Source organism: Oryzias latipes, chromosome 24, assembly GCF_002234675.1.
Source record: "Oryzias latipes chromosome 24, ASM223467v1".
NCBI lineage: Eukaryota > Metazoa > Chordata > Actinopteri > Beloniformes > Adrianichthyidae > Oryzias > Oryzias latipes.
Genome location: NC_019882.2, coordinates 5571268 through 5715446, shown reverse-complemented (window position 1 = coordinate 5715446; position 144179 = coordinate 5571268). Strand labels below are relative to the sequence as shown.

At 40.5% G+C, this 144179-nt stretch overlaps 1 protein-coding gene across 4 annotated transcripts; it reads right to left on the bottom strand.

The window, feature by feature from the left end:
* Window positions 1-40792: 40792 nt before the first annotated feature.
* On the bottom strand, window positions 40793-133535 carry fut8 (fucosyltransferase 8). Of its 4 annotated transcripts, none has more exons than XM_011491681.3 (11): window positions 133316-133535; window positions 105978-106137; window positions 85543-86133; window positions 77079-77197; window positions 76136-76298; window positions 70481-70595; window positions 64805-65042; window positions 52749-52995; window positions 45632-45808; window positions 45086-45236; window positions 40793-42365 (listed from the first exon to the last, which is right to left on the bottom strand). In XM_011491681.3, exons 3-11 carry the CDS (start codon window positions 85743-85745, stop codon window positions 42027-42029), a joined length of 1752 nt encoding a protein of 583 aa, XP_011489983.2. In that variant the 5' UTR covers window positions 85746-86133; window positions 105978-106137; window positions 133316-133535; the 3' UTR covers window positions 40793-42026. The 4 variants fall into 4 exon arrangements, with proteins under 4 accessions (XP_011489983.2, XP_020570155.1, XP_020570154.1 ...); XM_020714496.2 differs by lacking the exon at window positions 105978-106137 and adding an exon at window positions 94039-94160; XM_020714495.2 differs by lacking the exon at window positions 105978-106137.
* Between the last annotated feature and the right edge of the window lie 10644 nt (window positions 133536-144179).

The window sequence follows — 144179 nt, the reverse complement described above, 5'->3', positions numbered from 1 at the left end:
TTTTTTTACTGCGGGTTTAAGCAAAAATGTCACTCCCACCACATTCTCAAAAAGACACCAAAAATGAAAAACACCCAGTACCTGGAAAAAACAAATTTGACATAGAGAGTGACCCCTGGCAAAAAACGAAAGCTTGAAATTATTAAGGGATGGCCACAGGACCTGCGGCTTGAAAAAAAAAAAACAGGATCCAACTCTAGTTCAAGTGAGCCTCACAATATTACACACATATGCTACCAGGTAAAGTCTAAAAGCACAACTGAAGGTTCTTTTACATTTGGAAGGCGCCACCATCTTAAAAGTACCAAAACAAAATAAATGTAATCTCCTCTAAGAGATACCTGTCACCTCAAAACTCTTTGCCCATCATTGGGAAGATACTTGGAAAAAATAAAAATATTGGATTTAGAAGAAACAGCATTAGCGTGAAGATCTTACAAATGTTGCGTTCCCTTTTGCGCTCACATTTTTTACTGGAACATTGTGAAAATTTAATACATGTTCCGTTGGTTCACGCTGAACGAAACAAAATCACGTACAATATAAGGAATGTGGGCGTGGTTAACTAAAACCTCAGTTGCCAAGAAATCTAAACGTTTACTTTTGTCGATTCTTTTAAGAAATGCATAGACCAGTTCGTCATCCCCTGGTGACTAAAAAATAAAATGGTTGCTATGGAGATAAAACCATCTAGAAAAGAAAATACAAACAAATAAATTGTTGTTTTCCGTTTAAATTTACCTCTTTGAAAAAGTTACATTTTGGGTGGGTGTTCTGTAATACAAAAGTTTTTAAACATGTAATCAGTAAAATACTATTCAAAATTCATAACTAGTCTTTTGTTACAGAAAAAAATGCAAAGCTAAAACTATAGTATTGGGTGGGCAATAGTACTATAGTATAGAAATTTTCTTCCAACACTGCAAAAGAGATGCAATTTTTCACCAAATATACAGAATTTCCTTTGAGAAAGATAAAAGGGAGCAAAGGGACACCTCTTTTTTAATCTACACGTCTTTGACTCCTTGTGCCAAATCAATTTAACACTGATAATAAGTAAATATGACACTGCATGGTCATCCATCAATTGTTTCCTTTAGCAAACAATATTTTCTGACAGATGAAAGCTTAAATTGTTTGCTAAAATGATTTTATGTATTCATGTATTCCTAATTTGAGCCGGTTTAGCTCATGCTGGTTTGCGGCGCCTTCCGTCCGTGAAACCCAGGTTCAAATCCGGGCTGCTCCCTGTTCCCCTCTCTACCTCCGTGCCGGTCCCAAGCCCGGTTGCCTTGAGAGGGTTGCGTCAGGAAGGGCATCCGGCGTAAAACATTGCCAAGTTTACCATGCGACTCGTTCGCTGTGGCGACCCCTGATGGGAAAAGCCGAAAGGGAAACAAATGTATTCCTAATTTATTTTACAAGAACAACATGTCAAACTTCATTTAGACTTCATAGATGCTGAGGAGAGGTACTGCTCCTTAGAGCTTCTGGTCTGTTTTAGTCACGTCTGCTTTGGATGCATAAAAATGTATCCTTTAAAACACAGCTTTGCATTTTTTTCCTTTTTGATTTCAGAGCAAAGAACCAATGTCATTATTCCTTTTAATTCAAACATTTTATAAATTGTAATATTTTTTCCCTTCTTGGCATCATAGGTCTTCAACATTCATATCTCAGATGTTTTAAATCAATCTAAGGGGAATAATAACTATTTTTTTCTTTATATTGAAGGAAAGAAAAACATATTTCTTAAATTATTTTTATGCAAAAAGAGAAAAATAGCAGTTTTGGCTTTAACTTTAATACTGTCAGATCACATTAATCTTCCAAAACTGGACAGACTGCTCAAGGAGACACCCATGAGTTAAGAAAAAGAAAGACAACTAACTTGAGAACAACAACATAAAAACTGGGGTGTCTCAGTCGGAAGAGTGACAGACAAATTTTTGGTGAAGTTTTGTAAATCACAAGAAGAAGATGTCATGTGAGTGAGGCATCCAAACTGCTTCTAAAAACATCCAGGAAAGTAGGCTCCTTTCAAGAACCACTTACTCCATTGTGGTTCTGTGATGGAATGTGGTTCTGTGGTTCTGTGAAAGGATCCTCCCCCAGGCAGCGTTACGGTACTTGTAGCTGCTACCCTCAGGACGCCTAAACTGAGTGGAGATTGCATGTTCACCACATGAAAGGTTAATTGGCCTCTTTAAATTGCCCCTATAGGTGTGAGTTTGTGCCCTGTGCCCCCACTTCTTGTTTCCACCTTCTCCCAGCAACCCCTTGACCCCAAAAGGGATTGAGTGGGTTCTGGTGGGTGGACTGTCAAGATGCAAGGATTAATCAAAAGGGTCAAATCTGAGGAGAGTCTCTGGGTCTTCGCTTAGTAATCAAACAAAGTATAAAACTTGTTAAAAATGACTGAACAAAAAGAGTTCGAGTGGATAAAGCATTCAACTGATGAGAACTGCTAAGAATTAAAGTTCACTTTACCTTCTAAAGAAAACATTTTCTTTCCACCTAGAAGAAATAACTCAATTATTTAATAAAGAAGCTCAATTTTGTCATTTTAATAATTGGCTTTTTTAATAATTGTGATAATAATTGTCAGAAAACTGCATCTTTTCAGACTTATCTACAAGCACAAAGCGGCAAGTAATTTTACAATCCATTTCCCTTTTTGAAATATCTGAAATCTTCCCACAGCAGATGCATTTGTTAATTTATCCCAAACAATAAGACTCATGGGTTTAAAAAGATAAAAAAAAAAGATCAATGCATTTTTCAAGACCTCAAGCTGTTTAGCAGCAGAAGCTGCAGAATCGTACAGACAGAAAAATATCCTGAGCATTCAGATGTGCATAAAAGGAAGACCCACCAGACGCCAACACATCAGCTGTTTGAAGCTGATGGGGGACTAAAACACTGCTTTGGAGAGCTATGATCTTTAGCAGTCTCTGTTCCTCACAGGCATCAGAAATAAAGCCACAAATCTGAATCCAGCATTGGCCCCAACGACCACACGAAAACAATGACGCAGCTACAATGAAGTCAGCAGTTAAAAGCCCATAATAAATCATTTTGCTTTCTCCCTGAGGTTTAGAAATCCAATATCAAACATCTAAACATTTAAATTGTGCTGTGACCCTTTAAAGCTGAAGGGAAAAACCCAGTCAAATGTGATATTGATACAGTGAGAAGGGACAAACGCAGCAGAGGAAGGGAGGGGAAACGGTGGCCGATTACTCGGCACAACCTCGCTGAGGTTAACGGCTCCATTACTGCGCTCAGCCTTTTCGCAGTAATCTGATACTTTGATATAAATCAGTTGATAAATCGGTTTTGTTTTGTGGCCTGCAGGCTGCATCTTTACGCATAAATGATCTGTTGGACGATTTGGTTGATTTATTTTTTTAAGCCTAAAGGAATGTGTGCTGTAATAAATAATTGTTTTTGTTAATCGGCTGGTGGAGAGAGGGATAGATTAAAAGTTGGTAGGGTGTTCACTTTTGCTGTGATTGGTAGTCTGCAGTCCCATGACCAGTGAGTCTGTTTATAAGACCAAACCACCATCCAAGATAGAGGCTTACACCCAGTTTTCTGATAGTTTTTCTGGTAGTTTTAAGAACTTGTCAATCATCTTTTAAATGACGTAAATGGTAAATGGCGTAGAGTTTTTCTACCTTGCTTTAAGGCCCCAAAGAAGCTTCACACTCACAGTTCAATTCACACATGCACACACACTGATGGCAGGTCCTGCCTAACCTTGGTGCCAACCTATAACCAACAGAAGCAATGAGTGTTTTGCTCAAGGACACTTCAACACATTGGCAGGCAAGGCAGGAACCGAACCTATAATCTTCCAATCAGAGGTCGACCGATTCTACTTCTGTTCCATGGTCGCCCTATTAAAAAAGTAAAAACAAGAATATGAAGCCAAACTTCAGATGTCTAGGTTCCATTTTCAGCTTTTATGGAACTAAATCTGACTGCGATTATTTCTTAGTTTATGTTGTTTTAGTTTTATTCTACAATAAAACAAAGAAATGCTACTTGTGCATCCAGCTATTAAAGAACTGTGCATTGGTGAAAGAGTTGGGTTCCTAACCAAACAACGCTTTTAAACGTCTCATGGATGCTAAAGCACAAAGGAAAAGCCAATATGATGACTGTCAAATTCTCTAACATATATTACCCATATAATTAAGAATATACTAATTGCAATTGGTGGTGTTGCCTTTTCTTCATAGGGCTACATAGGACATCCACAGAAAATTATCACCATCACACCCTCCAGATTCTTTCTTAAAATTGAAATTTTCTAATATTAACCAGAACAAGTTAAACCTTCAAAAACTACAATGTTTCCAACAACGGTAAACAGCTGCTGTATCTATCATGCAACGGATGTCACCTGGATCCACCAATCGGACATTTTTTTCCTTCATGAATTAAGTTTCAAAATATGTTTTTCCTGTTTGACTCCAGATGAATCTACAATTTTCTTCTCTCTCAATGAATATATCATGTTAGATTTAGAAAATTATCAGTTGTTTTCTACTTCCTGTCTAATTTTTAAAGTTTCAAATGGGCTTAAATGGGCTACACTGTATGATGAATTTTATTTATACAAAATAATCTAAAATAATCTAGGAATATACACCAGAGAATTAACTAGAGGAGACTGAAGTACAGTGACTTCTGCATTTTAGAATACACAAACAGGAACTGGGAAAGCAATGCAAGGTTCAAAACAGTGAAAAAAACAAAAAACAGACTTGTACTCATACTTAAAACTTTCCCTCGGGTCATTTAAAATTGATTATTCTTTATGTTTCTCTGCTCATGTCTACTTTGTGCTGTAGTATTCTGTATAATACTAATCTAATATTATTAATACTAATATACTCATATAATATACAAATATAATATTATTATAAAGTATTCCGTATAATAATAATTAAATTAATACTAATCTGTGTTTTGATTTTACTCTGTCAAAATTGTTCAGTGTTTTCAATGTTTATATGTTTTTTTTCTCTTTTACTTGCTTTAGGAAAACAGATGTAATTCAGCACTCGTGCTAATTCTGCCATATTTATGTTTTTGTTTTGCTAAAACATTGAATATGCACCGTTTTGATTTACATAAAATCAATCAATCAGTAAAGGCTTAATTGCAAAATAAAATGCAGAGCCAAGACGCATCCTCTTAAAAGGACGGTTTGTTGAAGATTTATCTGGCTCTTCACTTGCAAATGGATCAGTCTTTCCAAAGCCGACTCAGCAACTTCTGTTTTTCCTGGAATGCCTTTTGGCTTCATAAATTTCTGTCAGATTTTCTTGTTCTCTTGAACCCGTTTTGCGCAGAATTGATAGCGCTGCGGCAGTGTTCCTGCACCACACACCTGTTTATAATCAGTCATCACACGATCAGCAGAGTTGCTCTTATGCAGCGAACAAAAGAGAGTAATTAGTAAATTGCGAGTGCAGGTGAGTATGGATGTGGTGTGTTCCCGTGGGAAACAGGACAGGTACCCAACCAGAGGCGTTCATTCATCTCTTCTTTTGTCAGCGATTAGCTTTTAAATATCTTCCTGTGTTCAAAGTAATTACAGGATAAAGATCCAAAAGGAAAACATGGAAAGCTTTTTGCAAATTGGGATTTCAAGTACCAATATTTTGACAGCAAACAAAGATGGGAAAGAGTTTAAAGACCCACTCCAAAGAAAATCATGTCTTTAGTCTTTTTAACATGTTTTTGTGGCATCTTTATGAAGAAGCTATTAAGAAAATTGAGCTTAAATTTTTATTTGAGTATTTCTGTATTCAAATTGTTGTGAATCACAAGCAGAAGAAAAAAATGCTGTTTAAAAAAAAAGTATATTTGTGACGTAAAATGTTGCTAAAAACTACATAATTATAATTAAAAGACCACTTGGAACACTGAAAAAAGATCAAAAGATGATCGGAGAGTGCATCTAAGTTTTAAAAGAGTCTTTTTGTTTGCTTAAGTGGTGCAGAACGTAACGTTTTAACCAATATTTTTGTTCATGCTGATAAGGATGGGAACTGACACACTCTCCAAAAGCCAGACTGCTGGAGCCAGCGCACCTCAGTGGAACTGAAGGGTTTGAGATAAAAGCACAGCTGAGTTCATCCACAGCAGCGGTAAATACAGTTAAGCTCCGAGTGATGAAAGTGAGGCTGAAATTGCTGAGCTGCCTGAGATTCGGAGATGCAGTAAAACAATGTACGATGCGTCCCTTAATTGAAGCAGCATTTCCCAGAACAGATCTCTTGCCAAAATGACTTGCGTCCCACTAATGGCAGAATCCCATTTTCGATCCACCCAACAATTGTGTTTCATGTGGAGTGATGAGTATTGAACCCTTGTGGGATCACTAAGTGGTGACTGTTGATCTTGTTCGGTTTTGTTGTTGTTTCGTTTGTTTTTTTAAACACAAACCTTGCTTTGACTGCTACATTTTATGGTCTGCTGCTACTTGTCTGCATGTGATGAAGAAGGTGGAGGGGTTGTAGTACTGATGTGAATAAGCATTATGTTTATGGGGTGATGTTTCAGTGTGCGATGAAAAACATGAAAACCTATTTGAGAGCTGAATTATTCTCTGCTGCTGATGCAGTTTGAACATTGGGTCTAAATCCAGTGTCTTACTTCAATAACGGCTCCTTTCATGAGAAATATTGCACTTTATTTTCTTTATGCAGAGAGAAATTTGAGAACTGTCGTTTTATTACAAAAAAACTATGCATTAACCTCCTCTCCCTCCTTTTTGATCTAAACTTAAATAATATTTCAAACCAGAACTTTAATTTTTCAGCAGCTTTGAAGATTGTATCGCATCTCCCGACAGAAAGATGATACCAGGAGAGATTATTTTCATGTGGTTTCTGCCACACAGAAAGAATTTTATCAGTTAATTTAAAACTGATCAAATATTGTTTTGAAGAAAAGGGAATCCACATAGAAGAAATGTTTTTGATCTGCACGTTTCCGCTTTCAAGCAAATGAGTTTAATCCATAAAGAAAATATACGGTCCAACATTTAAAGTTGCAGATGTGCGAGTTTAAGTAGTTAAAAGTTCCTTTGAGACATTTTTAATGTCTAATGATTCATTTTTTCCTTTTTTTTAAACTTTCCTTCATTACAGAAAGCCAAACAAACTATATTTTACTCACTTTTCCCTAAAGTTTTGGTTTCTATTCTCCATTCTAAAAAACAAAACATGACAATCCTTCAGCATCCAGGTTTAAAAAAAAAGGAAAACTAAAATTCTAAAACCTTTGATTCAATATAAAATACACATATTTTATAGTTAATCACAGCCATAAAAACTGTAAAAGTTTGGAATATAAATAGAAAAAAACAAGTTTGCAGGCCTTCTAAATCTTTAAAAATATTCATATTCAATATATAAGGACTCATTTTTCTGTTGAACTTTAATAACACATTCAGTGTATAAACAACACCGTCACTTCAAGCAAAAGCCAAGATAAAGCCATAAAGCAAAATCAAACTATAATGCAAATGCAATAAAAATTAAACTCTTCAATCACCACAGATGTCTTCAGACAACAAAAAACATATCCTAGGACGTACAGCCTGGGGGTCCTATGCATCTCGTCAACAGTTTAATCTGGCCCATCAAACTGGAATAACTCTTGAATTTTTATTTATTTATTTACTTTTATTTATCCAACAATGGGGAAATTGTTCTCCGCATTTTTGCCCATCCCCTAGGGGGACGGTGAGCTGCAGACTGGCCACGCTCGGGGGGAAGATTTGTTGTTTTCCGATCATTCTAACACCCCATGAACTCAGCATTGCATTTTTCCTGAGGAGACATCTACTAATTGGTGCAATTGGCACTAAAATAAGACAAACAACAACTCCAAAATGTTCTATTTAAACTACATATTTTCATTTTCAATCAATCAAAGTTGAAGCATGTTTTTGTCAAAATTCCATGTTGTTTCTTTCTCTTCTGAGGTGGATTGCCTAAACACTCCACATTTCTGCTCCTGGTCCGGTGTGGGTACCGGATGTTCTCGGGTTGCCGGATGTTCTCGGGCTCCTTCGGGGTCCTTCGACCAATGATGACGTCACACTATTTGATTGGCTGTAAGTTGCCACGACCAATGAGTTAACGTCGCTAAGTTTTTTTTAAAAACTTTATTGACAATTGCAGTATCATACATTAACAATGACATTAACGTTAACAACGAACAATAACGATGTAATCAATATTGCCTCGAAGATCAGTCACCATTGCCAAATATAACATATTGACATAGAAAATAAAGAATAGAGGGGAAAAAAGAAACAATGAACATAACACACAAATAAATAAAAACATAAGTAAAATAAAATAAAGGACCATAGAAAAAATCTAAGTAGTCTAATACTAGTTAAGTTAGGGGTACTCGTGAAGTTTGTATTTCTGAACAAAACTAAGCAATTTCAAGCCATTCTTCTTTTTCATATAATGAAGTGATTGAAGGCAAAAACAGAGTTCTTTATTAAATGTTATAAAAGTGGTTTGGTTTTCAAAACTTGACCTCACCAAGATGGCGGTGCTCTCCTCCCATGAGGAACCACGTGATGTCTCCTCTAGTGATATAACTCATTTGAAGGACCCCGAAAACATCCGGCAACCCGAGAACATCCGGTACCTACACCGGCCTTCCTGCAAAATTTTAGAAGTCTTTGTGGCCCACGAGTCAATTGCCCACCCCTGTTTGGAGAAATGTGAAACCCACCGGCTTCTACCGTGTTGTTTTTACTGATTTTGAATCTGCATTATAACAGGAATCCAAACAATCTTCACCTTTAAAGCGTCTTCCTGCTGCTGTGTGCTCTTTAAAGACAAGGTGTAGCTCATTTGCTAATCAACTGATTATTGCCCTTTTACACGATGCACCGGGGCTGGGGGGAGCTTTGAAGGAAGGAGAGAGAATCTTTCAAAATAAAAGGAGTTTTCAAAATGGAACATCCTAACACTGTGTGTGGCCCTTTGAGCAAACTCTCACGTGTCCTGCTGAACGAACAGTTTTAATGTTATTGTCACATGTCCAGTGGATTTTACAGAGAAATCAAAGCTCTCTTCTATCTTCTGCATTTAACCCTTGTGCTATCTTAGATGACCCCACCATTACATTGACATGTTCTCCCTACCATGACAAAGGTGGATAAAGGTGGAAAGATTTCATGTAATCCATGGAAACCAGTGAAGATCACAAATCATTGAAGAAAAAAGGTTCAGCGCCCTGTCTAGTGGGTCTAGATGACCCAACTCCAAATGGTAAAGTGCCTTGGATAGCACAAGGGTTAATGAATCTGTAGACACATTTTGCAGACTCAGTTTTCTTACAAACCTTTTTTTTTTAAAAAGCAACCTTTCAGCAGATCTTTGACAAATGAAATAGTAGTTTAAAAAAATGCAGAAATATTTCAGCTAAAAAGAAGAGACAGCACACGACCATAGGGCAAGGTTTTTTGTTTTTGTTTTTAACAAAAAGTCCTTGATTTATTACAAAACTTCTTTAAAACTCAAAAGAATGTTTTAAAGATGAGAGCTTTCATTCTGAAAACTTATTTTAAGGAGAAGAAATTTGATTTTACTAAATCCTTTTTTAAATCTGTAAATATTTAGATATAAATCTTTGAGATCAAAGTTAAAATGTCAAAATGTAATGATAAAAGAAAATGTTCCACTGTAAAAGAATAAATGTTGCACAAACCTCCTAGCATCAGCAAAACTGGCAGTCAAATTGTTCTAAATTTGATTAATTATCCAGTGTTGTGTGATTCCAAGTAAAAGCTGTTGCTCGCCTGTGTATTTTCTTGGAGCTCTGGAATCTCTATTGAAACTCCTTTAGCCTTGTATTTGATGATTTGGACCATGGTCTTTAATGTTTTTTAGTTTTTGATAATTTTGTGTTTTACCATAATTTCTATTTCATTGATTTTTACTTCAATTTTAATTAATATTGTACAAAAAGAACAAAAATAGGAATGTTCTGCAAAGATTTCAAAATAAAAGTTGGCACAACTTATCCCATTCCCTAAATTTTTTATTTTATTTAACTGAAATGTTCCTTGTATTTCATTTTAGTTTTTTTAAAAGAGATTTATTCGTGTGTATTTGTTATTTTTCAGTTTTAGTTGTAGAATTTATAATAAGGCTTGGAGATAAAGGTTTTTTAACATCACCTCAGTTTTAAAATTTTCACTTTTGTCATTTTAATGAGACATTAAAACTAAAAACCAGAGATTCAAAAATTAGGATGTTTGCAAAGAAATTTGATTTAATAAACATGTGTGAATGTGTGTCAGACGGGTTTAGAGTAGGCAATTTTATTGACCTTTTTGCAATTTTAGCAAATTTGCTAGTGGCCACTGTAACCACAGTGGCCCTGTAACTGGAAGGTCGTGGGTTCAAACCCAAGCCGAGTCATACCAAAGACCCTAAAAATGGGACCCAATGCTTCCCTGCTTGACATTCAGCATTAAGGGGTTGGATTGGGGGGATTAAGCCACCAAATGGTTCCCGAGTGCGGCTGGATCTAGAGCTCACCGCTCCCCCAGGGGATGGGTCAAATGCAGAGAACAAATTTCGCACACCTATATGTGGTGACAGATAGTGGGACTTTGACTTTAGTTTTAGAAATGTAAATTTTGTTGTAAAAGCCAATTAACACCAAGTGATGTAACAATGTGGTCATCTATGAGTTGGATCCAACATTTACGGAATGCAGTTGCCCCGGAGGAAAAAAAAATTGCATAATAACCTAAAATAAAATAATAAAAATAATATAATTAAATAATTAAACTGAGGTAGAGAATAAGTCAAAGGTCCAATTAATGATGTAATTGTTTTGTTTTTAATTTAAACCAGTATTATTAACACTTCCATTAAACACAATAATACACCCATGCATGCTGCTTGTTATGCAACGGTTGTGGCTAAAATATTTATCAGTGTTAAACACCCAAAAACTATTGTTAGAACTTCCAAGACTCATGTAATATGCATCCTCTCAGTCCGGCGAACATCACTTTTTTTAGCCAGCAGGGCAATCATAGCGGCGCCCTGATCCATTTCTTGTGGGCATGCCCGAAAGGTCAGAACCAGTGGTTAGAAATTCATGAGACTATCAAGCTTTCTGTTGGTCAAGACATCCTATTTGCAGTTCTGTGATATGTGCCGAGTCACCGGTTGTTGCCTGAGGGCCTTCATGTAGCCTTAGCACTCCCTATGTCTGCAGCATTTAAGGTTTCCAAGAGGTAAAAACCTTTTTCTCACTCATATCAAATGTACGCGGGGGCGCATGCTGTTTTTCTTATGCTTAAAAAATAATCTCATATTGTGATTTTTAAAGTTATTCTGTGGATCTATTGGGTTAAATCAAGAAATTGTGATTTATGACTAATTGCGCAATCTTGTACTGTTGCCGCTTTGTCTATAAGACTCCCAAGATGCTAGGAAAGTCTCCTATCAGTGAACAGCAAGAACAGGGGTTTTCTAATTTTATTTTTGGCGTGTATAAATTATTCAGAGTGCATCCCCCCCTTCATTTATCTGGGATGGAGCCCGGCTGCTCCGTTGGTGTCAAGCTCTCTCCGTCAAACCCTTGCTCACTCCTTGTCTCACAACCTTCCTTTGGAACACACAAACCAGATAAGATCCGTCTTTGACTCATTTCTGAGAAGTCTTGGCAGGCCTTCTCAGGAATATTGATCATGCTCCCCTCTGTGGAAGACCTCTGCAGATTCCACACAAAACGCTAAAGAGCAAAAACTCGTCCGGAGTGGCGGACTGGCTGCTTGGTGGCCTGCAGCATAAAATATTTCATGAGGAACATATCCTGAGCGTCTGTGGGACTCACTGTCGTTCTAGATACATCTAAAATCCCTGAATTATTAATCTAGAGATGTTGAGCTCACTCTCTGTCATGTCGATGGCTCTGACAAATCATTTCAGGTCGAACAACAACAAAAAGGACAGAGAAATGAGGTAATCCTTAGCAACAAACGAGCAAGATCACTTTTTTCAAGGGTCAGTAGAAGGACCTATAGTAGCAATCTACTCTGAAGTAATAAAGAATGTGTAATAGAGCAACGGTTAAAAAAAGAACAAGCAGGCAAAAGAAGTTGGCGACTCAGCAAAAAAGCATCCCCTGGATGAATAAAAGCTCAGCTAAGTTAATCCTGTGACAATCTGGAGACACAGTGCTGCACATTACTGCTTTGCATCTCATTATTCACATTGAGCTGTCAGACACAGAGCAGACCCATCATATTCTGCTGCAGGCTTATGGTATATTTATGCAGATCTGCAGAAGTCAAAGTGAAGTCATTAGAAATTGTTCTCCGGCTTTAAAACAGAAGAAGAAAAAGACAGTATGGACAATCTAGGTGACTTGCACACCCTTAAATCTTTGCTTTGAGTGAATTGTTCAGCTTTTGATCACAAAATATAAAGGGGGAAAAAACATCTTCCTCTGTATTGCAAATGTGTCTTCTTGAATTTTGAGAAGTCCTTTCATATTTCAGTCCTCCCTGAGATCAAGTCAGTGGATAAAAATCTCATGAGGACATTATCAGGTGTGAGGAGCTGGAGGAGGCCAGTCCTGAAGAGCACATCATTCCCACTCAAAGGGTCACTAAAGGAGGGGTTGAACTTTACTTCATCTCATTTTCATATTTTTGTTTTGTTTAGTCCCAAACTAAAATCGCATTAAATACTAATTAACAAAATTTGAATTTGTCGTTTGAGCTTAATGAATGTTTTTGCATGATGTTAAATCAGTGAAAATGTTCCTTTTAAGAGATTCTTATGGGATTTTCTAGAGATGGAGGACATATATTAAGAAAATTAAGCCTACAATTGCATTTCTGAGTATTTCTTTATTCAACCCACTGTCAATCAGGAGCAGATAAAAACATGTAGTCTGAAAAACAGTATTTGTGATGTAGAAAATATGCTGGGCGGGCCACAAGCGCCCTGCTCTGCCCCAATGGGATGCATCCACATGTAAAAGACTAACTCCATGTCCGTCTTTGTTTTTCTGGTCTGAGCCAAATTTCTAAGGAACTACTGCCACTCTAAAGAAACGATGTCCCAGAAAATGACACAGATTCGTTGATTTTGGCTAAAAATGGGATAAATATAACTAAGACCTCTGGGAAGGCTTTTAAAAAAGATCAAAAGATGATCGGAGTGGGTCTTTAAACTAGCTGAATTGTGTTTTTCCACAGCAGCAGACTTGTAACTTTATGCCACATGGACTCTACGGAAAGGATTTCTGTTACCCATTACATTTAGAAAAATGTTTCCTAAATGCAAATTTGCATGTTGATAAAAGGAAAAGTTTATCAAATTAAGTTTATGTGAGGCAAAAACAAGGGGTTAGTACACTTTTCTTGGATTTTGATTAGTTTTGCATAAATATGTTCTGCACTGTGGTGCAGTGGTTAGCGCTTTTGCCTCACAGCAAGAAGGCCCACGGTTCAAGTCCTGGCTGGGGAACATGAAAAAATGGGGGACCTTTCTGTGTGGATTTTGCATGTTCTCCCTCGCGCATGCGTGGGTTCTCTCCGGGATCTCCGGCTTCCTCCCACCCGTCCAAAAACATGCGTCATAGGTTGATTGGCAACTCTAAATTGTCCATAGGTGTGAGAGTGAATGGGTTTATGATTGTGAACATTCTACCCTGTGACAGACTGGCGACCTGTCCAGGGTGTCTCCTGCCTTCGCCCATAAGTGGCTGGGATAGGCTCCAGCAGCCCCGTGACCCCGAAATGAAAAAACGGAAAAGAAAATGAATGAATGAATGAATGACTGTTCTGTTAGAAAAATTATACAAATATAAAACAAACTCCATAAAAGAAAAAAAAGCATGAGAGCTCTGTCTGATGTTCAACTGTTTATTTTTTCCCTTTTACAAAGTTTTTTTTGTTTATCTTGCCTAATGTTCGGGTTGGACCACACAGAATCGCTAACATTTGATTTTGATTAAAAAACTGTTTTTCTACTTAAAAATCTGAAGTACAACAAAGGCTTTCACTGCAATTTTGATTTGAAATGGTTTATTTCAAGCAATTAAGTAGAAATAATACACAACAGCAATATAAACATCAGTCGTACATTCATACAGTAACTAATCACACTTAGGATAATTAGACATTAATAAATATTGCTTGAAAGGGAGTGGAAGGAAGCCAACTTATATAATCCCACCCCGTTATACTGTAACCATTTTATTACATGATTTATCAATATCCAGTTCCCGGTTTTTATCAGACAGAATTAAAAATCATAAGAAATCGATAAAGCACATGACAAAGATGAATTACTTAAGTATTACGTCAAAAATAACTATTTTAGAAATCAACATGGCAAATGCAGATATATATGCAGATTATGTTACTTATAAAAGCCATTCATATGAATAAAACATAATACTATATCAGTAAAGTAGACACAACACTGTTTCAGGAATTTTCATAGCAAAATTTCATCAAGTATCAAAAGTTAAAAACATGTGCAAAATTATGCTACATTAGGAGAGATTTTTGAATCAATTTATCAATTTTTGGAGAAAGTGAAGTAATATCATTAAAAGTCAATCAATTTAACAATTTTTAATAAGTGATTTATCATTTGTTTTACTTTTTTTAATATTTTTTTGTATTTTTTTTTTTTTTATAATAAAGTAATGCTGTAGGGGAAAAGTAAAAAGGGTCCATAACTGTCGATTGTCCAAGGTTGGTATTTCTTCTTTTACTGATAACAGCCGTACTTCTGGGCTTAAACAGAGTTAATAGTTCTCTTCGATGTTATGTCTGCAATGATCATGTTTTTTTTTTTTTTCTTTGCAGTGACAGTGTTCACTGAGAAGGCTTAATCAATGGTGTGGAGAATCCCTTTCAGGAAAATACTGGTTTTAAATCCTAAAGTAAAAGGTACAAAATTCTTAAAAGACAAACAAACAAATAAATGCATTAATGAATAAATAAACATTAATTGACAGGTACAGTCACTGAAAGTGAATTAAATAGATGTATAAACAAGTGAAAAACTGTATGAAAACATAGCATAATATAAAAGTTATTTAATTCAAACTAAAACTCACAATCAGTGTGGTGGAACTTTTCAAACTTGGACCAAAGCCCTACTTCTCCTATGCTGGGTTACTCTTTCATGAGTGTCTCCCACTCAAATTTCTGTCATTGCAGATTTGTGACAGTTGTTGCACAACAGTGAAGTAACAGTCACATCAATTCATACGTCTCTGTACCATCTGAGGTCACACTGGATAAATAATTCCATCTTTGAAAAAAAGCTGGAAGCACATTTTTGGCCATTTTTCGTCCCGTCATGTCTTTTAGGTGAACTTCAGCTGTAAGTTTACTGTGCATGGGCTGAAATTCACACGTTTAAATCGGATTCAGAATTTCATGATTTGAAAAGATTTACATTATAATTTGACATTAACCCATTTTTCACATTTCCAATCCTAAAACTCATCTGAATTGGTTAAGAAAGAATTGTTACACTTAGTTCATGTTGGAGAAAGCCCATTGTGTTTACACTGGACAAGATGGGAGGAGCTTTCGTTCTTTTTCTTCTCTTGTTCTACTGTTTACTTGTCCAACACCAACAGTTGGCAGAGGTTTGCTGAAAATTGGGGAAAATCTTGCTCCAGGTTTTTTCTTTTAAAGCTCTATTCCAATATAGGAAACATCTTTCCTAATGTAACATAATTTTGCACATGTTTTTAACTTTTGATACTTGATGAAATTTTGCCATGAAAATTCCTGAAACAGTGTTGTCTATTTTACTGATATAGTATTATATTTTAATCATATGAATGACTTTTATAAGTAACATAATCTGCATATATTCTGGATAACTGATTTGAATTTGCAATGTTGATTTCTGAAATAGTTATTTTTACATAATAATTAAGTAATTCATCTTTGTCATGTGCTTTATTGATACTTTACGATTCTTAATTCTGTCTGATAAAAGCTAGGAACTGGATATTGATAAATCATGTAATAAAATGGTTACAGTATAACGGGGTGGGATTATGTAAGTTCCTTCCTTCCACTCCCTTTCAAGCAATATTTATTAATATGCCTAATTATCCCAAGTTTGTTTGGTTACTGTATGAATGTATAACTGATGATTGTATTGCTGTTGTGTTTCATTTCTATTTGATTGCTTGAAATAAACTATTTCAAATCAAATCAAATCAATATACCAAAGACTCTGGGAACAAAGAGCAGTTGTTATTTTCCTTTATCATTTTCCAAATAGTTGGCACTTCACTTATCACTTATTGAAAATTGTTAAATTGATTGACTTTTAATGATATTACTTCACTTTCTCCAAAAATTGATAAATTGATTCAAAAATCTCTCCTAATGTAGCATAATTTTGCACATGTTTTTAACTTTTGATACTTGATGAAATTTTGCTATGAAAATTCCTGAAACAGTGTTGTGTCTACTTTACTGATATAGTATTATGTTTTATTCATATGAATGACTTTTATAAGTAACATAATCTGCATATATATCTGCATTTGCCATGTTGATTTCTAAAACAGTTATTTTTGGCGTAATACTTAAATAATTCATCTTTGGCATGTTCTTTATCGATATCTTATGATTCTTAATTCTGTCTGATAAAAGCTAGGAACCGGATATTGATAAAGCATGTAATAAAATGGTTACAGTATAACGGGGTGGGATTATATAAGTTCGCTTCCTTCCACTCCCTTTCAAGCAATATTTATTAATATGTCTAATTATCCCAAGTTTGATTAGTTACTGTATGAATGTATAACTGATGATTATATTGCTGTTGTGTATTATTTCTACCTAATTGCTTGAAATAAACCATTTCAAATCAAATCAAAAACTTCCATTAATTAAGAGGGATGCCATCCACATGTCACTACTAAATCTGAGGCCCTGATTGGTCAAAGTTTGACCTGACCTGTTCAATGTCCCAAAAAAGTCGTAAAAACTTGTGTTGCTTCACACAAATGCGAGAGTTTTTTTAAATATGGCATCCTGAAACGTACGTTATATTTGTTTACACAAACTTTTCACTAGAAGTAGCCGCTTCTGTGTGTTGCTGAGGGTGGTGTGAATGTAGCTTTAGGGTATAGTTTTGTACGTTGATGCAGAGTTGTGAAAAATTGACCTTTAGGAACCACGTGAAGTTCAAATTTTTTTTTTTTAAACTTGTCAGTAAACAGTAAACAGATGGAAATTTGGCGAGGGCCATCACTCAGGGGCAAGGAACAGAACCCACACCACAGGGACACGGACACCCCCAGCTCAGGTGTAATGTGATCCCCGGCCTAGCCAGAAAGCTCAGGGATCCCTCTCCCTGCGTGGAGAGAGGACTGCCGGGCCCAGGAAACCAGCACCCAGGGGACACGGCCAAGGGCCCAGTACCCCCTACCAGGGATGGGGTAGGAGAGAGATGGTCCGAGGTCCCATCTTCCTTGCGAAATGCGTGTGTGTGCTTGTGAGGGTGTGTGTGCATGTAAGAGTGTTGGAGTGTATATTTTGAAGAGTAAAGGGTGTGTGTACTAAGGGGGTGCAGTTTATAATTGGCGGGTAGGGCACTGAGGGGAAGTTCATTTTTAACATAAGAAACATTTCAGATATAGTGAACTGACACAAGCACACTGCTGATGCAAACCTTTTTTTTGTTATTTCACTTTAATTTATCAATTTTACACATAAACACTGTAAACATAAAAAATTAGATCATCACATGTCTAATTTCCTTTTTGTTTTTCAAAGGGGTCGTTAACATGGTAAAGAAGTGAATAAAAGTGTTATTTTCTAACTTCCTTGAGGCGACATCATTTCTGTAGCTCATAAATATACACAATAGCGTCAGATAGTGTAAGGCTACTATAAAGTAGAAGTTACATACAATCCCAACCCTGAAATCACAGAAACCTCCCACATGAGAAATCCCAATGTCATGATCGATAGTCACCACATTATGTGGACACAGAGCGAATTCAAGTCATATTTGAGAGTAACCTGTGATTATCCAGGCAGTCTTTTGGCTGTGGAACACTGGAAATATAAAGATGATAAGCTAATGGGCAAACATCTGGCATGATAAAAATAACCAGAATTTTTCACTAAACTAGAAAATAAAGCCCCCCATCGTGCAGCTGATGCACACTGTGCTCATGGACTCTAATAAATGCTTTTGCAATCACGCTGAGAGGGGATGACAATCAAGATCTCACAGCTTTGATTTGGGCCGTGAAAGTGAAAAGCTCGAAACAGGAAATGAAAGATGGGTTAATCCATTATAACAAAGTTCACAAGTCAAACTGAAATTGCAGTTATTAGAGTTGTTTTGCTAAATGTGTGATTGAAATGCTGAGCAGGTTTGATTTGTGTGGAAACACACTGGCTGTAAATTAGACAGGACACAAGCTACAATAAGTGTCAGCAGTGGATTTACACTAGATCCCAGAACACAGAGTTAAATGCTGTATTTCACTTTAAATGGGTCTACAAAGGGAGCAACAGACCCCACATATATCTAGGAAAGATTGCCTCAGAGGCCACATTGAAATATGAACCAATATACAAACTTCTGAGCACCAAGATGAGAAATAGGCTGCATTTACACTGCAGGTCTTGATGCCCGAATCCGATTTTTCTGACTATATCCGATTTTTTTGACGACCTGCTTACATCATCTTTTAAAAGTGACCCGTATCTGATTTTTGCATTTACACTATACAATGCTGAAACTATCAAACGTAGTCGTTCTGAGGACTACGTAACGTAGCAGCATTTCCGTTTTCCGCGGACCTGAGCACTGACCGCACGGATTAAAAAAATTATGTGCGAGCAGGCCCTTAATAATAATCATAATAGTAATAAAAGTACATTTAAAAGATGCGTGTAGGTCCAAACGGCAAACATTTAGCATGGCGAAACCCTCCCCTTTTTGTTGTTTTTTTGTGTGACTGCGGTTGTCATGGAGGCAACGCAGCGACAGAAGGAGGCGTTGGCTTGGGCGCTCCTGGATGAGGTAGGAGAGGGGATGCGCGGGAGAGGAAAAAGGAGGGCTGCTCTGTCGGCTTATGTGCTCTCTCTGGGTTTTGAATGAGGAAGTGTTCGCAGACGTTGTGCTGTAACAGTTTTATCCAACCAAAGAAATAAACGGCTTCTAGCCTGTTCCAGAGCAACGGTGTCCCGCTTCATTAGTTACCGTTTGCGTCCCGACCGGGACCGGACCGGAAATAATAATGGTTTCCGACCATGGCCTGAAGCCTGAGGCTGCTTATATGGCACACGCAAATGCCCACATCTGATTCGTATTTGATGTATTTCCACATATGAATGAGGCCTATATCCGATCTGAGAAAATCGGAATCCATGCGCTTTTGTCCTGCTTACACGTTCACTGGTCATATCCGATCTGTGCCACATGAGAGGAAAAAACAAAAAACAAATCGGAATTGGGTCACTTGAACCATGCAGTGTAAATGCGGCCATATTGGCAGAACTAAGTCAGGTGGACAGATCTTTTCTAACGTGTTATTGAACTACAATGTTTTGTTAAAGTTGTACTTATTTGTTTCTACAATTATCATTGTAGGTAGCATCATAATGTTAGTTACTATAGAGACATGATCACAAATTAAAGCTGCAATTGGTATCGTCTGTCCCGACCCCGCCCTCGGCTGCAAAATGGCCCTCACTCTACCCTTCTGCCCCTGCCACCCTGATCAGAGCTGCATCTGAAAAATTCATGAAAAGATTTTTCAAAATGGCGGCTTTTCTGTTGGTTTTATCTCCATAGCGACCTTTTTTTTTTTTTTTGGTTGCCTGGTGTTGACAAACAGGTCTATGTAATTTTTACAGAAATCAGCAAAAGTAAAGATTTGGATTTCCTTGGCAACAGGGGTTTTTGGTGACCCACACCCACATTCCCAATATGTTCATATTGTTTCTTTTAGCCTGAGACAAGGATTCATGGAAAACAGCAAAAGCAAAATATTCAGGGAAAAAACATGCAAGCAGCAAGGGAACAACACTTTTGCAAGCTCGCCACGCTAACGCCGTTAAAAATCTACAAACTTGAAAGCCTGTCACAAGAACAGGCAGACGGCTGGATCCAAATCCAGCAGGTTCATTAGCTCAGCAAAAAGTCCACAAACTAAATCAGGGTCAGGCAAGCAGGAGTCGATAACAGGCATGAGAACATCAGAGAAGGAGACAGGATGGCCCAAATCCAGGCAAGGGTCGGGGCAGGCAGCAGGCAAACAGAGTCAGGGTCAGAAGACAGAAGATTAGATTAAAAAATAAGTTATTTTCCTTCCTTACCAAGTGTTATTTCAAATAACGAGTTGCACAATCAATACCTTGCAATACTTTGCACTGAACTTCACTCAGTGCAGTGCTTAAGAATGCTGTATTCTTTTCAAGAGGTGGGTTGTTCACAATGTCTAAAATTTTATTCGCCGGGTACTGGGTGCATTCAAATGTTGGTGAATTTTTGAGTATGTAGTTGGATCCAAATTTTAGCTCAAACACACTGTAAGAAAGAAGAATTGTGAAAAAGATCTAGTCCTTGCAGTCCAGACCTTCTGCCGGCCAGAATATTTACTCTGCATGAAAGCTAAACACTTGATAAAAAGATCTGTAGCATCCAGACAACATGACAGGCTGTTAAAGTTGCTCATTTTCCCAGATGAGAGCAGAATAAAAGCTGTTGATTTCTTAGGGTGGGTCCATCTTTGATGCTGCTTCTTACATCAGACTGTACAGCATTCTTACCATAAACACCATCAATTTTATGGTAAGTGTTCACAAAGGAGGCTGTCTATTTGTCAGTTTACAACCCCCACTGGTGTGCTTTGTACCGCACGATGCAAGGCAATCCGCCATGATCAGCTTTGATACAGCTGGTGAAAGTGCTGGTGTGTGGTGGCTTTAAGGCGGGGTTAATACAAATCCTAACCTGTCTACATGCCACATTAAATTTCATTTGAGTTTTAGATATATTCTTCACATTTCTACAGGGATAATAAAAAGCATCTACCAGACCACTTTGGTCAGAGTAGAGGAAGCATCAACAGCATAATTGCATAAGATATAGCATAAAAGTTGGAGCTGAGATGGAGATGGCTGTTGAATGTTGGTGGAGGAACAGCTGGAGGGGTTTAGTAGATTAAATAGGGCTGTCTGAAGATCAGCTGAACATCCGCTCATACATGTTTGCTTTGTGCAAGAAGGAGCGCTTATTCTGACACTGACCTGCCAAAACTAACACTGCAGTATCACTGTGCTTAATTTACAATTGGTTTGAATCACTTTGCAAAATCCTCTCCTGTCACTAGATGGCAGTACATTTGATCTGTCTACAGCTGGAGCTGTATTTATTTATTTATTTTATTTTATTTTTACCTTTTAATAGCGACAAAACTACAAGACTAAGTGAACATGTGTTGGTCTCATTGTCTTCTACTATCAACTTGTTAAAGAAAAACAAGCTTCAAGCTTTCTCCAATTCTGGAAAACTAAATATTCTTTATTCTGCACTTCATAAAATGGGAATTTTTTGCTGTTCTGTGAAAACCCATCGCTGGTACAAAAATGGATCGAGACTTTAGAGTTTGATTGTTGACTTGTTTTAGGTGTATTTAACCCTATAACACCGGAGATGTTGCCAGCGACACCTAAATAACACACAGTCTTTGAGATACAGTAACTTCTCAACCGTTCAAGCAATCAAAGTCAATCAGCTGATTCTGATGTGGAGAAAATCAGCTGTTCATGTCTGTACAAAACTGCATTTCTTCAATGCTGAACACCATTGCATATCTGCTTTTCTGCACTTCAGAACCCACTGGAATTTCAATAACTGTACAAAAGGTTGAGGAGTTACGATAGCCAAAAGACTGTAAACTCTAGAGCTAAAGCTCCAGTGTTAAAGGGTTAAGAAAAGGTGTGTCGAGCTGTTTAAGTCAACCATTTTATTCAAGCCTCCTCTGGTCGATGATTTCTCCAATGTCTTCTATGCCACGTTGGTCAGGCCTTATCCAATGGCGATATAAACCCCTGAGACGATGATAGGTCTCTGTAGGCAACTTCCATGGTAGGACATTAATATCTCTGAAACGTTGTCTTTAGGTCTCAGCTGAAACATAAAATTTGGCCAATAGAGCCCCCTTGATATTAGGATAGAAGTCTGAGAGGTCCTCATCCATCGCTGAGTAGGCTGCTAGAGCCTTTTCAGTTAACAGTTACAAGTCTGTGTGCCATTCAGTGTACGCACAACCCCAACTCTTTGCAATCGTCTCAAAACGGAGTGAAACATTTTCAACATCTTCCTCAGGCTGATATGGTAGCGTCTTGGGTCCTTCCGACAGAAGGGTGTTGGTAGCACCATGGAGAGTACAGCAGTCATGTCCATGTCAACTTCATCACCATCTTCTCGATGATGTGGGGGCACTGGTGTTGGGAGTGGCAACAAGGCGGCTTCACTCCTAGGTGAGTGTGGAGAGTCAGTCAAATCTGTTGCAGGTTGTCTCTGGGCTTGGAGAACTATCCTCAGGTTCTTCAGTTCAGCCAACAAACCCTCTTCTTTGGTCCTCTGTGCTCCAAGGAACTGCTGGAACATTTCCACCATCTCAGACTGCTCCACATCTCCACTCGGGCCGGGACGCTCTGCTGATGCCCCATCGTCATCAGTTTCCCAGTTTGGTTCCACTTCTTCATCCTTCACTGCTTGACTTCTGGTTCGCATTGTAAAAAGTGCATAGCGCCTCTTTGGCTCTTTGCGGCTTGCCACATTTGGTCTCCGTCCAAGGCACTGGTCCCACTTCTGACACCATATGTCAGAAGAACAAACCACTGTCCACACAAAAAGTCAAGATGCTCTCAATCTTTATGTTGTCTTCAAGCAAATTGTGGGTAAAATGCACCCATTGAAAATGCTTTGGCAGGGAAGCAGCCTACATGCAACAGCATGGATGCCAGACAACAACAAAAAAGGGGCCTCCATCTTGAAAAGAGGTCCTCTATTATAGGTGGTTGGCTCCACCCCTTACCAAACCAACACAATTAACAATCAAAATCAAACACATTTCCTAAGAAACAAAATAACATTTAACTTCATTTGTCTGGTAAAAAATGCAACATAAATAAACAAATGTCCTCAATTTAACAACAACCTTTAAACAAAAATGCAAAACAAAAAGAAATAATTATGAATTTAAAACAGGTCAGTCAAAGAAAACCTAAACAATAGGCGGGTTCACTGGACGTCCTGGATACAGGAAGGGTCACTAGGAAATCAGGAAGTAAACAAAAAAGGCATTGAAAACAAGCAAAAACAGAAAATAAACAAAGTGAATTGCAAGAACTGTTGGAACTTTACAGCTGTACAGCGTGTGCACCCACTGATGCTGTCAGAAGTAAATCCACTTTATTTAACTCTCACACCCTGACAAACGTGGGCTTTGTCACAATCTAAAATGACCAAAACTCACTTTTCTTCTGTGTCCGTGCTGTCTTTTCATTTGCTTAACCTTCAGAGGTCGAAGCCACGAAAAAGACGGAGGCCAAAACTCTCCTGCAATTTCGGCTTAAACTATTTACCACAATGGTGTTTGTCACAACTGCAGAGATCACACACCTGATGACAAATCCAGCTTTACACTGAATTCTGATACGCAAAGCTGTTAAGATCAGTTTAGAAAATTGGAGCATTTCTGTCCTGGGAAAATAAACTGCATCCACTGCTTCCTGTTATAAAACTTCTTTATGAACAAAACAAACCCTCACAACGTTTCACACCTATGAGATGCTAAAAGCCATTAAATGGAGTCACTGTTCAACAAGAAACACAGCGACTTAGATTTTGAAATTGATGTAAAAATATCGGGAGATATTTTAGCTCTAAAGCACAAAAAATGAGCTAGGTCATTGAAAGTCTCCAGACAGGCTTTAGGATGAGTCAAAGTGAGTGCAGCTGGGCAGTGGAGTGTTTTGCTCTCTCACAGCGGCGGGTGGGGACATGCTTGCAAGGACAGATTAAAAATAAGCACACAAACACGAATTCCTTCCAAGACATCTGCTGTCTGGACACACGTCCCATCAGGGTGACGGAAAAAGGGGAAGAGAGTCAGAATCCGCAGTTCAGCTGCCGAGAAATCAGCTTTGATGATAGCCGCCTTGTTTTTTTCCACCATCGAAGGAAGCGAGCGGGGAAATAAGTGAGCATATGATTCTGCACCCAAGAGGACGGTGAAGGAGTTAGGTCAATGGCGAGGACATCATCACAGGGAGACTGCTACTTGAGGCAGTAATCTAACAGCATGTCTAATTGTAGCTGCAGACTCCACAGCTTTCCCCATATGCATAACACATAAAAAAAAAATATTTCCACTTGGAATACAAAACCCTCACTGGGCCTAACTTCTAAAGCTTGGACTACCTGCTTATATCTTAAAGGAATAGATGCCCTACAAAACAACTTTCAAAGGATAAAGGGTTTGGAAAAAACTGAATAAGATCAAATGTGAAGTTTTGTCATCCCCTAAAGTCAAAGTTACATCCTATAAACACCCAGAAGTCTTTTCTTTTAATCTACTGAGAAAAAGCAACTAAAGTAAGAGGGGAAAAAAAATTCTTTGTAGAATTACTGAGATGACTAACATGGTTTGGAACATTAGATTTTTTTCATGAAAAGGCTCACTTGTAAAACCTTTCATTCACGGCTCCTTAAGCACCTGCCTCCTCTAATGTGAACTGGATAATTGTTGGGCGATGTCAAATAGATGTGCTCGAGTTAAAAAGAATTAAAGTCGGCCCAATAAAGTGGCTAAAACCGGGGCATTTCTGAAGAATTCACAGGAGTTGGACGGTCAATTAAAAAAAGGCTGGCGCTTTTAAAAAAAATGAATGAAGTCTAAAGTAAGTGTCAACTGGCAGCAATCCGCTCAAAAGCCAGGCTCATTATATAAAGCATTCATGTATTTTTTATTCTTTTTCCAGCCTTTCAATTATCACACATCAAATTTTGTCAATTAGGATTGTGTTTCCTTTGTTTCTTTTGGTGGCAGCAGATGCGCAGTGGGTCTAAAAGAGGCAGTTGACATAAACAGATGCAGAGATGGAGTCAGCAGTGATCTCCAGCTGCTGTTAAGAGGGAATTGTCGTTTTTAATTTCCTTTGGTCTCATTGTTCAACAGATTTTAATGTCATTTTGGTCATTTCTCACTTTTCTACACCTCAAAATGCCACAGGAAACCAGGGAAAGATTGCAGTGACATTTCACATGCATATTGATGTTCCCAGTAGAATCAGTTGTTATAATCTCAGCTCTATGACTGAAGATAGTGCTTGTTTTTTTCTGTTTTTTTTCCTGCATCATTTGACCTTTCCGTATCAAGATTCATGATCTGGGTTACATTGTGTATTCCTGACAAAAAAAGCTGTTGGATTTCCTTTTTCTTGCACTTCTGTCTTAGGGACTTAAAAATTCAAAATAGAAACTTAAAATTAGTTAGATATTTTGCACATACCTGTAAAATGTCAAATGCAATGCATACTGTGCGCAACAGAAACTAGATCTAGAATCTTTCCAGACTTTTTCCAGAGTTTTCTGGAAAGCAGAAACGGTTTGAGGAAAAAAAACACCTTAATATTTAAAGGCGGATAGAACCACCTCATGTAAGCTCCTGCTGACCTACTTTCAGCCGTCAGATATCCTCACATTTGATCGTTGATCTGAAGCAAGGCTGTCCAACCCTGGACCTCCAGCTGTCATCCAGATGCTGATGATCCAGACAAAAAGAACCCAGATTCTGATTGATTGAACACACCTGATTGCAGGTATCTAGGGTAAGGGTAGACCAGAGAGCCATCTTGATCGGAAGGGGTCAATAGTTCCATTAAGATTTCACTCCGTTAAGGTCGTGCCAAACAGCCAGTTCATACATTTGTGCATTTTTCCAAGTATGAAATTTCTGCCTTTCATGATCCATGCCGTAATTCATAAGTGTTTCTTGCATTGTTTTTCGTCGAAGTGTGTAGATGTTTGTCAAGAATCTGCCGGATGGGTAAGGAAAATAGACAAAAAAATGTTACTTTAAAAAAAAACATCTAGTCAATGAGACATGTTTTCTTAAACTAAGATTACTTGTCTATTGAAAAACTTTCTTGATATGATCATTTTTCTTGCAAGATTCTTAAAAATAAGATAACTTTTCTTGAAGCAAAGATCTTTTTACTTTCTAAGGGGTCAGTTTTGGCAGTGAACATCTTAAAAACTAAGTGCAGATTAACTTTTGAAACTTTTAAGGAACCATCTCTGAAGACTCTCATTCAAACCTTTCATGCATTGGACCAGAAGGGATAAAGAGCAATTCAGCTGTTTTAATTATTTATGATCAGTTCCTCCCATTTCTCTCTCCTGTGTTGCTTAATAAAGCAGTAATGGAGTAATTTACAGGCTAGTTACATTTTTTTGAACTTATGGCTTTGTTACGTTAGCTTCAAATTTTTATATTGTATGACAGTATGATTAAAAATTGCGAGGAATTTGTGGATTTCAGACCCAGAACCCACTGAAGCTCGACTGTGGATCTCACCTGAACCACCAACACCAAGTCTTTTTCCAAGAGAGCCCAACTGTGTCTTCACCTTCTCCTCCTGCTGAGAAATCCTCACAACTTTCCACAGAGGAACCACTGAGAGTCTGCTGACCAACTGTATCCCTGTCTGTTATGGAAATTGCAATGCCTCAGACTGCAAGAGCCTCCAGCTGCAGAGATCACAGACTCTCCACTCCCCTCCATCCTAGAAATTTTTCCTAAGTAGCGCTCCAGCAAATCCAACAGCATTGTGAAGAACCCCACCCATCCATCCCACAGTCTCTTTTAACTTCCATCGGGATGAAGGCACCAGAGCCCACTCCGCCAGACTGCTCAGCAGCTTCTTCCTACAAGCTGTGAGAGGCCTGAACTCCAATTTCCCTGCTTCCCTCTGCACAACACACTGTGTGAATCTGTAGTAGACTGTGCACATTGGAAGTGGGTCAAAAAAGAGAAAACATTAAACAAAAAAAAAAAACACCTGTGGAAAATCCTTTTTCCAACCTCAAGACACCTTCATACTACACAAAGACAATTTTATTCTTTAACTTAGACACACTGTGAAGCTCTGGGGTTTTACACATAAAAAACAACTATAAAAACAAGATGAAAAAGACTATAGTACATGGGTATATCAAAGAAATGCATCAAAAGGGCTGCAAGGTGGCCCAGCGGTTTCTGTGTGGATTTGGCATGTTCTCCCCGTGCATGTGTGGGTTCTCTCCGAGGACTGCGGCTTCCTGCCACTGTCCAAAAACATGCTTCATAGGTCAAATATTTACTAAATTGTCCATAGGTGTGAATGTGACTGTGCACGGGTGTGTAGTTTATGGCCCTGCGACAGACTGGCGACCTGTCCAGGATGTCACCTCCCTTCGCCCACAAGCGGCCAGGATAGGCTCCAGTAGCCCCGCGATCCCGAAAGGAACAAAAATGGCTTTAGAAGATGAATGAAATTTGTTAAAGATATTAAATAATACATTGATCAGAAAATAAATGAAAAGAAAATGACTATCATCTTGACACAATAATTGATCCTAAATGGAAACATTTTCACTAATTAATGTCAAATAGAGGTTGATTATTTACTTAAGAGTGGGAAGACGCCAATTTATATAGTCCCACCCTCATTTGTTTGTCTTAGCTCATTGCAAATAATCATCTTTTTCTTTTTTTACTATTAAATGTTGCACGTTTATAGTATGTTCTCTCAAAATGCACCAAAGTTCTGTGAGACACAACATAGATGAACAACACACAGAAAAACATACCCGTTGCTTAACGTGAGTTAAAAGCCGTCAACCAAATATATCTCTATATCTATCTATCTATACATATCTATATATATCTATATATATGATAATATATTACTTTTGGCACACCTGTAAGTAAGTCGACTCGATCTCTGAGGCACCGGCTTTTACTCCTTGTGGGTGCCGCCCATTTCATGACGTCAACCTAGAGCTGGCCTGGCCAGCGTCTTTGTGTGTCATCCACGAAAACAAACAACATCCAAACTTGTGCATATTGTGCCTATAAAAGGAAAGCGTTTTGCTGATTATGGAAAACTCTGCAGAGAAAGCGGCTGTTTGTGTTACCCTGGGGGCAGTGCTGATGGCTCTTCTTGGAAGGGGCTGTTCTCACTTGGCTGTGTCACAATGTGAGAACAGCCCCTTAGTGGATTGGGAGGGGGTGGTGCTCAGAGCGCAGGTTTTTAGAGGAATACTCAGAGAAGGGTGAATGGATAGAAACGAAGGAACATTATAACTTGTGCTCAAAATAATTGATTTTGCTTTTTTGATTTTGATTATTGGCTCTTTAACTTGTTTTTATGGCATGTTTCTATTATCAATTAGTATATCTTTATTTAAATCGTGAATCAGGAGCAGACGCAAAAATGTCATTTGAAAAATCTTGTAAATGTGACAAAATCTACTACGGCAAGCCACAAGCTCCGTTTTTTGCTGCATTCTGATTTATCCACTTGTAGATCCATGTAAGTCTTCGATTCCCTCGTCTGAACTGGTTTCAGGCTCCAACTGTACGGCTGGATAGCTCCAATATTGCTCTGCCTTTTTGTTGCACCGCTAAAGTTGGGTCGGGGGTTGCCACGGCCGGTTGGCCTCCTCGGTCCCGTCGAGGCCTGACCAGAGCTCTTCTAGGGCCGGCGTCTGGGGGTGGGGGCCTGGGCTTGCTCCGGGGGGGGCGACGCTTTCTGGCTCCTCTCTCTCTGTGTGGGGTGGGTGGTGCCGGGCCTGGGGTGTCGGCGCCTCCGGGGGTGGGGCCCCTGGGCTGGGTGGCCCTGGCCCCTTTGCTGGGGGTGGGCTGGGGGACGGCTGTTTGACCACCGGGGGACAGTCTACCAGCTGTCCCCAACTTACCCCCTTCCTTATATAACCTCATATTAGGGTGAGGGGGTGGGGGGTCTAGCCTACGATGCGCCTTGGGGGGGGGGGCTACTTGGGAGTGGCCCCCCTCCTATGGTTGCCGTATGGAGTGGGCCCCCCCTCTTTCGGTTTTATTTGCACCTTAGACATGTAGGGTCCTTGGTAGGGGGGGTGCTTGGACATCACTGCAAGCAAGCAGCAGATGTCCTCCTGGCACCCTACCCGCCAATTTTAACCGCACCTTAGACATTAAGGGCCCCTTGGTGTGGAGGGTGAGGGGACATCACTGTGAGTAATCAGAAGATGTCCCCTTAGTGCCCTACTCGCCAATTTTAACTGCACCCCCCTTAGTACACACACCCCTCCCCCTTCAATATATACATTCAAACATAAACACACACACATGCACACAAACACCCTCTCAAACACCCATACACGCACACACATTTTACAAGGAAGGTGGGACCTGGGTCCATCTGTCCCCTACCCCTTCCCTGGTGGGGGGTGCGGGCCCCTTGGCGATGGCGGCCGTGTCCCTTGGGTGCCGGCTCCCTGGGCCCGGCGGTGCTCTCTCCGCGCGGTGGGGGGGTTCATATTACACCTGAGCCGGGGGTGTTCGTGTCCCTGGGGGGTGGGTCCTGGTCCTTGCCCCTGGGCGCTGGGCCCCGCCAAACTTCCAACATGGCCGAGCCTGGTCGGGCCATATTTATAACACCCCTTGTGGGCCGCCCTTTTTTCCCCGGGGTTCCCCCCTCCTGGGCGGGGGCGGCGGGCCCCTGCCTTGCTCCTACCTGGACCAACCGTGGGCCGGGTGGGTGGCTGCCTGGAGTGCGGAGCGGGTCTCCCTTGGGGGGTCCTGGCTCGTACCTGGGGTCGGGGCGGGGGGATGCCCGGAACTCCTGGGTGGTGGTGGGGTGCTCGTCTGGGGCTGTGGGCGTCCCTCTCCGGTGGGGCCCTGCGTTGGGCTCTTCCGGCGCGGCGGGGGGCTGCTTTCCTGGCTGGGCTGGGGCGGCGCTCTCTTTCCCTCTGCGCCTCCCTGCTCTCTGGCTCTGGGGGCCTCGCGGCGGTCCTGCTGGCCCTGGCCTGGGTGGCGGTCTTGGTCGCCCGGGGGGCGGTTGTTCCCTGCATGTTCCCGTGTGGCGTTGGGGGAATTCCGGCTGCCGCTGCTGCTGCGGCGGGGGTCTGGGTGTGGGGGTGGCTGGGCGCTCCTCCTCCTTCTTTTCACATTCCACCATCCATTTTAGAAGAACATAAACACTCACTTGAGCACAGGTGTTAGCTCACCTTTGCACTAATAGTTTGCATGATTGAATGAATGAAAGATTTCACACTAGTTGGTTTAAAGGCATAGGTATGCGTTCGTGAACACTATCTGTTTTGTGTGCATGTTGACATGTGGACATTTTTGCGGCTAGCAGGTGTGTTGATAATATTTGAGTGTGTGTGAACAGGCCCCGCCCTTTCTGTACTACATTTGAACCGTACCGTAACGATAAACAACCAGTAAACCTGTCTGCTCTATGCTGCTTCATGGTCTTACCCCCCCTTCCCCTCCTATTATCACCCTCCTACCCCCCCCCTCTCTCTAACGTCCCTCTCTCTTCTTCCCCTCTTTCCTTTTCCGTCCGGTCCAACACCAAAGATTTTCAAACATGATTGAAATTAATAAAGTTTGGCCTCAATTACAAAAGGGGTTTATTCAGACATACCTTTGGTTTGTCTGAAGACGAATAACCCCTCTTGTTAAAATAAAATATGTCCAACACAAGAGGCCCTCAGCTCTCATCTGTTTGCCCAGCTGTTGGACAGGACAAGTTAAAAAAAAAAAAAAAAAAAAAGTTGGGTCGGGGGTGTGAGGGGCTGTAAGCTAGTGGAAGAGCATGTGAACAGATTGCTGACGGGAAGTGGGGGCGGGCTTGCTCCATGCCAACAGTCCCACATCTTAGGAGAATTTCTAATGAACTCTTGCCACTCTCCAAAAATTGTGTGCTAGAAAACGACAGGTTTTTTCATTTTGGCTAAAAACTGCGTAATCGTAATGAATGTATTAATGTATATGATTGCTGCTTAATTACCCTTCTAAGTGTTTTTTTCTTAAGGGTTAGAACAAAAAAAGATTACAGAAGTGTGAGATGGACGACAAGGAAAGGTGAGAAAACAATAAGATGGACAAAAAGAAAGAACGGCCATTCTTCTCCTAGTTTGTCAAGTTTAAAAAAGGAAAACTTTCTGTCCATTAGTTGCTCCCAAAGCTATTCAGCTGTCACACAATGACACCATAATTACAGTGCAAAGACCAAAGGAAGACAGCCACTGCCCACATAGCCTCCTCAGTGGGGAACTCGGAAACCACGAGGCAATTATACAGCTTTACACCACAACTGAATTTACCCGTCTGTTTCTGCTCCCAATCTCCTCCAGATCTTATGTTTTCCTTAACATAATAGGCCTTTTTTTTGCCTGTGTCCTGAAGATATTTCTCCACATATACACTACCAAGATGAATAAAGTAATCCCTTCTCCGGCTGGTGGCTGCCTGCTATGTTACAGCATTAAGATGTAATCAGCAGTGTATAGCATGCTAAAGCCTCCTGAGCGATAACATTCCTGTCGTTGTCATTGAGCCGGCCAAACGGACAAAAATCCTTCAGAGAAGCGTTCTACCTCTGCAGGACCGATGAGATCTGCACAGCTTTCATCAGTGCATCTTTCATGATTAGGAGCTGTTCATGAATGGATCATGCGTTCCCTTCGATTATTACCCCAAACAAGTCCATCCTACCAAGACATTGATTTGCAATTAGTCCAGAAGTGATATAACACACTCTGGGTTCTTTGACAAGCTGCTACAGTATCTCCTGCATGCTGTGCTCAGCTATTGTTGTTGAGTCCCACTGTGTTGCCCCTGGCTGTAAGTCAGCGTGGATAAAGTATTCAGGCGGTTGTCGACTTCCTCTGTGATCCTCTGAATTGTTGTGTATAGAAGTGCAGGTGGGACGGCGGTGTGTCTCTTCCTTCTCATCTCCCTTCGTAAAGAATTCTGGAGGTTTTATCAAACCCTGACTGGGAAGACAGATGGCTTTGAATAGGGGGGGGGGGAGCCTAATGTAAAAGTGTGTGGAGTGTGGCGGAGGAGGAGATAAGCAGCAGCCACCCTTTTCTCTGTGGCTGTGTCGGGGTACAGGGCCTTAAATCACCTGTTATCTTCTGCTGCCTCAGCCAGACGCTAATGGTCATCACAGTGGGCTGAACCCCGCAGGAAGCACCAGATGGAGGAGGGGTGAGGATTCTCCTCTCCACCTCTGCTGCAACACCGGGAAACACAGAGGGATGGAGGGAGATTCAGCTGGAACATTACTCTTTGTGCTGCACAGCAGAGACGGCTTCCCCTTTGACACTTAGCCATTAGTCTACTTCAAAATCTAACATCTAAGTCACTGATAACATCCAGGATGAAATATTATAAGTATTTCAGAGGTACAAGAAACACAAGATGTTGGCACATGCTGGAAACACTACTGTCTGCAAAAGGTCAATCAACTTTATGCAGCTTCTTATAAACAAAAACTTTCTTGTAACATTCTTATTCTGTTCTTCTTTGCATGTTTTCTGCATTTACTTACTGTACTGTCCATGATTAAGTAAAAAAAAATGAAAAGCTTTCTAAAATTCTTTTACATGAGGACAATTCCAATTACTTCAATTCAATTTTATTTATATAGCCCAATATTACAACAATAGTCGTCTCAATGGGCTTCATACCGGCAAGTGTATAATAAACATAAAATCATAAAAGAACATGCAGACATAAATACAAGCTTCCAAAAGCATTTGAACTCTGGTGTGGAGCTAAATTGTCGACCACCTGAAGACGTGGAAATGCTTCAGCAAAAGTGTAAATAAAAAGCGAGGCTTTTCTTGTTAAAACCTCTCGCTCCAAACACGTAGCCATTGAAAGCGTGTTGGAAGTTAGTGAAGCTTTGGCGCAATTTTAAAAAAGAAGATCTAACTCATCTTCAGGTTTGTTGTATCATCACTTCCATGTCACTTCATTGGTCTTCAGTCTGAGCCAATAGCCAAAGTCCTAAACTTTCCTCACAGCCAATCAAATTCCTTCCTTTGAATTCATTGAAGTTTTTTTATCCACATTCAAGACATTTTGCTGCCCCCCCCCTGCCCTGCTCTCCTCCTGGCTCTTTGATCTGGCGCAGTCTGGCCTTCGCCACCATCAGCGTCTGGGCTCGGGAGTCTCTTCACTTGGTCCGGGGTCATCACAATCAAGCAAGATGTCTCCAGCCCTGAGCCCAACCGCCAAAGACCTCTGACTACTCATACTTCACTATTAAATCTTTTCATCACACCCCCAAGATCGCTCCTCATTGAAAACCAGTTAGAACTTTGACCAATCAGTGACTCAGATTTGGTAGAGAAGTATGGATGTTGTCCCTTTTAATTCACAGAACTCCCAACTGAAAATTGATCATGAAGGGGAAATAAATGACCCAAACGCTTTAGTATATCGTAATAGAAAAACCTTCTCCAACTGTAGGTGGCAAACATGCACTGGTAAACAGTTGATAAGCCCCTCCCTTCATGTCTAATGTGAACACCATGGGCTACTTGCACGTTCAAGAACCTGCATTACGCACATTGAATGCAATAAACAGCTTATTGTAAAAAACAAAAAACAAAGAAGATGCCAATAAATTTAGAAAAACCTTGTATAGTGCAGTGAGGAGGTGGAGACACTCAGTGTATAATGGTCAGAAGACTAGAAGGCTTTTTTTCTTCTTCTCAATGCTGCCCTAAATAAACATCTGTTGTGACTGCAGGACATATCCATGTGTCCCTTCTCAAAACTTCAGTCCACTCGAGTCTGTTGGACCACCCAGTGTGATGGCATCCTAACTGAACATGTGTTCAGGATGTACAGCAGTAGACTCCAGGCATCAAGGGCAGAAACCCCAAGCTACTAGCCCCAATACTTGATTTGGATGTATTTTGCCAATGAGAAATGGCCAGTCGAGGCCCGGAGTTTGAGACCTGTGATGTTAATCAATGAAATCAATGCTAGTTTAACTAAAAAAAAAAACATTAAATATATGTAATATATAACATAAATAAAGCAGAGAATTTAAGCGCAGGAACACCTAGATTTGTGGTGTGTGTAGTGTTTTTTTTTTCTGCAACACAAGCTTTTAAATAAACTCCTCCTTGGGCACTATTAGAGCTGAACGCATTTAGTCTTTTTATTTTCCCAGTGGTTTATTGCTCTAAAGTGTGAGGAAGAGGACAAACTATTTATTTCCCCTGGTTGTAACAAATCAATTGACAGAAAGTATAACACATCACATGCCTTTATAAAAGCATTTATGATTGACTTTTTGGTTTTATGAAACGCTGGATCAATACACACACTCGACTAGACTCTTTATTCCATGGAGTTGCCAGAGGTACAAATGTAAACCGAGTTCTGTGTTACTACTGTTTCCCAGCATTTTGATGAAATAACTTAAATCTCGGATATACTTCACTTTTCACCAACAATCATCACCTTGTCAAAAAAGTTTCAGTTTAATTTTACTTGAATCACTATTTTGCAACAAATATGGCTTCTTCATTGACAAGGTTACTTCTTTAAATTTACAACCACTAAGAATTCTGTCTTTAAAACTCTTACTTTTTCTTTTTAATTTGATTCATTTTTTTTGCATTTATTATTTTAAAATTGAACATGATAGAAGCTTAAATCTATGTTTTCAATTAGCTTTTTTACAAAAATATTGCTTTGATTTCTCTTTTTTGCAGCACCATTTGGAAGAAATGCTTTTAATAAAGATAAATAAATAAGTGATCTTTGCTGTAATTTTTTTCAATAAAGAAAAAATGGTGTTTCTTGTTCAAATTTTTTAAGAAATACAAAAATAAAAAAAGGGTGCGAAAAATGAAAAAAAAAAAAGTTACATTGAACATTTTTAGACATATTTAAATAAAATGATATTGATAAGTTATAAAAAAAATGTTTCGAAAACAAAGAAATGACGTCAAAAATAATTTTAAAAATGTCTCCAAAAACAGACTTCAATCTTTAAAACTTCCCCAATGTTTTGCTTTTCAATGTTAGTGGATAAATTGAGTAGGAAAAACAAAACATACTGGCGATATGATGATGAGGACATGAACAGAAACATGGACAAAAGAGTTAAATAGGTTTAATTTGATATTACAGTATGGCATGATCCGTATTTTGTGTGGTCTTTAGTAAACTCCCTACATGTAGTAAAAGGTCTAAATAGTGTTTGTCAGGGCTATAATTAGTATTATAAAAATTATAGCATTTTTATATTTAGCAACATTTGGTAATTTTAGACATTTCTTCAACGTTTTCTGTAAAAAAAACGAGATAATTACTGTGTAATACCCCCCAATTATCTTTTGAAAAGTTAGTTTTTACAACTCATCTATTCTGGGGCATAATTACTCTGTTTTGATGCGTCATTATTTTGGACACTATTGCTAATAAGGGTCTCAGCTTTTATCAGAGCAGGTAATACAAAGGAGGCTAGAGAGCTGAGTGACTGCAGCTCAATTACAGGAAACATCAGCCAGCAGTTTGAGCTGCTGTGTTCGGCACAAAACTGGAAATCCGCACGCTGTTCTCAGCACAAACTGAATGTTAACATCGTGTATCATCAACGGCCGGGCTCACAGGTTGACAGCGAGCAATAAGTAGAACTTTTGCACGCCGACAGTGGCTGGAAAGTGAAAAAGATTAGATATATAAACCGATATATTTGACTCTAATCTTTGCAGCCCTGCTTTAAAATATTGCTGGCACAATGCACGCAAGATTATAAATCTCACAGCTCAAATCAAGAAGCCTCGTTTTATGTGCATGGAATTGATTTGCAGTCCTGATCTCTTTCTCTCTCCATCTCTCCTCCCACTGTATCTCATCAGATGACAGTAACTCATTCCAGTCAAGCCTTCTTTGAGCTCCGTCTCTCAGCAAATCATTTTATCATTTTGATCCCTTACAATATGCACATTTTAGGGATAAAATATTGGAATTTTTTTCCAACACAAATGGGGGGAAGAAAAAAAAAAAAAAAAATCAGTCACGGGAAACATACAAGTTGAATTAATCTGTGATGTCCCTCATAAACCTGCCATGCCAGCGTTTTCTTCCAAAGTCATGCAAAGTCCTAATGCTATCAAGAAAACTCCACTTTTAATGAAAATCATGTTTTTGGGTGTTTTTAATATGTTCTTGTAGAATTTTTGTCATGATGGAGAACATATAAGGGGGGGTCTAAGGGCAGGGATGCCAGTATAGCTTAGTCAGTTTGTTAGTTCATTTTAGTATTATTCTATTGAACTCTTTGTATTCGTGATCCTTTTGATTTCATGTTTTACTTCGAAGCCCATCGAGACGACTGTTGTTGTGATTTTGGGCTATACAAATAAAATTGAATTGAATTGAATTGAATATATAAAGAACATTAAGCTCAAAATTGTACGCCTTTGTTTGAATAGCTCCAATATTATTCATCATTTTTGTTGCACTGTTAGGTTGGGGGTTGTAAGCTAGCAGGAGAGAGTGAAAACAATAGGATGATGGGAAATGGGGGCTGTACTCCACACCAACGGTCCCGCCCACAACTCAGAGGCAATTTTCTGATGAATTACCGCTGCTCTGCAGAAACCATGTCCTAGAAAAGGCAGAGCTTTTAATTCTAATTTTTTGGCTAAAACGGCATAGTCATAATAAAAAGACCACTGGGAATGCTTTGAAAATAGATCAGGAGATGATTGGAGTAGGACTTTAAAAGGATGGTGAATGTAAAGCACTAAAACCCACCTCCCAGAATGCAGCAGCTTGCAAGAGTGTGTCTTTTTGAAATAACAACATGGGCTTCAATGTGTCACCACTCTATTAGAACCACTGACTTATAAGGTTCAGTGCAGGGATCCCAGTTAAGCATAGTGTGTGAGCCAAACAAAATGCCTTTGTTCATCTGAGTGAGTCTGGGCTTCTCGCCTGCTTAAGTCAGCTCCATTCTGTGCCAAGAATCAGCTTTACACAATGAGTTTTATTTCTTTTCTTTCTTTATTTTTAGGGGAGTGAGGAACACAGGTGGGATTAAAGCAACTTAATAAAGCCCAAGCCACTCCCGACTGTTGGGGTGAAGTGAAGGAAAGCCGGCTGTTACGGCCTCCTTTGACTACCGGAAACCTGACAGCTTTCTGTTCAGGTGCGTTCCCTCAGCTTCCATTCCAATTTCTTCTCCCTTCTTTATGAGTTATTCAGAACCAATTAATCTGTTTTTGGAGGGCTTAGAATACCAAAAACTGTCTCCAAGTGATACAGATGGAATTAATATTACACAGTTGCAGTATATAAAGTTACTTCCTGTGAAATGACCAAGTTGTTCCAGATCTAAGAAAAATATCAAGACTTGAGTCGAAGTAAATGGAAGTATTTGTGGATTTTTTCCCACTTAAAAAGTAACTGAACAGTGTAATGTGAACAGAGCGCGATAGAAAATCCCCAAAACAAAATAAAGAAATTGACTTTTAAATACATATTTGCATTTCATTCAGGGAAATGCATATTTGAACCCTCTTGCTGGGTTTCTGCACTTTTCAGGAAAAATTTTGGTCCACCCTTCTTTGGAAATGACGTCTAGGTTGTAGATGTGCGTTCCAACAGGACCCGTGAAATTATATTATATGTGGTGTTCCTCAAGGTTCCTCAAGGTTTTAAAGTGGGCAAACCTACAAAATCAGCAACAGAAAATACTCTTTTCCTTCACTATATAAAGACTTAGCAATTCATATTCAACTCTGAAGTAAACCAGTCTAAATGCTCCACTATATCTCCAAAACCGAATTGCTGATTAAAATGTCATTTTGCGCAGACATTCATGAGCTCTATCAAATCTGGCAATCTTCTCACTTCTCCCTCTGAGGCCTCAGGCAATTGTTCTGTGGAGTGAAATATGCAGAAAAATACTGATGGATTGCTACGAGACAAAAAGATCAAAGTCACGGTGTACAGCTCATGACATCCACAGATTTGCCCTAAGGTCGAAGGCAGTTGCAGCGACGTAGAAGTTGAGAGGTCTGAGGCCAAAGTACGGTTAAAATGAGCGAATATGTGAGGCGAGCAGCAATGAAGACTTCCAGGATTCAAAAGTTCTTGCAGAAAATCAGTAAAGTTATACATTCACGCTATGATACAGAATCAACAGCATACACATCCAACTTTTGGGGTGAAAATCTGAAGTAGTTACATTACTGCTATCGATTATACTGCTCCGCATTCAAGTTTTTTTTTTATCCCCTTTCCTCTCATTATCAGATTTTTCCCTTCAGTCATCGTCCAAGAACTTGAAGTAATCTTTACCATGCTTAAGCAGACCACGTTTAGCTCTTAAAAAAAAAAAAAAAAAAAAAAAAAAAGTATTTTTATTTATTTTCAATATTTCTTTCAAGTTTACCAAGTGTAGTTTGGAGACTAAAAGTGTTTTCACAAATTTTCAATCTGATTTTTCATTCACTTTAAGCTGCTCCTGTATTGACCCCAAAAGGCAAAAGGTCATTCAGTTCTTCTGACCAGAAATATTGCCCAAATCATAAATTCTCAACAGCCGTGCTTGAAGGTCGGCAAACAGCCCATATCCACCTATAAAGGGTGGAATGGGCTAAATAATGGTGAGGTAGGTGAGAAGAAACGCAGGTGTCTTGCAGATTTTTCAATCCTTCAAAACTGCCTGTTAGTGCTGTTCATGGGATAATTGCACACTCTTACTTTTAGAAATGAAGAAATAGACAGAGGGTTGTCTGTGTGGGCATCGTATGGGCACCTACATATTACTCCATGAGTGCGCCTCACTAGTGGCTGGAGAGTGGCGTAAGGATATACGACATTCTCACCTGGATGTCAGAAGTGCTTGTAACTTCCATTAGCCTTACAAATACTTTATGATCCACTTATCACACGCAAGACAATATACTTTCCATTTCATGACGCCTCTTTAGGTGGCCAAAACACACTTGTACTCACCTTAAGATGCAGCAGCCGCTCCCCTTTATGACTCTACGGGCCGGGACAACCAAACAACCTGCAGAACCCCTACAGGTCCATGTGAATAAGGCGTTTAAGGTCATTCTATTTGAGGCTTTTTCCAGTTTTTCTAATAGTTGCATTGGTTTGACCTGGGAAAACGCATTTCCAAGATGTTCTTAAACTCGAGTGCCTGCACTCAGGATCTATCATTTTGTTTTCTAGCTCCCTACATGCTGCTGATTACCTGGATCAGGTGTGGTCCCTCCACCAAAATCTGGACTCACCTGATCCAGATAATGAGCAGCAGGCAGGAGAAAGAAGCTGGAAAACAAGCATAGAACTTGGCAGCCTTAGAATCATTGTTGTCGTAGAAACTGGAACTCTAAATTGGCTAGATTGTTTTCCATGAATAATCAGCCTCTTCTCTTTTCTTCATATCTCTTGGCTTTTAAAAAAAGATTTTTAAACAAGCAGCACCTGTTGATGATCAAACAGCTGATAATTACCAACATTTATGCTTATTTCTTCTTTTTTCTTCAAGTATTGAAAGAGGATAAACTAACTTTTGCACAACCTTTGTTAGAGTTTTTTTTTAAGCCTTTATTTCCTTGATGCTGCGTTCCGTTAAAGACCTGGCTTTGAGTTGGACATCTAGAGAAAAATGACCTCTTTGCTCTCAACAAACAGAGTATCAGTTAGATCACAAACATACAAAGGAAGAATCCTGCTTGTTAAAGACCTAAAGGCTCCCTAACCAGAGCGGTGGCCAATTAACAGAATAATTAACTGAACTAACATCTCTTTTAAATGACTTGAACATGACGCTGTGACAGCGACGAGTGTATTTTAATTAAAGTGCCCTCCAGTAAGCATGTGTGTTTAAAAAGCCCATGAGGGATTCTCTCCCAGCGAAAAAAAAAAAAAAAAAGATGTTCAATGAACTGCTCTAAGCTCCGTGCACGTTATGAATGCTTGTTTAAAGCATGGATGGAAAAAGATTTTTTTTTTCTCCCCTCACTCAAAGCCAGAAAGCTCATCTCCTGTGCCAGCACCGTGGCTTTCCTTACGGGCGTCCAATGAAGCGTGCTGATCAGCATCGAAATTAAAGAGGGTTCTGTAATGAAACTCCCAAACCCCCCAGAGTAGAATAACAAGGCTGGCCATAAATAAGACACAAGAATGAGATCATAAATGACTGCAGGAGACGGGACTGAAGACCAACCAGAGCAAGAAGTCCTCTGATGACTTCATGACATTTGATGAGGAGGAATATTCGTGGAGATCCCGCGGTGGTTGTCACAGCCTACATTTGTCCACGTCTGTTTGAAATGGAAAAGAGTTTCGGCTCAAAACGGTGAGAAAACGGGTTCACTTTCTTGTTGAGTGATCCATAAAACAAACCGCGGCAGGTTTTTGAAGTCAGGAGGTGGCTCTAATCCTCTGGTGCTGAAATGACATCAGTTTTAGACGCCTGCTTTCTCTATCAAAGGAGAACTCCAGGTAATGGGTGTAACTCTTGAAAAATTGATGGTCACCCTTCAGGAAGACTTCAAAAAAAGGAAGCCCCTCCCAGTTTGGGATCCTGTATGACTGAACGATCCAGCAAAAGAAGAAGGAGCTCAGACCGGAGGGGGGGGAATATTGTGTTGGTTTCTCAAGTTTATTTGATCTGTGGTTATCAAAGACAATGCCCGAGAACAAGAGTTCAGAAAAAGCCTTCATTATGGGGAGTTTGATATGGCAAAGCCTTTTTCTTTTTTTTTTTTTTTAAACATCGGCATATTTTCCTTTTGCTTCAAAAACAGCAGAGTAAAAAAACAAAAAACCAAGAACAAAAAAACAACAACAGAAGAACCAAAGAAATGGCGAAGATGGACAGAGGGAACAGCAAAGGTCATGTTATCAGTGGAGTGCTTCTTATGGTGAGGGCTGCTTTCGAGTTCTGCTGATGGCCCCCAGCGGAGCGGCTGGAGCTCCCCGCTCCTCTCCAAGTGCTGAGGATGGTTCAGTCCGAGCAAAAGCAGAAACATCGTCCACCAGGCACCGGCTGGTGACGTGGCCCCGACACGCACAGGCACTCTTGATCCCACACATCCATCCTATCGCTGTCTCTCTCACACACACACACACACACACACACACACACATAATACAGTATATTATGCACAAGCCCCATTCACGCAAAGTTAAGACAGTTGATAAAAAGCACAATGTGGTTTTTGTCAAATTAATTGCACGTGAGGATGGAGGAAGCAGAGGATGGAGCATGGCATAAGGAGTTTACAGTACATTCAGTAAATAAAAATAAAATAAAAAAATCAGAAAAAGGCAAGAATAAAATCCAAAACACTGGAAAGAATTAAATAAAAAATCAAATTGCCATTTTTTTTTCTTCCTCTTTCAGTCACCGCTTACACTGGAGCGTGCCGATCTTACAGTAGTCCCGCTGATGGGGGGAAATCTCAGTCAGTTGTGTAGATTTTAATCGTTTTTCTTGCTTTATTTAAAAATTGATGTTCACGTCTACATCTCTACGGACCCGGAGTCACAACGTCAGGTGCAGGGCGGGAAGAGGGGGGGGGGGGGGGGGGGGGTTGCAAGTCGTCCGTGACCTGACATATGCACAAGCATTTACACGAGTGCGCACACAGGAACACACACACGCTCTCACATAGAAACACGCACAGAGTGCATTTTCATTCCTTTCACCCATGGGTTTAGGCTTTTTTCTTTTCTTCTTAGCCGAGCGCAGCGAGCGCGCCTTTCTTTTCTCTTCTGTACAAAAGCAGCCTCCTTCCCTGAAACTGGAGAATACTCATTTCTCCACTCTTCTTCTTCTTCTTTTTTTCTTTTAAGACTCTCATTTTCCTGTTTTACTTCTTTTGAGAATTGAGCAGTTTGTCTGCTTCGGGGTACAGCGGGTACTTCACAGTCTCGATTTTCTCCTTGACCTTGTAGGAGGGGTAGAGGCCAGTGCGGCCCAGTTTGCGATTGATGCCTTTGGAATATCCGTCCCAGTGGTTTCCGGCTACGCCGATCACATCCCCAGGCTCCAAGGGAATGTCCTCGCTGTTGCGCGGCTGGTGTGGGTAGATGGCAATTTGATTGTGGGCGTTTTGACCCCCGAAGTAGTAGATATCGTCCAGAGAGTAGAAGAAGGAGGAGGCGTCCGGATGCAGTGTCTGCATGATCTCATAAGCCACACGGCAAACCTGAAAAAAATAAACAATAACTGGGATTATTTTTTTTGTTCGCGCTGAATGACTGCATGATAATGACGAATGTCTTAATTAAACCGCTCTTCAGCATTGAAAACGGACATAACTGTTCACTGTACGACATCTATGCTCCGTTTCCCTCCTGATACAAAGGCGGATAAAATGAGCTAAGCGACTCACTCCAGTTAAATCTTTCAAGAGGGTTAATAAGCCGAGCATTTGAGCAGGAATTAAGAAGCTCTCCCATTATTTTGTGAGCAGGCAGTAAGCCTTTCTATTCCATCTTACTGCTCGCACTGGAACGTGGAGGACAAAAGGTTTGACTGGTTTTGAGTCAAAGGAGCAACAAACAACCCTATTGTTGAAAACTTGTGAGAGGAAATCAGACAATAAGATCACTGTAGATCACATGGGAGCAACACAAGATGTTCTGGTTTTTGACAAAGGGATATACTTATAATTGTCATTTCTAGAGCTAAAGGACTGAAGATCTTATCTTTAAAACACGAAGGAGTCAACAACTGAGAGCAGATCAGAAAACAGTTACATCAGCTTCCTAATGGGTGCAGTTTTTCCCAAAATAGGGACTTATCAGTGGAAAAAAAAAAAGGCTAGCCGGCTCCTCTAGTCCTCTTATTATGTACGCTAATAAGAACCATATTCTTTCCTCCACTCTACCATAAGAAACAATTTCCTAACTTCTCACTTTATTAGATTTGCACTGTAAGCATTTTTTTTCCATGTGACTTAAGGGGGATTCAGAGCAGCAGGTTTTATCTGCACCACAATTTGTTTCTCCGGATGGATGGAAAATGCTTCACAGTGGTAAAATGGACAGGTGAAACATGTTTACAAATAAGTAATCCAAATTCACATACATCTGATATATAATGACACACATGGGGATGAAATAAAGCATTGTAACTCATAAAAAGAATTAAAAAAAGAATAAAGTGGGTTATCATGGTGAATTCAGTGTAAATGGAGTGAAGGGCACTTCTTAATAGTAATCAGAATATTATCAGGATTAGTCGTTTTCTTCTTCATGCTTCTTCTTTGGCTTTAGAGAGCAGCTGCTGGATTTTCAGGATTTTGGAGGTGATGTGCTGTACTTCCACCTTAAGTTCTGACACCTCTGGTTTTAATTTCTATGCATTCCCACTTGAAGCGCACCAGGGTTCACTTGCAAGTGAACCCAAACTTTTGTGTCCTAACATACCGACATTACCGTATTTTCCGGACCATAAGTCGCTGCGGAGTATAAGTCGCACCAGCCCAAAAATGCATTATAAAGTAGAAAAAAACACAGATAAGTCGCACTGGACCAAAGTTGCATTTTGACGGGAAATTTATTTGACAAAATCTAAGACCAAGAACTAATAACTTGTACAACCTCATATGACACAATCATAGCAGACTGTTTATCTCATAATTTCACAGTAATTCTTTCTCATACTTATTTATTTATTAATAACTATATATATAAATATAAAATATTAATAACTAATACTCTGTTTTCATCCTGTATTTGTAGAAACAGTTGTCATTTTTATTGCATTTCTGAATCTATGAAATCATTGGAAAATAGAATATTATGTTGTTAGCCTTCAAGAGCTTACTGTAAAAGAGTTCGCTGATTCTCTGAGTCACTTAACATACTCTTAACACTTAACATACCTCATACATCAAATTGACCCAGGAACATCATCTCTGTTCCTCACAAATAAACATAACAGGAGGGTTAACAATGTATTTATTTCAATTTATTTCTAATATAAGTCGCTGCGGAGTATAAGTCGCACCCCTTGCCAAACTATGAAAAAAAGGGCGACTTATAGTCCGGAAAATACGGGTAAATGTAAGCCTTAGACACATGCACTTGTACGGGAAGTTGACCCGCACGGGTCCTTCAGGTTTTTGGGTTTTCCGCACCTGTTTAGGGTCGTAGAGAGGAGCGGCTGCTTTTAAAGCGCAAGTGTGTCTTGCACTACCCTTGATGCTTGTACGGCCACCTTCAGGAATGTCATGAAAATGAAAGGTACCATAGTTGTGGATGTGGAAAGAGCAATGTGATTTATTTGTAAGGATAATGTAAGTTGCACGCACTTATGACTTATGAATGATGGAGTCATACGGGGCGTTTATGCCACACACTAGTTGTTAGTAAGGTGCAAATGCTGGCCTCTTAATGACTGTGTACGAATGTTGAACGGACGAGCCGTGCAGGTGATACACACGTGCACGTTGTGTGGGCCTTCAAGATGCCCACACAAACTGTCCAGTTTTCTCATTTCTAACAGTCAGGCGGCACACAAGGATCGCACACACACGTGAACAGCTCTAACGGGCTCCTTGTGCAGCGTTTGGGGAGGTTAAAAACATGAAATATTTGTATGACACGCCTGCGTCTCTCCTACATCACCCTTAATTACCCTAATGTTACGTTTGCTACAACCTGTCGTTCGCAGGATGGCTGTAGAAAAAGTGCATGAACATTTTCACGCTACAAGCTCACTGAGCGGTCTACAACCTTGATTTGCCCAATTCTCGCCCGCAGATCGCCCGTATCCACTCATAAGGGCAGTTGTGACTAAGGCTTAACCTGGTTTGCACCAGATCTTAGAACAAATTGGGCTGTTTTTCAGGGAACAAACTGAGGTGCAGGGCAAAAACAGCTCGGTGTGCCGGAATACTTTCACTAACAATTAGCTCACCTGTGAGGAAAACGTGCAAACCAAGAAGTCTGTCTGCGACAGGAAGTGGATGTCGAGGATGACTCCTCTTAAAGAGTTCTCGGTGTAGCGGTTGTGCAATCCGGCCGACCACGAGATGGAGTTATCGCTGATGAACTCGTAGTCTGGATACCTGAGGAGCAGGGGGCAGAAAAATATGAAAAAACTGAATCACACATTTTCACTTCAAGTCTATCTCTTTATTTTATTTTATTTAGCTTTGTAGCTTTAAATGTGTGAACGTTTCTACCGTAAAAAAAGGTTTACAGCAATAGTTATTAATGTTTAGACTATAAATTGTCACATAATGGCTCAATTAATCAACCAAAAACCAAAACCACCAGGGATGATCCAAAGCATACTTTAATTTAGAATCAAATGGAAATGTCTTGGCTCTTGAATTCAGTCATTCTGATTTTGATTCTTACAATTCTACTCCAATAGGGGGTTTAATTTAAAAGGGCTAAAGGGGAAAGGTGAGGAAAAAGGTTAAGGGGCTGAAGATCAGCTGATCTATCAGACACAGACTTGGTCTTAGCCTCTTGCAGCAGGGAGGGATCATCGGTGGCCAGGTAAACTCGTTTTTTGTCAACACGAACACGTCTGGCCAGAAGCTGGAACTGTTCCTCCACGTGGAGCATGTACTCCTCTATGGGGTGGAAAGCTGCCTCAGTCCCCACTTTATCAGTCCTCCTCACATGGACTCTGCAGACAAAACAAAAAAAGATGGAGTTAGTATCACAGCGCTTGGACTCAAAGATTCTCAGGCGAATTGCATTTTTTTTCTATTAGTAAAAAACAAACAAAAAAATAGATCCTCTCAGATCTACTGAATTATACAACTGTCTTGCTTCTCCATCTGCTTTGTGCCGACAACCTCCTTGAGGAGCACATGACAATATCACAACTCTGAATTTGTTGCTGGCTTTCCCCACTTCATGATGAAAAATGCTATTCATTCCCGACCTGTTACCACCGCTCCACCACGGGAGCCGCCTCGTACATGGAGCTCGCCACGGGTCGGAAAATGGCTTACTTCAAGTTCCAAGCAAATGAAGCCAATTCAGTCAGCATTTTTCGCAATATGGACGTCACCATGTTAGAGCCACACAATGTCAGTAAATAGTTAAGTAAGTCAAAGTATTTTAAAATCAATGCAAAAAAACAAAACAAAACAAAAAGTACGTATAGTTTAAAAAGATGTGAGATTTCCTTGTTGACAAAATTCAGGACAAAATCAGATGAAAGATGAGTTTCAATTCAAAGAGTCAGGATATGGAACAATGAAAAAGAATCAATTAAAGAAACCAAATTACCAATGACCTTTAAAAAACTTGTAAAAAAAAGGTTTCAAGAATAAAACAAGTGAACCTTGTTGCTTAATTCCAGGTACTAGAAAGACAAAGTTGCCAGTGACGTTTATTCTAAACTCAATGCTTGAAGCATCTGACAACTTTAATATCTTTTATGTAACTTATATTTGTTTAGAAACAGTGCTCTTTTTTAAAATAAAAAAATGGAATTGATTTGATTGGTCGGACTCAGTCTGAGTCAACGTTTTTATGGAAACCACTCTAGCAGGAGTGAGCTTGTGGGATGTCCGCTCCACTACCACAGAAGGTGGGCTCTGGAGAATCTGTCAAGCGGTTCAAATGTGAGACCGCATCCTTTTATTGAGGCATCTGATTGGTCAATTTTTAACTTGATTAACTTGCACTATAGATAGAATATGATTAGCAAGAAGATGCTAAAAAAAGGTATCAAAGCAAGACTAGTTATTCTGTCTATCAAAGTCTATGGAACGTTACCCAGGGGGAGGGATCATTCAGTCCATTTTTTGTATACAGTCAATGGTCAGGATCTCCTCAGCGAAAGTCATTGGTGCTATAAAAAAATGTGGTTTCTGGGAGTGAAACGTCTTTTCCGACGTCTTTTCCCCCCCATCCCCTGTGAAACGATGAGGCAAACACAGAAAAAGTGCTTCAGAAGTTCAAAGAAAGCTCTGCTCTTGATTTCTACCATTGGCAAGGTATCAATCATCGACTGTGCTGGGGTGCCAAAGACTGAAAGTGAGAAGAATGTGGGAGAAAAGGTGACAGGAGTGCTGGAGTGTATCATCTCGTATCATCTCTGTGTCCTCTGATTAGGCAGAGGTCTTGACATCTGCTTTTTGTCAGGATCCCTCTCTCCTGCTGCTTTGTTTCTTTCATGTCTGCTCATCTTTGTTCCTGCAAACCCTGTTTTTCCTTTGCCCTTTTCTCTCTTGTCAGAGCAGCAGAGGCTGCATGGTTTCGTGCATCTCTTCGCCATTTCCTCCCTCCTCTGCTCCCACCAGCTCTCTCCCACACGACAGCAACAGTAATTTAATTCATTCCCATCTATTCATAAGGTATTGGCAAGGCAGGGCAAATCTCGCAGTGGGCGTAAATGCATTCATTAAAGACACAGGACACACGCGGCGCTCTAGACACAGCCAGTGCTGATTCTTGCTGAATATGACAATTCTATATAGGCCGAATAAATCACACGTTAGAGAATGACCCCCGGGGTTTGAGTGCCAACCACACACAAGTGAAGAAGACCAGGAAACTTCATTATATCTAAAACCTGACAAAATCACTCATTATTGCATAAACTAAAAGGCACATTTAGTGGCTATGAAATCTGCTTTGAGATCAAAACGTGCCAGACTTGCAATCAAGATTTCCCTTTACTACTCAAATTAAAGATGATGGTAAACAGCAAGATACTTCAAAAAGTTCTTAGTTCTTAAATTTCAGACCCCTGAAAAGCTTCGTAGGTCTCTGCAAAATTAATTCTTACATCCCCCCAAAAAAATCCCTTGATTTGAGTCCCTTGGTGACATTCAACTGCTCTGATATTTGATGACTTTTGCAGTTGCATATGTTGATTTAATAAGTCCCCATCACTGGAAAATTCCTGTTGTAATTTTCCTTCAAAACATTTCCTCCTTCTACTTTTCTCCAGAATCTCCCGACCTAGGTTGTCAAATAAAATCATGCAGAACCTTTATCAAATGTTCAAAGATATCAGTATCACACTTTTTTTAAAGGAAAATACAAAAGTCCAGTTATGTCCAAAGTTTGGAAATGTAGTTTATAGCAAATGAAGTCAATTTTGTGTGCAGCTATTTTTCCTTTTATTAGCCATTTAGTGTGACCCATAGAAAATGGTTTATGTCTTGCTCCGACAAAATGAAGTCAATACAATGGCCATTTTTTAAAAATATGAACACCACCATGTTGGAGCCAGACATCGTCAGTAAGCAGTGATTAGTCCGTGTCAGTCTGAGTCATCGTTCCACTGGCAACCACTCTAACCAATCAGGAGTGAGCTTGTTGGAAGTCTTCACTCCTTCCACCAGAAAGAAGGCTACATAAAATCTGTCAATCAAACATTTTGAACATTCAACATGAGACCGCATACTTTAATTGAGGTATATGATTGGGGAGTTTATCTTAGGAATAAGGCTTGACGAAGCATCCATTACCAGAAATTAATCGACAACACGGAGGCCTGAACTGTCCAACTCAAAGTCAAATTCACCTAACAGGTCAAAGGAAACTATAAAATCACTTGCGTCTCTTTGACTGTCTTGCTATGTGATAAACTGTTGAACAATGAATGTCAACCTATGTTCTGAGTTCGCTCTGATTAATGACTATTGTTTACACCAGCTCAAGCATATAGAACATTTGGGCTATGTGACCAGAACTACTTTTTTAGGTGTCCATTATCACAGTTATTACGTTTTAAATAAACACCCTGCAGCCAATCAAAATAGAGTATTCAACCAGGCCATGCAATGAAGAAAAAACATGAAAAAAGAATAGGATTAGCAAGAACATGTTAAAAAAGGCAGTAAAGGAAGAGTGGTTATTCTGACAAATGTAATAACTGAATCACCGATAAACTGATTTCACAAACATTTTTTTTACCTGTAAAGCTAGACCTAATATATATAACACCTGTAGAACATATCTGTTTTTTCAATGAACCACATCTTTTTTGTTTCATTTCTATTTGACTTTGAAATTGTGCCTTCTGCTGATCTAGGCTTTTTGCTGGGCTTTCTTCATTGCTTGGTGCTCATTCTATCACCAACCCGTTTTTGAATGTTGCCATTTATATCATCCTCTCTGATTGCCATGGTGATGCTGCAGCTGCAATCCAAGCTGGATCCCTCTCCATCATTTCCTCTGACCATCCTGGCAACCATTATACAGCATTAACTCATGCGATGGAAGACTTAATGACAGCCACCCGCTCTGTTACTGTTAAAGGAGAGCCAGCACAGACAGCGTGGCTACAGTGGCCCATGCATTGAGGGGACGGGGCGCCCATTGGCATTTATATCTCTGTATCTTGAACAGGACACCTGGCTTCACCAACACTACTTGCTTTCTGACTCTTCCTCTCAGAATTCAACTCTTCAACCCCACTTTTACATCCAACACGTCCCGCCCCTCTCCACCTCTACGTCCCTCCCTCCACAATGCACAGCAGTGTTCAATCACTTTATTGCAACATAGGTGCAGTGAAGTGAAGGTATTGAGAGTTGAGGAGGGAAAACTATGCGATAAGATACTTTATTCTATCCATCTCACATTTCAATGGAGATGGTGGAATGGAGAGTGAAACGGACATAGATGGGCGTGCCGGAGGGAGGTTTGGTAGAGTGAGAAACATAAAGAGTGTTGATAGAAAGGTGTGGATGAGAGTGAAAGGGAACGCGAGAATGGATGCATGCCCAGGGATTACGAAGGAGACTGTAAAAAAAAAGAAAAGAAAAGAAACATGAACAATTCAGGAAAAAAGGGAAATAAACATCAATGACGGGGTGTGTGCGGAAAGGAATATTAAATAAATGAATAGGAAATGTTCAAAAAGGGGGTGAATAGAAAGAGACTGATGAGACGAACCAGGTGATGGAAAGTGAGAAAAAAAAAACAACGAGAAACAGAAGAAAACACAGAGATTGCTGGCGATGGCTTGCAGCTAAATGCAAAGAAGATGTGTAGAAAAATAGAAGATGAAGGAAAACTCAGAACCACGTGGGAGACGGATTTAAACTTTTAAACTAGTTCCTCTTTTGAAGAGTTGAAGCTAGGTCTCATGCAAAGCTGCGGAAAGGTTAGCAAACGAACTACGGATTCTACAGTCTCCTGTGGAAACCATACATGCTGTCCCAGAGTCTACCAGACTAAATGGGTTAAAACAACAAGACAGAATCTTTCATAACGTCTGAAGTTCTGACAGAAAGAATTATTCATGAGTCAGGAGAGGCTGCTGGAAGGAACACCAGTGTTGGTTAGTGAGCGTAAACAAGCTTCCAAATGTGTCCAGCCGAGCTGCTTGAAAAGATGCTTTCATAAGTAATCTGGTGAACATTTATACAATTAAAGAAGATCAGGGTTTACTGCACTAAAAACAGACATTAAAATGACTGAGGATGGCTTTCGTCCTTTACGTTAGGATTAGAGGAAACACGTTTATGACCGAATAAAACAGAGTTAAGCTCAATTACAGCTATAATGTTATTCATGCAAGAATATCTTTAGAAAAAAAAAGTCAGCCAACAGCTCAGAATTTGATAAAAATGAAGAAATTCTACTGACAGCATAAAACATCACCTACAGATTATTAATATGTGAAGCTTGAAAATCATGCTTTAGTGAGGCTTTGAGCTGACTTTCTATATGGGGTCAAATCAGGATCAGCTTGAAGTGAATAAAAAACAGATGGTAAATATGGAAAAACAAGAAATGAAATTTTGAAAATGTAAACTTAGGCTCAGCACCAAAAGGGAAAATTCTGAATGAAAACTGTAAATGGAACAACTGAGAGCAAAGGGAGAGAAACAAACAAACAAACAAAAAAAAAAAAGTTGAAAAAAAAACCAGCAGTTGTTACAAATGGTAGCATTTTTCGGTTTATTGTTTCATATGTACTTTGAAAAAATGCAATGTTTCTTCTAAGTTTACCATGTATACTTTTAAGTTCAAAACTGTTTTCCAAATCTCAATTTTCTTTTTCAAAGTTGTCTATTTTTTTCTAATTTTTAACAATTCTTTAAAATGTATTTTTTCTTCTTCAAATTTACCATTTTATTTATCTCGATGTGTAATTTTATGTTGAAAACTGCTTTCAATTTGTTTAAATTCAAATTTAAAATGTCTATTTTTCAAATTTTCTTTTAGGTATCAAATTTATCTTTTTCAAATTAAAAGATTTGTTTTTAAAATTTTCAATAGTTCCTTCCTGAAGGTTTAAAAATTTCGAGTTTAAAACTATTTTCAAATTTTCCTTTTTTTTTCAAATGCAACATTTTATTTTTCACATTTTCAGTATTTCTTTCGAGCCTAAAATCTATTTTTTCAAATGTACTTTTTTTAATTACAATATTTGTTACAAGTTTACATTGTTAAAACTGTTTTCAGATTTCTTTTTTTTCTTCAAATTTTGTTTTTATATTCACTGATTTGACCCCATACTTTTATCTCATTCCATTGTCTTAAATTGTACATTTAAACAAAACTGAACAGCGTATTCTTCTTTAATACCCTCTGTGTTCAAAGTTTATGGGCAAAGTAATGTGATCCCTCTAAGGTCGACCTGCTTGGATCAATAATGCTTTACTTTCTGATTAAAGAAATAAAAAAGTACAGGTCTGTGAAGTTAGCAGGGTTTAAACTAAAACTAACTTTACATTTGGGGACTATCAGGAATAAATGTGCAGGTTGTGAGTTTTAGCAGAGTCTGGATGACAATGTAGGTCAGCTTTTCATAAGACTGCTGTGTTTAGGCCTCTCGTGGGATTTGTTGACAAGAAGAAAAATGTAATAAAACGGCAGCACTAATTAAAAAAGACCACTGAAGATAAAAGAATGGCTGCCAGGCCACTGTGTTGGTTTTTTTTTCCAGTAATAATGGATCTCGTTGCTTGTTGGGTTGAGATTTATCGGCTCTGAAATTGCCTTTGGTCTTTAGTCATACTTCATATAAATTATCCAGCGTTTAGTGGGGCGTCGACAACAACTAGATCAAAGAAGTTGAGATCGACAGTTCGATCCCCAACATTTCTGAGGCTCCCAGGGCGGGACACGAAGCCTCAAAATACCATCAGAAATGTTTATATATATATATATATATATATATATATATATATATATATATATATATATATATATATGGGATGCATAAATATAAACCCAGTGAGAAGTTTATGAACTTATGGTTGTTTGCAGCACACTGTGGGGGTTCCAGAGGGTGCAGATCGTTTAGTGATGAAATTTCATGCAAAACAGGCAGTTAGGCTGTTTTGAATGAACATGAGTTGGATGATTATCAGAAAAACAGTAAAAACTGAAGCCTTGAGTGCATAAATGTAGAAAATAAAGCCACTATCAAATGAAGTTGCTGAAAAAAAAACTCCAGAATTGGCCTTCCACTATTATCATTCAGTGTTAATTTCAGGCTCCATTCTTGAATTTCTTTGTCTTATGTTCTTTCATCATAAAGCTCTTCTAAAGCTTTACTGCAGATGAGTAATAGAAGAGCAAACTGCATTACTGGAGCTTTAAAGTCCAAGAAAAAAAGAGCCACACAAGCACAGCCTCCTTACCCAATGATGGGATGCTTGAAGCCCAGCTTGGCAGTACTCTGTTGGATCTCCTTCTCCAGCCACCCCTGAGGACGAACCAGGTATTTGACGAACTGGGACACCCACCAGACGGACGGGTCGCCGTGCAGACGGTGCAGGCGCGGGGCCAGGTCTTCTGGGATTGCCAGGGGTAAGTAAGGGGGTCGAGGGTGAAGGCTGTCCACTATAGGCAACTCCACAACCTGAACGTCCTTATCATGAGCCTCCCCTAGAATGATTTAAAAAAAAAAAAAAGGGAGGGGGGGGGTCAAACATGACACTATGGATTTAGAAACAAAACAGATGTGGGTTATCTGGGTTTTCCTGAGTGCAAATAATCATTTAGCGGTTTTCATAAAACATTTTATCAAAATTCGAGTCACAAATGTAGATCATGATAAAGTTGTTTTGTCTGATTACCAACAAGCACTCAATAAGACAAGTAGAAAACATGACAGCAGAACATGGCTTTGAGATCTGACTTGCATTTATGCAATCTGCAAACTTTTGGACACTTGCAAATATTTAAAACCTTGTTTTTAGACATTTGAGATATTTCAAACGGTTTTAACTTAAATCTACAGCATTTTTCTCAAAATCAGCAAAAGTTTTCGTCTCATTAGGAGCTAGGATCTAGAAATAAAGAAATTACTATAGGAAAATACGTCAAAATCCTTTTGCTCCAAACTAAAAAAAAACTCAAATTGCACCGCATTGTTATTTTAAAGTTCAATAAAAGTTAAGTTAGAATGGCATATATTATCATTATTTGTGAACCACATATTTAGAGTTATATTCGAAGAACAAGAGGAAGTTTAGGTTTTTTGAGGATTTCTTAAGATGGGCCAACTTTTAATGAGATTGTATTCTTATTCTGTTCATATTTTGTTCTAAATTGAGGCATTTCAATTTATTTCACAAGTTTTTTTGTCTCTAATTTGGCCTACAACAATTAGAATTAGTAGTAGTTCTTTTACAATAAACTACAATTATGTACAGACAAACTCAAAACATATAAACTATTTGCTAAGAACTATAAAGAAATACTAATTTTTAGACAATATATCACTCAATTTGAAGTAATTTTATCAAACAGTTTTTTTAGCTCATTTTTTCTTCATTTAATGCTTGTGTGAAATTTCTTATTTCTAGGCATTCTAGGCATTCTTGCTGCATGGACGGATCATTTACAATGGTCAAGTTACCTTTTTTTTGGAATAATGTTCTTTTCCTTTGCCCTCTTTTTACAGTGCAGTTTCCAGGTTACAAATTGCACATAAATGGACAAAAAACCGCTAATCTTTTAGTGGTCGTATAGTGCTTGGTAGCGTTTCATTAATTGTTTCAGGTATTATAGCGGCGTCCAGCTTTGGTGACTGGCAGCCACTCTTTACCTGGCCTTGCTCAAAGGTCAACTTAATCTCCTTTCTATCAAGCAGAGTAAGGCAAAGGGCAGCTGTGCTAGGGACCCGGATTTGAGGAGTAAAGAGAGGGGCGGTCTGTTATTTGAAATCAGCACCCCTAAGGCCGGGTCCTGCTTGGAAGAAGCCCCGAGCACCAGGTTGAGCAGCGCTGATTTATGAAGGTCAGTACTTTGGACTGCAGAGCGCCTCAACGTGCTGCCAGACTTCCCCGACTGCTGTTTGCACACAAACACACACGCGGTGCACACCTGCAAGGGCAACCGCTGTGCAAATGTGCACCTCGGCGCTACTCATGATCACGTACATGATTTTCTGAAGGGAAGAAAGCAAGGTGGTCGGACAATGATAACTTACACGACTCCAAAAAAAAAATAAAAAAATACAACAATAAAAAGAAATATGCCTTCATACTCTTAATCACACACAAAGAATCCCAGCTAATCACATCTAACCAGAAGGAATATGCCTGGCAGACACAACCTTGCTTCTATTTCAGAGTGCAACACAGAGCAGAGCAGAGCGCGTGTTTGAGTAAAATCCTTTTGATTTTTCATAAAAATATTGCTGCTTTTTCAGACTAAAGTGGCTTTTGTAACAGCCGCAGACAGGCCTCTAATACAGATGCAGCCTCAATATGACACTTCCAAATAAATGGCATAATGAGTCATTAAAAATGGCCTTTCACAGACAGGGTGCATAAAAAAAACATGTTAAAAACAAGGACAGAAACAGAGGCTTCCATTTCTGTGTGCATGACGGAGCATGAACTGAATATAAATTGGTAGACGTATTAAATATTGAACAGAAAAAATATTCCCAGGCCCCGTCTTTGCTTATATAACAGCCCTGGCATGAATCACATATGGGGGTATGGGCACATTTTCAGTCCTGCACTTCTATAACTACTATACCAATATTCAGCAGATATTTCTCTCTTAATTGCATGGCTTAATTAAAAAAAAGGTCAGCAGCAAAAGGGCAGAGAAAATAGCATTTTGCATTTATTTTGACCCCAATTTCACTCCCAACAGTATCAACCATAGAATATTTAGTCAATTTATTTGTTTTTGAACCTTCAGACTTATGCTTCAGTCCTGGATATTGCGTTGACAATAGGCTAACTGGGTCTAGAAAACGGCTCAGGAAAATAAAATGTAATTATGTTGTATGGTAAACAGATGCACACGCTTTATGAAAACATTACAGATAAAACTGCACAAACACAAAACTTATGTGAGATGTTTATTGCAAAAGGGAAGAATCACCAATCATTTCTATTCATGAAAAAGACATCGGGGTTTTTTTTTTCATGAAATTCTAAAAACTAAATCTACAAACACTTCAAAGCACATTCATGAACCCTGAAGGGATGAGCAATAGAAAAACATATATTTTTAAATGCCTTTTTTTCCATTTATTTCAAAATAAAGTGAAAGTAATTTGCTCTGAAATGGGTGCAGTGAAGGTTTTTTTTTGGAACGTTAAATAGTTTTGAAGCACAATATAAAAACACAGAGGAATGTTTTGTGAGAAAAAAAAATGAAAGCCTCAAACCTGTAAGTACTATGAGATAAACAGGGAGCATCAAAAAAAAATCTAATCTTTCCTGGAAATTATTTCTATTAAAGCAAATTAATAAAAATGGCCGATACAAGTTATAGATTATGGACGAAAAAGTTCTTGTCATCTATATATTGAACTCCAAAGCCCCAGCATGCATGTCCTATAGGCACTGTAATCACTTCTAGGAGGCTGCGCTAACACAGAGTTTCTGTATTGAATTTTCGGACTACAGAGGAAGCTAAGATGAATAAATGTTTCATAACGCACTTTCCAACTAGAAAAACAAAAGTGACACCATCCAGACAGAAAATAGTCTCTCCATTCATAATACATAACAGCCAGAGTGGATGAGCTTGGAGATCTCTTGTTCACTCTTGAAGTGGAGGTGGGACATCACGGCGCCTCTGCTGCTTTCAGAATCATTTGTAAATCAGAAATACACACACACACAAAAAGCTTTAAGGAATCTGCAGCTCTTTGCAAATTAGTGGTTAGTCTTAAACAGAACCTGCTTCCTCTGTGTTTTCAATTTGCTGAGGTCGTCTGCAAAATGTCCAATCTCTGCTGTCTATTAAACAGTAAATTAAAGGCAGCAAAAACACAAGCAGACCTAAAGGCAATTCTGGGTTTTAAACTTCTTAAACTCTGACCGCTTTAACACTGATCTGTCTGAAATAAAACAAGTCTCATTGTCTGTTAGGATTTGCAGTTCTAGGCTCCAACCTAAACTAACTTTTACTAAAACTTCTGCCGAAAAAATTGAAAAACTTTAGAAAGTGTTGTAGCTACTGCATCAATGTCAACATTCGGATTGGAGACACTGAATTATTATCCTCTCCTTTTTTTCTAAAACTCAATTTCTCCAGGTTTGACGTTTCGGTGTCCAGAAAAAGATGGTTCTCCAACAAATGCTTCCTTGCAATTTGTTACACTAGAGATCAAGATGGAGAAAAAGTCCAGTCCTCGTTAAATTCTTGTGTTGATGATATAGGGAAGTCCTTTTTGCTGCAGCCAAAGCTTCAAGTTTTGACAGTTTTGAGTTTATTAAGTGAGGAAATTATCTAAAATGATGATATTTCACTTCACACAAATTTTATATCAGGATGAAAGATTTTTCTGGGATTTAACTGTTGTATCTTCAAGTAAAACGTGGGGAGCCAGTTTAGCTCGTGCTGGTTTGCGGCGCCTTCCATCCGTGAAACCCGAGTTCGACTCCGGGCTGCTCCCTGTTCCCTTCTCTACCTCTGCCGGTTCCAAGCCCGGTTTGAGAAGGTTGCGTCAGGAAGGGCATCCGGCGTAAAACATTGCCAAAATCTACCATGCGACTCGTTCGCTGTGGCGACCCCTGATGGGAGAAGCCGAAAGTGGAAGGAAAGGATCTTCAAGTAAAACGTGTGCCAATGATTTGAGATTTTTGTTTAGAATCAGTCAATTCTTCAAATGTTCATGAAGCGTATGATGTTTTGTTGCACTTTCTAAATCATGAAAACTGAATCTGAATTAATTCAGAAATTGTTCAATAGAGTTTAAAACACACAGGAAAACTCAGTAACTACTTTCAGTAGGCCTGCACATAAATCGTAAATTTATCGTTATCACGACATCAAGCTGTGCAATTTGCATATCGCAAAAGACAGTGAAAATCGCAATAAATGGTTACTTTCTTCTTTCTCTTTCGGCCTTTCCCATCAGGGGTCGCCACAGCGAAACAACCACTCTTTCGAGGATGAGTCGCATGGTCAACTTGGCAATGTTTTACGCCGGATGCCCTTCCTGACGCAACCTTCTCAATTTATCCGGGCTTGGGACCGGCACAGAAGCAGAGAAGGGAAACAATAAATGGTTACTTTAAATGTGCTAAAACAATCTTTTAGCTATTTGCTATTTGTTCATGTATCGCAATTTATACCGCCATCGCAATTTTGATCACTAATAACACATTTCGCGAGATCCCCTCATATCGTGCAGCCCATATTTTCAGTGATAAATTATTGGGCAAATATTTTTTTCTAATAAAAAAATATTTGAAAGAGGGGGGGCCCACTCCATACGGCAACCCCTCCTGTGGTTGCCGTATGGAGTGGGCCCCCCCTCTTTCGGTTTTATTTGCACCTTAGACATGTAGGGCCCTTGGTAGGGGGGGTGCTTGGACATCACTGCCAGCAAGCAGCGGATGTCCTCCTAGCACCCTACCCGCAAATTTTAACCGCACCTTAGACATTTAGGGCCCCTTGGTGGGGAGGGTGAGGGGACGTCACTGTGAGTAATCAGGAGACGTCCCCTTAGTGCCCTACCCGCCAATTTTAACCGCACCCCCCTTAGTACACACACCCCTCCCCCCTCAATATATACATCCCAACATAAACACACACACATGCACACACACACTCTCTCAAACACACATACACGCACACACATTTTGCAAGGAAGGTGGGACCTAGGACCATCTGTCCCCTGCCTCTTCCCTGGTGGGGGGTACGGGCCCCTTTGCAACGGCGGCTGTGTCCCCGGGGTGCTGGCTTCCTGGGCCCGGCGGTGCTCTCTCCGCGCGGTGGGGGGGTTCACATTACATCTGAGCCGGGGGTGTTCGTGTCCCTGGGGGGTGGGTTCTGGTCCTTGCTCCTGAGTGCTGGGCCCCGCCAAATTTCCAACTGTGGCCGAGCCTGGTCGGGCCATATTTACAACACCCCTTGTGGGCCCTCTTTTTTCCCCGGGGTTCCCCCCTCCTGGGCGGGGGCGGCGGGCCCCTGCCTCGCTCCTCCCTGGACCAACCGTGGGCCGGGCGGATGGCTGCCTGGAGTGCGGAGTGGGTCTCCCTTGGGGGGTCCTGGCCCGTACCTGGGGTTGGGGCGGGGGGATGCCCGGAACTCCTGGGTGGTGGTGGGGTGCTCGTCTGGGGCTGTGGGCGTCCTTCTCCGGTGGGGCCCTGCGTTGGGTTCTCCCGGCGCGGCGGGGGGGCTGCTCTCCTGGTTGGGCTGGGGCGGCGCCCTCTTTCCCTCCGTGCCTCCCTGCTCTCTGGCTCTGGGGGCCTTGCGGCGGCCCTGCTGGCCCTGGCCTGGGTGGCGGGCTTGGTCGCCCGGGCGGCGGTTGTTCCCTGCCGGTTCCCGTGTGGTGTTGGGGGGAATCCGGCTGCCGCTGCTGGTGCGGTGGGGGTCTTGGGGTGGGGATGGCTGGGCACTCTCCCTCCTTCTTTTCACGTTCCACCATCCATTTTAGAAGAACATAAACACTCACCTGAGCACAGGTGTTAGCTCAACAGACTGAATGACTGAAATATTTCACACTAGTTGGTTTTAAGGCATAAGTATGCGTGTGAACACTATCTGTTTTGTGTACATGTCGACAGGTGGACATTTTTGCAACTAACAGGTGTGTTTATAACATTTGAGTGTGTGTGTGGACAGGTTCCGCCCTTTTTTTTTTTTTTGTTTTTTTTTTTTTTTTTTTTACATTTGAACCTTACCATAATGATTAACAACCAGTAAACTTGTTGCTTTATGCTGCTTCATGGTCTTATCCCCCTTCCCCTCCTATTATCACCCCCTACCCCCCCTCTCTCTAACGTCCCTCTTTCTTCTTCCCCTCTTTCCTTTTCCGTCCGGTCCAACACCAAAGATTTTCAGACATGTTTGAAATTAATAAAGTTTGGCCTCAATTACAAAAGGGGTTTATTCAGACATACCTTTGGTTTGTCTGAAGATTGATAACCCCTCTTGTTAAAGTAAAATATGTCCAACCCAAGAGGCCCTCAGGTCTCATCTGTCTGCCTAGCTGTTGGACAGGACAAGTAAAAAAAAAAAAAAAAAAAAAAAAAAAAAAATATTTTTTTCTGCGCCCTGATTGGCTGTAGACCTTGTGAATCAATTTAATCAATGTTGTGTCTTTGTACAGATTGCATCAAGATGTACAGTAAATCTTTGATCACAACCAGATTTTTCGTTTCAATCTATGATACTGAAACTATTTTTCTAGGAAGGTTTGAACTTAAACAAGAGAGAAGAGTGACAAAAAAGTTGGAGAAACGTGTCTAAAGAGCGTAGTGAAGGGTTTACAGCTATAAAACATCTATAATCCTGCTTAGCAGAATTTACCCATCGTAGGTTATTTTTAGAATGTACTGTATCCAGGAACACAAAAGCAGGACTATTCTACACCCCATAAGAAATTCAAAACTGTTATAAACACTTTGGGAAACTTGGAAATTTCCTGCAACGCTCACTGTATCTCGTTAGCAACAGTTGCAGCTCAGTGAGATACAAACCTTACTGTAATAAGGTGGCTACTGAAGTTGTTGCTGCTTTTCTATTGTCTTGACCTTGCTTGTGCGGTTTAATCCACTGAGCTGAGTCGTGTAACCAAAAATTAGACTCTGAACAAGCAGCTCATTTGGTGAAAAGAAAAAATGCTTTTATAAAGCTCAATTGAATCGACTTATCTTGTTCAAACTGAAAGAGGAGGTTCAGAGATTCTTAAGGTATATTTTATGGGCTCAAGTGTATTTTGAAACCTCTCGATGGTCTTATTGTTTTCTTCTAGTCTGGGCTGCAGCTCCAGTGTGCTGTTTACATGTGGAAGTTGTTCCCGTGAACCTACAATGAACGGCCAAACGCACAACTGAGTCCATCTTTGATGCATTCGTGATCCTGACAACATGAAAAAGCCTTTGAAAAAAAAAATAGAGTGGTGAAGGATCACAAGACTCTTTCCAGTGGAAACAAAGGCCTCATCACAGCATGAAGCCAAGTCGAGAAAACCTTCCAGGTAAAAGTCACCCAGACTGAAAATCAGAGCTTCCCATTGACCTACAAAAGTTCATTTTCATCAAAAACCAAGACCAGACTACATATTTAAACGATAAACCAGCACCAGATAAACAGAAAAAACAAAAAAAAACACTTGGAACCAACATGTTCCGCATCACAATTGAAGCTGGTTCCGGCTGTGTGATGTGCGAGCGTCGATAAAACTGGGTCACAAGTCCTTATGAAGAAATGACAGAAGACAGAGGCGGGCCGATGAGTTGTGAAGTGTACAGGGATGTACTGTCTGCTTAGATTTAGCCAAATGCCGAACAGATGAGTGGAAGAAGCTTTACAAAAGAAAAAAAAAAAGATCCAAAATCTGCTGCAAAAGCAATATCTAGTGCTAGTTTCTGTTTATCTGGTGCTGGTTTATCGTTTAAATATGTAGTCTGGTCTTGGTTTTTGATGAAAATGAACTTTTGTAGGTCAATGGGAAGCTCTGATTTTCAGTCTGGGCGACTTTTACCTGGAAGGTTTTCTCGACTTGGCTTCATGCTGTGATGAGGCCTTTGTTTCCACTGGAAAGAGTCTTGTGATCCTTCACCACTCTATTTTTTTTTTCAAAGGCTTTTTCATGTTGTCAGGATCACGAATGCATCAAAGATGGACTCAGTTGTGCGTTTGGCCTAGTGAAGGCAAAAAAAGAAAGAGCAGCATACTAATATATGTGAAGCTAAACAAAACTACAGTAGAATTTTTGTTTTAAAAGCTATACATATCAGTAAAAGTTGGCAGAATTTTGAATTTTTTCTCTACATGCCTTCTTTCTGGGCTGTGATTGTGTCTGTGTGGATTTTCTAGTAATGTTTTGCTTTTCCCCATTTTGCATTTGCGGCAAGAAAATCAGTAGGTCCCATAATGACTCCATTCCTATGTTTGATGTTTCCCCGAAGCAATATGTTTTCCCTGACAGAAATACCCTGTCACACACACATAAACCATGCATCTTCTTTGGGTCTATAAACGTCTCACATCCTCAGGGAAACACTTTAGAGAAATTGGGCGAGCCACGGTGAGGAAAAATAGGATTCTTTTGTGTTTGCTGTTAAAAATCAGAAAAGTCACTTTGCCCAAGAAAAAATAAACAATCCAGAGACACGACACAGCATTGTTTGTCCAAAAATGTGCTACATGAGCAAAAATAACTCGCAGGATTTAGGAGTGGCAAAAATGTGAACACTACCACAAAACCAAAGCTTTTACTATTTAAGAATTAAAAATAAATTTGAGGGAATTTAGCAAAAAGAAAAAAGTATTAACTGCATTCAAACAGTGTAGTGGCATAGAACGAACATTCCACTTAATTAGTAAGGCATTGGGTGAATATCTACTGATTAATCCAAGACTTTACCATCCTTTTGTGGTCTAGTGCCCCAAGGAATGAGCTTGTTTGCATTAACGCAGCAGACATGACCACAGGCATAGTTAAGTAGGTAGCACATTTACTTTTACCATCTTGTTAGCCAAAACAGGAAATTAAAAAGGCAAGAGCATTCAGAAAATGAACCGACTGAAAACCTGGAGATGCCTCTGTGGCATGTTTGCCGCATGTTCAACAGTTCTCCAGCAGACAATCGGAACCACGGCAGAGACATTCATTACATAGTGAGAAACGACACATGAAAGGTGTGACAATGTAGGAGGGAACGCATTCGGAGAGCAGGAGATGAGAAACAAGAGGAAAGCAAGCAGGAGAGTAAAAGTCAAATGATGCAATGGGAGAAAAATTAAGAGCTAAAAGGGATGAAAATACGAAGACTAAGAGAGAAAAACTCAAGTAAAGAGAGAGTTGGGTATAATACAAACTGAACAAAAATGGCTTCAGATTGCAAAAGTTTTACCTTGAACAACATGAACACGGAATATGATATTGATAAAACAGAGTAGTAAGGAATATAAAAGATCATAAAATACTTTTTTCTTTGATTCCATTAAAGACATTTTGATAAGAATGACAGTACCGTGATTTAGCCGCAGGTTAAGCTGTTTTCGGAAAAGTCCCGCCCCTTTAATTGTCTCCACCAATCATTCTTGGAGGTTTAATCATACGTCATCAGTCTAACCAATCAGAAGTGGTTAAAGTCTTCACTTCCTTGTTCCAATTTAGCTCATAAAGTCTCTCAATTCCAAGCAAAGTACCAGCTAAAGCTCGTCTTTAGCGGAGAGGCTTTCTGCGGGGTCCGTGGAACAAGTGATCAAAGTGATAGAGCTCAGAGAAGAGAGTCTTTCTGCCATCTGCGGCAGTTGTCACTACATCTCCCATGATTCATTGGGTTGAAGTGACAGCGTCTCAGCGTACAATGAGTCTTCCCTGTTAAACGTCTTGAAACCACAAGGAACACACATCAAACAGTTTTTAAATCTTCTTGATGACATCAGAGGTCAACAGTTTAGTTCTCCTTCAAGGTTTGTGTTTATTAACAGCCAAACATCCCAGAGTTTGGTCCAAGTCATCTTTCTAACTCAAACACTTTTCTAATAATGTCTGGAATATTTTATATGTAAAATTTAAGAAGAAGTAATAACAACATTTAAGAAACAGGATTAAGGTGAAGTGGCCAACAGACACAATTAAAATAAATTGAAACTATTTAAATCATTTAAAAAGACATAAAACTTTTTTGTTAACGTTTACAAAGACTTCATCTTTGATTAAGACAAAAGAAAACTAATAAATCTTCAACATGTTTACTTTTTGTGTAGCTACAGAAAACATGAATATATTGTTTGTTTTTCTGTGTAAAATTTACTAAACATATGTTGATCATAGACTTGTTCAAAAATTACAGTTGCGTTTACACTAAAATTTAAAACATATTTTAAAATAAATCACTACTTAGAAAGAATATATTTATTTTTTTGTGAGGTTACATAAAATTGCATGATAATAAACCGGAGAGAAAAAACAATTACCAGGGTAAAATTTTAAATAATTTAGTTGAAAAGTATTACTGAAAACTAACGTAACTATTATTACATCTTTTAGAAAAAACAGCTGCAACTTCCAGCTTTTTCTGCCACAATTATCACAAAAATGCACGTGAGATTGCAGAGGGACTGTACATCAAGACTATGAGTTTCTCCTTTTTTCAATTTTTGGATGCTGGTGTGTCACGGGATTTTTGTCAAGGAGAAAGTGTGCCTTGGCTCAAAAAATGTTAAAAAAAAACACTGATCTAGACCCACTAGACAGTGCGCTGAACTTTTTTTCTTCAATGATTTGTGATCTTCACTGGTGTCCATGGATTACATGAAGTCCTCTCCACCTTTATCCACCTTTGTCATGGTAGGGAGAACACGTCAATGGTCATCTTAACCCCATAGGATAGCACAAGGGTTAAGAGGGTATCAACCAGCTAATGCCTGCTTTGCACCAGGCAATGCGTGCATGAGAGGTAGGAAGGTCCATCCTCACCTGGAGTTACCTGGAAGCTTGAGGGAAGCATGCAAGCCGGAGGGCTGACACTAAAAGTATGTGCTAACTAGTATTTGCACATACTTTGGTAGATGGGATGCCAACCAAAAACAAGTGCTCCAGTCTGTAATGGAGAACCCAAAGTAGGAGTAGCTGGCGCCTGGTGACGGTTCGCCGCGATTTGTGGACAGTTTAGCTAGGTAACAAAAAATATTTAAGAAGCACTCTATAGTGAAAGAGGTGTTTGAATGAAGTTGTAGCGTTGGTTACCAATAGAGGTGACATTGGCGTCGTAATCACCAACCAATTAGGATTGGCGTAGTGAGATAGGTGCGTCTGAGGAACACATAGGGGGTGTATCTGATAGTGAGCCATCTCACTCACAAGAATCTTAGGTAATCTAAAGTTTTGACACCAGATGTTTTTGAGGTGGCAGTATAATGGTTGGGGCTCGTTTTGCCTCATTTGGACAATATCAACGTCCTTGTAGAAAAGAGAATTCTGGATTAAACCTATTGATTTCACAGAATACATTAAAAAAACAAAGACTCTATTCAGCCATTACTTTAGGGCAGGGGTGTCCAATTCCAGGCCTCAAGGGCCAGTGTCCTATATGTTTTCCAATCAAGCTGCCGTTGAAGCTCCTTATTGGCTAAACACACCTGATCCAGGTAATCAACAGCAGATGAGGCAGGGTTTCTGGAAAACCAGCAGGCCCTTTAGGCCTGGATTTGGACACCCCTGCTTTAGGGGCTGCAGTTGGCTTCTGCCTGTTGGTTGGTAGGGGGTTTAAACCCCAGGTTTGGCAGAAAGGATGTTCTGTACTGCACCTACCTGACCAGTGTCCAGTGGAGGCTCCAGAGCGGTCAGTGCAGGTGTTACTGACGGGCAGAAAAACGGTCTCCCAGCCTCCGGGGGCGTAGCGCCAGTTGTGTGATTCCAGGATGAGCGTGCGCTGAGTGCCATAAGCAATCATGAAGCAATAGACGACATGGTGGAGCTGGCAGCCATAACCGCAACCCTTATTGATGTTACACACCAGCTTCCTTGCCTTACTGCAGTCTGGGGGGTTCTAGAAAGAGAAGGAAACCATGTTTCAACCTTTTTTATTGCTCCATTTTCATCTTGTATCTCTTGGAAACCTACTCTATGAGTTGCAATAACACACGGCTGGTATTTTTTTATTTGTTTCCACTGCCAGCCTCATGCTCAACTCTAATTTGAAATTACCAGCTCAGTCTTTTCCCAAGCATTTTGTCATTCTTGCCTTTTCATTTTCACAAATGTCCCTTGTTAGGACATTCGTCTTAAACTTCGACGGTTAATGAATCACGTTTTTCTAAGTACTACATTGTCAAGTATCGAGGAGTCAAAGATTTATTGCTTTAATGTTTGAATAACTGGAATTAAACCGTCTTTTTCCTTTAAATGTAAATGGGACTGAATAAAAATGTATTTTTAGGCAAATACCACAAGTGGCTCTTATTTGGATGATATCTCATAAATATTAGAGAGCTCCCTAATTTTAGAGAGGCACAAATGCCACAGATGAAAACAGACAGTCACAGTTATTTTTTCCTAAGATTTTTTAACAAAAAGAAAAATATATAGAAGCCTTAATATAGCTTCCTCTTTAATATCTGCTGTTTTTCATGTATTCTCTCGCTCAGACATCTTTCTTTTTTGAGAAGCTCATTTTCAATATATTGTCTTTTTACCCAACTTTAGCTCCTTCTTATCTTTTCCTCACTTTGTTTCCTCTCCCTTTTCCCTCTCCTCCTCTCAACTGGAAAATTAGCTTCCACATCATACAGTCAGAATACGGAATGAGAGGTGCTGCGAGGAATCACAAGATCTTCCGTTTTTTTTTCTCCATTTTTTATAGGGAATAAATTTATTATAAAAAGTGGAAAGCAACTGAATGACACGCTGTGTTACTCGACGAGTTGCCGGGCGGGTTACGATCTGCTCTGCAAAAGCTCGTGCCAGCCGGCTTCTTAAACAGCAATTACAGGCTGATGGGAGTGTTTTCCTCATTAGTTTGCTGCAGCTGTGGATGGTTCACAGTAATCAGGCCGTCTGACACCCACCGGCTAACGCTGCCTATCACACAGCAGCAGCAGACGGAGGAGGCGCGAGGAAGAGGAGGAGGAAAGAGGAGAGAATGGGATAGGAAGAAAGGGAGGAAAATAATCTAAATAGGAAGAGATAAATATTTTTTTAAAAATGCCAACGAAAGGACAGAAAAAGGTAAACAAGAAAGAGAAGATGGAATAATCTTAAATTGATAAATTTGATCAGTTTTATACTGATTTTTTAAAAAAAGATTTTCTAACTAAAATGTCCAACTCCAGCAGAGCTCAGAGGCTCTCAGTGGTCAGTCTGCCCAGCAGCATCAAACACAGCTGGATTATGGTCTGCACAGGAACAACAACTGCTTTTTTACCAACTCAGTGGCCTTGAGGTGGGGTGTCCACCCTGAGACTGAATGGTCGTGGGTTCACAGTCGGGTTATACCAAAGAATATAAAAATGGGACCCATTGCCTCCCTGGTTGACATTGAAGGGTTGGAAAGGGGAGTTAAACCACTAAATGGTTCCCGAACACAGATGCGTCTACAGCTCACCCCTGCCCCAGGTAAGGGTCAAATTTCACACACCAAAGTCTGTGACAGCTAATGGGACTTAAACTTAATCTACTTTAAAAAAAAAAAAAAAAAAAAAATACGGTGAAGCACGAGCTTGACTTGTAAACTGAAAAAAACCTGGGGAATTTAATTTATACTAAAAGCATGCCAGCTAAACTTAGATTTTCTACATATTGTTAAACATTCATTTAGTCCTTTTTTGGGAGTTACTTTAACCTTTAAGACTGAGCGTTTCGTGACATTTTTACAATTTTGTGAAAATTTAAGGCTGAGATGATATGACAATCAAGATGACGATATGACTTAAGATTCATGAACAAATAGTAAAACAACGCGTTAAACAAATTGACATGATTTCCATTTTATTGCAGCTGTTTTATCAAAAAGAGGCGTCATGAATTATACTGCAAGTTATCTCAATAGGTGGCTGGTGTCGGGGAAACGCACCAAAGAACAACTATCTAACTATCTTTCTGGTAGTACTGGTCAAAACTAAAATGAATAATTAGGAACAAGGGTTTCTCTGTCTATGCATGTGTGTAAACATTTAAGGGAACAGTTTACATAAAACATATTGCACAAATTGATCTTACGATGTCGACACATTTTTAATTTATCTTCCAGGTCTGGGAACATTTTTAAAAACGTGCAGGACCTGCACAAAGTTCTTTGTAAGGAGGTGGAACATCTGCTAATGTAATAAACTTTAAAATCACTCCTTAATTAAACTAGCACAATAATAATAATAGAAATAGATATTTTTGAAAGAATAATGACTTAACTTTGCATTACATTTGAAGACAAAGAGAATTACTGTTTGCTGTAGCCCTTTATAGAGAAATATTGGAAAATATTGTTTATCTTGGTCTGATGCTTTTCTGTGAAGCAAAGAAGAAATGCTTTAAGTTGAACTGAATGGAATTAAAGTAAATTAAAAATCATCAACTCAGCTGGTATTAAAGCCACACCGGTACTTCCTCTGAGTTACAGGCTGACATTTCACACCAGCCTCATAGCAGGGAGTTTGCTCACAAATAATCAACATTGGCGTCTCAGCGGAGGCGACCTTGAAGAAGTCTGTTTTCAGCTTAGAGCCCTCCGTTTGCTGGAAATCACTGTATGACATGAGCCGTGGTGGGGCGGTCACAATCCGATTCAGGTTACTAATGATGTAACTGAAGTGGATGAAGCACTGGGAGACACAGGTTAATGACAGCAGATGCATGCACAGAGGCGCCCCGTGCAGGTCTGCGCGTACTCCAGGAGTGAATCGTTCTTTCTGTGCATGACACACAAGAATCATCTGCTTCAGGGAATCCATGTGGATAATTTTGACACGGGAATCAAACAATATCATAGGTGAATTCACCGTCATTCTCATTTCCAATTTACATTATTCAAAGTAGAACTGTCAGACGTGTTACGGCTGCAAAAGACCGTCTGTAATGCCTTGTCTCTTGAGCTAAAGACTCAAGATTTATGTCCTCTCAGGGTTTGAATTTTTAATCAAGATTTTTTCTACAATTTTTCTTTTTTCTTCCATTGTATTGCATGCTGAGATCTGTTACTGCTGAAGGTCTTGGTCTTGGACAAAAAAAAAAAAAAAAAAACAAGACGCCAAAGCTCAAGGCTGTTATGAACCTCTGTGGAGTCATTTGTTCAAAACAACACAAAGAAACATCAAATGTTCAAAATGAGCTGTTTTAATTATTCATCATTTACTTGTCTTCAATAGATTCTCCTTTTGGATTTGATGCCAGCCACACATTTCAGAAGAAGTTGGAACGGGGACACGCTTACCCCTCCATTGCATCACCTCCTCCTTTAACGCCACTCTGTAAGTGTCTGAGAAGCGTAGGAACGATTGCTCCAGCTTGGAAAGCAAAACATCTTTTCTGCTCTTGTTTGGAGAAGGATTTCAGCAGCTCAGCAGTAAAAGCTTCTTCTCCTGCATTTTTCTTATTTGTATTTCACTGTAAATGGGGACTAATAAAAGCTCTCTATGGGGTGTAGTGGGAATACTGAGATAAAATGACCAAAGATCTGGTTTTTGATTGTAAGGAGCCCAAAACGTATTTAGACAAAAGTCATACAAAACCCCTTACAATGCTTTATGTTTGTGCCAAGACACTTAAAGCGTAAACATAAAATAAATATATTTGAAAGACCCACACTGTTTTTTTTTTACATGTTCTTGTAGCATTTTTCTCATGATGGAGGACATATACAAAGAAAATTGAGATTATTATTTCTTTATTCAAATCGTAGAAGACCAATAAATGCTATTTTAAAAGAGCTTGTAGTTTTTGCGCAAAAACTACAATCGGCAGCCCAGAAGTTCTCTCTACTCCGGCGCGCCTACTTGCAGATAAATGGATCCAACAATGCCTTCGTTTTCCTCGTCTGAACTTGCATCTGGCACTTCACTGTTATTTTGGGGTTGATAGGGGCTGTAAGCTAGTGGGAGTGTGTAAAAGAAAGGAATGATGGGACATGAGTGCAGGAATACTCCCCACCAAGAGTCAGAGACACAAAAACAAATTTCTGCCGTTCTACAGAGACGATAATCTAGATTATTTTGGCTAAAAACGGCATAATCATGATAAATTAAAAATACATCAAAAGTTGATCGGAGTGGGACTTTTAAGAGTATGCACAGCCAAATTTTTAAATATTTATTGATTATCTTTCAAATCTGAAGCCTTTACCCGTTTGAGTTTGTGCCTGATGATGTCTGTTAAATGTAATTTCCCCTTACTCTTTTTTTTTCTGATGGTTTTGCTGAGATAGAGTTGGGCGGGTGCTATGTTCCTTGTTTTTCACCTGATGTTTTGTTTCTTCAGTTGAATTCACTTGAATTGAATAAAAAAAAATATTTGTCATAAATGTATATCCACCTATCATATAGGTAAAAAAAAAAGGGACCCGTAATTCTCATCTGTATCATTTAACAACATGTCAATAAGTGAAAAAAAAAGTGTAAACATAAATGAAACATCGAGGAATGGAGCTCCTTGGAAAAGTGGCTGTGGTTACTGAACATAATGACTGAGCAGATGGAGAAGACACAGAGATGGAGTTGTTCAAACCCAAAATGAAGGCAGTTGAGGGTGTAGGTGGTGAAGGCAGCGTGATGGAAGGGCGGAGTCTCTGAGACGGGGACCCACACAGAAGGAAAGAGAGAAAGACCACCCCTTTGTGCGAGAGCATCTGCATCAATCTTGTGTCCGAAACCTGAATGTTTGTGAGGAGCAATTGTTTGTGTAAGTGTGCATGAGTCCATGTGTGTGTGTGATGAATTAGTAATGGCAGCTGGTGGAGCGGTGTGATCCCTCAGCGGTGGTGACAGCAGCTGTTAGTGTTGCCGTCTCCGCCCAGCCAGACTGGCTGGGTCCTCTTCATCAAACACGCCGGCTCATTAATGCTGCAGGGCCCGCTGCTGCAACGCCACGCCCGAGAAGCCAGCAGCAACGGAGCAGGGGAAGGTGGAGCAAGGTGGCTGGACAGCGGGTTGGTGCATGTGTGCATCAAAAGCCTGTGTAAGCGTGCCAGGTCTTAGACATTTTTACATTTCTTCATATGCATGCCTGCAGATCTGTCAGTTCCCTGCTGTCTCCGTGTTTGACAATAACCTGCTTAAAATAACAAAAACTCAGGTTGTCAGATCTGACACCTGAAACAGGCTGCTATCATTTCCCCCACCTTCTTTTGGAGGAAAGTGACGCTGACAATTATGGACGCGGCAAATAAGACGCAAATATGAAAGGAGAAGTGCTCTCATCTGGGCGAGGAAAAGCTGGAACACGATGTTATCTGTGTGGGTGAGAGTGGAGGCCAGCTGGCCGTGCAGCAGGTGCTGGTACCTGCAGGTAGGTGATGCGGTTCTGCACCAGGTCCGACAGGTCTTTAGCCTCTTTTGTTCTCCAATCACCAACTCCGTCGGCCTGGCTGAGGTAGTACAAGTCTGTCATGATGGACCTGCAGACACAAACATTCACATTAAAGTTAATAAAATAGTAAAACTATACATTTGAGGCACTTTATGACTTCACAGAGGAACGATCCATTCAAACTGGAAGGATGAAAGTCTGAATGGATGAAAGATGACTTCTCATCCCAGTTGATTAGCAGAGACGCTGCTTCAAACACATTCTCAGTTGACAACTTATCTCTATATTCCAATTCATTCTTTTTATCAATTCATTATCAGATTGCACGCAAGATAATTTCTTTAGATTTTCTGTTGATGTGCAAACTCTCTTGAGCCATTCGCTTGAAAAGACACATTTTACAAATGATGAACAATGAAAACATTACAGGAAGAAGACAACACAACTGCCGAGTCATCTGAGCTTTTAGCTCATGAAATACTGCCTGGCATTACATTTTACTTGTGGGGCTAAAACAGGAATATGGACAGGTGGGCTCCACTTCAGTTTAATACAAAACATCATTCGGCCATTTTTTCCCTTTCCAATTTTAATCAGAATGAACCATTTCAGGAAGATTAATTAAAAGAATAAACTAAATGTGGAACTTTTTCAGCAGTTGTTATATCAGTGAGTAAAACAAGACCGTAAAACTCCACAAACAGCTTTCTGTTATGGGAGAAATTAGCAAAAAAGTGAAGGTAACGAAGCGGCAGCAAACAAACTGAGGCATCAATGCTGTAATCCATTCCATCGAGTGCAAATTTACCGAAGCTTTATGAATCCATGCTGAGCTCTGCTTGAGCTTTAAAAGTGTTAAGAAAAAACTAATAAATCTAACATTTTCTGCAAGCAAACAATTACAATTCTTATTTGGAGAATTTCAATGTAAAAATTTGTACTTTTAACAATAAATCTCCCATTTTTGTTCAGCTTAAATGTATACAAACTTGACATAAGGACAAAAAATATATATTTTCATCAAATTGTGTTGGTATGATCGTGTGAGGTTGTGAATGGATTCTGTAGTTGAGATGATTTCTTACAAAAAAACTGAAGAAACGTTTTAACATGAGAAAAAAAAATGTATTGCCAAAATAAAGAAGAAAAATGACATGTTTTCCTTAAGTATGTCATTTTTCTCAAGATTGCCATTAAAATCCTTAAGAAAGACTTTTAAATCTTCAATTGCGAACATATGTTACCACTGAATGAGAAAAATAACGTTACAAATCTTTAGAAAGACGCATTAACATTAAGATTCTACAACTAACTCCACACACATCAAAAATTAGATAAATGAAAATAAGACCGATAAGTGATCTTTAACTGCTGTTTTGTTAACTTTACTTCATTTTTAGGAAAATAGAGTCCTCAATTTGACAAAAATTTTGACAAAAGCATACAGCAGATATGTATAGCAAATGTTTAAGGGATCCTGACTGACAACGGCGGCTTCTTCCTGCTAGTGAAGCTGTATTTTGGTTTTAAATCTGCCATTTACATCCCGCTGACAGCAAATCTGTGTTCATGTCACACACAGCCTAATGTCGGGACCATCCACTCGTAAACAGGCCCCACAGTTCTGATATATGCAGCTGGGGGCAGATGCAAACACACCCCACACTCACACTCACTTATGCGAGCTTAATTTATTACTCACTTCTCGACCCAAATCAGTCACATCCTGTGTGACTGAGAGCTTTTCTACATGTATTCAGTAGCCCATGTGAGAGCGCGCACACATGCGCCACAGAGAATAGTGCTTTTCTAAGCTCACTTGGACAGTATCATTAGTCTTTGTCACATTTTGAAGCAAGAACCTGAGTGTGTGAATGAATCCCACTTTCTCTGTGCAGGCGGGCCGTCACAAGCCCCTCTGCAGGACGAAAAAAAAACGCCCATTTGGTCGTCCACGGAAGGTAACAAGACGGACTCAGCAGCCCTGCAGGGATTCAACAGCCAGACGGGGGAAGACCGGGCAGGAGTGAAATCCCGCCTAGTTGCTTAAATCTGCGAGAATCTGTTTTCTTTTTTCTTTTTTTTGCATTATGAGAAGCTCACTGGAACATCAGCGGCTTCTGACAGGCTCAGTCTGTCGCTGTCAAAGCTTTGTAATCACTCTGAGAGAGAAATGACAGTTTTGTATGTTCAGATTCAGCATATGGACTGTTTTTTAACCAGTCTGGAGGTGGGAATTGTTGTGTCTTACGGTGTGATTTTGTTCATCCAATGTCGAATTTTAAGCCAGAAATGTGTTTGAATGAAAAACAGAAAGAAAAAAAAAAAAAACAGCTCTCAGGTTCTTAATCTCAAGTGTAACTGAAGTTTTGGAGTCAAATACGCAGTGCTTCTTCTATTGAAGAAAGAGGGTTTTTTAGGTTTTGATTCCATATTGTGCTAGAATAAAGCACTAAAATCTGCTCTGTGTCCGGGTCAGGACACCTGAGCTGCTTCATTCAGCATCCCTCTTATCGTTTCCTCAAATCTGAAACTCCAATGTCTTACAATGCTGTGATCGTTTTCCCTGGAAGAACAGGTATGTAACTGTATGCCATCTTGATGACTTGACTTCTATTTTTATTTCCCTCACCCCCCCAGCATGCATCCGCCTCTGCAGCAGAGTAAATGGAGATGCCGAACATTTATTTAAAGAGCCAGTATGATGAAAATCGTGTTTTTTGGTGTTCTTGTAGCATCTTTTTCTGAGGACGGAGGATAAATGGTAGGAAAATCAAGCTAAAAGTGGATTTTCTGAGTGTTTTTTTATTTAAATCGTTGTGAATCAGGAGAAGATAAAAAAAAGTTCTGTTTGAAAAACAGCTTATTTCTGATGTAAAATAAATACAGTGGGCAGGCAGGTCACAAGCTTCCTTCTTAGAGCTCTCAGCAACGGGAAGGGGTAGGGGGGCGGGGTTGCTCTTCACCTATGGTCCTGCCCACAATTCAGAGGCAAATTTCTAATGAACTACTGCTGCTCTGCAGAAACTATGTCGTAGGGTTTTTAAATTTTGGCTATAAATCATACTTAAAAGACCACTGGGAACACTTTTAAAAAGGTGGTCGAAGTGGGTATTTAAGTCAAACATTTCACTATATCTTCCTCTTCTGCCCTGATGTCCGGGGCAGCTCTGCAGGCGTTTGCAACATGCACAGATTAATCAGGGGAGAAGAGAATCCAAGCCAGATCTGTCTGTGTTCCTGCCTGTGCATGGACAGGGTGAAGCAGCAGTCTCTGGAAAGCCACTAAAGCAGCAATGACTAAGACAATAGGTCCTGTAAGCCACCTCAGGAGGATTACAATGGGAGCACTTGGCAAAGAGGCAGCAGGCTTTTCTTCGTTCAGCCGTGCAGAAAGCTGCCATCCAGATGACAGAGAGTCTATGATCTTTGGCCTGTGTTACTCAGCAACCGGCTTGAGTGCTGCTTTAAAGAGCTGGCTTTGGAGCCATGTTCAACACAGATGACAATTAGCACTAATGTGATCTTTTCTATTGTATTTAGCCTGCTAACTCCAAATTAGAATACATTTAATTCCGCCCAAGAACAAATGACTAGTGGTCACAGTATAATCCTGTGAAAATAAGAGCCTTCCAAAATAAGAGCACAATCCATGTACTGGTGCTGAAATGTTTGACCGAGTGTGGGCTAAAAGCAAAAAAAAAAGTGCAAATATTAGTTATTTGGGAAGCAGAACATCATATTCAACGGTCATTTTTCTGAGAAAGAGGAGTACACACCCACCGTTTTTACCGTCAAGTGCCTCTAATGTTTTCTGCGGACTTTGAGGTTAGTATTTTATACTGATATTGATGTTTTTGACAGGCAGTGCTGGGCTTTCAATGAGCCTCCCCGAAAAGGGAGAAGCTGCAACAGCTTTCACTCTTCATGACGAGAGAGGATATTGAGCTTATTGTTCTGTTAATTTTTAATCCGCTAAAATGCAACATTTACTGGAGAACTTTCAGGCGTTGAGTTTTTCCTGAATCTGTTCACTGGCAGCTATTTTCAACGGCTGGATAATGTATATTATTCAGTCACTTTTTTGCAAAATCTGGCGCTTATTTAACCGAAACGTTGACAGTAGCAGCTGGGTACATTGCAGCGCAGAAAAATGTCGCCTTGAGGAGGAGATGTGTCTTGATTTAGCTTCCACATGAGCACCAGGCTTTAAACACGACATCGCGACACGATGATCCTGCTGCTGACTTCGCCGCTCAACGGTCCTAATGAGCAACCTTAATGACCACCTTCTCCTGAGTAATGCATCTGCATGAAAATCGTTCTATGACTTTGCCTTCTGACCCGAGTTTTGCAGCGGTCACTGACAATTAATGAACTGACCATATGAGGTGAGACCCTAACAAGTGTCAGACACAAACACGAGAGCCAATACAGGTCAAAGCTTTACGACTGGACCAAAGGGAAAACGGGGACGAAAACTTCTAAAGATAATCAGATGTATTTTTTAAATAAATTATCTTTTCTTTCCTGCACCATCTGGGGCCTATATCATGCAAAATCAACTTTTTGAGCTTGTAGGTGTTTTATGATGTCAATTCCTCTTAAAACCCCAAAGCGGTATTTTGTCCCATTCAAGGACCTCTGAAGTATTCCTCTAAAGCCCCTCCCAATCCACAGAAACGAGTGGCTGCTTACATTGTGACGTAGATAAGTCACATAACATATTCAACTTCGACAGTATTAAAGCTGCTGCAACCATGTTTCTTGTTTTTTTATTTATTTAAATATTAAAAAAATACTGTCTTTTAAATGATCCAGAACCAGAAGTTTGAACTTTGTATTTTACAAATAAAGTTTGAAATATGACTATTTTTGCCAGTATTTGTTTGAACAAATCCTACCATTGGAGAAAAACAGTTGTAATTCTAGAGCAGGTTGTAAGTGTCCTTTTATGAATGCCCAATAAATTTCAAACACTTCAGTAAGAACTATATACTAATTTGTCTACATGAATAGAAATATAGACAGACCTCATGTTTGAAATACTTATTGGCAAACATGGGACTGACAGTCTGACTGTTTCGGACAGGCTGCTATGGCTCCTGTTGACCACTAGATGTCTCTACTTTTTGTCAAATTGAAGCCTTGAAGCTTTGAATGTGTTCAATTATAAGTAAAAGCCTCAGAGTTTCATGCTGTATTTTTAGCTTTATATTCTGTAAAATACAGACATTTGCATAAAAGAAATAGCTGGTTCTGTTTGTCTGTCTGTTCTGCCTCATTCTTCTTCTTCTTTAAGGGTGTGTGGTCAGGATTCATAAAGCGTAAAGATAGTTTTATACTGCATGTTGATGCTATCAATAGAGAAAATTGTGAATGCAGAAGATAATTTCCTATATAGAGAGAGAGAGAGAGAGAGAGAGAGAGAGAGAGAGAGAGAGAGAGAGAGAGAGAGAGAGAGAGAGAGAGAGAGAGAGAGAGAGAGAGAGAGAGAGAGAGAGAGAGAGAGAGAGAGAGAGAGAGAGAGAGAGAGAGAAAAGCACGGCAACATAATTTAAATAATGACATAACTGTAATAATAATTTCCGGACTTATTATTAGTGCCTTCTAATTGATGTTGCTCACCTCTCCTGGTGGCCCAAGTCCTGCAGGAGTGTGTCGGCATACTTCTGCCTCTCGCTGAGCTCAGTGTTAGCCAGTTTCTTCACTTCGTTGCGTACAAAATACCAGAACTCCTTAACGCCGTTTTCTGCCTTTCTCCGCAGCTCCTCCTGAGTGGGTCCGGGGCCTAAAAAATGAGAGAAACCCAGAAACCCGAAGAATGATTTTACTTTTGGATTTCGCAATAGGGAACGCCATGTAACCTTCCTACATATAAGGGGTGTTCTTATATTTTCCTTGCAACTTTGACCCAGTTGTGATATACCTAATCAGCGGTTTTCTGCCTAAATGTTCTTGCTTTCAAACACTGGAGCTCCTGGATGGATAAAACATGCTGTCTGCATTTACTAAAAGAATAGCAAAAAACAAATCCATAGATGTTTACAGCCTCCAGCAGAAGGAGAAAGTAAACCTTCTTTTACTTCCAATCTCTCTTCTCTCTTTACCACCGCCCTTGTGGAAAAAAAAAAAGCTGAAGGGTATTTTTAGCCTTTTCTTTCTCTGCGGCAAGATGGAAAAGCTGACCTTACCCTGCCCTCCTTGCTCGCACGTCTTTTTTTATTTTCTCTCTGTGTCTTTTCCTCCCGTCCCGCTCTCCCATTTCACCAATGGGGCGTTCACACTACTTCCATTTCTTTCACACATTTACCTGCTTACCTGACAGCTTCCCTGCCCCTCTGACCACTGCACGGAGTAGCAAGCACTCGCATAACCCTGCCTGCTGACGATGCGGCGCTGCAGTTAAAACACAGAACTACGCAGCCATGCTCGCTCTAGGCAAACACTCAGACAGCAGAGCAGCTGAAAGGTTTCATGCCACGAACAGCCAACCCACACATTTCCAGCATGCTACATATTATCATATCTCCCAACTCTTTCCAGGAGCCCTCAGGAAGACCCTACTTACCATCTCCAGTGAGTTTCTGGAAGCTGTGGATCTTCTGCTTGGCTCGGGTTAGCTGGTCCTCCAGGGAGCGCAGCCTTCCTGCTGCCAAGGACCCAGCTTCTGCCTGGCCCTCCGGTATCCTGAGGCATGCAGAAACAGAACGCCATGCTTGAACAAGGAGGCATGAGTTTTTCAAAAGTGAAGAGCGTGCCAAAATGATTTATCTTTGATTGTGCAGTTAAGTAAAATCTATGGGGCTTTTTACTATTGTTTGAATAATTTAAAAAGAAAACTGACACTGGAAAAGACAGGAACACAGCTTTTAGCACTTACAAATGGCCAAACAGCCGTATAGAAGCCAAAGTAGGACCAACATTTGGATTTTTGTCATTTGTTGTATGTCTGTTGAGTTTCTACTATTTCTGTAAACTACTATGGCTGAAAAAACAAATTTACAGCATTCATTCAGTCATTCATTCATATCATACAAAGATCTAGTGACAGTCCTATTGCACACAATGCTGGAAAAACAATGTTTTAGTTGCTTTAGTATCAGTATTAGAATCATATCTGTGTAAAATAAAACAGCAAATTATTTAGGAAACAACAAACACAAGGTGTATATTTGAAGAAACCGCTTTTGGAATTTAGACTAAACTTTATTTTTAATAAATATTATACTTGTAACCGTTATTTGTTGGAGCAGACAGAAAATATGGTGCTGTGCATTTGCCTTTTAATGTGACGGGTACAGGTTAGACGTGTGTATTTAAGTGTGTATTTGATAGCTAAACACAACCTTTTGGTTTCAATAGCTTATTGAGTCCTTTTTATTATAAAAGGTGAGAACACAAAACTAAGGGTGTAGGATTAATTTCAGATCGATTTTGATCAGAAATGCAGCAGCTAATGTTTCCAGATGCGGACAAGAGCTTTTTGGTCTGAAATAAAGCAGCGTTTTCTTCCAAAAGTCCCCAACTCATCTATTCTTTTTGAAACAAAATATATTGAAATGCCTCGAAAAACAACATGCAACACATGAGACGACGTCATGACTTAAATTGTCTTAACAACAAAATAGCTCTAAAGAGCATAAGTTCATCAGTTCTTGATAACTACTGAGGATTATTTGCATTTACAGATGGAATTTATTTGAGCAGCTACTCCCATTCATTTTTTCTATTTGTATTTCATGTGTTAACTGATCTGTAGACCAACTGTAGTGCAAAGGTTGAGATGAATCCTGTCTTGGACATGAAGGAAGAAAAAAACCATTGGCGTTTTCAATAGTTTTGAGTCAGTGAACCGTTAAAAACTGCATCATGAAAACCCGAAAGAAGAAGACTCTGACATGTTTGAGTTCACAAAAGTCCAGAGAAAAATGTTCCCAAATAAAAAGACAAGACGATGTCCACATGCCCCTGTGCATTCACCATATTAAGTTATCAAAGCATGCAAACTCAATTTGTTCCTTGTGTGAGAAACATCATTGCTTGGAGGCCTAAGGATGTGACAGCCCTCTTCTACTTGAGCCTTGGCCCACAAGAAGCCATTGCCTCCTGAGATATCTATAAAATTCCTAAAAACTGGGTAAAAGTGCTGTTAATGTCCCTTAAAATAACATAATGATGCGCTGGACAACAGCAAAGATGCAAAGATGTGGTCTACTTTCACAATAAGATCCATTGTTTGTCCATTACAGCTCAGTGACACCAATATTTTGAAATAAAACCTAGTGCCATTCTCTTTCTGTACGTCAGCTCTATTGTCTTGACTAAAACTGGGTCTGATGACCTTTCACCACCGGCCACACCTTTTCCTGCTAGTTGCACCATTAAAAGAAGGTAAAACTATTTATTAGGTTGCAAGAACTCCCAGGGGGTTCAAAGTTCTAAACCTGTGACACAAAATAAATTGATATCTCCCAGAACAAGGCAGAAGAAAAAGGCCAAATAAGGTCAGGCTAATGAGAGGGAGCATGCTATTGAAGTCTATGAACACAAACTGACAGAGTAGCTATTAAAGTCAGGGATAACCCAGATACCCACACAATAGCAAAAAGTATTTTCTAACAATAAGCTGCATCGAAACCCACAAACACACCCAATGAGGAAATCCAACACCACTGAGAGGCACAAATGATCTCTGGAGACGAGGTTAGGCAGCCACCCGGATTGAACTGGATCTTAATCGAGCCATACACATGAAAGTAAAAGATCAGGAGCTTAGAAAACATCACCAGAGCTGAATACTGACCTTAATAGTTGATCTACAAATAGGTGAGGTTTGGCACACCACAGCTGGGAAGTACCACCTGTTCCTCAAAAGACCACTGGAGGCAGGCCTCAATTTTCAGCATTGTAAGAGGCATGTCATTTTGATTTAGAGGTGGATGGACTATTGGGTTGACCTACTAGTGGACGAGAGTTTCCTTGACTTTGTTCTGATCTATTTGCAATTTTTAAGTAAAGCAGAAAAAACTGGACAAAGCGTATATTTTCCCCTTATATAATCCTATGGTTAACATCAGAGGTGATCCATCTGGTATGTTAATGACTAAAGACAATACATGAGCCCACAATGACAGCAATTTATAGCAAGATTTGAGGCATTTTCTGATCATTTTATCAACATATCCTCTCAATATGAAGCATCAACTAAATTAAACCAGTTCTCTTGGGCTAATGGTAATGCAGCAGGGGGGGCGGTTAAAAAAAAAAATTCCATGCAACAAAAAAAAACCCCTTCAATTATTACTTAGGTCAGTTGTGGCATAAAAAGAAAAGAGACACAAAGAGTTTCTTGTACCATTTTGTATTTGTGTGTACCATTGTGTTTGTACAAATGTCATTACATGTGTCAAATCAGTTTCTTTCACAATGTCCTTGTTGAATCCACTGACACAAACAGTATTATTCCAAGTAAAGTGATTTTGAGTAGCACATTCTTGCCCTGCACGCTTCATTGCACTTACAGTGAGCCAACTCTGCTCAGAGATATCTCGACCACAGACAGCTCTGACAATGAGGCTTGTGTTTGTGGGTGAACCGCCACTTTCCCGATTTCCCAATTGAAGGCCAAATCCAGAAGGTCTGAAAGCAGCTGGGGCATTAACTGGTGAGGGCGATGGAGGACTTAAAGCATCACTGACCCCTTGCAGAAGAACGCCACCACGGACCCCGTCACACTAAACTATCCAGAGCAGCTTTTACAGACTGCATTTACATTACCATTTGACTTGGATAAAGGAGTGCCCCATTGAGGCAAATATATGCAAAAAGAGTTAACATAAAGTAGGACCGAAGCAAACTGAGAAATGCACAAAGCCACAGAAGGTGAGTAATTGAGGTCTAATGGTCGGTGGCCTATACGATTATGAGACAATTTCACCAAAGCATGCAAAAGCAATTCGTCTCAATGTTGCTCTCATCTGTATCTCCCCTAAGCCTGAGTCAGGAGGGGGTCAGTATCTGCAAAGAAATCCTTGCATCTGTTTAAAGTAGCAGAACACATAGATTAATAATACCGAAACAGCACTAAGCAATAGATGAATGTCTTTTATTTACTGTTTGTGATGGTACTGTGCAACAGCGAACACCCCGTTGGCACGGAGGTAGGAGGGAAATAACATGAAGCAAGTTTGGGCAATGACTCTTCTCAGCTCTAATTTTTTTATTTCCTTCCTGCTGCTCTTTACACAGTGCAGCCAGTCCGGCCATCCGTCATGATCCCCTTCTCCTCTTATACGTCCCCTGGTTGGTACAACGTCGTGGTAGGGGTGCAGACCGGGTCTTCATTGCTCAGCCCAGCTGTCACTCTCATCCTTCTCCCCCTCTGGAGTTGAATCGCCACACAACCGTGTGTCATTGTCTCCAGCAGGGCAGCGGCTTTGTGCTTGAAGTGACCGACAGCAGCAGTGGGGGCGGAGCCAGGCGGAGAGGAACACGACCTCGTGCTCACCTCACATTAATGCTGCTGGATGACTGTTTGGTTGGCAGGCTTGCTGTCACTCAAATCGCTGAGGAAGGACCGAATCGCAGGGCTGCATCTGCAGACCAGCCAGGTGACATTAAGTGACGGATATGCTACTTAATTAAACACGACAGTTCCATAATAAAGTCTTCAAAACCGAGTACTCATCAGAGCAAGGATGTTTTTTTCCCCTCTTCTAAGCACTTTTGCTAATTTTTGATCAACAAAAGTCAATGTGGTGTGGAAAATCACTTTAATGATGTAAATAAACTAATCTACAGAAAATCCAACCAGATGTATAAGGCACCACACTGCACCGAAATGCACAGCCCATCTATCCAGTGTTGCTCTGGGGTAATGACACTAACTGCGTTAAATGGGACTCAGAACTATAAATCAGCCTGAAACGCAGAATTTCCTTTGACACTCAACATGATGTGCTATAATGTTATGGCTTGAAATCTCTGAGGCCACTCAGAGAAAACGGAATGCACCAACGTCACGGTTAGGTGCGTTGGGTGACGTTTTCCTCCATTTATCTAATGTCAGCAGAATTCTTACAGGCAATAGCGTCCAAATCTGCACAGCACCTGAGTTGGTGAACTAAGTAAGGCATGTGCTGAACTAGTCGATCAGTGAGCTAATGAGTTGTTACACCGTCAGTCATTCTGCGGCAATCTGGAGTCTGGCTCTATGCCATGTCTCCGTCAGCAGCGGGGTAGTAGAGTGAGGCAGGGGAGTATCAGAGGAGGGGAGGTTGAGGAGGGAACCATGTAGGGAAAAAGGAGGAGCTGTGGCAGGGATGATGGGCAGCTCACTATCAGGCTCTTTGCGTCTATTAAGGTCCAATTTAAGAATAAGGAGCCCTACAGAATGAGGCACCAGAGATGTCTCTGGGGATTTGAGCCAGCCAATTTGCACACACGCACACATGCAGGCAGATACAGAATTGAAAAGAAAACAAGCTAAAGCTCACGAGGCTTAACCTTAACTAGTCAGTTGTCTGCCTTGGGTTTGTGATGCTGAGGCTTAGAAGGACTTGAGAGGCCACTACAACTACACGAGTGCGGAGGGCTCAGTCCCAGATCAACAACCGAACTCAGTAACAACCAACAAGCGTGTAGCGCAGGGGTCGGGAACCTATGGCTCGCGAGCCATATATGGCTCTTTTGATGGTCACATGTGGCTCGCAGACAAATCTTTAATTATACTTTTTTTTTTTTTTTTCATTAGACCAGTCCTTCTCGGGCGCAATGCGATGCCAGAGGCGCGGAGTAGTAGCGGTGCTTGGAGAGAGAAATCAGCGCCAGCGCTATCAGTTACTATTATCTATTATTTCACAGAGTTTGTACCAGCTGGAAACCTGTGAATTGACGTGCCTAAAACTGCGCGCTCCCGTCTCTGAGAAAGAGCGCGCAGATGCGGGGACGGGATGTGTGAGGGAGAAAGCAGGGGGGTGGGGCTGAGGTGTTGTGGGGACAGGCAGCAGGTGAATCGCGCAGGGATTGTAAAAACGTAAAACCCGCTGCCCGTCACTCACTGCAGCGTGTGAGTGTGTGTTTGGCTCCACGTCTGCATGTGATCAGTCTGTCTCACATCTACAGAACATTCAGACCTACGATCACGTTTAAAGTCTCAACGCCTGCATGAAGCAGAAACTCACCACGTATCAACCAGACTAGACCATCAGCAAAAATACCACGAGAAATACTCATCATTTAGTAGCAACAGAATAACAATGTTATTAAAAAGAATCCTCAGACTTATTGTACTTTAAAAATGTTGAAATTAAATCAAATGCACACATTCACTTGTATATTTAGTTTTAAACAAATTGTCGCGGACTGAGTTGGATGGCTGTTGGGCCGCGTTAAAAGTTCTGGAGTTCATGGAACGCGTCGATCAAGCAGAGATCTGATTGGCCCCCAGTTCTGTCGCTCAGCCTGTTGTTAGGTAGTTTGGACCAATGGGGTTCAGCTATGGGCCGAATAAGGAAAATGGGAGGGCTGGAGTGGGAGGGGGGGGGAATATAAAGTTGGGAGAAGCTCTCTCGTCTCGGCGGGAGAGATTCAGGAGTTGCTGAATGAATTGAACGGCGTTTGTTGCGGTCTGCAGTAACCAGAATAAAGAACTTTAAAAGAGGTTAAGTCTCCGTGCCTCAGTGTGGGAAAGGGACACTACATTATTGTATGGCTCTTTCGAAATTACATTTCAGAATATGTGGCGTTTATGGCTCTCTTGGCCAAAAAGGTTCCCGACCCCTGGTGTAGCGTGTCAGGGACCCATCTGGACACAGCCTGAACACGGTTTTGTTTTATTTATCTATTTATTTTCAAACCATGAACCCCGGCTTTGTTTTTGAGCCAATTTTGAATAATTACAAAAGCAAGGGATTTAATCGAGGAACAGCTGTCATAAGCAATGCATGCGTGTGTTTTTAATGTTTGTTTGCACTGATGAGGGCCCGGCATCAAAGTGAATCAGAATATCACAGAGGAGCCGCAGTGGCAGCATCTGAAGTTCCCTGTTACACCGAGAAAGGAGCCTCTTCTACAAAAGCCATGAATGACAGTAAAGGTCCGAGCAAAAATAAAAAATGTGGGCATGTGGAGATCAGATAAGATAAGAAGAATCATCCGTCTCCATATTACAAAAAGCCCCACTCTGATGAAAAATCAGGTTTTTGCTGATTTTAACATGTTATTGTGGCATTTTTCTGACAATGGAGGACATATATAAAGAAAATTGTGCGTAAAATTGCATTTTTGAGTATATCTTTTTTTAATTCGTTGTGAATTAGGAGCAAATAAAAAAATGCTGTTTTAAAAAAAGGCTTATTTGTGATGTAAAAATACGCTGGGCGGGCCACCGGCTCCCTGCTCCGCTCCAATATGATGCATCCACTTGTAGACAACGAGACCCATGTACATCCTTGTTTTCCTAGTCAGAGCAGACATCTGGATTTCAACTATATGGTTGGACAGCTTCAATATAGATCACGATTTTTGTTGAAGCTGTAATGTTAGGTTCGGGGTGTGAGGGGCTGTAAGCTAGCAGGAGAGCATTAAAACAGAGATCTCTCAGTAATGAGGAAGTGGGGTGGGGTTTCTCTGCACCAGCAGCATCAGCCACAACTTAAACTATGCCGCTCTGCAGAAACTGTCCTAGAAAATGACAGATTTTTTTATTTTTATTTTGGTAAAAAAAAAAGGCATAATTATAATGTAAAGGCCCCTCGGAACGCTTTTCATAAAGATAAAAAAATGATTGGAGTTGGACTATAAGCGTAAAGGATGATCGATAGGTCACAGAGTTGCAGAGTTGAGGTTTTTTAAACCATCCACCTTTCACATGGATGCAGTCCAACATTCAGATTATTATTCTTACTGTGTGCATAACATGAAAAAACTCAAACAAAAGCTGCAAAAATGCAATAGTTATGTAAAAGTTCAAAAGGGCCTTGCAGCTTTTAGCTGATCCGAGAACTCAATTCAGTTCAATTAGGCTACTTTCTGCTAGCTTTGGTTTGTCAGAGAATCAGAAAAAGAGCAGAAAAACACAACAAAAATAAAGCTGGAATGTCTAACTCAACATGTACAGTCATGGATATGTTGGTTAATTCTGGCGCCGACTGATTTATTTATGGTGATGAGCCGCTTTGCATCAGTTTGTGCTGCTGTTTTTCATACATACAGAGCTTTCTTTGCACGAGCCCTGCCAACAAACAAGAGGGCCTCCAACCATGGAAATCCACGGATTTGAATTGGGTATGGTGAATCTTCATGCAGTAACAAAGCTTATGGGCTAAATTTAACAGCAAGCCAGCTGATGTGAAGTTTTTCCGCTGCATTGTGCTAATCATAAAAGAACAGTAGCGATTTAAAAGGCTGTTTGTTACAAAGTCAGACATTATAATTTCCGTGTTTTTACTGGAAAAATATTGAGAACAAATAGACAACTAAAACACATAAATTGTGAATTTTACACAGAAATTCCCTTAAAAATGTTTAGACTATGTCAAAGTAAGCAGGTATGTTTGTAACAAGGCCCTGCCTCTAGAAAGGCATGGTACTCAGAGGACTGTGTCCCACAGGGCTGAAGCTGTTGTAATAAATTGGAAACGATAAGCACAAGTGAGCTTCCAAAATCACTCAAAATGATTGGGCTAATCAGTTCTCTCTTGTACACTGCAGAGGAATGCTCTTGTGTAGTTGGAAGTTCAATCACATTACAAAACTTTGTGTGACGCAATTTGAAAATAGACACAGACTCTTCGCTATCTGGAACTTTTTGGAATAGATTCTTGAAGTCAGAAATGGCCAAAAATATATATACGGTCTATTTTTGAGGACAAAGGCAACAGTAAGAAACATATGAAATTAACTGGCATGTTGTCAGTAGGTTTTCATTGTGTTTCACTAAAGTCCATTAATCCAATTTCAAATCTTTTTTCAACAAATTGGATGCTGTCAAAGCTACCCAGTAAGATAGTCTAAACCAGTGTGAACGTTACCTCAGAGATTCGGCCATTCGCCGCAGGTCTTCATTCTGCTGCTTGAGTCGCTCTAGTTTGGCTAAGATCTTTGAGAGCTCCCGACTTGAGCGCTCTGGATGCTCGCTGTCCCTCACCAAGTGTCCACCGATGTAGAAGAGGAGCGTGCCCCAGGCCAGCAGCACCAGGGTAATCCAACGCCATGAACCTGCCCAGGGGCGCATGCTTGGACCACACTTTCCCAAAAATTCCTTATGGTGTTTCTGCACACCCGCCGACCCCGCAGCCGGATGCTGACACTTTTGGTCCCGTCACCACAAAGACCCCAGCGCTAACATTGGTATTGGCATTGTTGCAACAAGGAGAAACGGCAGATAAAAGTAAAACTGTTCACTTGTGGCTTGGGGGTGTTTATTAAAAGGCGAAGGGTGCTTCTCCTGCAATAACTCAGTCCTTCCTGTGTGCTAGACCATTGCTAGTCCACTAAAGTCACTATCTTGATGGCTTGGTTGATGTCCTCACCGACCACCCGGCTTCTGCTTGACCAGTTTATCCAACTCAACTGCGAAAGGCCCCTCCAGTCCAACTCGATGATCCTATTAAAGTTACATCCTGCAGAAAAACAAGAGATGATAGTTAGGAGTGTTGCTAATGCCAACATTTTTATAATAAACCATGTTTGTTTGCTTCAGAGTTTGGGGGTTTGCAAAAATGAAAAATCCCTACAACATGCTTGCATCTCAACTACTTCACCCTGACTTACTTACTTTGTGTGTTCGCTACGACCTGTCATCCATAGAGAAAATGTGTACACGTGGAACATTTTGGCTCTACAGGTTCACGGAATGGTCTACGACTTTGATACTTCCTTTACAGGTTTGCCCATGTTTTTTCCATATCCACCTGGTATATACGGCAGCCGAAGAACCTTACATCAGAAAAGAACTGCAAGTGATTCTACATTAAAACAGTGCAGAGAACAACTAAGTTGCTTCTTGGTGGAATCTACATGGACAACCTTGCTATCAAGAGCCTTTAAAATTGATCAGTATGACACAGCGATCTGCATGAACACAGCAACTTTCAGTCCCCAAGCTGCACGGTGCTCATTAGAATCTATACTTTCAGCGTCCTGCTTGATTGCTCCTTACATCCTCGCTTCCATTCAAGCACAATGAGGTCTTTCTAAAGTCTGGACACTTAGCCCGCACACAGAAAGCCAGACTAAAAAAAATCTTCTTTTCCTCCAAGTCAGGTGCTGCTGTCACACCTCTCAGTTCAACTGCTTCACTCCTAAAGTGATACATTTAAGGGTTCCCTTCATTTGAGTACATGTTTAAGATATTTCCCTCCTTTCTAAACTGCCACTGTCTCCTCAGAAAAGTTTAGAACAGATGCAACATTTTCAAGGTGATACAGTGCACAATTAGATCACAGGGAACAAAAGAAAATCCCCAGGTCATCATTTTCTACATCCCCAAGCAGCAGTGAAGATGTTGATAGATGCGTGCCGTCGTTTACGAAGCAACCTTCACTGTCAGCTCCGCCATGCGACCGAGGGTGGACCTGTGATGGGATGAAGACTGGCAGGCGTGTGTTTGTGTTTATGAGCACGCCATTGTCTCCCAGCGTCACAGCATGCGGGGAAAAACGCCAAACTTCTCAGACGGAGTGGCAGAGTTGGGATGGGTTTGACTGGCAGGATGCTTCGCTTCTGGTGCTCCAGTTTTTGACTTTTAAGACGCAGGAAAATATTTCAGCCTGGATTTGCCTGACAGGATCCACGGGGGTTAACAAAACCTTGTGTTTTCTACTGGTAGATATGTGTGACACGGATGATGCCATGTTATAATACTATGGATTACACACATGGACGAAGTCCAAACTGTCCACGAAGTTGCTAAAGCCTCTATAAAAATAGTTTTCAGGTGCTCCTGTTGTGACTAAGCATGGCTGACGATAATGGCTGCAAAATCTACTCACTGTGTTTGGGGAACCACAATAAAAAACAACTTTAATGTTTATTTTGCTTCTAGGGGAAAAAAAATAACAATAATAAAAATGATAAACTGTAGCTATTGGGCTACTGCCAAGCTGAATAGCTAATGACTCAGCCTCAAAGCATTTGCAAGTCTCCAGATCTAACAGAAGTCGATCAAGTTAAATGTTGACCTCTGCCTTGAAGCCTTCAGTCCTGTTATCTGTTTCTATTGTAAATGATGTTGCCATAGTTTCTTACACTTCAGTTGCTTTTCTTCAATGTCTTTGCTTCTGTTTAGGGTTTTGAAGCATTCTTCTTTCTTTATTAAATTTTGCATTCAACTTCTGACACCTAAATAAACCTGAGAACCACATGTTGTTTTACTTGAAGGAGTTAATTCCTATAAATCCATATTTTTATATTCCTGTCAATGTGACGAAAAAACTATTTATAGAGACTTTCTATCGTACATTTGTATTTACTAAATTATAAATACTTTTTTTCTGTTGTTCAATTGCCATACTTTGTTCTTACATTATTTATGTGTATATAATAATAATAATACATTGTATAAAAAAAATATAAAATAAGTACATAAATGTGTATTTTGTAACAACTGCAAACTTCTTAATCAACTTCTTAAAAACAACATTTGCTAAGTGAATTTTTTACCTCCCACGTATTACTACAATCCTAAAAAGAATGTGATTTAGCAATATTATGTTTATATAATATTAAATAAAAAGAATGGGCAGATACCCATCCTGCTTTCCAATTTCGGAGCATCAAGTTTCGATACTAACTTTGTCCTCTGTCAACATTTATACTTCAAAAATGACAATTTATTCATTTATTTTTGCATTGATGCAGAATTATTTAGATCTGAATTTCGATGCGACTGAGGATTATGCATTTTTCCCCCGCATATTACGGTCACCTAAACAGGCACAAAGCTGCAGGCGTAAATGTCAATTCCCTCCCATAATGAAGGCCATCATCACTAACTGCACATCATGACAAATATCAAATTCAGAGAATAGCTCCAGAAAATGAGCAAAGTGGGTTTAACTTTCCCCTTTTCATCATGTCTTTGAGCAAACTTTGGCTTTGATGAAGTGGCACAAGAGAGTAGAAACACATTACATAGTTTCTGATAGCTGGGTTTTATAATTAAAAGTATTAATAGACGTCTACTCTGACTGGTGACTGCAGAATGTGGCCTGACTAAAAAGAAAACGTTGCTCTGCTATGATACTCCAACACAATTTGTTCCACTGATGCAGATCTGTCAGCGTACTATTCCGTCAGGCCAGGCACTGAAGATTTTTGCTTTTTCTAAAAGCTTTCAAATCTGCCACACAGCCAAGTAGGGAGGAGGGAGTGAAAGTCATGAAAATTATAATAATAATGTCAGTTAAAGGAGTAGAAGTTCCCAGCAATTATTTCTTTGTTGGGATAAGTGGCAGAAATGCTGACGGTGGGATTTTAGAGGACTTGGCTTTACTACACATCTTCTTTCTTCAGCGTTTTTCCTCGAGCCTATCCTCCCTTCTTTCTGAAAGCAAAGTGGAAACAAGATTGCCATGTTTAAAGCGCCCCGGACAAGATGAAATATGCGACAGTGTGCGGCTCTGCCGCTCCATAAATGAAGGAAAGAGAGCTTTACTGAGATCCACTTGTCTGCTGCACCTGCGTTCTTGTGCCAAAGCGTCTTTATGACCTTGCGCTTTCGAGCTAAAGCTGCACGGCCCTGTGGGGTAAAGGCTGGAGTGGTGCGCGGCGGCGTGCAGCCCGGTGGGGCAGACTGTCAGCACTGTCACAGAACGCCCCTGCGCTGCAGCAGCGTGCAGTAGCCTGAGAGGTCAGCGAGGGTGAGCAGTTTTCAGCAGCGTTGGTGATTTTTCATGGTGACTGAGGCTGCAGTTGGGGTCATCTTTCAGAAGCCTCCGGTCTCCAGACAATAAGCACAACAATGAGGTTCACTGTTGAATTATGCATGCAGGTCAGCTGCAGACAACTTCTATTACTCCACCACACCAGCTGATATTCAAGGCCGACTGAAAGAGATATCTATGTTACACGGGTGAACCTGTTCAACCTAATGATGCACTGTGCAACAGCCCAGCTCCGGATTCTACTTTTAAATGATTAGAATCGTTTACTAAAACTAAAGACGCCGTTTAACCTTCATTGAAAAGAGTATTAAAACAATTTAGAGAATTTATTATTATTTATTGGGATCTACTAACGTGATATTCACATTTTGTTCTAAAATAAGTTATTTTCACTTTTTGCACTAGTTTTTTGTAAGCAAAATAAATAAATATGTGCATAGAAACTAAAAATACAAATCATTTGCTTAGAAATAGCAAAAAAATGAAATATGGGGCTGTTAAACATTCATTTTTAAGTAATTCAATCCTAACATCCAACTTATTTATCCCTTTTATTGCTCATGTGGATCTCCCTGTTTCTAGATTTGATATCTTATTATAAAATGTCTGAAGTAAAAATTATTTGTTGCATGAATATAACTATTTTCTAGTAATTTTCCTCTTAAGATGAGTTATTTTCCTGTTTTTATGCTACCTCTCTTTAGAGTGTATTTCATCCATTGGATTTCTATTCTGCCTAAAATACCCTTTTTGCATCAAAGAAAATTTAAATGTCATTCTAATAACCCTTTTTTTGGGTTAAAAAACAACAAAAACATCATTTCCGCATAATGAAATTCAATAAATAGATTAAAAAGAGAATTGATTCACTGATTCGATAAAGCAACGTTATGTTTTTTAAATGAAGATTGATTTTTTTGATTCAACCCCATTAGAAAACAGTCGAGTCTCGTGTCACGCTCCCTTTCAAATAGTAAAAGTCGCTGCGTTTTTTGGCCATCGTGCTGTTTACTCCAACAGCTTCCCATCTATTCTCCCCCCTTCCAACACATTTCCTCTCACATGGCTTTCTCTCAGCCTTTTAGCTCCCGTTATTGGACTCATGCACATTCGGCTCAGAAAAGTTGTGAGATAAGCAGCAGTTCATGAAATATTTACCACCCTCCCATATGTGTGAGTCTGCGGATGCAGTCAGCTGTGCCGAGCCGCGGAGTCCCGCACACCCACTCGTATGCATATGAAACACCGGGGGCACCCCGAAAGACCCGTTTCCACACAGAGGAAGCCGAGCGCTGAAAGTGAACACAGGGAGTGGGAGCAGTCAGCTGCTGAGTGAGTCAGACATTTGCTGCTTTTCATATTGTTGCAGAAAAGGCATGAGTCATTTCCAAGATTTTATACGCTGCATTCAATAAAAAGTCTGGGGAAGTAAGTAAAGTTAGAAAATTATTTCTTTTACCGTTTTCAATTTTTACTTCTTTGCTTTAGAACATTTAGCACCCTTTTTTTTAAAAAAAAGAAGCTTGCAGATTAGGGGTTGTTTCGCCAAAGGACATACATGACTATCAAGCCCAGCATTGAACCGCCTCAAATGAAAAGATGGCAAAGGCTGCTCAATCCTCAGAGCTACGGCCATCCCTCGAGCGCTCTACCACATACCGTCTGGCCATCAGCCAAGACAGAGTTGTACAGAAGAGTCGGAATCAAGTATGATCCATCCCTGAAGCACATTCAAGGATGTCTGATTGGAACGAAACTTAGCATTTTTAGATTTTCCATGAATTAAAGCAAAACTGCTTCCTAACAGACCTAATTTACTGTGGACGGGGTTTGAGACACAACATTGAGACACATTGTATGGACATGCCAGGAAAGTCAAATGTCTGTAAACTCATTATCGCACATTTGAAAGGATCTGAAAATCTGAAGAGGATAAGCTCTGGACTGTTTAGAGAAGTTGGAACCAAATGAAACAATGCAGTGCAGTTTTATGTTAGAAAACAAATGTAGCATCGCTAAAATAACTGTGCTTCAAAGTCCTTGGGTATTTATTTAGTATGATCATGCAGCGTTTGTACTTTTTACGCCACAGTGTAGGATCTTAACCACTTACAGCTTTATTTTAGGCAAACAGCATCATGTGCAAGTCCATGCACAATTTGACAAAATTCAACTAAATAGCAAATACATTTACTTTATTCCCATCCATAGAAAGAGCATCTAGAAATGCAAGAATTAAGAAATTAAATAGATTTAATGCATTTAATTAAACATTTTTAACTGATTTCTGAAACCCAACTTTAGTCTTTACAGTGTCCATGTGGAATTGATCCAACTTTAGCTTTAAAGACCCATTCCAATGAAATTTTGTTTTTGACATGTTCTTCTGGGAATTTTTCTGATAATGAGAATCAAGCTCAAAATTGCATTTCTGTCAATTTCTTTATTCAAATCCCTGGGAATCAGGAACAGAGGAAAAAATGCTGTTGGAATAAGATATCAATTTTGAAGTAGAAAATACGCCGGACGGACCGAAGGCTCCCTGCTCTGAGATCTCAGCCACAGGAAAAGGGGAAGGGGGGACGGGGTTGCTCCATGCCAACAGTCCCCACAAACTCAGAGGCAAATCTCGAATGAACTTATGCCATTCTGCAGAAACTATGTCCTAGAAAACAACTAAAGCTTTTTGATTTGCACTAAAAAACTGCATAACCGTAATTAAAAGACCACTGGGAACGCTTTGACAATATATCAGAAGATGATTTGAGAGGGTTTCTAAGTGTTATATTAATATATTTTGGTTCTTCAATCTCTGGATCATGCTTTTAGGTTTTACAATAAGTTGGATGATGTATGGTCGGTTTGAAAAATATAATATTATAATAGCAAGATTTTGTCTAAAACGTAAAACTGTTTTCTGCCGAGACAAACAAAACGGCAAAAGAAATAAGAACAACCGTGAGTTTCTCATGTAAGCTTCTGGTTTGTTTACAGTATAACCTGTATTGTACATTTTTTGTTTATCACATTTCTTTCAGTATGAAAGGAAACTCTACGCATATTTAAATGCAGTTGAATTTTTTCTGATATTAACTGAATTTCTCAAAAGGTCAAATTGATTTAAACTTTTAACTATTAGGAAGGAGACTGAAATAGAAATTGTTTTTTACTGAGGTTACAGAGGGTCCGTCTCTGACCCTATGGCACCTTACAAATGGTGGCTTGAAGACCGGCTCATACGTCCTGCCTGAGAACAGAGGAACTCATTCTGAAAGCTTTAGCTGTGAGAATCCAACTTGGATCTGGCGGACAACTTTGTTTACTTAGTCTTCATTTATTTATTTTACTTGTCAAAAAAATGCTCTACCTCATCCACCATAACCGTATTTTTTTCAGTCAACTCCAAAACAGGAATCTTTGACATTTCTGTCATTTTACCAAGTGTCTTTTTGTCTGCTTAGCACATGTGATGTGCAGCAATGGGAGGGTTATAAGGTACCGCTGGAGTTCTGCACTTCAACTTTGGCGAAGTATGAAATGCCTCAGCCAGAGGGAACTTTGTTCTTGTTCTTGTCACTTATAACAAACATGACACGTTTCTGCTCATGTAGAGTCTAAATCTGCCTGAAGGAGTACTCAAAGACAGGATTCATTAAAAAGAAGATTCCTAAGGTTTAACATTGCTTCATCTATCACTTTATTTATATGTTCATTTCTAAATAACATATTGCTATTCCTCAAATCAAACAAAGTTGCACCTTTGAGCCTTTTTACAGATCGCCTTTTAAATTTACAAAGAACTTCAAATACCGAAGGGCGGACACTAAACCGGTGACCATCTTCCATCTGCCTGTGATTCGTTGTATTGACATAGTGTGCCATATCTTTGTACTCCTGTTATAAAAAGCACAAAATGCACACAATTGCCACAGTTGACCATAAGGTAGTTAAATCCTTCTGCATGGTAAATTCTAGGGAAATATTTGTTTTTGCACATCTGAGACCTTATTCAAATATTTATCCTGGAAGTTCCAGGAAATTTTTGGTAAATAGATTTAGCATCCGTCTACTCTTTCCAAAAGGCTATTTGCTTTGTAAGTGTGCAAATACAAGTTCCTAAGTATTGCCTGGAATTACACCCTGGGAGGGCCTGTGTAACAGATAACCTGTGAAAGACAAATGACATAATCTAACCCAGATCTAAAAAACAGTTATCAGCTTCTGTTGTAAAGTACAGATTACCTTTTAACCATCTGTGCAATGTATCGACTTCTGTAGCACAGATGTTCTCCACTAACCAGACTTCAAATAAGGTCTCACAGAAGTGGATCAAGGTCTTAGAGAAGTTATAGCGATGCCACTTCTGAGCCCGCTGCAGCTTGGCATTACAGCCCAACTCTCAGCCTCTCCTTCAAGGTTATCTCTGTGGAGAATTTGTTGGGGGGCAGCAGGATGCATGGGTATTCACAGGCAGGTACTTATGGATCCCTACCGCGCTGGACTAATGTAGCACACAGGTTTCAGTCTGTTAGTGCAAACAAGCCCTTAATTAAAACCGAGGGATGTATGATTAGCAGTAAAAGGGACCAACCGCTGTTTTATTTCTTATGTCTACATGGAAATGTGGGTGTGGACAGGTACCTCACTTGGCAACCCAGTCAGTCCCCCTGACAAGTGAAGGTGGATCTTGCAGCACAGGCATGGTCACGGGCGGCATTGTAAATTCACCGTGTCAGGGAAGGTGATGAACTGGCTCTGCAGTGCTGCGTGCGTGTGTGTTTGCAAAAGAAAGAGAAAGAGCAGGAGTCAATGTCATCCAGACAGCTGCATGTATACAGCCTCCAGCAACAGACAGAGTCCATGTTGGTGTGTGATTGTCTAAATAAGTGGTTCCGTGAGGATATGTGTGTTGCAGATAAATTGCAAATTGATCATTTATTTAATGTGCAGTTAAAAAACTGTTCATCCTGCACAGAAACTTGACCTATGTTAGGAAGCTGAAAGTAGAAATTAAAGCTCTGAAATACCCCTTTACCTTGAACTATTTGTCTACTGGAACACACTCCCCTATCTAGTGTTGTTTCTTATGTTTATAATGAGATCCAGTGATGGATGACCTTCTGCAGCCTGGGGTTCCAGGGACAAACTCAAATGGGCGCCTGTAGTGACCCCATACAGAGGATGCCAAATTACATTTGGTTACTTTTAAATTTTATCACGAGTGACTAAAAAGTTGAACGTGACGCAAAGAACTTCAGAGGGATGTGTGCAAAGGGCTGTTTTGCTTAATCCTTTAACAAAGGCGTTTTAGCTCTAGTGTTGATGTTCTGTGAATTACAGTAACCATTCAAGCATCAACGCAATTAACGTGATTTTAACGGAATCTGAAGCAGAGAAAGTGCAGGTTTGTGCTAATGTGAAACACTTTACAATAGTAAATTCAGAATCCATTGGAGTTATGTTGATTGTATCAAAGAGTTACAGTAGATTAAAAAATTGATATTTGATTTAATAATTATATGGACTATTAACCAGCATATAACCCTAAAAATGTGATTTAAAAAGAAAAACATTAGATGCCACAGAGTATATATTGCCTTCTCTATTAAGCAGCAGTTCTGGCAAAAGCTCTGGACACCATTTTTGGAACCCTTGATGTGGATAGAAGCTCCAGTTGATGTAACTCGTAGTATTTTGAAAAGCCAAAATGAAACCTGACGTAGGACAGGCAGGTCGACTGAGTTGGCTTTCCCTAACACAACATGCAGAAAATAGCCAAATTAGTTGGGGGACTTTTGTTGAGTCCACCTACACACTAATTAAGTAAAAAACATTAACTTCATAATACAGAAATATTAGTTTTAATAAAATCAAAAATTCACCTCTTTAACATACAATTATCATGAATAGAAAAAAAGCAATAAGCATTAAAAAAAACTTGTACATCAAATATATTAAAGCCTTATTTCTGGTGTCAAATCTGACATTTTTTACAATCAATAGTGTTCCCTTTTCAAATCAGCCTCCAGCAGTTATGAGAGCAACTGCAACATACTTCTCGACTTGCATCAAATTTGGTAATGGAAAGTGAGTTTTGACCTGACCATGGAATGAATCCCACAATGTCCTGCTCTGAACATTCTTCCTGAGGATCATCCATCTAAATGCTCAAATTCTTTTCATGAGACAAGAAACTTTTTGTTTGCAAATCTCATCTCCTACCACTTTTGGGAAGTTATGTGTGACTGGAAAACCATAGTAGCAGTGATGAATACAACAGTTGGAAAAATTCCCACAGTAATGTTTTAGTACAAGCTCAGGAAAATTATCATTTAACAGATTTGTAGTGCAATACTGAGCACAGTAGATTTGAGAATAAGGCTCAAATTATTTTTATGCATTAAATAAATAAATAGGTTACTGGAGTAGTCCATTGAATGTAAAAACACTGGACTAATCAAGGTGTGACGTCACCCATAGAAAACGCTTTACATCCAGCTCTACCGGCAAAATCTCTAACCACTTCTTCCTGATTCGGGCGCCGCCACGTTGAAACCAGGAATTGGTCCGAGTCGCTCTGAGTGATGGTATCTATGGTAATGGCGACAGTATCACTGTTGAATGATTTCAACATGGTGGTGCCCATATCGGGAAGCAATAGTACTTCCTCTTTTGGAACATGAGTAGGGAGGGGTTGAGTTGTCCATTGTTTTTGCAGTCAATGGAGTAATCCAAACAATTTATATTTAAAAAAAAAAACCACTGCACTTGTAACCGGTAAAGCACTAGAGATGCCACAAAATGTGACACCCTGGAACTGAATCGTGGGGATTGCTGCATCCCTACTGCATACCAGTATGTTTATGTTAAAATGTCTCAAAAACGTGTTGTGCCAAATTTAATAAGGACTTTGTATTTATTGTTCTATTCCTTTACGCCAGGCTTACTATAAGTCAGCTGGGGGGGGGTTTCTTTGTTGTCCAGGTTTGACAGATATTTCAGATCAACTGTGTAGAGCATGTGAACATTTTGTGTTCATTTATCAAAATTCTTACTGAAATAACTTAATGTTTAACCTCAACCCCAGTGACAGACATTACTGCAAAGTAAGAGGAAAGCCAAGACAGAGGATAACACATAGAAAGGGCGCTGTAGTGATAAAAGAGAAAAAAGCGTACAAGGTTCAGGCCAAGGCTTATACAGCAACAGCTGCAGAAGAAGATGGCAAGAAATATTGCTGTGATCTTCTATTGCAATCTTCCAATAAAAGTTCAAATTGACCAGAGGAGCTTGACAGTGTGATAAGTTTGATTTTGAACACAGTAAACAGCGCACGCCCCCGCTGAACATTTCCCATGCCTCACATCTTATGCGACCAAATTTGCTGCTGGAGGTTACCGCCCATTATACTTTGACTTGGGGCAACAACTCAAAGTCTCTCTGGGGTTCCAATCGTAAAGCGCTGAGTGCCGAAAACAAAAGATGGAGAAGAGAGCACTGGCAGAAGAGACATTAGCAGCAGCTGAGGGGAGATGAGTAAAAACAGGAAGAAGGGCAAAAGAGTGCACCGACAGACCCAAGAAGAAAAACTGTACTCGAGAGAGACAGACAGGGGAAAATGAAAAGGGGAGCACAGCAGGAAAAATGAAAGCCAGGGAGGTGGTAATCAGAAGAGAGATGGTGAAGGCAGACACAAAGACAGAGAAGATGAATAGTGTTCCCTGAGGGGTCCAAGTCCAGACTAATACAGAGCAAAAGTTCCATAAACAGCAGTAAAACACATTTCCTACAGATTCATCCCTCTCTGCTATGTTAGCTCTGTTCACTTGTCTTCAACAGTTAGCCTCTGCAGTCTGTGACCTTAAAATCTTTCACTTCTGCAGTGATAAGTGGGATATTTTTGCATTCCATCTTTAGTGACGGACAGTTCGTACAATAAGCTCCATGGCATTTGCTCATTTGCGCCTAAAACTAAGCAAATTTGTACATTTTTAACGGATCAACATTTGTACTTGCTCTGGATCAATACATCTTAAATATCCAATCTGATCATCGTTTAAACTATTATATTATATTATATTATATTATATTATATTATATTATATTATATTATATTATATTATATTATATTATATTATATTATATTATATTATGGTCTTTTAATTATGATTATACCAATTTTTGCCAAAATCAATAAATCTGGCATTTCCTAGGACATAGTTTCTGCAGAGTGGCTGTAGTTGGCTTCTGAGTTGAGGGCAGGACTGTTGGAACAGAGCAAGCCCGCCCCCATTTTCCATTATCCATCTGTTAAGATTGTCTCCTGTTGGCCGAGGTGGGCAAACTATGGCCTGAGGAATGAATGAATGAATGAATGAATGAATGAATGAATGAATGAATGAATGAATTAAACTTTTTTCATGTAGCACTTTAAAATTCCTTCAGGGGAACCAAGGTGCTTCATAATAAAAGACAGAAGTTTAAAATCAGACACATCAGAGAAGAAAAACGTTATGTGGCATTTGTCTAAGTTTGGGTTTTACATCAGGTATATCAAGTTATTGGTGCAATTGGCTCTAAAATGAGAATAAAAGCCAAAGTTTATAAATAAAATGTTCTGTTTTAAAATATATGCGTATTTTAATTTTCAATCAAAATTAAAACATGGTTTTGTCCAGATTCCATGTTATTTTCATAAGGTGGATTACCACCTCCACACTCCACGCATCTGCTCCTGGTCCGGTCCTTCTATCAAATTAATCCATTTTAATTGTCAAATTAGACACCTCTAAATGAATTTTGCTACATATTTACCAGAGAACTTTTTGAAAATGAAATGTCAAATACCACTTTCATTATCATTTTAATTAAGTGACAGAATAAGCGGTGTTGAAGAAGAAAAGGAAAAAGCATTTTGGCGGATTGGTTTTTCCTTTTAATTTTGGGTCAAAAATGCAGCTTCATTTTGAAAATGAAAAAGCATTTCTGGTTTTGACTTTTATTTTTAATTATGCTACAGAATCGCTTCCATATCTGCTGTATACATGTAGCTGGTACAAACTTCCTATAGCACCCCTAGCGTGCACAGCACAGATCAAATCTGCAAACTCTGGTCTGCCCGTCTCTCTATTCACTCGAGAAACCAGCAAGAATAACTGTTAAGGAGACAAAGCAATTAATAATTGATAGGATCAGATGGGTACTTTTGTGTTTTGCTGCCATCTCAATGCAGCTTTGAGGGATTTCTACAGGCTGCTCACTACCACATTCACTTCTGCTTTATTTTGGTTTCTGGTTCCCTTCTAAAACAATTTCTTCTTTCTAGTATTTAAAACTTTTTGCCAGAGTTTGGCATTTAAACCTACAGGAGTACAGAAAGGTTAGTTTGCACTAAATCTTCCGTTCAAGTACTATCAGGTTGGGATTGTTTGAAAATGTTTAGCCATTCTTATTCTCACATAATGGTGAACAATGACTTACATTGTGAGGATTCTGGGGGTTTGTTTATGGCCAGACAGACATGTCCAGCAAACTGAGCAAAGATCACACTTTTTTTGCCCCCAAACTGGTGTTTACCACCTCTCTGTCCACTGCCCTTCATCTTTCTTTAAATAGTGTCTTGTGTTTTTCCTGTGCCTACCTCTGCAGTTTGCATGAGTCAAAAGCCATATTGACAAAACCTCTCGTCCCCGTCAGGTTGCGTTTTCTGCTTCGGGTACGTAATCTTGCTTGATTTCGCCTCCCTCTCTTTGTCTGGCATTGTGTGTGTCGGCTCAGTCCATCAGCTTCCACTTGGATGCACTTTCCACTCGATGTGACCTCATTGTAAGTCTTTTAGAGTTAAAGTACATATTGTGTAATAGTTTCCAAGTGTGGACCCTTTCTGTTTTTATCTTTCGTTTCGTCTAAGTTGGTGCAGCAGCTGTTGCCATGATTTCCTTTAGCTGGTTCACGAGGAGTGTTTTAGTGAAATCTGTCCCCAGAGTAGAGTTTCTGCTCCACGGGAAACACTAATCAGATCCACTACGATCAGCCGCGATTTTCACGGACTGGATACACCATTGGCTGTTAGTGTAATGAAACTGACAACCACTAGCCATGGTGCAAGGATTCCATTTGCATTTCTTCCAAGCCAACGGCTTCTCCAGTGTGTTCGCTCATGCTTGGCCCTAAATGGTTCAACCTTGCATTTCGCTGTAGGACAATAAAAACAGATGCAAATGTCAGTGAGAAAAAGAAATCCCTGCTTCACCACAAGGAAGAAAGCTTCCTGAATTTAAAGGGGAGGGAAGCTGTAGTGGGCTTTAGTCACTGAAGCAGAACTTGTTGCAGAACTCTTGTTCCTCTAAAAGCATAACAGAAAATTCAAAAAACAACAAAGTATAGCAGATGCACCTGCAAACATGATTTCTCAGTCCAGTTCGCCCAGGATAGCCAGAGCGTTGCACAACATGACACTGTAACATCTGAAAGTTCAAGAGAAACAAAATGTTTCTTCCACTACTGGCAGAACATTGTGATCCAGCTGTGTGCAGCTGCATCCCTTCTTAAAGTCCCACTCTGGTTATCTTTTGATCCGTTTTCAAAACATTCCTGGTGTTCTTTTAAGTATGATTATGCTGTTTTAGGCACAAAAAAAAATAGGACATAGTTTCTGTAGAACAGCAGTAGTGCATCAGAAATTCACCTCTGAGTTGTGGGTGGGGCTGTGTCACCTTCGTAAATGGTGGACCAGTCATGGCAGTTCAATGAGTGTGTGTTCTTTTGCTGTCGCCAGTGACGGTTCTGGTGTTAAAGGATAAAAAACATTCAACAAGAAAAGTGAGCCTGCCCTCATTTCCCATCATTCCTTTGTTTACACTCTCTCTCTAGCTAGCTAGCTTACAGCCCCTCACAACTGCAGGCTAACATTACCGGCGCAACAAATATGCAGAGCAACACTGGAGAAGTCAAGCTGTAAAGTTTTGAGCCAGATTCCAGCTCAGACGTGGAAAACAAAGACGTACATGGATCTATTTGTCTGCAAATTGGCGCATCAGAATGGAGCAGAGCAGGGAGCTTGTGCCTGCTTATTATAGCTTCTGTGACAACTACAGGCTTTTTCAAACGATATTTTTTCGTCCGCTTTCCGTTGAATACAGAAATACTCAGAAACACAGTTTTTGTCTTAATTTTCTGTATATATGTCCTCCATGATTAGAAAAACGCTACCAGAACAAGATAATAACAGCTAAAATAGTCAGTCTTATAAAAAAAAAAAAAACACAGCAACACCCTGTTGTTGTTGCAATCAATGATAGCACTGACATTTACGTAACCCCAGGACTTTACTAGTCGACCAATAGTGAACATCCAACACCACGACAATGTGTCATATATGTGGTCTTACATGTGTATCATGTCAACTATCTCTCACATCAGTACTGGCTCTAGTCTAAACGGCATGCCCATCAATCATTCTTAAGGGAGGGCACTTGTTTGTTGTCTATTTCGTTCTATCGTGCACTGATTGGGTTTTCACTCCCTTCTATTTCCTTGCAGCTACTATTATCTGAGTGTGTAACCAGCCACTGAGCACAGCTGTTGTGTGCCTGATGAAAGCGATGTGACTGACATTCATTGTTCAAGATTGAATATGCATTTCTCCCTCCAGGACTGACGCATGCCAAATGAAGGACTTTTCCCCCTGATTGATGACATCTATTTATAACGGAGCTCTCCCATTTCTCTCCCTCCTGCACACTGCCTCCTAATTCTTCTCACTCTGCCGTGCTGACCTGAGATGGGCCGGAGCTACAATCCACCACCGAGTAAACACAAGGAGCTGGACTTTAAATGTCAAATCAAGTGTTATTGGAAATCGGTTCAACCAACTTTCCATTAAAGGGTGGGAGGGGGAAAAAAACACTCGAGCTGCAGAAATTATGCATTACTACAGGTATAGATGTGTGAGTGTTTTGGAAGGGTTACTTCTGAGCGCAAAGGTTATAACATGAACATGTTCAATATTGCATGGGCTATTGTGTGCTGCTATTGCAATCAGCTTAACTCAGCTGCATTCAATTTGATCCAGAGAGAAAGTCTGGCCCGGCTTTGTGCTAAGTCAACACTTTGCCTGAAAGACGAATCTTCCTGAAGGCGATGGCAGACGTACCAGCAAGGAACGGGCAGGGAGGATAATGGTCAGGACAGATGAGAAGGAACACGGGCGGACTTGGCAGGAAAATGATGCACGGAGGGGAATGCCTGTCTGCCATTGATGCAGATGTTGTTCATCAGTCTTTACACAAAGTTACACAAGAACCATCACATGTGAGAGTAGCTAGTGCTTTTATGTAGTGAACTACTGAGTAAAACAATAGTTGCTACAAAGCATAAAGCTAAAATAAAACATTAGACTACAGATATGCTACCACAGATGGTTTTCCCATTATGTGGAGCAAATTTGGTTCATTGAATATATTTATTCAAACCTCAAGCACCTTTTAACTTCCTGAGTTGTACTAATAATATGCTCCATCAGGTCATAATCAGTTAATGAGGTTGTTCAGACGCTTTACAATTCCGACCTCAAACATTTGAAATACAGCTGAAACTGCAGAAGCACAGAAGAATCCCTGGAGTAAAAATCGATTATTTCCTTTTGAAATAAACATATCAATGGCGTTAAAGACCCACTGAGGAAAATTGTCTCTTTGGTGTTTTTACTATGTCGTTGTGGTGTTTTTCTGATGAAAATTTCATTTCTGAGCATTTCTTTAGTCAAATTGCTGTCAATCTGAAGTATACTGTTTTAAAAAGAGCTTATTATTTGTGATGTCAAAAATACACTGGGTGGGCCACAAGTGGGAGAGCGAGTAAACAGAGCCGTTAGCATTAGAGATGAGAAGGAGGTGCTGGGTTACTCTGCGCCAACTCTGAATTTCTAATAAACTACTGCCACTCTGCAAAAACTGTGACATACAAAAACGTTTCCTTTTTTTTATTGTGTCTAAAAACTGCATAATCATAAAGAAAATACCACTAGGAAAGCTTTTAAATCGACCAAAAGATGATCAGAGTGGGACTTGAGCTTTAGCTCCAGTGTTGATTTTGATTTTCTTTGAATAACCATAACGCTTCAACCATTTTTACCTAATGATCGTAATTCCAATAGATCCTGAAGCTGAGAACGTCTTTCAACACTTTACGGTTGTGATTGGTTTACTTAACCAACAGAAACCAGTTGATTGTGACGCAGAGTAAAGTGTTGCACATCAGTGCAAAAACTGCTTTTCTCCGTGCAAGAATCCGTTGGAATTGTGTCTTCTTCGTAAATGGTGGACCAGTCATGGTAGTTCAAAGACTGTGAGTTATTTTGCTGTCGCCAGTGACGGAATGAACAAAATCCAAAATCTCTATCGCTATTTTCCATGTCCTTTTCCGACAACACGTTTTTTTGTGTTTGCTAGACACAAATCTTATATTTATTAGTTATGTTGCACATAATAGGACAGCAAGTTGTACTGGAGGTCTCCAAGTAAATATTTACCAACATTTCCCAATACATTTTTAAACAGTGCTTTTCATGTCGGCATTGTAATCCAGATTGCAGTGCAGATGGCTGAAGTGTCATGCTCTGAATTACTGATGTAATGACATAAATACAATAAACAAACATGATAAGATCTTCCTATCGCAGTGTGCAGGATATGCCTGTCTATATTAGATAGCACAAATAAACACTTAAAGATAAACACGAGATCACAGAAAAAATTAAAGCTACATTTCTTTTTAAATTGCTTTCTGGTGCGGAAAAGGCTGTTCTTCTTGATCATGTTTCGAAAAGCCTCTGTTACAATCACACACTGCAAATGTACAATCCCAGAGAGGGGCGGAAACATTCATGCACAAATGCCTTTACAGATTTTTACAAGCAGCGTTCTAGCTCCATGTAAGGCAGCGTTGGCTGCACCCGTGTGCCTTCCTGCATTTGACCATTCCAACAACGCTCCAGTCTGGTCTGAGGAAGCTCTTCTCTACAATCAGTCTGTTGGATGTGATCCTCTCAGTAGTGCCTGCTTCTGTTCCTCTTCCTGTTGGTGAGCGGAGGGCCAGCAGAAGGGAACGTGCTGTCAGCATCTTGGCCCGGTTGCCTGGCTCCCCACAGCCTAGTCATTACTGCTGGCTAACAAGCAGAGAGCGAGGGATGTCTGCGGCTGCTCTTCCCCTTAACTAACAAAGAGAAAAACCTTACGGGTAACCGTGGTAGCGGCAGCAACACAGAAGCTCATTGTCCTCATGGACATATAATGGGGCTTTCTTATTATAGGTCGTCTTAGACAAAGACACAAAGAAAGAATCTGATGGGTTACATGTCCTTTCAACTACGCTCTGTGGGACTTCAGGGGTAAAGAGAAACATTATGTACATGACTTGTCACATGCCACTGCTTTGAATTATCTAAAGGTTTGGATCTACATCTTTGTCACACACACTCAGCTAAATATATTTACACAGTTTCTTAATGTCAGTCAGTGTCTTTGGGCCAGGCAGCTCGGGAGTTCACACATAAACAGAAATAAAACCGTCACAGAGATTGTTACCAAGCCTACAGCATTTCCAAAGGTTGGCAGTAGTTACTTTCGAGTTTAGTTGAAAAGGAGATTTTTGTTTAAGACTTTAAAATTTCTCATTTGAGATTTGCTTTCATTCATACCGTTTCCAGATCCCAGCTCGGAGGAAGAAGGCGTCTGCAAGTGGGGGCATAAGAATGGAGTGGAGTGGGGAGCGTGTGGCCCGCCCAACGTGTTTTCTACGTGTTCATACTCAGAAATTGTATGCTTAATTTTCTTTATCATCAGAAAAATGCCACAAGAACAAGTTAACAACAACAATTTTAATGAGAGTGAGTCTTTAAAAAGTGGATTTGTGAAACGTTTTGTTGCCTATTTGAGTAGCTTCTTCAGTTCTATCCCCTAATCTAGGTTATTATTTAACCTCTTCAAGATCAACCTTTTAAAATCCAGTTACCTTAAAGAACTAAATCCTGGGATATCATCCCTGGATGAATAAGAATCTTCAGACATTCAGATGGGGAGATTTTGCTGTCTTACACATTCAAAAAGCTGACTTGGTCATGGGAAATTAGAGGACTTTAATGTTACTGACAGCTTTGTGAAGTAAAAATACAACAGAGGTAATTATATGCAAGTTGTCATGGTTAAAAGACTGAATATGCAGCAGCAACATCGGGTGCCTCCAAATTTAACGTGAACCACGTAGAAAGTCCTAATATAAAGTCGTAATGCAATAGAGTGCAACAATCCTGCAACATTTGCTGCTTTTGTGAAGAAAATAACACCTTTTTGTCAACTGTGTAACAACAGAACATTATGATAATTTTCTAGTTATTGTCTAAGGTGAAAAAACTGCATTCCAAAATTCTCTTAGATGTCCTGGTGTTGACAGCAAAAGCTTGACAGCATTTGGTGTCACTTCTCATGTTCTGTTTCACATGTGCAAATGATTAGAATATGTGTGTTTCCAAAGGGATTGCTTTACTGCATCTTTGTCTTGAAGGTGCAGTAGTATTCCATGTGGAATTAGAATCAATGCATCCCCTAAAAAACAAAAAAAAAAAGAAAGAAAACCAAAAAAATGATGGGAAGACAACATTTCCTCGGCTGGAGATGGATTTCATTATTCCTGCTTTGAAAAAACAGTTGATTGTGTGAGTAGAAACAAATTGGATTATATATTTAAATATATATATATATATATATATATATATATATATATATATATATATATATATATATATATATATATATATATATATATATATATATATATATTTACTTTTGATCAGGGGAGGCAGGTGGTGGGACAGAGTAACAAAAAAGTGACTGTTAATCACGGTTGGCAGTTTAATAATATTTTTTTTCCAATGCCAGACTGTGAATAGAAATACAGACCATTGATAATTTCCCAGCAACTGTGTTGGCAATGTTAGCAGGGAAACGCATGGCGGTGGAGAATCTTTTCTCTGAAAAATTATAAACAATAAAAAAAGGAGGATTTATGATGAAGAAAAGGAAGACTGACCAAACTGAACCTCACCCACCCACCCAAGCACAAGTCAACTGTCCTGCTTAAAAATGCAACCATGTTGGGTTTCATTCACCTGTGGAGTCAACCAACTCGATACAAATTGAGGCAGCTTTTGAAAAAAGTAAACAAGTTCAATAATTCTTAAATAGAATCAATAAACATTAGCTATTAGGAGAAAGACGATGAGTAGCCTTTTTGTTTACCTAAAGTGCTGACTATAATCGGTCCAAGTCAGCATTTTACGTCCAAGTACCTGCCAGCATGCCAAATACTGTCAATATTTTCTCCCAGCAAGCAAGTTCAATTCAATAATTGTAGAACTCTGGCTTCAAAAGACAAATCTTAATGTTCCCCTTTTTCTCTTTATATGCAACAAACTAGCAAACATGAGTGATCTCCACACCAGCCGATTTGTACACACATCTTACAGCTGATCTCTCAACAGTGAGGTCTCAGGAGAGCTGGTGCCCAGAGACCAAAGCTCTGACCTGGTAATGGGTCTCAGAAGGTTGGGTCTGGGACGAGTCTATTTGGCTCTTTACACTTGTACACTGGCTGCTGCCTCCATTGGGACTGGGTCGTCCAAGCTGCAACCTTCCAGCACCTTTCCTTTCTCCTTCGTTCTCATCACAGTGGAGTGAAGTAACACTGTTGCCAGGGTTACAAGAGAACAGAAGAAAGTGGGAGGGGGTTAGATGGTACGAAAGAGGGGAATTATTGTCTTACTAGAAGTTAAAGACAACATCTTGAGCCGTTGTGATGAATGCAGAAATACAACAAGGACATCCAGCAAAGCTAAATCTATACGTCTCTGAGAATTTGTAACTATGTGAGCAGATCTGGGTATGACTTTGTGCATGAGTTTGCAATCAGGGCTGCGTTTGGTGAAGCTTTGCCAAACTTGTGGAATGTAAACTAAGTACTGCAGTACTCTGTTCTGGTGTCAGTCGCACATCCTGCTGGGACCCGGCACGCGTGGACATTCCACTCAGCATGCTGGGCCAGCGTACCTGACAGACACAAACCCATGTAGGATTCCAGTTGCCGCTGCAACATAGACGCATTTCCTCCAGCAAGAACACATAAGCTGCCAGCTTTCAAAGCTACTTGATACCCTCAGAGCGGAGGGTTTCTCCCTGTGACTGCCCACAGGAGGACTTAATCTAATCTGATGATGAATAATCTGATTAACTGGGCTACTCATTACCCTTTTCCTCTGTCTTTCGCTCACCTACATCTGGACAAGTTTCATTTCATCCTCCACTTTTCTCTGTCTGGACGTGGGCCCTATAAATGCCAGAGCTGGCTGGATGTGTCACTGACTTGATGCATTGTGTGTAACAGTGGCTTTCCTGGACTCACTAACCATCTAAACCTTGCTGATGGGACAACACAATGATGACGGTTGAGTCGCCCATTAGCCAAAATTAGAGCCATCCTTCCACCACTCAAGACAGGCCTGCAGGCAATGCCACGCAGTCAAAGCCATTACAAAAAACACGATCTAAACTGATTTTGCTCTGCAAATACCATTAGCCGGTGCCCCAAGAATATAAATATCCAAAGTCTCCATCTGAAGAAGAAAATGGGCTCTGGTGGGAAATCGTGTTAAGAAAACTCTACACCAATGTCATGGACTTCTTCACTGGTTGCCAGGGGGGCTGGGACTATCTGAAGAAGATGATGAGAAAACAGACAAAAACAGTGGTGGGAGGGAAGATGGACAGTTGCAGTTTCCCTTGGCTGATTTGAAGAGGAATCAGTGTCAAAGACACAAATATTAAATCAAGACAACCTTTGAGGCATGATAATCTGTTGTCCTGCATGTGGAACAACTCTAACAAAAAACACATCTAGGTTAGGCCTGAGAATTCTTCCAAAATAAACTCCTCTTTTACCGTCCTTCATACATAAAGATTTTAGTGGAATGCCAAAAAACCAAACAACAATAGAAAACAGTTGCTTGGCAACTGTTAAATATTCACTATAAAACCGCAAGTTGATCAGTTCTTTCCAAGTTTCAGATTTCTGAGATATATTTTTGTGAAGTGAAATATTCGACTCACGGGTGCCTGCAGAGGTAAGCACAGTTTTACAGCAACCTTCAGTCAAATTAACAAAGATCAGATTCAGCAGGGATCCTACAGGATTCTGGGTATATGTACTAAAAAGTTTGCATGTGTATGTACAATTGTGAAATATTAAAGTCTTCCACTTGTTTTTCTGTGTTCTTATTGACCAAATGGTCTTTTTTCATCTTAAAATCCCTATTTCCTCTTTTCTGAATTATGTGCAGAATTATACTGCTGCTGGTCTAGTCTTCTTTTGTTCATTCTTTTCCCAAATTCTAAGAAAAAAAAAAAAAATCCATAACTCCCCTGACTGGTGATGCTTCAATGAAAATGGTCAAGCAGTGAACACGTTTGTCTTTTAAAGACTGAGTGTGGGCCTGTGGTTTGCTGGCAGTGTGGGCTGAACTCCCGGTAACTATCTCCATTTATGCAAGACAACAGGCTCCTTGTGATAAATGTCATTAGGTGAAAAGTTTGCAATGCAATAAAGCCAGCATTGCAGCCATGCACCATTTCCAGCTCACATTTGGTCTGATCGCAGATGCGATGCGCTTCATGCTGCTGCAATATTATGAATTTATTTGGGGATATATTCCTATGGTAATGGATGCCTTAGATGTTTTATTCCTGTGATCAGCATGTTCCTTTTGTTGCTTCCCAATACGTTAATAATAGCTGGCATTAGTTGCTTTAATCTTGGTCTTCCACAAAGATGCTTTTTCACAAAAAGAACAAAAATTGTGATGCACTGTAACCGATAATGATGCCAGATGACAGCTCTTGTATGTATTTTTATTTAATACGGCTAAATATGAACAAGTAATGATAGGATGACAGAAAATATTAGGGTAATAATCCAGCCAAAAAAATAAATAAAAGGAAAAGATAAATACACACACACCTACACATACACATTATTTAATTTGACCAAAATGTAAATAGAGTACAGGGGCCTAAAAAGCCGAAAAAGTAGCCGGTATTCAGCGAAAATTCGTCACATGTGAGTGAGGTAGTCGCCAGCTACTTTTTGACGACGAACAAGTTTTATTAATTATCTCGCAGCAAATAATCTGCATATGCAGAGATCGAAATTACCACTCACAACCGGCCCTTCTTTCTGCCGATTTTCTTTAATGCTCCTCCTATACCGCACAGTGAATACAAGAACGCCATCCCCCCGTTCCTGTTATTTCACCTCCATGGCTGATGAAGCAGCGAAGCATGCTGGGATTTTTAACAGGATCCAGACAGAACAGGAGGATAAACCTGCTGCACTTACAGCAGCAACAGAAAGTTCCTAAAAAGCGTTGATTTGGAGACAGCGGTGTTGTGATATGATGCTATGTTCATGAGCTGTTCCATAGGTCGCCAGTTTGTGACCACAAACTGATTTAATGATAGACAATATTTTCACGGCCTGGACTTTAAGGCGTAGTGGAAAAATACAACAAAATTTAATTCAGGACATTCATTAAAAGAACTTTTTTCTAAATAATAACAAAAAATGGTTCTTCAGAAGCAAGTAGAATATCATCAATAAATATTAATTTTAGTCATTATTGAATCCAGTTATAAAATCTAGCCACAGGGGTTGCAAGCCAGTTGCCTCTGTGCCGGTCCCAAGCCCGGATAAATAGAGAGGGTTGCGTCAGGAAGGGCATCCGGCGTAAAAATTGCCAAAATAACCATGCGAATCATCCACACCACTTTAGACATACCGGATCGGTCGAGGCCCGGGTTAACAACGACCGCCACCGATGCTGTTAACCTGCAGGGTGTCGGTGGAAATTTGACTACTGTTGGTCGAAGAAAGAGAGGAGGCAGAAGGGTCCGTGGCCAGAGAGAGAAGGGAAAAGGCAGGAACATAGGTTTGAGAATAGGGACTCTTAACGTTGGCACAATGACAGGGAAAGGCAGAGAGCTGGCAGACATGATGGAGAGAAGGAAGGTAGATGTACTGTGTGTGCAGGAGACAAGGTGGAAGGGCAGCAAGGCACGTAGTATTGGAGGAGGATACAAACTGTTCTATCATGGTGTTGATAGGAAGAGAAACGGGGTAGGAGTGATTCTGAAGGGGGAGTTTGTAAACAGTGTTTTAGAGGTGAAAAGAGTCTCAGACAGGATGATGAGCCTAAAGTTAGAAATTGAAGGGGTGATGGTGAATGTAGTCAGTGGGTATGCGCCACAGGTTGGCTGTGAGTTAGAAGTGAAGGAGAGATTCTGGAGTGAGTTGGATGAGGTCATAGAAAGTATCCCCAGAGGAGAGAGAGTTGTTATTGGAGCATACTTTAATGGGCATGTTGGTGAGGGCAATAGAGGTGATGAGGAGGTGATGGGCAGGTTTGGTGTTAAGGAAAGGAATCTGGAGGGACAGATGGTGGTGGACTTTGCGAAGAGGATGGAAATGGCTGTAGTCAACACTTACTTCCAGAAGAGAGAGGAACATAGAGTGACATACAGAAGTGGAGGTAGGAGTACTCAGGTGGACTACATCCTATGTAGACGAGGTCATTTGAGAGAGGTTAATGACTGCAAAGTGGTGGTAGGAGAGAGTGTAGCCAGACAGCACCGCATGGTGGTGTGTAAGATGACTCTGGAGGTCAGGAAGAAGAAGAGAGGGAAAACAGAAAAGAAGACCAAGTGGTGGAAGCTACAGAATGAAGAAACTTGTGAGGAATTTAGGCAGAAGTTGAGACAGGTCCTGGGTGGTCAGGATGAGCTTCCAGATGACTGGGAAACTACAGCAGAGATTATCAGGGAAACAGGTAGGAAGGTGCTTGGTGTGTCATCTGGAAAGAGGAAAGACGGTAAAGAGACTTGGTGGTGGAATGAGGAAGTACAGGAATGCGTCCAGAGGAAGAGGTTGGCTAAAAAGAAGTGGGATGTAGAAAGGACTGAGGAAGGTAGACAGGAGTACAAGGAAGCGCAGCGTAGAGTGAAGAGAGATGTGGCAAAGGCCAAACAGAAAGCTTATGATGAGCTATATGACAGGTTAGACACAAAGGAAGGAGAGAAGGACTTGTACAGACTAGCCAGACAGAGAGACAGAGATGGGAAGGACGTGCAACAGGTAAGAGTGATAAAGGACAGAGACGGAAAGGTGCCAACAACCCAGGAGAGTGTACAGAAAAGATGGAAGGAGTATTTTGAGGAGCTGATGAACGTGGAAAATGACAGGGAAAGAAGGGAGGAAGATGTGGTTGTTGTGGAGCAGGACGTAGCAGAGATTGGAAAGGATGAGGTTAGGAAGGCTCTGAAAAGGATGAAGAGCGGAAAGGCCGTTGGTCCTGATGACGTACCTGTGGAGGTATGGAAGTGCTTAGGAGAGACAGCAGTGGAATTTCTAACGAGGTTGTTCAATAGGATTTTAGAGAGTGAGAAGATGCCCGAGGAATGGAGGAGAAGCGTTCTGGTTCCGATCTTTAAGAACAAGGGTGACACGCAGAACTGCAGCAACTATAGAGGAATAAAGTTGATGAGCCACACAATGAAGCTGTGGGAAAGAGTAGTGGAAGCCAGGCTTAGGAAGAAGGTGGAGATTTGTGAGCAGCAGTATGGTTTCATGCCCCGTAAGAGCACCACTGATGCCATTTTTGCTTTGAGAATGTTGATGGAAAAGTACAGAGATGGTCAGAAGGAGCTGCATTGTGTGTTCGTAGATTTAGAGAAGGCGTATGACAGGGTGCCGAGGGAGGAGCTGTGGTACTGTATGAGGTCGTCTGGAGTGGCAGAGAAGTATGTCAGAGTAGTTCAGGACATGTATGAGAGAAGTATGACGGTGGTGAGATGTGCTGTAGGTCAGACAGAGGAGTTCAAGGTGGAGGTGGGACTACACCAAGGATCAGCTTTGAGTCCTTTTTTGTTTGCTATGCTGATGGACAGGCTGACAGACGAGGTAAGACAGGAATCTCCCTGGACAATGATGTTTGCAGATGACATTGTAATTTGCAGTGAGAGTAGAGAGCAGGTGGAGGAACAGCTAGAGAGGTGGAGGTTTGCTCTGGAAAGAAGAGGCATGAAGGTCAGTCATAGTAAGACAGAATACATGTGTCTGAACGAGAGGGATCAAGGTAGAAGCGTTAGGTTACAGGGGGCTGAGGTGAAGAAGGTGCAGGAGTTTAAGTACTTGGGGTCAACAGTTCAGTGTGATGGGGAGTGTGGAAAAGAGGTGAAGAGGCGAGTGCAGGCAGGTTGGAGCGGGTGGAGGAAAGTGTCAGGAGTGTTGTGTGACAGAAGAGTGCCAGCAAGACTCAAAGGAAAGGTGTACAAGACAGTGGTGAGACCAGCTCTGCTCTATGGGTTAGAGACGGTAGCAGTGAGACAGAGACAAGAGGCTGAGATGGAGGTAGCGGAGATGAAGATGTTGAGGTTCTCCTTAGGAGTGACCAGGTTAGACAGGATAAGGAACGAGTACATCAGAGGGACGGCTCATGTTGCCTGTGTTAGGGACAAAGTCAGAGAAGCCAGACTGAGATGGTTTGGACATGTTCAGAGGAGGGATAGTGGATATATTGGTAGAAGGATGTTGGAGATGGAGCTGCTGGCAGGAGGGCAAGAGGACGGCCAAAGAGGAGATATATGGATGTCTTAACAGAGGACATGAAGTTGGCTGGTGTTAGGGTAGAAGATGTCCATGATAGAGTGAGGTGGAGGACGATGATTCGCTGTGGCGACCCCTGATGGGAAAAGCCGAAAGAGAAAGAAGATTGAATCCAGTTATAAACATTTTGAAACCAGTTTATATTTATCTGTATTGATCTTTAACCTTGATTATTATTAAATCGTTTGGATGAGAGTCCTACTGTTGGTTCCTTTCTTGGGTCATGGTGTTTAAGATCACTTTATAGGTCAGTATTTTGAAGTTATTAGAAATACAATATTGTTATATTATTTGTATCACAGGTCTGTATAAATGTTTTGTCCTTGTTTTATTATTTTAAAATAAAATAAAAATTAAAAAAAATCAAGAGACCAGAAACACATGTTACCCAAAGCAGCAAAATTATCGTGTCAAGATCATTTCCAGGCCTCTGGTAACCTTGTGTTTTCCTCAGTGGATCCTCATGGGTCTTCAAATCAAACACTGTAACCCCATTAACCTTATATTTAATGCTTTTTAGCTTTAAGATCCAGGTGAATATCAGAAAAGTAAAGCACACATATCTACTGGTCTCTTGCTGTCACACTTTGCATGCACATGTGTGCAAACATTTATCTGGATTCACACTTGCCTTCATTTGACTTGAGCAAGCCAGTTTTGAAACAGCTTTGGAGACAAAATGGTAATTACTCCTAAACCACGCTGCAATAATGAACTTCTTAGCATGCTCAGCCTCCTGGAGTTCATTACGCCGCTCGACGCCGCACTCCTGACGGAGCAAAACCAGATTTGTTTTCTTTCACAACGGCTCAGAGGGACGCACTTCGAAAGAGGCGCGAGTCACACAGCTTCCCTGGCTGCTCCACTTTCAGCCGTCACTCAAATCCACTCATATAGGAGACTCCCAGATCTGCTTCTGATGAGACTGATCGGCATTTTCCCAGACTCCTACCATCACATTTATGTCCCCTGCATGGATGAAGAAATGTTACAAGTTTTTATCCGTTTTGGAATATTTATTTTTGTAAAAAAAAAAAATTCTAACAGTTTCAAAAAATATATAATTTTGACATGATATAAGGGGAAAATTAGTCTTTACAACAGCTTGACAATCTTAAAAATAAACAAGTTGTGTTGTACTGGGTTCCCACTCCTTCAAACAAAAAGGGGTCAAGGGCAGATCAGGGCAGAATGGCTCCATTCAGGGTTTGTCCTCTTTATCAAAGCAGCGAACTTGTTGTCACTCTGCCTGTTTGTCCAGCGTTTCAGTCAAACACACCGCCAAACAGGCTTACAGTCAATGTACATATTGTTGATTACATTTGAGATGGGTATTTGGGAGGTAAACATTTGAATGACAGAACAAACGGAACACTCTGACAGACAAGGCTTCACGCTTCCACAAACCTGTCACACAGCAGCAACAGTAAATCCAAGACCTGTCACGTACTGCCGTCATAGTACCTCATCTATATGCAACGCTAGTACCCTGTAATGTAGACAATACACTAATTATGTCATCGTGCTTCTCATGATTATGTATACAAGTGTTGGCCAAGAGGCCAATATCTGTGGAGAACTTGACGTTTGCTGTAATTTCACCCCTAAAAGTGAAGAAGTCGTCACACATCTGTTCACACCAAGAGGTTTTTAGGAATTTAGTCCAAAGGGAAACAGCTAGGTATTGGTTAATAGGGTGGCTTTAGGCTTAGCCTATCAGAGTCTCTACAGAGCAGACCAGCCGCTCCATCTCTTTCCTTCCCTCCCTTATAAGCAGCCATCAATTGAGGGAGTGAAGCCCCGAGCGCCCACGCTCAGCCAGCGTGCACGATTACTTGGATGGCTGTGAGCGAGTGGGAGAGTTTCAGACTTTGAGGGTGCCTGTGCGTGGAACCCCTTGACTGGACTCTGCAGTAGAGGCTGGAGCATTAATGAACACTGTCTGTCACAGTCCCAGTCCTGCCTCTTTCCCCCATCACTCTGGCAACAGATCGGCATGGCTTGATATAAATGACTTCTCTTTTTGCCTTCTCTGTCCCCACATGGCCTCGACTGCGCTGTCAGGGAATCCCCCAAATCAGTTGAAGCCCCCATTCCTGAATCTCAACAGCCGCTGTGCTGATTTACCCAAGAGTGTCGCCTGCAAGCGTCCTGGTAGAACTTGGGTCAAAATCAAATTTTAAAAAAGTGGGAGAAGCCTTTGATAAGGTAGGGAAAACTATTTGCATGATATCTAGTTTTCCTTGTCCATTTACCAGGAATAGTGGCTCCTTTTAGCCCCGTCTCTTCTTTAAAAGTAAAAAAAGAAAACCCTTTTTTATTGATGAATGTCCTAAATAAATCAGTTAAAACATTTCTTTTCCTCCTGAAATGTGTGGGGATTTTTTTTACTGCTCAGATGTTGTTTTATTGTAGATTGAACCCTGATATCTTCAATGGTCTCACATATCTGGTCACTACATTACTACACTACACTACTATTACCTCATTAAATCATTCAAATAAAATGTTTATTTTGTTTATTACATAATTATGAGGCAGTTTGTGTGTGAAAACTGCCTTACAATTACCAGGGATTTGGCCCATTACTTTTGTCCTTACGTTTTGCCCCATCATTAGTTTCTCCCTCCACAAATGTGATGTTTTTCAAATTGAATATTTTCATCTGCTCCTAATTCATAACGATTTTAGTAAAGAAATACACAGTAATCCAATACTTTCTCAATATATGTCCTGAATTATGAGAAAAATGTCACATAAACATGTAAATAAATTAAAAATAAAAAAGACCCAAAACACGATTTTCACCGGAGCAAGTCTTTCAAAGTTTTGAGTGAGCTGATAGTCAGGGGGAAAAGTCAGATTGTGGGAAGCAGCAACATTTGAACAAAAGGCTCTGCTCAGGCGTGGCCGAGTACACAGCCACTTCAAACTGTACAACAGCACAAACCCAGAAGCCATCAAGGAAAATCACATCAACCTGTGCGATTCCCTTTCCATCCACAGTAGAGGGAAGCACTCATTATGAATATGCAAGGTTACAGCAGAAGCATACTGTTGTTCTCGCTCCTATGTTTTATTTAATGAGGCCGCCGTTGGTCGACTCCATGTGCATGTGCTTGTTCCAGAAATGCACGGCGTCACCGCTCATGCCCACACACTCCCCAATAATGGGACATTTTCTATCCATTTTTCGCTCGACTTGTCTGTCAGTTTACGTGAGTGGAAGCACCATGACTCAATTTTCATCCAAGGAGGATTCTGGATTGGTTCATTTGTGGGGCACTTTTGCAACAAGGCCAGAGGTTCTGCTGTTTGAAGTGAACGCATGCATGTGCGCACATATGTGGGGATTGGTGGGGAAGAGGCAGCTCCCCCGTGAAAAGAAAACTCAGAGGAGAATAGTGCTGATGCGGTCCCTCTCCCAGAAAACAGCCAAAGAATACCAAGTGAGGAAACTGCAGGATGGGAATGAAAAGCCAGCAGGAGTACGGCTTTGATAAGACGCTAAAAGGACAAATTTATCAAGCTCCTGCGCCTACTATCTTTTGTTTTCTTATCAGGAAATGGTATGAATGAGAATTGCTCATAATATGGTCGGGCAATTAATAGCACCTCTGGCAGAATGGTGTCCCATTCTGATGACTCTCAGGGAGGCGGTTGAGTCGCGGACATCAAACGCCTGTAGTGCCCTGGCGAGATGTCAGCCTGGTTAGCGCCATCACCGTGTGATGAGGCCCAGGCAGATGCGAATGGGGGCCAGACGTGACAAGGCAAGCAGAAACAGGGATGATCCAACCCTGCAGTGAGGATGGAGGCAGGCGGGGGGAGGGGGGAGGGGCAGCAGAGCACTTGGTGAAGAGGAGAGATTGAAAGGGAGGGGGGGGGGGAGATAAGGTGGAGAGGACAGCAGGGGAGATGTTCATGATAGGGACAACAAATGGGAGTTTACATGTACACAGCCCAGTAGAATCCATCAGGGAGAAAAGGAGGTGTGTATGAACAGAGAACAGCGCGGCGTGAATGAGCCCCGTTAATGAAAACGGCGTCCGCTGATGCTCAGACTGAATGGAAATACACCTTTGAACTGCTAAACCTTGTTGCAATAATGACTGAAAGGCAAGATGATGACAGCGGAATGGAAAAGATAGAGTGGCCCGAATCAGAGCAGAGAAACGGCGACCCGGCTGAAGTCAGAGCTCTTTTCCCCTCCCCGCCACCACGGGCCCGGCATGCCCTCCTACGGTTTTGCCTGCTTTGTACTGTAGCACAAGACAGAAGCAAACATGCGGTTCCACTGCAGGACTTCCCAAGCGAATCAGAGATGCTGTGTGAATGTGAAGCAGGGCATTACAAAACAAGAGCACAAACGTCCTCTGCAGACTTTTCCTGAATAATTCAAATATCACTGTTTAAAAAAAAAAATACAAGACAGTTTCTTTGCTTTCAGCTGCAGGCATGTTTAATGTACAGGTCATTTAGCAAAGGTTTTCACATCTGTGTTCACATCTGATAAAAGCAATGGTTCGAACCGGGCATGAGACACACGTTCAGGAATGTGCATTTAGCACATTCTTCAATGCCCATGGTGTTCACACTGGAAAGGCAGGGAGGGGCTTCTTTTTCTTTTGCTACTGTTAACATGCGCATGTCTGCCAGCTGACAGAGACTTGGTGCAAAATGTTAAAGCAGCGCAAATCTCAAAAATCTTGCTCCAGAACTTTTCTTTTACATCTGTATTCCAAATAATGAAGGACGTGGGCCAAATTGCTTCCCTATCTCTCTGGCTCCCCCATTGCATTGCATTGGAACTTGTAGCGGTGTCCTAACTTGTATTCCTTAAAGGGCTGGATATCCCTCTGTCAGTGGTGGATGATTAGCATCACTCTTGTAACGCAGAAGAGAAACGCATTACTCACTTTTTTTTTTCGCATGACTGTTAAAGTTAAAAAACAAGGTTATGTATTTTTCGAGCACTGGCAGCTATGCACCAACGTAGATGACATCATCGAGTGGTAGTAACGTCTGGATTTGAAGACACTATTTTCCCATAATTCTCTGTTTGGAGGGCTAAATGTAGGGGTAGGGAATAAATTTGGATTAGTCGGCCTTAGTGTCAAAGAATTACGGCTGGGAACAATCAGCAAATATCAATTTCTTTCCCATGATCAATTTTCAAACAGTTGGCACTTCCCTGAATTAAAGAGGACATCATCCATATGTCACCAGCAAATCCAAGTCCCTGATTGGTCAAAGATCAATTGGTTTAACTTTCAGTTTTGGACGCGGAAACCTGAAACACACATTTACATCGAATTTCTATTGAAAATGGTTGCTGGACTGCGGGTGGGCAAAAGTGGTGTGAACGTACCTTTAGAGAGATTTTTCCCTTTTTACTGAAACAGAATGGTGTCTTAAAACAAGTGTTATGAAAGTGGTCATTAGGATGGAGGGAATGTCATACAAGCAAATGGTGTGGAGGCCATCTGGAAGGCCAGTGGGAGGTGAGGGCCTGACACAGAGAACAGACTGACACCTCACATGCACACCTGAGCTCAGGCAGGAGACGGGCCATGTGAAAACGGGTGGAACAAGAAATGTAACAACTACCAAGAGAGGGTTGTCACTTAATGTTACTGTAAATATCTGTCACCTGTCTGTGTTGATAACAGACCATGTAGCAGCAAATGAGTAAGCAGCAGTTGGTAGACAGATGGCAAAAAAAAGAAATATTGTAGCTTGAATAAATTATGTTGCAGTATCATAAGAGAGCTAACGCTGGATTTGACTTTAGCTAAAACAAATATATAGAACTCTATGATTACCATACTAGGCAAACAGCTTAAGGTAAAGTAAAAAAGAGATCCTTCTCCATCAAAAGATCTCGTCTAACAGGGGATCCAGCCTCTAAAGCCAACTGTAAACTTACGGTAAAATGAATGCTGTAGGTGCCTGCAAACAGGGGGAAGTGTTTGAGGTAAGGAAACAAAAATGAATCCCTGTCTTTGTGTCGAGTCTACACAGTGTGGATAAACAGACGGACAGACAGATCCTCTGCAAATGAGATGCCAATGAACACCATTGGGAAGAGGAGTGAAGCATCAGAGGAGCACTGACTCTGCTGTAATAGAAAAGCTAATGGTGATGAGACTCCTTTGCTGTCAAACCTCAGAACAGCAATTATTTTTTTTTTTGGGAGATGAGCACTTAGCTTGCATTTCCCTGTGTGTGTAAAATATGTCAAAAACATAGAAGTAGAGGAGAATGGCATGACTGGCTGATAACATTTGCTGGGATATGGAAACATATTTACTCCTTTTGTTTTATTCCGCATAAAACCTGTGCAATCCTTCCATTTTGTAGCCAGTAAGAGGCGAGTTTGTTGCTGTGCTAGGATCATTGTTGTGCTGCATAAGCAAAGTCTTCCTAGGCTCAAGAGAGTACACTAATAACTTGAGATTCTTCTTCCAAACTGCCTCATACAAAACCAAAGCTATGTTTACATCAACAGTTTGTCATTGTTCTGCTACTTCAAAACCTCCCCAGACCATTAGGCTACCACCGCCATGCCACACTGTTGGTATGACGTCCCTGTTATAAAACACTGTTAGTCTAACAGCAAACACAGCTAAAGGTTTACCTTCAGAGAATGTTAATATATATATATGCGCTTCTATTGTTTACCAAAAAAAATCAAACACCAGCCTTTGCATATAAGAGCTTACATTAAAGTAGTTGGTCTATTTAATAATAGATTTTTTGTATCATTATATTGGCATGAAAAACAATTTTTTTTAGTGGATAGTCAGCGTATTATATTTGGCAGTCAGTCAGTTTCATTGGTTTTTTTTTGAAGGCATTGATTACTACACTTTAAAGGAGATCCTCACCTTCATGGTCATCAATTTTTAAATCACTTCTTGTAATGGGTGTTTGTTTAGTCTGACCCATACAGCGAAAGTCAGATGTTTAATTGAATCTGCGGCCATTTAATTATTAGAATATATTGCCTCCTAATTGCTTTGCCCTTGAAATGCTGAAGGGTAAAAGAAGGGTGAACGAATAATTTCTAGAATTTGTGTAAAGAAGTGATACTTTTTACAGGTCTGAGTTAAATATTATTTTCTCTCGGCACAGTCGTTTTTTGTTCAACAATTAATTTTCATGGTTTGCTTTTCCATGCCAATAAAGCACATCAAGCATGTAAAAGGTAAAGGCTGAAGGTATGTGTGAACTGGAAAAAAAAATACTTTTATGTTACAAGATAAAAGTATTAAGTCTGATCAATTGAAGCTGATCTAAAACAGACTGGATCAGCAGTTGTTTTATTTTATTTTTTGGGTGCATACTTAGACTGATAGATGGCTGGTTTGCATCAAACTGGAACATATATTGTAGCCCCTGGGCTAAATAACACCTCTCCCTGCTTCCACACTAATATATGTTGTTTGTTTGCTGAATCCGAACAAACCAGCAGCATTAACCTTATGCAGCCAAGCATAGCCGGCGCTGGACACACCCTCCATCAACGACAGCAGGAGAACAAAGTGCTGGACTGCCAGAGACGCGGTGCAACAAATCCATAGCATTCACAGAAAGTGAGGGTGTGGAAGGGGGTTATCTGACAACAGTACATGATAGGATTTGATAAACAGCAGGGGTCAGGAAGCAGTTCAGAGCACAATTTATCGGGACGAGGCGCTGGGTTTCACCTAAGAGGAGTTGGGCAAGAACTGACGGGAGAACAGCAAAAAGAAAAACTTTTTTGCTCTTTGCTGCGAGAGATAAGGAAAGATAAGAAACATGCAAGGGACAATCTATTCAAGGTGAAGGAATGCAGTTCCTTAAGGGAGAGGCAGACCAGAACAGACAGAAAAGAAATCCAACTTTTGACTTATTGCAGGAATGTAGAACATTTAATGACAAAAAATGCTAATTTTGAAAATATACTGAATTGGAGAGTTCAACAGAAAATGAAACTTGAATAAAAAATGTTTATAACGGGCTTCATCTGAGTGAATAGAGTTTAGGTCTCAAAGGAGAAAAACTAAAGCCTTTGTTTCAACTAACAGTTCAATTATCAAGGAGCTAATGGCTTGGTAAATATAATAGGTTAATAACTCAGCAAGCATGATCAATCATTTGATTGTCACTATGGAAAAATTTCCAATTAACACGCATGTGCAGAGTACACTATTATGAATGTGTGTGCACCTGTGTGTGTGTGTGTGTGTGTGTGTGTATACTGTAACTCCTGGATGTGCATATTAAACAACTGAGTTTTCTAAGCCTAAATTGGTATTTCGGTCATTTTTCCAAAGAGGATCTCTGGTGATCACAATCCTTGTGCATTGTTTGTAACTGTGCGTATTGTGTGGTAGATAAATGAACTGAAGGGAGTTTGTGAGAGACGGTTTTCGGGATCATCTCATGTTTGTAGAAAATGGTGCTCATTGCAATGAAATTTTATTTAAGACCCACTCCGATGAAAATAGTGTTTTTAACATGTTCTAGTGATAATTTTCTGATGATTGAGAAAATCAATTAATAAAAATTAATTTCCAAATTGTAAAAAAAAAAGTATTTATGACGTAGAAAAAACACCGGGCAGGCAACAATCTCTCTACTCCGAGCTCTTGGCAACTAGAGGGGAAGGGGGGCGGGCTAATTTCGCACCAGCAGTCCTGCCCACAATTAAGCAGCGAATTTCCAATGAAGTACCGCCACTCTGCAGAAACTATGTCCTAGGAAAGAAAAGAAACTTTTTAAATTTTGGCTAAACATGGCATAATCATAATTAAAAGACCACTGGGAACGCTTAGAAAATAGCTGAAAAGATGATGGAAGTGGGTCATTAATGATCTGATTCATACAAACTAATTTAAAATCTCTAAAACCGGTTTAGGACCCAAAGAGAGTAAAGTTGTTGTGGTTTTAGTCCTGGCAACATGCTTAGATTTCCAGCAGCATTAGACCAAAGCATTGTAGCATAAATGTAAGAAACATTTTAGAAACTAGCGTACCCTAAAAATGTTTTTTACCACCACCTGAACCACAGAAAACTGTACTGTTTGACAGGTTAATAAGTGTGGCATTTTTAAACAGATTCAGAGACATTTTACTTTGAAAACAAGTCAACTAATACAGAGTTACTCAAAATACAGCAGCAATCGCTGAGAAATTATGCGTGTTGACATGAGTTCAAAGAGGTACAAACAGTTCTAGTAGCCTCTGAGATGGGGGTTCATGTCCGGCATCCACTGTGGTCCTGCTGGGTCACATATGTCACCTGCTTCTCCAGCCAGCTCTGTGGCCTTCGCCCTGCTCCATCTCTGACTCACTTCAAAAAATCTCTACTGCGGCAGCAAAAATGAAGAGGCTTGCAGCTTTGATGATTTTTCCACTTTAAAAAAAAAAAAAAAAAATTCAACCACAGGTCACACAATAAAAATAGGGCATCAAAGCAGTTCCTGAGATTAAATATGAGAAATGCCACCCAAAGCTAGTGGCTATGTAATGGTCTTGCCAGGCACTGACCTTGCAAGCTACACTGAATTAAACTGTGTTGGCTGACGGGTTGGTAGCCTTAACAAGCTAATGAGCTTGGAAGAAAGCCTAGCAAAGAATAACATACCGAGATAATGTCAGCCACTGGAAGTAGTGTGAAACCACGATCCCATAAAATAAATGGAACAAAGGAGCGTCTGTGTGTTTGTGTCTGTGTGTGTGGTGAGAGCATAAGCCTCATGCTTAATGGTCAAAGGATCCCCTTGCATTGGTGTGGAATCTTTTTTAGAGAAGGCCTGAAAATTCCTTTTGCACGCCTCACCACTTGTTTGCTTGAAAAGCCCAGAATGCTTTACCGCAGGAATCCTCCGTGGAGATTGCTGATGTGTCTCTTACTCCCTCATACATACACACTGAATGTGCCCACCCACACGTCACTGACATTTCTTTTAGCGCGCCTTCAAATTGCCACGCATATTAGAGAAGCACTTCGAAGGGCACTTCTTATTATTCCCCCTGATCTTGTGTGCTTTTAGGGTTATCCCACCCTCCCCTTTGTCCTTTCTCTCCTTCACTCCCCTGGTTGTCCCCTCCACCCCATTCTCGGGAGAGCCCCCTTCTGTAGACAGAGCAGCAACCCCCTGAAGCCCCCCACCCTCCTTCCCATCAACCATCTCTGAACCTTAACTTGCTCCTTGTAAAACAAACCAAGTCCGATTTTGGAAACAATCTAAATGTTGACATGTTTAAGATTAGGAATCACGTTACTTCAACTCCAACATGATGTTTTTAGATTTTTTTCAACTTATTCATGTATAGTAAAAAAAGTTCAGGTGTTTTTTAATGTTCATACATTTATTTAATTAGCATTTAAGTCAACTAAAGAGCAAAAAAGATTCCGTTCTATCAAACTTTGGAGTCAAAAAATTGGTCGCTGAGCTGATGTAGAGTTGAAGAGGTACAACTAGACAAAGTGAACCTACAGTTATCCACAAATTGGCTTGCAGACAATATAAGAAAACCACTAAATCGGCACTAAATTTATGACCTTGTTTTATTTCTTCATACCGTCTCCATATCTACCTGGCTGGTTGTTGTGAAGTCATCCCGATTGTCCTTATCCAAGACTGAGCCACTCCTGGTGTGATATGACATACCATGTCTGTCGAGCTACATTTTCCATGGCATTCCTGTCTGATCACAAGAACATTCCCAGCCAGGCATGTCTGCAGATAATACGGAGAGATTCCTAGTATTGTCTTGCAAATCAATTACTCGCAAACTTTTTTCATGTTTAACGCAGAAAGTATGCCAAAATGACGACAATTTGCTTCCAAACCACCGTCCTACCCTTGTCCACACTCTAGTGGACACAAATTAAAGTTTATGCTACAATTGTTTGCATTTTTAGGCAATGACTTTTGTAATTAAAAAGTGACCAGGTGCCTTTAGGAACCATAAAATAGAAAAAAAGAAACACTCAATGCCCCCTTTAACTGTGTGTGACAACGTGGCTCCAGGACAGATCTCCACTGTCAGAATCAGACTTCGTAAAATGTCTTTTTAGGTAATATTAGTTTACCAGACACCTCCCATGCAGTCACTGAAAAGTGAAGAACCACAGTGTGGTTTCCTTGGCTTTTTCCTGGATCTGAAGTATTAACTTGAATTAAGTCAGTCTGACAAACATGAGAAATTAGGCACTGCCATAACTCAGCTAGAATCCATTTCAGTGGGAACTTTCTCTTATACTGATTCTTAGTGAGGATACATCAATTGCAGCACTGAATGATGGAAAAGCAAACTCGTCTGACAAACCCCTCTCCACTTTGACAGATCCCTGAAGTTGAAGTTAAGTTCATTTTGCCCTTTTGAGGTTTTGGAATAGCAAACTTTAGACAGGGCTCTTGGCTGCTACGATGATAACCTTGCTGGGTGTAGGGGCAAATAAGAGTTCACCAGTTTGAGGGTACTGGCACGGGCAACATGTAGGAGCCCTGTCAGGGTAATCTCTGTTAATACAAGCTTGGAAGACAAACCCATACAAAGTGCTCAGTCCAGCATCAGCTGAATTTAAAAAAAGCCTTTTTTTTCCTGTTTATATGTTAATCCACACACAACGATTATCTGTGGGGCAATGTTGCCAGGGTGACAAACACAGCTCAAGAATAACTCAATTAGGGCATACATTGCCGAATGAGAGCAAAGACCAAGTGAAAGACCAAGTGAGGCGGACAATGCTCCTGTGATTGAGGAAGATTTCATAGGTGGGGGGTTGAATTGGCTTTCAAAAACAGTAAAACGGGGGTGGGATTACAGATTGAGTTTACTCTAACGCTATAAAAAACTACCTACATATCATGAAGAGAAGATTACTGCTGCTGCAATTTGCCCCCGATTATAGACTTGTTAACAGCTAAAGATGGGAGGTACAATCCCTGAAGGCCCGTACACACCGGGACGAATTTCGTGCGCGATATTCGCCGACGTTTAACGCCTCGTGACTAAACAAAGGGCACCAATGTGAGTGTCCACACCGACGCGAAAAAATGCCACGCGTCAAAGCGTCACTTTTTAAAAAACGCCTCGGCTTCGTTTTTTTGGTTTAACGCTCCGCGTCAAAAACTATACGACCAATGAGAACGGCGCTTTTGCACACGTGTCTGGAGCTTCTGAAGTTACAGTAAAACACAACTTGGGGGCGCTCAAACACAAAACTGCCTTTCTGAGCACACATACCAGCGAAGAAGATAGCCAAGTCAGCCAAGCCTGAAAAGAAATAATGACGGACATTCTAAAATATCCCTGAACCAAGCACCAGTTGGAGCAACTGGTGCTTGAAATATTCATGTTTTCATTGTATGATTCTGACAAGCGCGTAAATACTTGCTCTCTTCTTCTGAGTGAAAAGCGACTTTAAGAAGCGTAAAGTTGCGCAGCGCCACCTTGTGTACAGGAGTATTTCTGTTTACATTAAGCGCCCTCTAATGTCAGGGAATGAAATTGCATGTTCGCTCGGCTCATCGTCAGCGAAAATCGCCTGGGTGTGAACACAAAAACATTGCGAAAAACGCTGGCGAATATTCGTTCCGGTGTGTACGGGCCTTTACAGTGTTATAAGTTTGCATCGACGAATCCTTAAAAAGGTACAGAAAAATTATCAGGAGGTTTGTTCTCAATTTAGAGAGCTTCAAGACAACTATAGCAACAGATTCATCAAGAACAATTCTTGATGAACATGAGTCAAAACGAGGAAGGAAAACTCTTTAAAGCCACTTATTAAGTTAAGACGCTGACTTCAATCCTTTACTGCTGTGAAATCAAAGAAATTAAACTGTGTGAGAAGATGCTGTTTTCACTTTTCTTGAGGGGATGTCATGCAGCTTTTCCACAATTAAAAACCTGTGCAAGTATGGCTGGATTCACACAGGCGTTTCCTGGACCCCCGTCAAACTCTGAAACAGGCAGGAGGCATCCCACTGGTTGGGCTAAACTCAATGCTGCCCTGCAAGTCACTGTTATTCTCCAGCATTTTGTTGGAACGATGATTCATCCCTTTTTGGAATGTGGTCAGTTGCTTGCACTTGCACTCTTTTGTCTCCTCGGCCCATCTGTCTCCAGCTCCGCAGCATAATGGCTCTTTGACTGCAGTGTCATCACACCAAGTCCTGTTAGGGGCTCTTAAATCTCGGTGGCATGTTGTTAATGGTCTCCTAGACCTCAGCTAAAAATCAAGGACTGCAGTTATGACGACGATGACCCAAAGAAATGAAGTTAGTAATACAACACAAGAACACTAAGAGCAGGGGGTGGCCCCGTTTGGTACAACTCCCACGGGCCCCAAATGAAAAACAAGTCAGATGCAAGTGACTTTCAGCTAATTTATCAAGCCAAAAGTAAATACCATAAATTCAACTCTAAATCCTAAGCGAGGAATGCGAAACATCAAATAACTTGTAATGGCAATACCATAATGCTGACGTGCTTAAATAAAGCGAAAAGCAGGTGGCGAGGATGACCGAGAAGCCTTGCAGAGTGGATAAAAATAGGGAAAAGTTCATGGAACAACATGGGACTGAAACAAAGGAAGCGATGAGTTTTTTTCCCCCCTTAATCTGGCAATCAACAATAAAACTTATTTCCAAAGAAATCACACTCTTGGAATCCTTTTGCCTCACTGAACTATGAAGATGTTGCTCACTAATGCCTGCCTTAATAGTAATAATAATGTGATCCTCTGCTGTATCAATAAGTAGGCTGATGAAAAACAAGATAGGATGAATAATAAGTTGCAGCACTGTAATAACGATTATATTTCACACACTACCCCCAAATGCAAAATTCAAGGAGGCGCTTTTAAATGCTTGCGGAAATATGCAAAACACATAAATAAGGGGATATAATGTAAAAAATGTGACCCGCATATTGTATTTGTATTAAAAATCAAAATAAAGCCTTTAGCACATATAAGAATAAGATCTTTTTTTGACTACAGCTTATTTTAAGTGTGATAAACAACTAAAAAGTAAAACAAAGTCTAAAATAAAACAGCGGAAAGAGTACTTTTTTCTAGAAATGTCACTTTTTTTTAAATAAATGAGCCTTACTCGACTCAATGATCCATGAAATATAATAAAACGTCCATCTGCGAACATATATCTATAGTGTGCAACCACTGACACAGGCATTAAGAAGTCAATATATAATCAATAACTGAAACACCAAGAATGAGACTTTTATTGGTAATAAACCTGCTTAATGTCAGAAAGAAGACTGATGACAGCAGAGATCTCCAACAGCAGAAAACACAAATATCTTTTAAAGGGAACGCTCTTGGAATTGCTTCAAGTTACATCTATTTAGCTAATAAAGCCTTTAAATCTACTCTACCAATTCACAGTGACTGCAATAAAAGTCCAAACATGCTGATGTACTGCTTCGTCTCCGTTGTGCAGCTAGTAGCTTTCGTTTTTTAATCCGTGGGTGAGCGAACTTCATTAAAGGCGACTCACTGTGAGACTTCCAGTACAAAAAGTTATTCAATTCTGTATAATCTAATCAGTTTATTCAATTATTTAAAAATCAGCACTCCCCTCTACTTCAGTCCACTTGTTCAGCTGTGAGATAAGAGCAACAGATTTTTTTTTTTTTAAAGTACTACGCAACTAACAGAACTATTCCACTGGATAGCTATTTCTGAAGATGAATGTTAAGTGTTTTACTCCTTAATGGAAGTACCTGGTTCCTTGATATCAGAATGCCAGGACTTCCTGTTTCTCCGAAAGCTTTTGATGTTTTATTGAGATCGTGCAACAGATCTTCATGGATCAGGTCAAAATCATGGTCTGGTTTACAGAGTATGCCTTCAGGCATCATTAAAGACTTTTAGATCTAAGATGTTCTGATTCCTTTCTCCAGAAGTGAAGCTTAAATTTAGCTTTTAGGGGTTTTTAAAACAGGTTTCTGAACTCGTTCTGGATGATGCTTGCTGGAAGCTTTGCAGCATAACTTCCTTTAACACATCACCTAATAAAATCACAATGTTGTCTTGAATGGAATAAAGCACTTACCAGAAAGACTTAGATATTTGTTTGAGTGAGCTATTTAAAAACATTTTTGGAACCATTTTTTCCTCATTCATTTATCTGTATTAGTTCTTTATTTTCCAGATGCAATTGCTCAGTGGTGAATTATTCGATTACAGCCCACAAGAGTTAAGAGATAGAATAAAATGTTTCCTAATGGATGAAAATTGCATCAACATTGAGAGATGCTAATGATGGTGCGCCATTTTTAGATAACATGAATCTGGATAAAACTGAATCGGGGGGGTCAAGAGTAGCTGTTCCAGCTCCCACAGCCACAGCTGACCGCTCATACCAACCTGGATGTGGAGGTCACAGGGATGAACTTACCCCTACAGGAAAAACTGTGTTAACTCTGATGTCAACCTGCCTGCTTCCACACACAAGATAACATACCCTGCAGGAAGCTGGTTTGAAATGAACGCCAAAAATAACCTTCCGTCTGGAAGCAAGATAATGCACACCGGTCATTATTGTTCAGATCCGTCTTCCAGGGTGCTTCAGTGTGAACCCCCCTCTGATCAGTGGAGAGGATTTCATGCAGTCCTTTCAATCATGCAATGTTGAAATATGCCATAACTTTTAAACCCAATGCAGGAAACGCCTTCTCTCTAATGAGGGTGTTCACACTTTGCAACTAGTGTCTGTTGACAAAACACAGTTTGTTTGTGATTGCTCGTTTCCATGCTCAGACATAGTTAACCCTTTTACACCAGAGCTCTAGCTGCATTGTTGACATTCTTTCGACTATCGTAACTCATCAACTGCGCACACACACTCAACATATTTCCAGCTTTTTATGAAGGGCTGATTTACACAAGTGCTTATTCAATCGACGTATATCAGCTGAATCTTCTAATGCAGAGAGAATCGGCCTTTCACCGTTATGCAATACTTTACGTAAGTAATGTGTTTTTTTGTGCGTCAGAATCAGCGGATGGATGCTGAGCACGTGAACAACCAAAGAGTTCCTGTATGTCAAAGAGCGTGTTTTATCTAAATGTCGCAGTGTTAAAGGGTTAAGTGGACCATGCCAGGTTTAGCTTGAGGTGGGCCACCGGATGGATCAGTTGAGTTTTCTAAACACTTGCCGTGAACTGCATCTACCGTAGAAGATGCCCCACAGGTGGAGATCCAAAAATTTAGATTCAGTTTTTGTACCAGTGGCTTTTTTTTCTCTCCAACCCGGCTTCGTTGGACTAAGAAAACAACCGTTGGCACGATTCTGTTCAGACTTCCAAATCTTGGCTGTGTAACTGCGTATATCAGTGGCCCCGTTTGTTTTTTATACTGGTTGTAGACTGAACTAGAGCTGTCGTCGCGGTAATCCTAATGTCCAGCATCTGGCTCTTTCCTTTACTATGGCTTTGGTTTGAGATAGAGGGAGTGAGAAAGTAAGATATCTGAGTGTCTATGCCTGAAGCTGTGCAGCTGTCGCAATTACTACCACTCTCATCTCTCCTAATTTTTACTCCATAGCCATCTGCCTCTTCTGAACTCCAAACCTTTGTTCCCTGTATGTGTGAAAGCCACCAGTGTCTTTGCGTAGACACTCCTAAAGACCAAAGTGAACTCACTTCCTGTCTGAGTTAGATGTTGCACAGTGTCACTTCCTACAACTCAGACAGCACACTATCTTTTCTGGCACTGGAGAATGTTTTTTAGCAGCAACTCTGAATCCCTCCAGCCCTCCGTGCTTGCTCTGATCCCGGCCTGAGCTGGGGACTCACAGGGGCTAAAAGGCTCTTTGATGGGCCGTGGGTACTGGTAAAAGGGATTTTGTGGGTATGTGAGAGGTTTTAGGGAGTGCTGTTTGTGTCGCCAAAGAGAATCTCTAAGCAACTTTAGATGAGCTAAAAATTGTCACTGTAAGTCATGCCTGAATTCTGCTCTACATACAGTGAATGCTAGAAAACCCTTTTTTCCCCATCTCATGTTGGCGGTTTCTGAATTCATAGCGCATTGTGTGTAAAATAGACACTAGGTTTATATATAAAGAAAGTGCAGAAAAGATCAAAAGGTAAAGAAACCATGTGCTGCATGTGGAAGGGTACATGAATATTTCTGGACAGCTCCAATGAGCTGAAAATAAATAACCCATGACCAAACGCAAGCTGTAATAATAACTGCACATCTTGCCTGATGTTTGTGCAGCAAATGCAAACTTCCCCTCTGCTGGGCCCAACAGAACCAGGGCAGAAGACTGCGAGGTCTCAAACAGGTCATGACCAGTCAACCGAGTGTGACATCACCCATAGAAGATGGCTTACTTCCAGCTCCAGCGTTCTGAAGTTGATGCAGTCATCATTTTATTCACGATACAGATGCTGAAATGTTGAAAGCCAGACATCGTCAATAAGCAGTGATAGGTCTGAGTTGGTTCGAGTCAACATTTCTATGGCAACCAATCAGGAGTGGAAAGCTACACTCCTACCACTTGAATACAGGCTTGAGAGAATCTGTCAAACACTTCGAACGTTCAACCACATAATTTTATTGAGGCGTCTGGTTGGCCAGTTTATAAATGGAATAACAGTCACTACAGAGAAAAAAATCATGAAAAACACATTAGGACTAGCAAGAACATGTTACAAAAAGGGAAGCAGAGCAAGAATGGTTATTCTGACAAATATGACTGAGTAATAGCTGTTTATTTCTCTTTAGAAGTCTAGGGGATTTTAGTTTCCTGGAACCAACGGGTACTTCCTGTTTGGGGAAAGGAGTCACTCGGTTTAATACTTATAGTCAATGGTAACAACAGACAAATTGTAAACCTTTGGAGCTACCAAAACTCCCAACCTAATATCCACTTAAACATCTGCCAAAGCCAACAAAGCCACTAGATCCAAACTCAATGCATATCCAATCTGATACCAGTCAGACATTTAGACAGGCAAACAACAGGACGGTGCTTCTGGACCCTTTCTCTTTTTCCTGTTGGAGACTACTATCCACCTAGATCAAGCTAAAGCCGGCCTGTCCACTTCTCTCCATGGAAACCTGCCTCATGCTTGCCCTGTGATTGGCTCTTACATTCACTAGAAAGACACTCTGCCTTACAATGCAGATAATAATGGCACTCTGGCAGGGTGACGGCAGGAGAGGAGGGATGCAGAAAGGTCTCTGTTTTTTTTTCTGCAGATCTTGCCCTTTAGAGACACTGCATCCTGCAGATGTATTAAGAGAAGAAAGTAGACACATTCTGCAGGTGGTTTGCACGAATCCCTGAAGATGAAAATGTTAGGAATCTTTTAGGAAAGGAGTGTTTTATACATCTCACTAGGGTTTTCTAAGAACCACATGAAAAATGACAACATGAACTGTGTTCTTAAAGCAGCTATTTTATTTTTCCCACTCAAATCCAAAAACAGGAAGTGTTGAATCGATTGATATAAGTTTTCTGCGCTTTTTATCCCCTAAACGGAATCTACAAAAAGGTAAAACCGTCCTCCAATAGCTTCTGCTCCATTTACATTGTGTGGAGCTGAAATATCTTGCACAGAGATTAGAAAAACCAAACAACAATGCAACAACACACATCTTCTTTTGAAGAAATGCTGGAAAAATTGGAAGATGTCCTGAAATTTTGAGCTGTTTTTTTCTCCCTCATAGATGGATTCTGGCTTTTATCCTCTTCTGCTTGGATTTTTTGTTTTCCCTAAAAAAAAAGAGTCTATCTAGGACGGCAAAGGGGAAAGGGGATGTATAAACAGCACACCGAAGCCAATATCAAGCATTATACACACACTGTACACTGAGCCAAAACACTGTGATGCTTGAAATTAGAATGGCTTTTCATGCAAACAGAGGCACTTGCTGTGCAGGTGACAGGCTGGTTTTGCAGACAGAAGTGAAATGAAAAACAAATCCGACTGCTATTTTAAATAAAACTCCACTTGGCAGCAGCTTGCTGCACAGGAAAAAAAAAACAAACAAACGCAGAAACGGTGCTCACTGCGCGAGGAACAAATTCATTTCGGAAACAGGTTAAACTATTAAACGAGTCACCAGCCAGTTTAACTCACCGTGCCGCATCGAACGTCTCTGGCAGAGCAACACTAATATGTTTAATGAACTCATTAGTCAAAAATTAAGACAGACAGGGGTGTGAGGTGTGCAAGGTGGAAGCGCAGAGGGCAAAGAGAGAGGGTGGGAGATGGGATTAAGGACATTAACTTACGTTAGGGGGGGTTCTCCTGCATTAAATATGCACTATCATGTGTTTCAGCTTCAACGCGGAAGTTGAAAAATGTGATCATGATGAGACACAACCGCGAGATTTTACATAAAGAAAGCGGCTAATTCAGATATGGGGGGAGGGGGGGTCACTTTTAATGCTATCGCCTCCATTTGGCTGATCAGAACTTCACAGCCTTGAATGAACTACACCCCCCCCCCCCCAACCCCCTACGTAATTATTTGCATTTGGCTGATATGAAGGAGTCGACCCATGGCTATGCTCCGTCCAAAACTGACAAAGGCTCTGATCAAAGCGTTTTGTTGCCAAGAAGTGAGTCACTTCGCTTTATGTTAAATAATTGGCTTCTGACAGTTGGAAGGAGCTCCAATTTCAACCGACGTCGATCCGAGGCAGCGGAGTGGCGTTCGCTGGAAGCGAACCCCCCTCTGCCGCCGCCAGCCACAAGAATAGCTGCTGTCGCTGCAACATATACCACTGTTTACTAATTCATGAATGGATTAAGGCTACTAACTTAATCAGGTCTGCTCTCCTGGTTACCAAAGCAGATAAGATAACAATTGTGAATGGCAAATTTGCTGAATTTGTCATTGTATTTCTAATTAAAGACAATGAAAATGGTGTTTTTAACATGTTTTTATGGCATTTTTCTGATAATGGAGGACATATATAAAGGAAATTAAGCTTAAAACTGCATTTCTGAGTATTTCTTTATGTAATTTGTTGAGAATCAGGAGCAGGCAAATAAATGTGATTGGAAAAAGATCGTATTTGTCATGTAGAAAATAGGCTGGGGCATCCACAAACTCCCTGCTCCACTCCATTCTGATGAATCCACTTGTAGATGACTAGATCCATGAGCTGGCGTCCAGCTGTGCAGTCCTAACAGCTGGCTCAAAACTGTACAGCTGAAGGGCTGTAAGCTAGCTGGAGAACATTTAAACAGATTGATGATGGGACATGGAGGCAGACTTACTCCACAAACTCCCAAACTCAACTAACTATACCGCTTTTCTGCAGAAACTATGTGCCAGAAAATGACACGCTTTTGGATTCTGGCTAAAAACTGCATCATTATATATATATATATTTTTTTTAAACTGTTGGACTATAAAATGTGACTGCAGTATGTTTTTTATTATGAACTTCTGCAATGAGTATGTGGTGAAAGAATGCACATGCATCACTTTTGCACACTGATCATCTGACGTGTCAGATCCACCCCACCAGTAGACCCACCACAGTCAATGCAAGCATCCGTGCAATCTGAGGATCAGTGATGGTTTAGATTTCGGCTGCAGCTTATTCAATGGTAGCCACGCCTCCACAGAGTCTCACCTGACAGCAGAGATCATTACCGGGTCATTCCTGACAGCCAGCAGTAGCACAAACCGCTTTGCCCTCCCATAAAACAATAAATCACGCACGCTTCCAAGCAACCCCTGTCCATAAATGCGGGTTCATCTGGTTTCCCTCTCATTTCTGGTATGAACTCCAGCAAAAACACAAAGCACATGCTTGCAGAGAGATAGCACACAGGAGCTCAGCTGATGCTCCTCACAGATATCCTCCTCTTCATCCTCCAGGTAACCGTGCAGTACCAAAAATGTTGTTTATCTTTTTAGCCTCTAAACTTGCTCAGACAGGAAGAGCTCAACCAAACCCCGTGAACAGAAAACGGAGCCGTTAAACGACGCCAAATAACTGGACCAGACACCCCTTCCTACCGTGACCGCTATATGGTAACAGTGATCTCATCAGCGACGCAGTCAACAGGCCGGGCTGGAGCGGGGCAATGTGCGGACTCGGAGCCGCCACTTCTGCGGTTGATTTGGCGCTACACAGCGGGCTTCTTGTCACCTACCTCGGTATGACTTTCCGGCCTCCAGAGGCATCCGAGCAGGGATGCGGGACGCTGGGACTGGGGCACAAGCAGCCGTAGATTGTGGCTCCAAGAAGGCAGCAGAGAAGGGCTGCAGCGGAAACAGGAACTCAAGGAGCGGGAGCCTGAATACGGCAATCAAAGCTGCTCTGTGGGGTTCTGTTGAATGGCCGGTGTCAACACAGACGCAATGACGAGGAGGATAGGCAGTACTGCATCCGGTTACAGTTTTTCAAAATAAGTAAGCAGCGAGTTTTTGAAGAACAGTTTTATCATATCCCCTTTATATAATGTATTTTTTTTCATGTTCAATACAAAACTTACTATCAAATTAAACTGAAATGTTTTTTTTTTTAGTATTGTTTAAGTTATTTCCAACCAGTAACAACGAACTCTTTTATTGTCTTGTGTTTTATAGGGGGAAAAATTTTGTAGTAAATTGTTCTTGGTACTAAAATCAAATCTTGAAATTGTATTTATGGTCGTGTGGCATCAAAGCATCTTTAATGTCCGGTCAAAATCTGTATGTTCCAAATTTGTCTTTTATTTTGAAATACCGCTAGTTTTGTTTCCTGTCGATGTAGCTTCTGCACGCTAGCTTTTTTCCGGGTGATTCAGAGTCTGCGTAAGTTTCAGTGCGCCCCCCAGCGCCCGGTTCTTATACTGCAGTCAAGCTTGTAAACAGACGTACCCCGTGCCAGCTGCAGATGCAGCTTCAACCCCCACGTGCGCACCTCTGCTCGACCTCTTGACTTTCTTCCAGAATTGATTAAGGCCGCTTCCTTGTGACGCAGCCTGGATCTCTTTTGCCTCGCGGCCGTTCCCTTGAGGGGTCGACACAGCAAATTATCCGCCTCTGTCTAATCCCATCCTGTGCATCATCCTCACTTAAACCATCATGTCCTCCTTTACTACATATATGAAGCTCCTCTTTAGTGGTTCAACCTCAGCATCCTTAAACCAGCATACTCAGTGTAGAATACTAAATGTATGTTGTCCCTCTGTGACTGATCTTATCCATTCTTGCTCTGATTCCTCCAGCTCTCAGTGACAAATTCTGAAAGTGATCAAATAATCTATTTTTGTTTTTTGCATTGCATACAGTTTCTTCATTCTACAATGGAGTTGATTAACTTGAAACACGGATGTTCTGGCTCTCCATGTGTCCATGCTGTGTCAAAACGACAGACGTTATTTTGAATGGACAAGCATCTCCTCCATAAGAATGAGCTGCACCTGTTCTCAGAAGTGTTGTAGAGCAAAGCACGTGACTTTTACAGTAATCAGTCTTCCAGGTAGTAATTTGGCGCCCTTGTAATTTGCCGTGCCATCAACTTGATGTTATTCCGCCCCCTCGCTGAAGCCCATGAATCTAACTTACAATGGTTTTAAATTTGCTGCTGTTCTAATGTGTGTCTGACATGTCTATCTCATGTGGCAAGGAGCTGAATCACAATAACCCCCACCCACAGTGTTAGAGGGTGTGAGTGCAAATGCTGAAAAAGCAGCACCATCAAGTGGTGCAAAAGGCATTGTGCAACTAGCGCTGCAAGAGGGGAAGAAGCAGTCTCATGTTGATGTTCTGTTGCCATATTGGTCCCATAAATAACACCATATTTCCCTTTAGAGAATTTGAGTCAAAACAAATAATTTTTTTAATCTTCTTTAGGATAAAAGATGCAATTGACATTTTTAACTTGAAAGAGCTAAATCAGTCAGAAGTGTTCAGTATTTTTACAATTTCTAATGTTATAATATTGCAAAAATGAAATATCATATTTAGATTTTTAAAGTCTTGTCAATTTATTTAAAACCTACTTTGTTTTATCAGATTTATTGGTTTTTGCTTAAATCTATGAACTTTGCTTAACATTTTTTTTTACATGACTTTATTTATCAGATGGGGAAATTCACTTATCTGTGGCAGCAAAAACAACATTCATAAGTAACAGCAAAAAAAAGGACATCAAAAATGACATTCTCATTATAAATAAATACAGCTGCGACAGTGGCATGTGATCCACTGTAAACGTGATACCATTTTTTTTTTTAGAATATCCAAAAAAAAAAACATAAAAAAGTACACACCAATCAAACAACCGTTTAGGAACAAGAACATTTGAAAAACAACAACAACTAAAACAAAAGTAAATAAATAAATGAGTGAATGAAAAACACCCGTGGGACCGTGGAGTGTCACTGTGACACGGTGTTGTACAGTCTGATGGCTGTGGGGAGGAATGACCTTCGGTAGCGCTCCTTCTTACACTGAGGGTGCAACAGTCTTGTGCTGAAGGAGCTGGTCAGCGCCTCTACAGTTTGGTGCAGGGGGTGGGAGGGGTTATCCATGATGGATGTCAGCTTAGCTAACATCCTCCTGTCCGCCACCTCCTCCATGGACTCTAGTGTGCAGCCCCGGGCCAGTTTGTTAAGCCTCCTCATGTCTCTGCCTGTACTGCCTCCTGCCCAGCACACAACTCCATAAAGGACCACTGAGGCCACCACAGTGTCGTAAAAGGTCCTCAGCAGCTGTCTGCACACGCCAAAGGACCTCAGTCTCCTCAGTAGGTGAAGGCCACTCTGGCCCCTCCTGTACAGAGCATCCGTGTTGTTGGACCAGTCCAGTCTGTTGTTCAGGTGAACATCCACAAACTCCACAAACTCAATGTCTGAACCCTGGATGTTCTCCGGTAGGTGTGGTGGTGAGGACCTCCTGAAGTCCAGGACCAGCTCCTTCGTCTTGCTGGTGTTAAGCAGCAGGTGGTTAACTTCAGACCAGCCCACAAAGTCAGAGATGACCCCCCCCCTGTACTCCTGCTCGTCCCCCCCTGATACACAGCCCACAATGGCACTGTCATCTGAGAACTTCTGCAGGTGACAGTGGTGGGAGTCGTAGGTGAAGTCTGATGTGTACAGGGTAAACAGGAATGGGGAGAGCACAGTCCCTAGAGGTGCCCCCGTGCTGCAGACCGCCACATCAGACACGCAGCCTCACAAACTGTTGTCTGTCAGTGAGGTAGTTGATGGTCCAAGCAGCCAGATGTTGGTCCACACCTGCAACCTCCAGCTTCCTCCTCAGCAGTGATGACTGGATGGTGTTGAAAGTACTGAAGAAATAAAAAAAACATGACTCTCACAGGGCTCCCAGGGGCCTCCAGGTGAGACAGGGCCCGATGCTGCATGTAGATGATGGCGTCATCCACCCTGATGCCTGGCCGATATGTAAACTGCAGCGGGTCCAGTGCTGAGCTCACCTGGGTGCGGAGATGGCTGAGGATGATCCTCTCCATGGCCTTCATCAGGTGGGAGGTGAAGGCGACAGGTCTGAAGCGGTTCGGTTCTGTAGGACGAGGTACCTTTGGAGCCGGAACCAGGCAGGAAGTCCTCCAGAGGACTGGTACCTTCTCCAGTCTGAGGCTCATATTAAATATGAACAGCATCACCTCACAGAGCTGGTCTGCACACTCCCTGAGGAGCCTGGAGGTGATGCTGTCAGGGCCTTTTGCCTTCCTGACCTTCGTTCTCCTTAACTCCATCCTAACCTGATTCAGGGTGAGGCAGATTCAGATTCAGGGTCAGGAGCTGTAAATTGTTGGGGAGGTCCCTTTGTTAGAATAAAATGAAATAGGTCTTTAATAATCCCTGAGGAAATTTAGAAATGGCCATCTGCTCACACTCATAAAACACATACACATATTAAAAACAATAAAAATAGTAAAAATAGCAATAGACCAAAAAAAATAATAGATAGAAAGATTAATAATTTAAAAACAGTGGGTAAGAAACTGAAATAAAAATAAATAAATAAAAACAAGAATTACAAGAAATTGCTTTTAAGATGCCCTACCAGAGAATTGTATTTCCTGATGGCACGAGGAACAAAAGTTTTCTTCAGTCTTTCTGTGGAGCAGCGCTGGGACAGCAGTCTGTTGCTGAATGTACTCCTGTTGGTGAAGGCCTCATATAGGGGATGTGAGGGATTCCTCATGATGACCCTGAACCTCGTCAGAGTTTTCTGTTCTGCCACCTCCTCCACAAGATCCAGCTTCAGTCCCACCACAGAGCTCGCCCTCTTGATGATCTTGTTGAGCCTGGAGATGTTCTTCTTGCTGGTATTGCACCAGCACACAGCAGCATATGAGAGCACTCTCCACCACTGACTGATAAAACATGTGCAGCAGTTTTGTGCAGATGTTAAAGGAGCACAGCCTCCGGAGAAAGAACAGCCTGGACTGGGTCTTCTTATAAAGCTGGTCCGTGTTGGTAGTCCAGTCCAGCTTGTGGTCCAACACAACCCCCAGGTACTTCCAGTTGGAAGAAGGGCAGAGTGGTGCCGAGGTGTTAACAGCTGCAGCTGGGAGGAGACGCCTGAGTTGGAAAGGTGTGAAGAGGGGGCTGTGTGGATGGAGATGGGGGGCTGGGCAGAATCAAATCTGTGAAAGAACAGATTCAGTTCATTTGCCCAGGCTTGGTCACCTGTGACCTGGCGACCATTTCCAGCCTCACCGTGGCCTGAGATGTGTTTCAGACCTCTCCACACATCACGGATGTTGTTCTGTTCCAGGCGCTGCTCCAGCGTCTTCCTGTAGGTGTCGTTGCACTTCCTGATGTTGTATTTCAGGTCCCTCTGTATTCTGCGCAGCTCCTCCTTGTCCCCAGAGAGAAAAGCCCTCTTTTTTTTATTTAGGAGGGTCTTCAGCTCAGGAGTGACCCAGGGTTTATTGTTGGAAAAACACGGCACTGTTTTTCTTGGTACGGTGTTTTCCACACAAAAATGAACACGGTCCGTGATGCAGTCAGTGAGACTGTCAATGTCCTCTCCGTGTGGACTGCAGAGAACGCCCCAGTCTGTGGTGTTGAACAGTCCTTTAGATGCTGATGTAGTTTTAAATTTAACTCTGAAAGACTCTTTCAATCAAAATTAATTATTAGTATAATTAGGATTTTGAATTTAATCTAATAATAATGACGACAACATTTATTGTTGAGCTGCATTTTTGACACATTTTTTAAAAGAACATGATTGTTTCTGTTTCTCTTTTGTCAACTTGAACAAAATACAACCACACAGTTCACACTAATCTACAGAAGGGAAGCCATTTGGAATAGTCAGTGTTTTCTCCTTCCCCGTTTTTGACTGCTGACCTTTTCAAGAGGTGTAGTTTCTGAAGTGGAACATGTGACCTTTGTGTGGAGTTTAGTAAAACTGAAAACACGTGTGCACTTTGTTTACAGAACCTGAAAAAAACTTGTGTTAAATCAAATATAATGTGTAATTACAAGCTAAATTCTTATTAGCCTTTTTTTTTGTGAACCCAAAAACACTTTTTTTTCTTTGCAACAATTCAGGCATATGTTTGATGAGCATTATAGTGATGCAAAAGACCCTCTACGATGATATGTTGACCTATTTCAAAAGCGTTCCCAGTGGTCTTTTTATTATGATTATGCCATTTTAAGGCTAAAAAACCTGTGTTGTTTTCGAGGACATAGTTCCTGCAGAGCAGCTACAAGTAGATGCATCAGAATGGAACAGAGCAGAGAGCTTAAGGTCCACCAAATCTTTTTTTTAAATGACATTTTTCCGTCTGCTCCCGATTCACAATAATTTGGACAAAAAAATACTTAGAAATGCAATTTGGAGCTTGATTTTATTAGTTTGTGTCCTCCATCATCAGAAAAAGGCCACAGATATTCACAAATGCATTCATCTTTGGCTTAATCCACCTGTTGGTGTGAAACATCTTTTCCTATAGAGAAATAGGCAGGAAGCAAATGCGGTAAGAAGTCCAAAAAAAAAGAAATTGCAACACTTAATTCCATTTTTCTTGCTGAAATTGAAGGTATTTGTATGACTTCACATGATGACATAAAAACAAACATTTTCTGACAGTTAAAGTGAGCTCTAGTGGTACTTGTTTGGCAGCATGACCTGTAAAAACAACCATTTCAAATAAAACCCCTTAAAAGGATGCATGTCAGAAATAAATTCAAAATAAGACTTTATTATTTATACATAGAATAGTTTTTTACGTATATAACAATAATCCTCACCTGGCCACACATAAAGACTTTAGGTCCGCATGGGATTTCCACCAACGTATTACCTAATGTGACGTCAGCTGTCAAGTTATGCTTATGCATAAAAAGTTTCCAAATTAACATTTATTCATCAAATATCAATGATTTCAGTAAATCCAGAGTAGTTAACATTTGTTGACCTGCTGATATACTGTAGGCCTTTGTCAAATCATTGTGTGATGCAGTTTTCTGCCTGTCGCTCCATGACAGTCACCAACATTTTTTCTTTCTGAAGATAGCTTCCTAACAGAGTCAACTGTCCCTAAACTCTCACTTAATCAAGATCGAATTGGTTTAATATTTTATATTTTTTCTTCCTGAACTATTGTTTGGTCATTTTCCGCCTGCTGTAACAGATAAGTTATTATTCAAGAGTTTGAAATCCTTCAGTCAGTCGAGCATTTTTGAAGTTCTGCCTTAGAGGAAAGAATATTTTACACAATTTTTCTTTTTAGTTTAAGCCATCAGCAGGAGACAAGAATTAACCACACACATTAAGTGTGCTGTTGTGGTGACCTAACGTACATACCTGCAAGTCAAGTCATTTTAAAAACTGAAGAACCCTCTGAGAGGAAACGTGCCTTCGTCTGGTGGTATTTTTTAGTCAAGTGGGGAAAATGTTTTAGGAAAAAATGAGATTCCTCCTACTCGCATTTTGGAACGACTCCTTTTAGATTTAAACAGTTATGCATAGACCAATGTTTTTGAATCTGGGTTTAGAAAAGCTATCGTGCTGGATGCCGTTCAGGTTGACTTAACACACCCGATCCTCCAAAACAGGACTAGGTAAAGGAGCAGATCTAGAGAAACAGGGGTGCGCAGTTTTGTTTGTCCCTGCAGGACCAGACCATTTCAAACTTGTGCAGGTCCTGATTGGCTGGACGAAGTTGATCCGGTGGGTGAAGAGAAGATAAAACTAGAAAAGAAGCAAAAAGCAGCTAAAGTTTGTAAGTTATTGCTGTTTTAAAGATTTCAGGACTTAGCCTATCAAGGGATAAATTTTGGTTCTTTGTTTGGTTAGTATGTTGCCAGTTCCATCTCAGGATTTGTGAAACAGTTCATGTGCATTTATGAATTTATATGATGGGTTTGCATACATATATATATTTGTGAACCGGAGCGTGTGCATTTGGGAAACAGCTGTGTGCATCTCCAAGTTATGAGACTGACCTGGCCTCATAGGTTAATGTTTTCCGTTATACCTTTATTGTCCTGTACAGAAGTGTCAGCATTAAGTTTTTGCATGTTCTGGGATGTCAAAATGTACCTTTTTAATTTTCGCAAACCTTAATTCAGTAAGTTTTCAACTTGATTTCCCCAAAAAGATGAACTTTGCTTTTCTGAAACTGATTTAATAGTATTTACCTTTCCTTTAAATGTATTCATTATTTAGTACTTGTGTTGTCCAAATCCTGGTGAATCTTTTATTTTTGTTCAAGACATTATGTGGAATAAATATTAGGTATGATGGCAAAATGTAAATCACATTTAGTCACATTTCCCACAAAACCTTGTTGAACACTAGGTGGAGGCATGAACTCACACCTGCTGTATTAATGGTGGCGTCCTACATCCCGCCAGAGAACCGTCCACATGTGCATGTATTATGCTTCATCCTATACAGATTTGTATTTGTCAAGTCCATGGTTTCATTCGATCCCACACAGACCGTCTCTGGAAATGCTGGGTAAGTTTACAAAGACATTGTAATCACTGGAGTCCTGATCATACGCGTCAGTGCACCAGTAGGTGTCACCGAAGCTTCTTCACAGGAGAGGAAGATGAAGCTGCTCCGACTGCAGTCTTTACCTCCATCTCCTGGTAATCTCTCTGTTCCCGGCCACCATCATCTGCCTGATCATCATCATTTTTCAAGTCATATGCCATAAAACCGCGCTGAGCCTGTCTGGGGTACAGACTATATGCTGAAGTGCACTCACAGTTGAAAATGACAAACCGCCTCCACATATACTGCAGACCAAAGGCTGTGTTGACTGAGTGACTCAAAGGCGACCTTGTTAGAGACTGATCCGACGCTGAAATTACTTAGCAACCCAACGTGCATGATGTGAGATGGAATAAAACTGCCATATATCAGCTTTTTCTGACGACCAGACCGCACTGATGCTCGTCACTGATGTCTGTGAGGAGGGAACACGACACATAACGTCAAAAAAGGAGGAGAGCATAAGTGAGGAGCTGAGGGTCCAAACAAACAGCAGATGATCAGCTCATCTCCTGCCCATGCCTCCATCAGCTCTCCAAGAGCACCAGCTTTTGTTTTCTGTTTATGACTCACAAGAATGAAATCACAAAAATGACAAATAATTTGTGAATAGCAATTTTACTGAGGGGAGATTGGATGAAGCTTAAAGGGGAATTAGACCAGGATACATGTTTGCTTCAGCAAGAAGCAGATAATATAAATCTACCAACAGAATTACATGAGGGGTATATTAAGTGATTCTCCTTTCAGTCTGTTTTGTTTTAGTCTATCATGACCTAGTGACATTGTGTGGTAGTGGAGTCCTCCAGGTGAAGCTTTAGGTCCCACCAGGTCCAGCTGTGCTCAAACACACACAGTTAATTCTAGCTAACGAAGCAATCAGGTGTTTCTGGAGCTCTGTTTAAAGAAGAAGAAAAAAAATAAAAATAAGCTTTTTTCAGTTTATCTGAGTACTTGTAAATCTATGCTACTGTGTGTGTCATGGTGGCCTGGCAGACTCCTCCCCCTCCAGCTCTGCTGCTTATCTCTCTCAGCTGTGACCACTCTACTCATCAGACACCTGCTACTTAAGGAGACCCAGCTTCATCATTCTTCGCTAGTCCGTTAACCCTGATGGTGCCTAGTCTCCTGAAGCTCACTACGTCTGGCCCCCCTTGTCTTGTCCCAAGTTAACCTTGACTGTTTTCTTCGCTTCAGGTTCTCACCTCACGCCAAGAGTGTCACCTGAATCTCACCTCCTCGAGCAGCAGCTGCCGCAACTCTCCTCGTCGACGCCACCTGTGTTTGTGAGCCACAGTCTCTGTGCTCCTCTGGATCTCCAGCCACGCCACGAACTCTGTCTGGCCTCCCAGCTCTTGGGACTCTGCACGTACGGTACCGGAGACTTCAGTCAAGAGCCGCAGCCACGTTACCCACAGCCTCGCCCGGAATCAACAAGAACTTAAAATAAACTCTTCTTACCTTTCACTCACCTGTCTCTGCCTCTGGGTTCCAGCGCCTGGGTCCGTTCCGTGTTCTAGTCATGACAGTGTGGACTGTTTGGCTAACGCTCCTCGTTAAATGGCTTTTATTGTGAAGAAAAGTTTAGAATTTGAGTTACAGGCTTTCATCTTCTCTCATTTTAGGTTTAATATTTTTGAAAAATGATTGAAAAAATTTAGAGAAATTATCGCTCGGATCCTTTGTTGGTCACTGATGTTGACAGGTCCCTAATATATTGCTTCCTCACTTGATATCAGGTCAGATTTCTATTTCTTTCCAATTCACATCTTATCTTTCTCATTTTCTGCTATGTTATGGTGTGTGTGTGTGTGTGTGTGGGGGGCTTGTGTGTATTTTATAATTTTTATTTTTTTTTGTCTTCCTCTTTGGTCTTTACATTTGGAAAATGGTTTTAATGTGAAGCATTTTGAGCTGGATTTGTTTAAAAAAAGTTCTGTAGGATTAAAATTTTGATTTAATTGGAATTTTTAAAAACCTCTTTGGTTGGAACTCACAACCCAATAATTGTTTATGATGGAGTTTTCATCGATGTCCTAAAATCTAACAAAAAATATAGATAGAAATTTGATAAAAATCAATCATGCCATTAATTTGTGTTTTCTCACAATTTCATGTCTCTAATGAGAAATGAAACCAGAGATGACGAAGCGCACATGTACCTGAATAGTTTCAAAGTGTTTGCAAATTTTAGCAACACTTTAAGGTGATCAGATATGAGTTGAAGTTTTAATATTGTGAAAAAATGTTGGGAGGTCTGAATTTATTCTTGACTTATCACTCTATAGGTTGTGACTAAGTAATATTGACATTTTGGCACAGCAAAGCAAACAACTCATGATTTTCAACTGTGTTGTGAGATTTCAAGGTTTATATACAGCAAGTGCTTTTATAAGCGCTAATTTCTGCTCCCGTTATTCATTGTCTCCAGGTTGATGGCACTGAAAGTGTTTATTGTTTGCAGCAAGGTAAAATTACTCAAGCTCATACATTTGTAGCAGCGCCTGGCATTTAGACTTAATGAGGAATCAAACCTGCGAAACTATACAACTAATCAGTACTGACACTCAGTTTTAAAATGCCACCTATTTGACTGGACTGTTAAACATGCAGACAAGGTCAAAATGCATGCACAAGGGTGTTCTCATAATCAAGCGCTGCACTCAGCAGCAACCAGCCTTTTCTGGCTGAAAAAATTCTTGTCACCTGCAGTAAAGATTGTTTTAAAGCACATTCTCATACTCGGGATGTCAAGTGGAGATTTAAATTGAATCCTGGAGGAGTCTGCTGAAAAGTAGCTGGTTGAGTGACTATTCTAATTTGAGAGATAGTGGGCTATCTGGGAAATCTTTTGCTGTAAATGGGAGATGCAGCAGCAGCAAATAGTTTGACAGATATCTTTCATATTGTGTGCTCTCTCTCTGTGTAAATGTGTGGGGCAGCCGTCAGCAGATGTTGGATGTGGTTTGGTTGGTTTTGGGAGCGGCAGAGAGCTGTCTCTGGATATATCAGTTTCTTTACATGTTTATAACCAGCAGC

What these genes read in the sequence shown, in the direction of transcription:
- fut8 (XM_011491681.3), bottom strand. Translation starts at nt 85,745, where the DNA reads ATGCGCCCCTGGGCAGGTTCATGGCGTTGGATTACCCTGGTGCTGCTG. An exon ending in TTCAAGCATCCCATCATTGG is followed by an intron (nt 45,809 to 52,748) that starts GTAAGGAGGCTG and finishes TTTTGTCTGCAG; the next exon opens with AGTCCATGTGAGGAGGACTG. An exon ending in TTTGCACGTTTTCCTCACAG is followed by an intron (nt 42,366 to 45,085) that starts GTGAGCTAATTG and finishes TATTTTTTTCAG; the next exon opens with GTTTGCCGTGTGGCTTATGA.